At 40.9% G+C, this 144,179-nt stretch overlaps 2 protein-coding genes and 1 pseudogene across 2 annotated transcripts in view; 1 reads left to right on the plus strand and 2 right to left on the minus strand.

Annotated features, from left to right (window-relative positions):
* Nucleotides 1-9,441: 9,441 nt before the first annotated feature.
* Uhrf2 (ubiquitin like with PHD and ring finger domains 2) lies at nucleotides 9,442-90,010 on the plus strand. The gene is made up of 16 exons (XM_075973823.1): nucleotides 9,442-9,725; nucleotides 19,878-20,111; nucleotides 38,239-38,498; nucleotides 63,566-63,784; nucleotides 67,398-67,507; nucleotides 68,031-68,217; nucleotides 71,911-72,034; nucleotides 72,641-72,748; nucleotides 74,140-74,244; nucleotides 77,325-77,431; nucleotides 79,573-79,735; nucleotides 80,495-80,635; nucleotides 84,136-84,232; nucleotides 84,505-84,662; nucleotides 87,960-88,058; nucleotides 89,012-90,010. Exons 1-16 carry the CDS (start codon nucleotides 9,573-9,575, stop codon nucleotides 89,156-89,158), a joined length of 2,412 nt encoding a protein of 803 aa, XP_075829938.1. The 5' UTR covers nucleotides 9,442-9,572; the 3' UTR covers nucleotides 89,159-90,010.
* Nucleotides 16,998-17,544, minus strand: LOC142850673 (large ribosomal subunit protein uL5-like; annotated as a pseudogene).
* A 7,192-nt stretch (nucleotides 90,011-97,202) lies between the features above and the next one.
* Nucleotides 97,203-144,179, minus strand: part of Gldc (glycine decarboxylase) — a 71,238-nt gene continuing 24,261 nt past the window's right edge. Inside the window, exons 4-25 of the mRNA XM_075973824.1 lie at nucleotides 143,911-144,075; nucleotides 142,089-142,166; nucleotides 141,018-141,165; nucleotides 140,502-140,698; nucleotides 138,992-139,088; nucleotides 136,350-136,455; nucleotides 133,967-134,106; nucleotides 133,327-133,407; nucleotides 129,777-129,874; nucleotides 129,259-129,343; nucleotides 129,058-129,099; nucleotides 127,296-127,438; nucleotides 120,388-120,463; nucleotides 115,799-115,924; nucleotides 113,733-113,882; nucleotides 111,760-111,872; nucleotides 110,143-110,284; nucleotides 107,384-107,495; nucleotides 100,405-100,500; nucleotides 99,723-99,895; nucleotides 98,555-98,635; nucleotides 97,203-97,840 (exon numbers count right to left, since the gene is read on the minus strand). Coding sequence (XP_075829939.1) covers nucleotides 97,697-97,840; nucleotides 98,555-98,635; nucleotides 99,723-99,895; nucleotides 100,405-100,500; nucleotides 107,384-107,495; nucleotides 110,143-110,284; nucleotides 111,760-111,872; nucleotides 113,733-113,882; nucleotides 115,799-115,924; nucleotides 120,388-120,463; nucleotides 127,296-127,438; nucleotides 129,058-129,099; nucleotides 129,259-129,343; nucleotides 129,777-129,874; nucleotides 133,327-133,407; nucleotides 133,967-134,106; nucleotides 136,350-136,455; nucleotides 138,992-139,088; nucleotides 140,502-140,698; nucleotides 141,018-141,165; nucleotides 142,089-142,166; nucleotides 143,911-144,075 — 2,593 coding nt within the window. The 3' untranslated portion in view covers nucleotides 97,203-97,696. The remainder of the gene's footprint in view (nucleotides 97,841-98,554; nucleotides 98,636-99,722; nucleotides 99,896-100,404; nucleotides 100,501-107,383; nucleotides 107,496-110,142; nucleotides 110,285-111,759; nucleotides 111,873-113,732; nucleotides 113,883-115,798; nucleotides 115,925-120,387; nucleotides 120,464-127,295; nucleotides 127,439-129,057; nucleotides 129,100-129,258; nucleotides 129,344-129,776; nucleotides 129,875-133,326; nucleotides 133,408-133,966; nucleotides 134,107-136,349; nucleotides 136,456-138,991; nucleotides 139,089-140,501; nucleotides 140,699-141,017; nucleotides 141,166-142,088; nucleotides 142,167-143,910; nucleotides 144,076-144,179) is intronic.

The raw sequence follows: 144,179 nt of genomic DNA on the forward strand, positions 1-144,179 counted from the left end.
AATGTGTGTCAAAAAAGGTTCTAGGTCAGCCAGGCAGTGGTGGCACACCTTCTGGAGCGAGTTCAGGATGGGCTCCAAAACTCCAGAGAAACCCTATCAAAAAAACCAACCCTCTAGGTCCTAGAACACCGAGTCCCTTAGTCATGGAGACTGCCCTCTACTAATGAAGTCTCCCCTTCCCAGCACTGGGATCTTCCCCCAATCTGGCACTTCATAATCCACTCTCACACATGCTTCTGCTTCCTGTCATATATAATTGCCAGAGTCTGTTCTTTGTTTTATAGGTAAGCTATTTCCTTTTCAAGTGGAGTCTTCACCTTCCCTTGCAGGGTATACTGTACTGATCCAGGTTATTGGCCTAGAAAGAATCAGATTTGGAGCCAGGCAGTGGTGGCACACATGTTTAATCCTAGCACTTGGGAGGCAGAGGCAGGTGGATCTCTTGATTTTGAGGCTAGCAGGTCTACAGAGTTACAAGCCAGCCACAGCTATGCAAAGAAAGCATGTTTTGAAAAAACAAACCACACTAAACCAAAAAACTAACACACACACACACACACACACACCAACTAAGAAAGCCCAAACAATAGAACCAAATTTGGTGAAGGCAGCTTTAGAGTGGTACAGTTATCAACCAATTGGGTGCCTGCCTCAGTTGAAGTTCAGTCTCAAGGCAAGGAGGAACTGCTCTCCACTGGTGAGAAGGATCAGAGAAAATCCATTAGCCCAGAAACACTCAAGGACATTTCCAGTTCAGCATCCTTAGTTTTGCTTATTTAAATGTCCTTACCCCGGGTCTAAATGCCCGCCTCACCATCTAGATGTCAGCTTCAGCGTGGTATATTCATTCAAGATGCAGCTGTATTTTGCACATCTCTACTATCTTTATAATTAGGATTTGGATATGATTTCAACTGCTTCTATCCCTATACCTAACTGCTATTGAGACTTATAGAGTCCAGGGGGTATTTAAACTGGCAGTTCACTGTCCTGAGTGTACTGTTTTCTTTTTATATGACTTACACAAACAGCCACCCATCTCATAAGCCTATGATTATTATTTCCTGCTCACTGATCTCCGAGCGCCTTGAACTTCCTTTCCAATTAACCACTGGCTCATCAATTGTGGTCTCCCTGTGGGGTTATAAAGGGCTCGCCATTAACAGTGGACTGCCTATTGCCTTCAATCAAGTAGGTAACTGAAATCTCATCCTGAAATTTAGTTTTTAGGACTAATTCCTAAATCCATTTTCTTAGCCTCAATTTCCCCCACTGATGCCACCAAACAGAGGCAAATCATCTGTGGTAATTTGTAGGATGGGGGAAGGCACAATTCCAAGGAAGCAAGAATGAAGAAAGAAGTGGGAAAGAGTAGATATTACAGAGGAGACCGCTAAGCTGCAGAAGGTATACAGTGGCGCCTGCACTGTCTGGAACTGCGATTGGGCAAGGGTCTGGGGATTAAAAAACACAGAGCCATGGGTCACTCTTGAAGCAAGAATGTCAATTTTGTTGTGTTTCAGGGCAGCTTATATAGGGCTCTCCTTGATTAGTGGCCATGCCTTAGCTCTGGGGATTTTCTACTGCAAGCCCACCAGAAACCACTTCCTTGTTATCAGGAACTCATGAGGGTCTCACGTGGGCTCAGAGCAGCTGCAAGCATAGGAAAACAAGTTGTTTACTCCAGCAGGTAAGAGGTCATAGAAAGTTCAGGGTCTGAGGATCTGCATCCCCTAACAATATACAGCTGCTCAGTGCTGTAGACCGCTCCAGGACAGTCACCTGAGTCACTGTGCTTTCAAGTCGCGGTCAAGAAAATGAAGGACGGGAATATCCTGCTGACTCCCTCCTGTTTCCCATCTCTTTAGTCATGTGTGCTCCCTGCGTGATAGTAGCGATGGACTTCCTTATCCACTGGATTCAGAGTCAGCAGGACCCTAGAGTTCCTGCCATAAACATCCGAGAGCCCTGGAATTCAGGGAGACAAGTGCATTAGGAAGGTGTAAGAGCTAGGGTTAGTGCGGCTATTAGAACCATGGGTAGAGAATGTTATCTCTACTATAGCTGTGTAAACTTGGTGGCAAGCCTCTTTATCCGCTGAGTTGTCTCTCCAGCCACACATACACACACACACATACACATGCACACACGCACCAAAAACAAAACCCCACAGATCTTTTTAAAAAGTGGGTGCTGCATACAAAATACAATCCTTGAATACGGCAGTTTGTCTGAATTATTCATGGGAGAAAAGTCATGGGTTAGAAAAAGAACGTGGTCCAGGGACTAGGATGGAGCCTGACAATAGCACTGACCTATCATAAGGACTTGGAGTCTATCCCCAACACCATTAAGGGAATAAGGTCGACTGAAACTGATAGACATATTGCCCAATGCCAGCAAATATGCTGAATGAGCCAGGCAGTGATGGCGCACGCCTTTAATCCCAGCACTCGGGAGGCAGAGGCAGGCGGATCTCTGTGAGTTCTAGGCCAGCCTGGTCTACAAGAGCTAGTGCCAGGACAGGCTCCAAAGCTACAGAGAAACCCTGTCTCAAAAAAAAATATATACAAAAGAAATCCAAAGAGTGAGTGTGATGTGACCGAACACACCCTTGTCAGAACTTGCTCAGAGTGTGAGGTTGCCTGCCATCAAGCTTGATGACCTGAGTCTGCTACTCCAGCCCCAGGAGTTAGAAAAAAAAAAGAAGCAACGCCAGGTGGGGAGGGAGAATTGTCCTCTGATTCCCACATGTGTGTTATAACACATACAAAATTAATAAATGTAAAAAAACAGAGTAAACCAGACAGTCCGGGAATGGTCTTGGAAATCTGATGTGGACTTATTTGTGCCCTCTATTTACATACCAGTATATTAAAATTCATGTTTTGAAAATCTAGCTTCTGGCATGAGTATATATGGAGAGAGGCTTTGATGAGACAATTAAGGTTATATATGGTTATTATTAGAATGGGGTCCTAATTCATGACTGCTGTCTCTGTTAGAAGATGGCAAGAGCTGGGAACGAAGCTCTCGAACACAGTCTGCCTGTCACGGAGAGGCAGACAGGTGGATGTCTTTTCCAACAGAACAATTATTAGCACATGCCTTTAATCCCAGCCCTCAGGAGGCAGAGGCAGGAGGATCTCTATGAGTTCCAGGACAGCCAGGGCTACACAGAGAAACCCTGTTTCGAAAAACAAAGGTGGGGGCAGTTAACAATTTAAAACAAACAAACCTAACAGTCTAACATCTAGGAGAGTTCCTTCGACTAGAGCAGGCAAGGCAGAGATGACACAGGAGGGCCAGACGTCTGCTCGTGGATAGCAAACCACCACATTCACACCCCCTGGCCCGAGAAGGATGAGTGGGTGCTGTGGCTGCTTGGATTAGAAGTTCCTTGAGAGCAACAGAGACTAGCTGCTCAGGGCCTCAGTTTTGTTTAGCCAGGCCACCTGGGGTCCAGACTATCAATGGTCACCAAGGTCAGAGGCAGGAGATCTTAGTGGGTGACATGGTCACCAGAAGGGGAAGGGTCCCTTGATGCGAGCGTGTATGAAGGACATTGGAGACCAGCTACTGCTGAGCTGCCTGGATCCTGGGATTTTATGGCCCTTCAGAGGCTTATCTTGTCCTTGCTTCTGATTGGTGCAGGGCATCTGCTCCTAGAGTGATGCTGGTTATATTCAGCTACTTGCGTCTGATGTCAGGACATTGAGCAGGAGCGCCTCCATCTTGTTTCTTGCTTTTGTTCTAAGTGCTAACTACAAAACCACAGAAAATAAAATGATTGGCCGGTAGAGATGCTCAGCTGGTAAAGGTACTTGCAGGAATGATGCAGGCCTGAAGACCAGAGTTGGGTCACCAGAATCCACTCAACTGTGGAAGGTGGGAACCGACTCTGCAGAGTTGTCCTCTGACCTACACACACACACACCACAATAATAAAAAATGATATAAAATTGGGAGAGGGATATGATGTGGTGGTATTTCAGAAGAGCTGGAGGAGGAAATGGAGAAGTATAAGATCAAAATACATGGTATCTACCAATAAAATTATCAAAGAAAATTAAATTTAAAAGATAAAATTGGGGGCTAGAGAGATGTTTCGGTGGTTAAAAGCACTTGCTGCTCTTAGGACTCAGGACTGGTTCCCAGCACCAACATGGTAACTTACAACCATCGGAACTCCAGTTCCAAAAGAGCTGATAATTTCTTCTGACCTCTGAGGGCACCAGGAACTCATTTGGTGTACATGCAAACAGGAAGGCAAAACATTCGTATACATAAATTTTAAAAACTAAGGTTTTGAAAATTAAAATATAATAATAAAATATTAAAAAAAGAATTTGGGTGTGGGCCAGGCAGTGGTGGTGCACACCGTTGATCCCAGAACTTGGGAGGCAGAGGCAGGCAGATCTTTTGAGTTTAGGGGCAGCCTTTCTACAAAGTGAGTTCCAGGACAGCCAGGGATACAGAGCCATCCTGACTATGAAAAAGAAAGAATTTTACAAAGATGTGATTACCATGAAGTCTCATATAACCAACAGTTTGCTATTAACTCATTAAAAATGGAAATATTAAAATTATATTTTAGTAGGGTAAATAAAGACATAAAATTTTAAAAAGATAAAAAAATCATTTAGATGTGGATGATCAGCTCATGATGACCCTGGGTTGAGCTGACTGTGTGAAAACTAGGCTGTATTAAGTTTAAGAGAGCTTAGATCTCTGTGTCCAGACTGCGTCTGGCCCAGAAATGAGAAATCACACTTCCTCAGTATCATCTTCTTTTCTAGCACTGGTCTGGTTGGACTTCCTGCTTCAAAAGAAATGTGTGTGGTGGCAGAGGAGGGGCTCTGTTTGCCGTCTTACAGACCACACCTGGACGGAGCAAGCTGCCGAGCTGGAATTACAGAGCGCAGCATCTCACAAGGGTGTGCTCTCTGCCACATCACACTCACTCGAAATGTGCTTTGTAGTTTTGACAACTAAAATTCACTCAGCATATTTGCTGCCATTATATCAGGTGTGTATCAATTTCAGTCACACTTTGTCCCCCCAGTTGTGCTGGGAATAGACTCCCAATCCTCATCATAGGCAAGCCCTCTACTGTCAAACTACACCCCAGTCCCTGGACCACACTCCCTTTCTAACCAATGATTTTTCTCCCATGAGTTTGTGAATAATCCAGAATTACTGCAACCCTCAAGGTGTGTATTTTGGGTACAACATCCTCTTCTCTTTTCTTTTTCTTTCTTTCCTTTTCTTTCTTTTAAATCTACCTTTTGTGGCTGGAAAGATGGCTCGGTGGGTAAACTCACTTGCTGCCAAGGCTGATAACCTGAGTTATCCCAGAATCCAGTCATGGAAGGAGGTAAGTGACTTCTGCCAGTTGTCACATGACCTTCACATGAATGCTGTGGTATGCAAGTACACACACACACACACACACACACACACACACAATGTAATGCATTTTTTAAAATATTGTGTCTTATACTTTTGGCTGCAAAAAAAAATATTGTTTCTTTGCTGGGTGTGGTGGTAGTGGCTGTAGCGTACGCTCTTAATTCCAGCACTCGGGAGGCAGAGACAGGTGATCTCTGTGAGTTTCACGCCAGCCTGGTCTACACAGAGAGTTCCAGACAGGCAACCCATTGACTGGAAGAAGATCTTCACCAACCCCACAACTGACAAAGGTCTGATCTCCAAAATATATAAAGAACTCAAGAAACTAGACCGTAAAAGGCTAATCAACCCAATTATAAAATGGGGCACTGAGCAGTACAGGCTCCAAAGCTACAGAAAAACCCTGCTTCAAAGAACAAAACAAGAATAGTTTTTGGAGGAACTAAGTGAGTTCCAGGTTATCTGGGGCTATAGAATGAGACTTTAAACAAAAACAACAAACAAACAAACAAACAAGAACATAAGCTGGGCGGTGGCGGCGCACACCTTTAATCCCAGCACTCGGGAGGCAGAGGCAGGTGGATCTCTGTGAGTTCAAGGCCAGTCTGGTCTAGAAGAGCTAGTTCCAGGACAGGAACCAAAAAGCTACAGAGAAACCCTGTCTCGAAAAAAAAAAGGATGCAAAAGGAAAAGTGTAGAACTGGGTCCAAAGGAAAAGAACAAGCCTTTCAAATGGGCCCTCTAGGAGCATCAGCTGGCTTAGTTTCAGCATTCTCCCTTCAATGCTCACAGCAGGGCAGAGTGCACTCTTTTTATGCTTCCCAGTGAGGTGCTATACTTGCCACTTTAGAGCTGTGCCCTGACACAGGAGTGATGGACGTGACCCAGCTCTGAGCCCTGCACTCTACCTTCCCCCAGACAAACAGAAGCAGAATGTTTCCCCAGATCTTCGGAGATCTTCCAGACGAACAGGACACTGACCCCCCAGCACAGCCATTCAGTTTTGTGACTCAAAGTTTTACCTTTTTGTGAAACCTTTGCTAATTTAAAGCCCCCCTCCCCAGTGCTAAACACACATAAACATACATGGGCACACACACACACACACACACACTCGGACACACTGGCAGACCACACACATACGGGCACACTGGCACACCATGCATACATGTTTGTGCAAATGACAGGTGCATGTAGAGGAGTATCTGTGCATACCTATACACACATGCATAGGTGTGCACAGATATTACCTTTCCAAAGCCACTAATCTTTCTCCAGTATCAACAGCAGAATCCATTGACTTTAAATTGAGTTTTCCAAGATGAATGTGGTTGTGGGAGTGGGTGTGATCCCAGCACTACACAATGAATTTGAGGGCAGTCGGGGGGGGGGGGGGACACATGAGATTCTCAAATAAGCAAAAAAGAATGAAAAACAAACAAACAATAACAACAAAACCCTTTAACCAGATCCAAGTCTTGCATTGGGCTTTCTTTATAACTAATCTCTAAGCAAGCAGAGGAAACTTTCTTTGTGGTATTTCTGTACAGATCAACTCTAAAATCAGCGACAGGATTTATGAGTTCGAGACCAGCCTGGTCTACAGAGCTAGTTCCAGGACAGGCTCCAAAGCCACAGAGAAATCCTGTCTCGAAAAACCAAAAAAAAAAAAAAAAAAAAAAAAAAAAAAAAAAAAAAAAGCTACGGAGAAACCCTGTCTCGAAAATCAAAAAAAAAAAAAAACAAAACAAAACAAAAATATATCAACAAACAGTAAATGTTCAACATAATTTTTTTACATATACTCTCACCCCTGCCTCGGTCACTCCCCAAATTATAATAACATTCACCGACCAGAATATCCTCTTATTTGCGTATCAATACCACCTCTTTCTCTATTTGCCAAAATGTGTCTCCATCAAACACCACTACAACAACCAAAAGACCAGTCCTTTTTCTCGGAACCTCCCTTCTTCCCTTCACTCTCTTGGACAGTTATTTCCAACCATCAAACGTCTTCATCTTAGGTGCATTTGGGATCTATTTCAATTGTAGCACAATTCAAATGGAACTCAAGGCATTCCCCCAACTTGCTTCCTGTTCTAGTGAAGAACATCATTTATCCAACCAATCCCTTTAAGGCGTCCCTGAGAATTGCCGTCACACCCTTAGTCCTCGTGGTTCCCACCCACAACTTCTACAATCTGGAGCTCCGTTTCCTAGAACACTCAAGAATACATTCTCATTCTAATTTTTCCACCATGGATAGCAGCAGCCTTTTGGCTAAATTCCAACCTCCTTTACCTTCCCTCAGTTCCTTTTTCCCTAAGGCACTATCTACTGTCATTCTCATACTGTCATTGGTAAACAGGCCTTGAAAAGGGTCAAGTCCCCCCCCCCCCCCACCTCCGCCCCAGGCCTACAAAAGCCTGCTTTGGAATGCTAATGTCAACCTTTCTCTGATGCAGTCTTTTCTGACGTGAAATGAATGCATACTTCCAATCATCGGTTAGGCACACTGTCTTCTTTGCATATTCCCAGTTTATCTAAAGTCTCTTGATAACAAAAGCTCTAAAGTACCTTATTGTGTACTCCTAAGGGATTAGCAGGAAGAGCTAACGTTCACTAGGTGTTGACACGCTCTACCTGCTGCGGAGGAAATCCAAACAACTGGTTCAAGATCACATTTTAAGCAGAAAAACATTACAGTTCTTGTGTTTCTCACTCCACCCACGAGGCGAACACTTAGCGCGGGCTTCACGCGCGCCATTAAACTCGGGCAGTACACCCTGCGTACTTCAATGGTCCGAGATGCTTGCAAAGCCTTTTAACACCAAATAGCTGATCCCTTCTTAGGGCAGATCAGATGCGCTCAGGTGTATCTATCGCTTCCTCTCCTGAATGTTTTAGTTAATTAGGGAGCAGAGAAGGTGACTCAGTTTAGAGGTTCTAGGTGGGGAATACTTTTTCTTCCCCACCAGCGAGCTGACAGAGACACGAAGTGTGTACGTGCATTCCACGTTCCTTGCCTTTCCCCGTTAGGCCATTTTGAATGTAATTAATTTGGTTGTTGCAAAGTGGCGCCTCTTAGCTTCACGGGAATAGTTAGTGTTGGCCTGAATCCCCACGTTCCCGGTATCGGTGAACGTAAGATACGTGTTTGCTTTGCTTTTGCGATGGGCCCGGTGTGGAGGGCCGGATTCCCTCCTTTCTAAGGTGTCTAGTTCCGCAAATCCAGAATCCCTGCGGCCGAAGGCGCCCTTCGCGCAGGAGGCAGACTTGTCCACCACCTCCAGTCCCGGCTCCCCTGGCGGGAAGTGGGAGTGGAGGCCCCACGGACCAGCGCAAAGCCAGCAGCTTGAGCCTGTGTGGGGCGGCGTGGAACCGGCCTCCCCTCCTGGAGCATCCCAGAAGCGGGTTTCCGTGGGAAGGCTGCGCGGGAAGCGTGCCCACGAGGTCCACGCAGCCCGGGGCCTTCCGTAGGCCCCGCCAGGCCGCGTGGCGGGCGCTGTCCCGGTGGCGGGCTCCCACATCCTTGTGTGATGGCTGCGCCCCCATTTCTCGGCCATGCAAGTGCGCATCACGGGTACTTATTTCGAGTGTGTTTTTGACACCATAGTCTAGGCCTCAGGAGAGCGAGACCAGCGTGGATCGGGCTCCACCAGCCCGGGAAGGGAACACGCGAGGGCGGAAGGCCTAGGGCGAGCCGGACCCTGCAGCCCCCGCCCCCTCCACCCGAGTAACGGCTCCGGGAGCCCCGCCCCTTTCCATGTTAGCGCCCTGGGGCTGTGCGTGAGGCGGAGCCCCGCGTGGATCTCGCGAGATCCGGGTTGGCGCCGTGACCTCCATGTGGGAGCTCGAGCTCTATAAGTAAACACTCGGCGCGGCCGAGACATGGCCCCTTCCTCTCTGTGAGGCGGAGGCTGCGCGCGGTCCGGGCGGGTTCCGGCTTCCTCTCCCCGCCCCCCCCCCCCCCCGGCCGGGTGGGCGGTCGCGTGGTTGGCCGCGTCCGTCCTCGTCCGCCCTCGCGTTCGCCAAGGCGCCGCGCGCGGAGAACCGGATCCTTCCGGGGGAAGCGGCGGGAGCCGGGCCGGGCGGGGCGCGGCGGCCCGAGCGCAGGGTAGACAAAGGGGGCCGGGACCCTTGTCCCCCGCGCCGCGATGTGGATCCAGGTCCGCACCATCGACGGCTCCCAGACGCGCACCATCGAGGACGTTTCCCGCAAAGCCACCATCGAGGAGCTGCGCGAGCGGGTGTGGGCGCTGTTCGACGTGCGGCCCGAGTGCCAGCGCCTGTTCTACCGGGGCAAGCAGGTGAGGCGCCCCGGGGGCGAAGCTGGGGGTCGGGCTGGGCCGCTGGCGGGGCGCGGGATGCAGGATGTGGGGCCCGGGCCTGCGGCTTTGCTCCCAGCGGGCGGGAAGGCCGGGGTGCAGGGCCTTGGAAACCTTGCTGTCCTAGGAAGGGGGACAGCAGCCACAGGCGTAGCGTGCGAGGTTCCTGGGTGCCTCTCTTCCCGCGCTTGGGGGGAGGGGATGATCGGAGCCGGGAAGGGCAGCGGGCTGGGTGGCGCAGCTGTGCCCGGCCGCAGGAGGGACGAGCTGGCATTATGGGCATCGCTGGCTTGCTTCGCTCCCCTGCCCCGGGCTCCCAAATGCGGGATGAAAAGTCAGGCACCTTCCCCCTGTTGTCTCACTGGAAGGATTGGAGCGCACTGAAGATGGGAAGGGGTCACGGAATGCATTGCCTGTCTCAGACCTGGGCTTTGGGAACGATGTTTGTAGCCGGAAGTCGGGTTTAAATCTGTTGAGTGTAGGGACAGCTTTACCTCTCACCTTTGAATGTTTCCCACGTTCAGGCTTTTAAAGTTAGCCCTTCATCATAACTAGCAGTAACTCAAAAGACAGGAAGTAGATTTGGGCCACAAGGGGCATCTCCGTTAAATTTAAGTGTCGCCCAGCCTGGTCAGCATAAGATATTTCCTATCCGGTCAGTCTCAGTCTGTGATTAGATCCTGGACCCATCTTGTTTTTCTTGCCTTTGTCTTTGTGTTGTCTTTAGTCCACTGAAAAGTTGGCATCTTGCAGACGGTAGACCACAGTTTGGCTCCAGTCCTGAGGTTTGAATTAAATGCAGTTCTCTGATTCGGTGGAAGTAGCCTAGAGGCCACAAAGCGTTTGGAAGGAATATTTTTGTTCCCTTTACAGGTTTACAACGTCTCAGAGGGAACAAGAAATTCAAAGTAACAGATTATACAATGGGAAAGGAGTCAGGATTTTGTTTTGGTGTTTGGAGGGCCTCTCCTGTGGAAAACCTGTAGCATTTTCTGCTGCTCTTGTAGCCAGTTCTGTGTTGATTCATTGTGTTGGACTAGTAAAGCGTTCACTTTACTAGAAAGTTTTTTTTTTTAAAAAAATTGTATCTGTATTAAATATTATGTAGCTTTGTGTTAATGTGCCTCCGGTGGCCAGTAACTTTTCCTTTTGGTTACCCGTGAAAGCTAAGTAGTCACATCTGAATTTTCTAAGTAATAATAATATACTGTACATTGATTCCCAAGATACTTGAGTGACTTAAATAGAAATTAAGGATGAGAATATAGTGGTGGGCAACAGCCCGAAAATGTAATATTGAAATAATGCTAAAGTAAGGTCATCTGGATGTCTTAATGTAAAGGTAGACTTTGGTTTAAATCCAGGACTTACAAAATAGACTTTCACTAAAATCACTAATAAGAAAATGCTTCCTGGTTGAGGATAGATAACCCTTGTGCACCCGCCCCCCCCAAACACACTGTTAATCACTCACTACTTCCCTCTCCCCAGCTGAATAATGAACCAGTAAGAATGAAAATAGAATTTAGGTGCCAGCCATTGACTTGGACACGAAAAAAGGAAAATATTGCTCCCAATTATTTACTTTTTCATGAATGACAACTAGCCAGGGCAGTGGTTATTATCTCCTTTTGTCTTTGATATTCTCCAGTTGATGGGGATAGCAAAGTGTGCTTGTAGCAGGCAGATAATTGGTACCACAGGGCTATTAATTTCCTGTAAAGTGAGTTTAGTAGAAAAGAGGTGTCCTGTCTCAAGATGTTTTACTGCCAAGTAATGGTATAAATGAGACAGGTTTATCTAATCGGGCACCATATTCCAAGCTGCTCTAAGACTGACAAGAGGATCACTGGAGCCTAGGAGTTTAAGGGACGGGGTAACACAGTGAGATTCTGGTCTGAAAAAAATTGCCACGTATTCATTTTAGTGTGCCCCAACCTGTTATTTATGCTGCTTTTTATCTTCGGAGTAGTGTAGTTGAATTTAACTAGGTTTCACAGGACTTCCCCCCCCCCCCTTAGGGTTTTTCTGTATACCCCTGCCTGTTGTGGAACTCACTCTGTAGATCAGGCTGGTCTTGAACTCAGAGATCCCAGAGATCTACCTGCCTCTGCCCCGAGTACTGGGATCGGAGATGTGTGGCACCATCTCCTGACTTCAGAGGAAATTTTTGTGAACACCAGACTTTGAAATGAACTTTAAAGGGATAACTTTGTATTAGTTTCTTTCTATTTGAATGTGCTTTCTGCTTTCTCAGGGCCAACAGCATTATCTTTGTGTGGATGCCTTACCATGGCCCACTGAAGCAGAGTATGTGGTTTACAAGGTCTCCAGGAACTCTGTACACAAAGTTTGGAAAGCAGTGTTGGGAACTCCACTTTTTTTTTCTTTCTAATGTGTAGGTGCTTTGCATAAACATATGCCTTTGCACCGTCTGCATGTCTAGTTTGCTGCAGAGGCCGGAATCTGCAGATCTGGAATTGATACTAGAGAGAGTTGTGAGCCACTTTGTGGGTGCTGGGAATCAACCCTGGTCCTCTGGAAGAGCAGCCAGTGCTCTCTCTGAGTAAATCTTACTCATAAACACCACACACCAAACTTTGATATTTAATTAGAATCTAGAGCTCTTGTGACTTCTAGAAGATTCCATATCCCCGCCTTCTCTTGCCATCACTGTTGGGATAGCCTTAAATAGATTGTAGGTGTGGATTGTGAACCGTACTGGAAGAAAAACTAAATAGTTGACACCCGCCTCCAAATTCTTTTTTTTTTCCACATAGAGTAAAGAAATGAAAGTATTTGTCTGTTTAAATACTGTGTATGTGTATTTATCTCCAGTTCATGACTGATGAATAACAGTTGCCCTCCACTTGTACCCTTAGTACTGTAGAAATGACTTCCCTGTTTTGGGTTTGTTTTTTTTTTGCTTCTTTTTTGCCTCTGCCAGCTCATCTCCCATCTTCCTTGGTTTCCCTTGCATTGTTATTGTAGCCCTTCCTATTTCCTTGATTTTCTTCTTTTTCTTCTTTTTTTTTTTTAAAAAAAAAACCTTTTTTTGATTTTTCGAGACAGGGTTTCTCCGTAGCTTTTTGGTTCCTGTCCTGGAACTAGCTCTTGTAGACCAGGCTGGCCTTGAACTCACAGATCTGCCTGCCTCTGCCTGGGATTAAAGGCCTACCGCCCAGTAGTTCATTCTTGCAGAGTCCTAACCATTTCTTTTTCTTGAGAGTCTTGTACCTTGAGTTTTTAAAAAGGCAGTTCTGAACCATTTACTTCTATAAGACATTGATGGACTACAGTTATATACTTTATTATTATTTTTTAATAATTTTTTTAATATTTATTATGTATACAATATTCTGTGTGTATACCTGCAGGCCAGAAGAGGGCACCAGACCTCGTTACAGATGGTTGTGAGCTACCATATGGTTGCTGGGAATTGAACTCAGGATCTTTGGAAGAGCAGGCAATGCTCTTAACCTCTGAGCCATCTCTCCAGCCCCATATACTTTAAATCTATAAGTATTTGTAATTTCTAGATCAGGACTTGTAAAACTTTTCCACTTGAAATTACTTTTGGCCCAAGAAATTTTTATGTAACTCTGGGTACGTAAGTATTGAAAATAGGTATGCCTATCAAATCTGCTAATAAATCACAGTTCATTTTGAAATTATTTGGTATTCACATAATCTTATCAGTTGTGTTAAAAGAAAAGCAAATTTGCATTTTACTAGATAGACATGCTTATTTTATAAAAAATTAAAAATGGGTTGAATATTTGATACTTCAGGACAGAACATCTAACCTTCTTCAGAGTTGATCATTAATTTTGATTTTATAGTTAATGATGAGAATGTTTTGCATAAATATGGTACAACAAAAGTATGTTTAGGGTGCTTCTAGAAAATGTTGGAAATTCTGTCTTAATTATTCATTCAACACATTAAAATAACTATAGCATGCGTAGTACAAAGTGCACATTGTGTTTTCAGAACTAAGGCTGTAGTGGAGTCACTGCGATGCAGCATGGACTTCTGCCAGAAGCACCTCATTTTTAGACATATTTTTATTTTGAATTAGTTTTTGGACATTGCACTTCTGAAAACATTACTATTGTCAGGTTATTGTGTATGTGATAATTTCCTTTCCCCGATATTCAGTTACGGGACCCCAGTATGGACTCACAACCAAGCGTTTAAGAAGCTGGGTTCCAGATGACCTCATCCCTTTCTCCCTCTTCCAGAGCATAATTTGAGTGACAGATAACTTTGTACCTGCACTTAACATTAAATATGGAGGAACTTAAGTAGTCTGGGTAAATTACTCCAACATTCTTAATAACTCTTAACAGAATGTGAGGCGTTTCTGAATAAAATGGCCTAAGCAGTGAAAAATAGTAACTTTTTTTTAAAAAAAAAAGACTGGAATATTGCCTATGAAATAGGAATGAGTGTATAGGGTGAGTGTGTGTGTGTGAAAGAGAGAGCTATTATGAAGAAAGATGACTTTCTTAGAGTTTCTTGCCTTGATATGTTTAGTGTTCTACTCTAACTTGTTAGATGTTACTTTCCTGCTACACGTTTAGAATGTACTACTGAAAGCAGTTTAAGTCATTCTTGGCAGTTATTTAATAGAAAATAATTAAAATTTGTATTCACTCCTAAGGTCTCTGACATTTGTTAGATACCAATAAAAAATGTAATGGAAACATCTTCAATTTATAATTAAGCTAGGTCTCACTGTGGAGCCCAAGCTGGCCTTGAACATGGGATCCTCCTGCCTCACCCTACAGAGTGGAAGGATTATATATATGTATGTGCCACAAGATTTATCTTAATTTTACTTCTTTAATGTCTCACCTGAGCATGAGACCCGGCTAGAGTGATTTGGAGAAAACTGATTTTTCCCTCTCCCAGCAGGTATTGTTTTGGAATGGATTACTAGTGCATTTGAATGGTTTATACTATTTTAGAGTTTTGATTTTCTACTTTTAAAGTTTTGAAGTAATTTTCATAATGTTTATTACATTGTCTAGACAAAATTGTACATTTTCACCTGTTTCAGAGTTAGAGTGTTTTATTTTTGGCTATTGAAGAATGTCAAAACGAAGGTTTGTTTTTTTTTAACCAAGTCTTTTTTTTTTTTTTTAAAAAAAAAGCTGCATATTTATTTCGCTTTCTGACTGTACTTGTGTCTTGAACACTTTCACAGCAATTTTCTGCTTCTCGATAAGGAAAGCCTGCTTGGTCCTGTCACGAACACACCTGGCATACGTGGAACCACTGTAGGCCCTGCTGACATGCTTCTTTGTCTAGACACTCTCTTAAGGACTTTTCAGTCTCACTGCACGAGCCCCTGATGTCTGCCTAGGCACATACCATATGTGGATCTAGGCGCTTTCCCAACATTTTTGGTGTAAAAATAAAAGATGCAAAGGTAAACAATCCTGTTACCAGGGATGCGAGACAGCCTAGTTTTGTTAGAGACTGTATTGTAGGAAAGCCCGTGACATGTGTCAAAGGCTAGAGCTCTCCGAGCGCCTCTAAGTACTGCTCCAGGAAGAGGAAAAGGCCACATTTTGTTTAAGTGATTCCCCTCCTTCCTAGGGAAGGCTTGGGGCTAGAAGAGTACTTTCTTACTGCTGTTTTAGTTATTTTTACATTAATTTATTTGTGTGCATCTGTTGTAACACATGCGGAGGTCAGAGAACTCTTTGAAGGCTTGTGGATCCTGGGGACCAGACTTAGGCCCTCAGGCTTGGCAGCCAAACCTTTACTCTAATCCATCTCAAAGCTTCCCTTTATTTAAAAGGAGTTAAAAATTTTTAATATATTTTGATAATGTTCTTCCCTTCCCCCAAGTCCTTTCAGATCCTGTCCCCCTTCTTACCCACTGAGCCTTAAAACAAAAACTTAATACAACAACAACAAAAACTCACCAAGACCAAGGAAACAAATAAAACTACATCCAGAAAGAAAAAAGAAATACCAAGCTATAACCAGTAAAAGCACACAAAAAAAAAACCTGTGGAGTCCATTATATGTTGGTCAGGTACTCCTGAACATGAGACCCGGCTAGAGTGATTTGGAGAAAACTGATTTTTCCTCTCCCAGTAGGTATAAGTCTTCCAGTTTAGTTGTTAACCTTTGCCCTAATAGCTAGTTTTTTATTCATTCTTGAAAATATAAAAAAATAGAATAAGATAAAATGAAAACTATCACATCAAAGTCAGATGACACAGACCAACAGAAGGAAAAGAGTCCAGGATTAGGCACAGGAGTCAGAGGCCTGCTCGTTTGTACACCCAGAAATACTAATAACCAACCCACTAAATTGGAAGCCATAATATATACTCAGAGGACTTGGTGCAGGCCATGCACATGCTGCTCCAGTCTCTGTGTTCATATGAGCTATGATCATGTTAATTTAGAGGGCCTTGTTTTCTTGGTGTCCTCTATCCCCCCACTGAGCTCTGGTTTGATGGAGACATCCAATTTAGTGCTGAGTATTCCAAGATCACTCTTCATGTCTGGCTGTGGGTTCCCATCCACTGCCAGTGGAAGCTTCACTGAAAGCTGAACAAGGCTCTGATCTACATACATAGCAGAATATCATTAGTTGTTTTATTGCCACACCACTTTCTTTTCACCCTAGGTCCCTTGGGCTATCTAGTCTCAGCTTCTTGCTCACTCAAGCGGTGCTGGATGTGGGTTCTATCTCAGGGAAAGGACCTTAAGTCAAATCAGATACTGGTTGGTTACTCCCACAAGCTTTTTGCCACCATTGCCCTGGTATATCTTGCAGGCAGTACATCTTTGTAGATAAAGGGTTTGTGGCTGGCTTGGTGTTTATGTTTTAAATACATTAACATTCCTATTCATATGAAGGCTTACTTAGTTACTGGCTTTGGGTACTGAGGTGTGTGTGTGTGAGAGAGAGAGGGAGAGGGAGGGGGGGCGCGGAATGAACCCAGGATGAGTACTGCCTGTGAGCTACTTTGAGTCCCTCGGATTAGCTGAGCTGTGAGATAGTACCTAGTTTAATTCCTTGATCCCTCTACTGGGAAGGTTGTGAAATTCTTGATTCCTTGTACTATTTGACAAATAAGAATACTTGTAACCTGTAAAATTGTGCTAGCTATGGTCTTGGGTCTGCCACCTAAATAAATCTCACTAGTGAAGTGATAATTAAAGGACAGATGTTTCCCTCTCCCCTTTCTCTGTAGTTGAAATCTTTTTTTTCTGAGAAAAATTTTATTGGCCTTTTGGATAAAATTTATTTGCCAGGAAGAATGATCCATCATACTTCTGCTAGAACCAGCACATGGCTTCCTCTTTGCTGATTCCGTGTTTGGCCCCAATACAGCCTGCCCTGCGCTTCTTGTCTGCAATGCTGAAACCTGGCCTGCTCAGCACCACACAGAAGTCCAGGCCGTAGATCCCAATGCTTGGGTCATATTTGATGCCCAGGTCTTGAATCTCGAAGCTGAAGTTCCCAGTATCTGAAAAGTTGTTTTCCATAACTCATACTCCCGCCCCTTCAGGCCTTTCTCCACAACTTCTGCCTTGGCTCCACGGACAGTTCAGTGAAGAGCAATCTTTTCATTTCTCCTGATTCTGAAGGACCTGACGATGTACCTAGCTTTGGAAAAGACAGGTGTGTCTGGCCTGTGAGCTGCTCCAACACCTTGGCTGCCTGGGTCAGTCTGTCTCTGCTCTCCCCAACACAGATACTGAGGCAGAGTTTGCAGATGCAAAGTTCCCACATAGGGTTCTCCTTTTCATCCTGACCTTGCGACATGATGGAGGACAGGAGTGTAGTTGAATTCTTAAATGTCATGTTACTGTATTACACAGTTGTGAATGGTATGGATATTGCATGAAAGAATGGTTAATGCAATGCTTAAATTGATATTTCTGAAAGAAATTGTAGTTTTGATGTTTAAGAAGTTTAGTTTTAACAGTCAACTGTTCATATACCCTTTAAAGAAACAAAATAGAAAATTGGTGTCTTAGTTTGGTTTACTATTGTTGTGAAAAGACACTACGACCATGGCTACTCTTATAAAGAAAACATTGAATTGAGGGGACCTGATTATAGTTTTAGAAGTTCAGTCAATTTTTGTCATGGCAGGGAGCATGGCAGCATGCAGACAGAGGTGATGCTGGAGCTAAGACTGCTACATCTTGTAGGCAACAAGGAATCAACCGACTTACTGGACAGTATCCTGAGCATAAGAAACCTCAAAGCCCTCCTCCACATTGACACACTTCCTCCAACAAGGGTCCAACAAAGCCACACCTCCTGATAGTGCCATTACATATGAGATTATGGGGGCCAAATACATTCAAACTGCCACAGTTGGTTTCCTAGACTGCTGTAACAATACCAGAATGGTATGGAGAGCTGTCTTCAGGCTTCTGTTTTGAGGAAATAGTGTTTATTATCTTGAAGTTGTTACCATTCCATTTACATGGCAACCACTCCATTTATTTACATGACTTTCTTGCCTGTCTCCCCCCTCTCCTCGCACTCCCCCCTCCATTGCCCTGCCTTTTCTGTGTCTCTCCTTGTTTTTAGCAAGAACACCAATTAGACTGGATTAGAGGTCCTCTTAATGATCCCATTTTATATTTATTACCTGTTTAAAGACCCTGTTTCCAACCTAGGTCATATTTTGAGGCATTAGAGGTTAGGGCTTTAGCATGTAAGTGTTTAGAAGACCCAAGTCGTCACTCCATAATAATAGGCTTTGAATTTCTTTTAGTCATGTGCTGTCTTGGATTATATCTAAAGACCCCATTTCTAAATAAAATTAGGTTCTGAGGTAAGCCATTCCCTTGATGCTGGAAATGAAATCCCTGAGTCTTAACATATGTCATGTAGGGACTCTTCGGCCCTCTGAGGTACTGTGGAGTAGAACTTCTAGTATATCTGATCATGTCTTTTGGGAGGTGGGGGTGTGGTGGAGGTGACAGTGGGCACAGATAAGTTCATAACCTTCTGAAAATGTGGGTGAATTGCAAGATAATTTGTGTGATTTCCTAGATGACTTTGTGACAAAATTTGCTAGTATTTGCAGATGGATAGAATTAGAGAACCATAGAGAAATGGAATATAGTATAATTGAAATATATTTCTGATGTGGGATTCTCCTCTGTATGCTGTGAATACCATTGGTTAATAAAGAAACTGGCTTAGCCTGAGATGGTGAGCTAGGTGGGGAAAACTAAACTGAATGCTGGCAGAAAGAAAGGCCAAGTCAGAGAGAAACCATGTAGCCCCTCCCCCCACCAATCAAATGGAACTTTACCCAGGTAAGCCACAGCCATGTGGCGATACACAGATTACTAGAAATGGGTTAAATTAAGATGTAAGAATTAGCCAATAAGAAGTCAGAGCTAATGGGCCAAGCAGTGATTTTATTAATACAGTTTCTGTGTGGTTATTTCTGGAGTCTGGGCAGCAGGGAACACACAAGTGGCCTTCTTATAGCATATTTCTGATTAGTTTTTTAAAATATTCTTCACTTAAAGGAAGTATTAATTGCGCTTCAAAAAGATAAAGTGCTAATAACCGCTATTACATGCAGCTTGTAAAGAAAACAATAAAGTTCTCACTTTCAAAATTTATTTTCCCACACTTGGAGTGGATTTAGGCACTGTTGATTAAAATAAGTTTTGTTGAGAGAGCCTGCGTATCATATACTTGTAATCCTAGCACTTGGAAGGCTGAGACAGGATCACGAGTGAGGCTAGCCTGGGCTGTATAGAGAGACTGTCAAAAGACTAAGACACAATAACAAAAAGTGATAAGAGGCTAAATGTAGTTTAGAGAGTTTGTGTGTGTGTGTATGAGCTACACAATGAACTATGAGAATGCAATAGCTATGTACAGTTTTTATTTTAATGACATTAGTGTAATCTGTAGTTAATTTGGAGTGGTTCTTAACAATTTACTGGGGTCCAGAGAAGATGCTGAAAATAGAAGCCATAAAGTAGTAAAAACCATTTCAAGATCATTAAGTTGTAGAGTTGTCAATTTTAATAGCTTATATAGAATATGTGGACAAACTAAACGTAGAAATATAAGTTTTGAGATAAGCACTTCAATGTAGTTTTCTGTTTTTCTAGTTGGAGAATGGATATACTTTATTTGACTACGACGTTGGACTGAATGATATAATTCAGCTGCTAGTTCGTCCAGACTCCAGTCTTCCTAGCACTTCTAAGCAGAATGATGTTCAGGCTAAACCCCGTTCTAATAATCAGCCTAAAGTAAAGAAAACAGCAAGAGGGGGATCTTCCAGCCAGCCATCTACATCAGATCGTACTTGTCTTATTGATCCTGGCTTTGGACTCTATAAGGTATGTTACCAGACTTGTTGATTGTGACAATAAAAATGCTTATTCTCTGTAAGATGCAATGAGTTAGTAAGCATTGATTTCCATTAAGTAAAGATTCCAGCTATTCATATTGTGTCAGAAGTAGTCTTTGAAAATTGACCATGGGGCTAGGGATAGCTCAGCTGGTGAGCGCATTTATTTATTTATTTATTTTTAACAGATATGAGACTCTGGGTTTGAGTCTCAGCACTACCAGGAAGAGAAATATTGTAGTGGAAATATGTAAATGGTATATGTACAGTTCAGAGAATGATAAAACAAACATATTTGTGTAATACCACCCACGTGAAGAAGTAGAATGATGCCAGGACTTTTGAAAAGGGCACTGCTTGCCTCTCCCATCTTCCAAGGGAATTACTTAGAGTAACATTTTAGTGCAAATTCTCTTTTTTCTTCTTTATTACTTATATGTACACATGTCTAAACAATATGCTGTTTTTATCTGTAGCTGTATCTCTTTATAATGAAGTTGTCCTTTTCCTCGCCATAGATGTTTCTTATGTATATAGTTACATTTTATTCTTTTATGTTATTGTGGCTACTTTATCAACATGCAACTGTATGTCTAGTATGTATTTATTAGATGTCTGGGCATTGTTCCAGCTTCAGTTTTTAACAATGCTGTTTAACCCATATATACTCTGCTGCACATGTGCTAGAATTCTAAAGATTTCTATTTAAAAAAAAAAAAGAGGTGCTGATTGCTCACTCAAAGATTTTTGTTGTTTCATTGTTCCATTTGTCTGTCCCTGTGCCCATGCCATTTGAATACTGTATCTTTACAGAATTTTTTGATAACTTCCTTTTTCTCATTTCTCAAATATAACATCTCTTCAAGGGTTTTTAGCTTTATAGTTTGCTACAAAACTTGTAATAAAAAACTGTTAGAATTTGCTTATGTAAAACTACAGAAGACCTTACTGAAATTTCAATGGGGATTGCCTCTATAGATCATTTTATATATGAGTTTTTTAATTCATGGACACAGATCTCTATCAGTTTTTTTTAATTTTATAATGAATGTTTGAATTATTTCTGCTAACTTTATGGTTTTGATGCTACTTAAATGGTCATTTATTTACTGGTGCATAGAAATTCAGTTGGCTTATTAATTGACTTTTGAAGAGCTACTTTGTTGTATTGCTACTTCTGTTGTATTTAAAGCACTGAAACATGCCATTTTGTCTATACTAGTTCATATTTTGTAGACATCTATATTAGTTTATTTCCTTTGCTAATAATATAGTAATGCAGAACAAGTAATGTCTAGAGGGCTTTATTTTGGCTTATGGTTATAGCGAAAGGCCAATGAGCTGCATCTGGTAATGCCTTTCTTGCTGGTGACAAAAAAGAAACAGTGTATATGTGGTCTTTCTTTTTGCTTTTGTTTGCTTCCCTTTTTTTGAGACAGAGTATCTCTGTAGCTTTGGGGCTTGTCCTAGAACTTGCTCTGTAGACCAGATTAGCCTCAGACTCGCAGAGATCTGCCTGTCTCTGCCTCCCTAATGCTGGGATTAAAGGCCTGTGCCACCACAGCCCGGCCTTTCTTGCTCTTATAAATTAAGCGTCCACATTTATTTATAAGAGATGGATGGGTCTTGCTGTGTTGTTGAAACTGTCCTGGAATTTCTGGGCTCAATTTTTGCTTCAGCCTAGTCCTCAATAGCTCTTCATATCGTACCTTGATGAGGATTGAACTCTACTACCAGCGTTAGAGGGTTAGCCCATACTCAAAACACTTAGCCCATACTCAAAACACTAAGTACTAATCCTCTACATTTTTTTCATGTTGTTACTTTTAAAGTAGACTTACTTTAATACATATATTAGTTACGTTTTATTGCTGTGGCCCAGTGCCTAACAAACAGTTTAAAGGAGGGAGAATTTATTTTAATCCATAGTTTCAGGAAGTTCAGTCCATGGTTGCTTGACTCCATGCATCTTGACAGAGTGTCATGGCTATGTGAAACTATGGTAGAGGAGCTTCTTTGCTTATGGTAGATAAGGACCAGGAGAGGTAAGAAATATTGAGCTGGTATAACCTTAAAAGGCACACCCCCACATGACCTGATTTAAAATCTGCTCCAACACTTTTTAGAATCTCCCTAAAGAGTGCTTTGAACCAGGATTTCAACCACAAATGTGATGGAGACATCTCGTATCCAAAGACTCATGTCCTCTCATAATTACTAATATTTGTTCATTGTTTTAACAGTTCAAGCATTATTCACTAGTCTTAAATTCAGTGTCTTGTGATACTGAAGGTGAAATCTTTACCATGAGTCCCTGTCAGGTAAAAACACATACTTAATGCAAAGTAATCATTCCTACTCCAATGGGAGGAACAGGAAACAAAGGGTTAGGTAAAGTAAGACCAAAACCTAGGGGTGCAAATATTGAGTTCCATAGCTCCATTTCTAGCTTCTAGGGCATGTGATGTCGGCAGGTAAGCTGCAGTGGGTTTGGGTAGCTTCACTCCTGTGAATTTGCCATTTGTAGCCTACATGTCATCTTTCTGGTTACGTTACTAATTGTGGCTTGTTCAACATTGTTTGCGTCTTCAATATCCTGGAGTCACTGAAGCTTAGGTTTTACCCTTGAAGCTTTTTGTATTGTTTGCTTGGGTTGCCTGCATGAAACATGCTTCTGCCACATATTAACTGACTTTTCAGGCCTTGTTTTGAAATCTTACTAGAAGTTTTCCACCACTTTTGCATTCTATATCTTTGTAAAATCACATGATCAATGTCAGGGTCTGTTACCAGCCTGAGAAGTCCCCTTTGCCCATGGCTACAGTGGCTTGGGTTGATGAATGTGTGGAAATTCTTCTCTAGGTGGCTCATCTTGCTATAAACAGGTTACCTGGAGGTACTCTTTTTCCCAAAGGAGGATCTTTCAAAGGAATTTTAAAATGGTTATATTCATTAAATCTTCAATGGGTAAAATATGAGCACTTCCTAACCTACCCTTTAAAGCAACTTTTCTATTATTAAAATATTTGGCTCCTTTCTAACAACACGAAACTAGCCATGCAAAAACAATGTGTTCCTTAGCCCCAACTTTAACCAGGCTTTTCTGACCAAATTGTAGAATTTTTCAGACTCTTTTGCTCTAGTCAGTCTCCCTGAAAATTCAGCTTTCTACAAGCTCTGGAGAGAAGGCTCAGTGGTTGAGAGCAATTGCTACTGTTGCCAAGCACCTGGAGTCTGTTCTCAGTGGCCATATAGCCGCTGATGGCGTCTGTAATTCCAGTTCCAGGGAATCTAGCTCTTTCTTCTGGCCACCATGAACACCAGGCATACTACACACTGTGTGCTTACTTGCAAGAGAAATACCCATACACATAAAATAAAAATAGGCATTTTTAAAATGTTCCGCTTTCCACGAGTCTTAGGTTGTGGACATGTGTGTGGGAGGTGGGAGCCTAGTCTTCATAGTAGGCATCCTTTTGGTCCTCTAAGCTTATTCTAGAATTGCCCAGTAAGTTGAGTTTACAGAATTCTAAAGTGAAGTTAATGTCTCCAAACTTTTCCAAATCTCTCTCATAAACAAGTTTCTGAGGCTTAGAGTTTAGTCATAAACAAGTCTAAAAATTATCTGCAATGAGAGAATCAAGACACACATTCTGTAATCATTAAGACTAAATAAAGAAAAAGTTTTTAATGTACCATTCTGCAGAAAGAGATACCAGCATAGAGAAAAGCTATTTCAAAAATTGATGGTGTGCTGATTTAATACTAGACAGGGTTTGTCTTAGGGTTTCTATTGCTGTGAAGAGACACCATGACCACGGCAACTCTTTTATAAGAAAACATTTAAATGGGTCTGGCTTACAGTTCAGTTTTAGTCCATTGTTATCCTTGCAGGGAGAGTGGTGGCAAGAAAGCAGACATAGTGCTGGAAAAAAAGCAGAAAGTTCTACATCTGGATCGGCAGGCAGGAGGAAGAGAGAGTGAGCCACTGGGCCTGGCTTGAACTTCTGAAAACTGAAAGCCCACCCTCTGTGACACACTTGCTCCAACAAATCCACACCTACTCCAACAAGGCCATACCTCCAATAATGGCACTTTCTATGAGTCTGGTGAATTTTTCATTCAAAACACTACAGGGTTATTTTTTTAAGTTATCTATTTAAAAAAAAATTCCTGTTTCCCTTTCCCCATAGGTTGGTAATCCAGAAAGTTAGAATAGAATCTTCACATTCCTCTATTCCATATTCACATTAGCCCCCTTCCCAAATTTTCTATCCTGTTGGTTCAGGATGTGAAGTTTAATGAATTTCCTGGGCCTGAGATTTTTCCTTACTGCCTATGAGCTCAGTTATAGCAGACTGCCTTCAATTTTCCTAGTCACAGAGTTCTAAAACAAGCAGGCACTAGTTGCCAACTAAGAAGAGAAGGGCCTAGTGTCTCCTGCTTATCTATAACTTTTTGATGGGTTTTAAACCCACTTAATTCTGAAATGGATCAGAATGATTTACTTCCTACACAGTAACATATATTATTGGTTATTTTTCATTGCTCTGACCAAAGTACTATAGAGAACAACTTAATGAAGAAAAATATTAATTTGATTAACAGTTTTAGAGGGTTCAGTCTATGACTGCTTGACCTCACATTTTGATCAGCAATCATGGTTATAGGAATTCTTGGTGGAAGAGATTCTTTACCTCATGATGGACAGGAGCCAGAGCAGGGGTAATAATTGTGAATCAGTATATTTGGACTTTTCTTTGGTCTGCCATCTTACAAATAACAACAGAGAGAATTATTAAATGTAGAATATTTCTTTACGTTGTGTGAATATATGGTGCTGTGATTGTGTAATAAAGAAGCTGACTGGCCAGTAGCTGGACAGGATAAGGTTAGGGGTGAGAATGAGATTAAGGACACTGGAAAAAAGGGAGGAAACTTGGGAGTCACGATCCAGACACAGGAAGCAGAACATGTATGAAATGAGGTAACAAGCCATGAGCCATATGATAGAACTTAGATAAGAAATAAGGGTTGATTGAAGTTGTAAGAGCTAGTTAGTAATAAGCCTGAGCTACAGCCAAGCATTTATAATTAATATTGAGTCTCTGCGTTGGAACTTGAAGGGAGGAAAAAAGTCCACCTTTATAGTGAAAGCTTAGCCTTTTCCCCAGCTAGCACTTTTAACTTAAATTAACCTGTTTCTATTAATCTACATTCTGCCACATGACTTGGTTTCCTCACTCTATGCCATATCTGACTTCTGCAGTATCTCACATATCTAGAGTATTCTCACTTCCTCTCTTTGCCCAAAAGTTCTATGTATTCTCTCATGCCTAGCTATTGGCCATTCAGCTTTTCACAGTGATATCTTCTCACGGTATAAACAAATATTATGTAACATTTCCCCCTTTGTCTAAATAAAAAGGAAAGGGTTTTGTAAGAGTAAATTATATATAATAATAAAAATTATCAGATAAGAATTACATTCATAATTTCCAGTCTCCTTAAGCTCTTGATTGTGACACTTTTTTAGACTCCCTAATTTATTTATTTATTTTGAGACAGGGTCTGTCTGTGTACCCTTTGCTGAACTGGAACTTGCTATGTAGATGGGGCTTGCCTGGAACTCAGATACATATTACTTTGAAAACTGTAAGGGTTGGTCAAGAAGTTTTTGTAATTTGTCTCCTTCAGGATTTATCTATTATTTTTCTCATCAATGGACTAGATTTGTTTTTGAGACAAAGACTACAGAAGTGTAAAGTGCTATTTTCATCATATCTTATTTATGGCTAGCAATAACATGCTGTTAAATATAATTTGAATTTTGCATCAGTAGGAGTTTAAATTTTGCTAGCGCTGTTGGTATGAACCTTAATCACCTGGCTGACTTATTGATTTCTTTTTCCTTTTTTTCCTCATCCTTTGAGAGGGAGTCACTGTGTATACTTGTATTGAAGACAGAAGTAGTTGTGCATGTCATTTCCCTGAGGACAAGTATAAAGAAAAAATTCATCAACATGAGAGATTTGTCTTTTCTCACCTATTTTGGTCAATGGAAGCCTTTTTTTTTTAAAATGGCCCTTTCTTCTTATACTATTGTACTATTATTGAGAGGTTTCTTTCTGTTTGCTGGTACTGTAAGATGTTTCAGAATCACCTTGCATATTTCCAGCTGCAGTATTGTAACAAGCCAGTCTTCAAAGGGCACTTGTTTCTCTTCTTTTTCCTTCCTACTCTTCAGAGTGTGTATATGCGTTTATGTTGGTTTGAGTGTACTTATGTGCTTTTGTGTATTGAGACCAGAAGTTAATGTTGGGTATGTTTCTCATTACTTTCAACCTTATTCTGTAAGACTGTCTCTCACTGAACCTAGAGCCCAGTGATTGAGCAGGCTGATTTGTGGCAAGCATGCGGGAGCTGCCTGTTGTGCTATCCCATCCTAAGCACTGGAGTTATAAATGCCCACTACCATGCCCAGCTAATTTTATGAAGTTCTTAAGCAGTGCTCCAATATTAAATATACTTGCCATACTCTAAATATACATCTATAGTGGTAGTTAGAAATAAATCATTTACAAAAGATTAGGGAAAAGATGCCTAGTCAATTATAAACTTTTAAATAATCACATTAAGGAATCATTGTAAAAGTGTTTTTTAATTATGTGGTTTTTAATTTATGTATATGCAACAAATGTGCATGTATATGTGTAGATCACAGGTTGAGGTGTAGGGTATCTTCTTTAGTCACTATCTACCGTGCTTTTTTTGACTCACTGAACTTGAAGCTCAGGGATCCATTTGTCTTCATAGTATCAACCCCTGCTTCTCTACCAGTGCTGGCATTACAGGCTTGCACCACTGTGCCTAGCTTTTTATATGGTTTTAGGGATCTGAACTTGGTTCTTCATGTTTGTATAGCAAGTACTTTACCAACTGAGCCAATTCCTCAGTTGCTGTGAGGGTACTTGTTGTCTTTGTTCCTGGGTTTTCAAAAGTGCTGAATTGAGCAAGGACATTTTTAAAAAGAATATTTTGTAATATATATATTTATATTCATATATATAAATATATATATTTATATTCATACATACTATTTTTGCGGGGAAGGAAATGATTTTTTTTTCAGCTTATAGTTTATAGTCCAACATGAAGTTCATGAAGTTGAAGACAAGAACTTGAGGCAAAACTGATGCAAAGTCTGTTAAGGAGTGTTGCATACTGGCTTGTCCCTTATAACTTGCCCAGCCTGCTGCCTTCTTTTTTTATTTTCTTTTTAAAATTGATTTTATTGAGCTATACATTTTTTTCTGCTCTCCTTCCTTTCAACACCCTCCCATGGTTCCCATGCTTTCAATTTACTCAGGAGATCTTGTCTATTTCTGTTTCCCATGTAGATTAGATCCATGTATATCTCTTAGGGTCTGCATTGTTGTCTAGGTTCTCTGGGATTGTGATTTGTAGGCTGGCTTTCTTTGCTTTATGTTTAAAAACCACTTATGAGTGAGTACATACGATATTTGTCTTTCTGGGTCTGGGTTACCTCACTTAATATGATGTTTTCTGGCTCCATCTATTTGCCTGAAAATTTCAGGATGTCATTTTTTTCTGCTGTGTAGTACTCCATTGTGTAAAGGTACCACATTTTCCTTATCCATTCTTTGGTCAAGGGGCATTTAGGTTGTTTCTAGGTTCTGGCTATGACAAACAATGCTGCTGTGAACATAGTTGAGCACATCTCCTTGTGGTACAGTTGAGCATCCTTTGGGTATATATCCAAAAGTGGTATTTCTAGGTCTTGAAGGTTATTTCCTAATTTTCTGAGAAATCGCCATACTAATATCCAAAGAGACTGTACCAGCTTGCATTCCCACCAGCAATTCAGGAGTGTTCCCTTTTCCCCACCACCTCTCCAGAATAAGTTGTCATCAGTGTTTTTGATCTTAGCCATTCTTACAGGTGTAAAATGGAATCTCAGAGTCATACATATGAATTTATGTAGATACATATATCTGAATATATATGTCACTGTTGGTGTCTCTATTAAACTTTATTATTACTTTTTACCCTTTTAAGAAGACATTTATTTCTATTTTATGAATATAAATTTTTTTTTTTTTTTTGATTTTCGAGACAGGGTTTCTCCGTAGCTTTTGGTTCCTGTCCTGGAACTAGCTCTTGTAGACCAGGCTGGCCTTGAACTCACAGAGATCCGCCTGTCTCTGCCTCCCGAGTGCTGGGATTAAAGGCGTGCACCACCACTGCCCGGCTGAACATAAATTTTTTGCATGTATGTTTGTGTGCCATGTGCAAGCAATGTCCACTGAGGCCAGAAGACAGCATCAGAAATCCTGGAACTAGAGTTATAGACTGTTGGAAGCTATCGTTTGTGTATTAGAAGCCACAACTGGATCTTCTGCAAGCACATAAGTGCTCTTAACTACCGAATCATTTCTTCAGCCCCCACTTCTCAGTTTGTGGGTGTGTGGGTGGAGTGGTGTGGTAGAGACACAATTGTAGGCTTTTTTGTTGAGTTGTTTTTCTGTTGTGCTAAAACAGTTTATAGCTGAGGCTGGCTTTAAAAACCAGATCCTCTTGTCTCTACCTCCCAAATGCTGGTGTTACAGATGCACACCATCACACTTGGTCAGAAGCTGCTGCTTTTGAAGGCAGTGAAAGGATGAACTTATTTTCATAGAAGAGACAGTAATCAGTCAAAAATACTTACAGTTCTTTTGTTCTGGCAAACTTCTGTGCCTCCTTTCCAGACTACCTGAGAAGAGCTTCATAAGAGACTAATTTTCTTAGCTGGTTTCGCTTTTTATTTTCCGTGCTTATGCTTTGACTGTCACCTAGTTTGATGGTTTTGAGATAGTCTTCACTATTTAGTCTAGGGTGGCCTTGCATTTGTGAACCTTTTGCATACCCAGGTTTTGGTGTTACAGGCTCTTTGTACCACTGGCTTTATTTAATAATTCATGTATTTTATGTTAATATATAATTTAGATACTAGGTGTCTTAACTTTGTTACTACATGGTCTGGCCGTTGGGACAACGATTTCACTATCAACTGGTTTCAAATTCTAGTTAAATTGTTTATTAGTTGTATAAGGTTTTGCAAGGCAGTTTACTCTATTTTTTCCATTTAGGAACATTGTGGACTTGGCACTTAACTATAAAAGGCTACTGTGGTATTCATACTTTAATATTTTTAATTGCATTTAATTAGTTTATTGGCTGCAGAAGCTAACATAAGTTTGTGTCCCTTTCAGTTTAAAATGAAGTTGCCATTAAGAATTTTTGAAATTTTGTCTAATGCTTTTAAAGTGCTTATTTCTGGATAGTTCATTTATTCCTTGAATATTTGTGTATTTAATGCTCATTTGTTTAGGTATTGGGGACAGAGAAGTAGACAAATGATATTTTGCTTTGCCTCCTGAGAATTTCATTGTTGATTTATGTAGGTAAACTGAAAACAATTTTAAATGCTACTACTTTGGTACTAGGAGGATGGCTTAGCAGTTAAGAGCACTTAATAATTTTGCAGAGGACCTAAGTTTGGTTCCAAGCTCCCATTTGGTGGCTCACAGTCATCTGTAACTATTCCAGGAGGCTCTGGCACACTCTTGGCCTTTGTGAGAACTGTATGCACATGGTGCACATACAGACAAATAGGCAAACCACTCATACATATAAAAATAAGCTTGGCAAAACCTATTACTTTAATTATGAATTTCTTTCATGTACTGAAATACTGATTAGTTAACATATAAAAATCTTGTTAAAAACTGAGGATTATCTGTGCATGGTTGCCTTCACTTTTAATCCCAGAGGTAAAAGCAGGTGGATCTCTGTGAGTGCAATACAAGATTGAATTGGTCTACATAAGGAGTTTTTGGCTAGTCAGGGTAAAGTGGTTGAGACCCTGTCTCCCAAAAACAAATGAATCAAACAATTTAGAAGCTTCCCTTTATATCTTAAATATGTGGGGTGTCTATGCCATTTTGTTTTGTCAGATTTTTTCAGGGGGGAGAGGATGACCGCGCTAAAATATAATCCAAGACCTGGCAGATTTTTAGGCCTTAGTCAACTACTTATACCTCTTAGCTTCAGATTTCCCCCTCTTTCAATGTACAGCTCCCTATAATTACAGTTGTTTTGTGGCTCACAAACAGAAGTTCTTTTTCCCCCTTTCCTGTGTCTTAAATATTGTCTGGACAGCAAAAGGAGCAGGTGAATTTTCAAGCTGATTTTAAAGGTGGCAGGCATGAAGTTTTCATTACTCAGCTTCATTATATTGCCGTATTTGCTGACGTTGAGTAATACATGATCATCCTTTCAGTCTTCTGCATGTGCTGTGAGGAACTAGTTATTACCAATCCTATTTGAAGAACCTGGAGATGTTTGGGTAGGAGCCAGGATTATCCATTCCTATTTTTCATTGTTGATATTTTATTATGTTGTCTCCATTTGTATATAGTACAATGTAGTTATAAAGTTTAGTACCATGTAGTACAATAAAGTTTAATAGTAACATGCAAAGAATAGCTTAATGAATTACTATAAAGTAAATTTTTCTAAACACCACCCAAATGATCAAAGCTGAATAGCATGTCCCTTTTACTAATTATAAATTCATATTTTTAAAACATTTTTAAATTTTATATATGCATTTGTACATCTATATTTGAAGTGAGATAACTTGAGTCCTTGGGAAAAATAGTTCTCAACTGCTGAGCCTTCTCTAGTCCATAATTCTTTTCTTGAAACTGTTGCCCAAATATAGTAGTCTTTTCTGTGGTCTTTATACAATTTTTAACAACTTACTAACATACAACCTGTTTATGTAATCCTAATGTAGCTGTTTCTGAGTTTTATGTAAATGGAAGCATATTGCATTTTTAAGATTGGTATTTCCAGTTAAATATTATGAGAGAGTCATGTTTAGAGTTGGAGAGACTCATATTCCCAACTGACTCTCTATTTTAGCTGTGTGTTTTTTGTGTTATATTGGATAGATGTATATGTGTATGTTCATGTGCCTAAGTGCAGGTGCCATGGCACATGTGTGAAGGTCTTTGCTTTCTACCTTGTTTGAGACACTCTTTACTGTTCAGTGTTGCATACTTATATGTAACTTCAGTGTTACATTCAGGCTGACTGGCTCACAAGCTTCTGGGAGTCCTCTTGTCTCTGTTTCCCATCTTCCTGGCAGTTGTACTACTGTGGCCAGCTTCCGTGTAGGTTCCCAGTATTCAAGCTCAGGTCTTCATGAGGTGTTGCAGGGGCTTTTCTCACTGGGTCATCTCCTATGTCTTCAGAGGACAAATATGTCTCATGTCTACACTTTATTGGAAAAACAGGAATGATTTTGTATTATAATTATTAAAGGAAGCAATTATATAATCGAAACAGCTAATGTTTACTAAACAGACAATAGAAAATAAAATTACCAAGTTTTAATGAGTCAAGTTGAATATGCTAATACTTAGTGAAAAAAGACAGTTGTTTGATCTCTGCACATATATGCCCACTGGGTTGGATTTTCTTAAATACATTGATATGTTTTAAAACTGCAAAAGTATGAAGCTGGGACAAAATAACTTTTTAGGGATTATACCTTTGAAAGGTGTGAATGCTGATTTATCTGCAGAGCTGTGTTTTCCACAGAACAAAGGAAGTGTTTAGAAATGGATTTGATGGTCTTCTCTACTCAGGCTAAGACAAGATTGCGAGTTCAAGGTCAGTCTGAATTTTACATCACAAGTTTCAGGCATCCTGGACAAAGTGAGGTCATGTTCCCCACCATTACCTTCAAAGACAAAAAAGGAAAAAAAAATAAAAAGAAAGCAAAACAAAGAGTTATGCCTGGTAGTTCAAGTCTGTAGCTCTTGGTTCTCAGGAGGCTGAAACTATAGAGAATTGTAAGTTCTGAGCATGGACGCACTGTGAAGTGGCCTTGTTTGGTTGTTTTTAAAAAGTAGCTATGCAGTTCAGTTGTACTGTACTTGCCTAGCATGTGTAGATTCAATACCTAGTAGCAGAGACGCATTCAGAGAAAGTTTGAACAGTAATCTAGCATTTGCTGTTTCTTATATCTAATTTTTAGTTACCTTGCTTCTCATGCTTTAGTTTTTCTTTCTTTTTAAAAGTTAATGGTTTAGTTAAATGTCAAATATGTGTGGCCTTTTCTGTATGTGGAGATTATATATGTAAGTATATGTGTATATATATATGCTTTTGTGTTTGTTTTTTATGTTTTGAGACAAGATCTCAATATATAGCCCAGGCCACCTTGAATTTTTTAGGCCTCTGATTTGAGAGAACTTGTATTATAGGCACACAACTCCATCATGCCAGGTTTATTTGTGGCTTTGAATATTTTCTTTCAAAAGGTTTACTAAGATACATATATACACTGGCTTTGATCATCCGATCAAAGTAGGTTTTGGGATTTTTTTTTAAAAAAGCCTTTTATGTCTTTGTCATTTAAGGTGCAATGGACATGTAATTATTTTTTCTTTTTTAAATCTCATGAGATTGCAAGTGTGCACTACTACACTTGGTGCTTGTAGCTATATTTCTATAAGAATTAAGGTCAGTTCTTAATTACAGGTTCATGTGAGTGACTTTTCCACTCCATCCCCAATTGTAGCCCCAAACAGATCTTTTCATTTCTTATATACACATTTATTATAGTTTTTAAATATATAAAATATTGTTCTTTTTTTTTTGATATTTTGGCATCTGTCAAGAAACCTTGCTGGCTGGGGAGAGACTGCCTTTCCTAGGACTAGAGAATTCCATTTTTGTTTTGTGAATTCCTAGAAATAATTGATACATTGTCAGAAAGGATATCTTTCATATACAGTAGATCAATTCCGAGTCCATATCCCAACCATCCTCTTTTCTCCATTACACACATTAAGACAATATTTTTCTGTTCTGATCATTTATGGCAAGGTGACAGACAACTAGAGACCTCCGCCAATAGCCTGAAGCCGGTTGTAACACATTCACACTCATTAATCTTAGATCATTTGCCCTGCCCTGTCCTGCCCTGCTTTTTCCCAGAGAAGACAGAGTAAAGGCACTGGGCTGTGATTTCTTAGTTTTTTTTCTGCCTCTTGATTAAACCTGCTTTGCTATGTGATCTTGAATTGAAATATTCTTTAAATAACACTTAATATCTCTACTTTGCATTTTATTGATATAAATTAAAATCATGTGGATATACTTTGAATATTTTACTCATACTTTTTTTTGCCATGTTATAACTTCATATTTTGAAACATAGGGTCTCATTATGTAACTTAGACTGGCATTGTTCTGCTTTAGCCTCTCTTGGGCTGGGGTTATATGAACATACTACCAGATGTCTGTTTTGCCACTCTCTTCTAAATTATTCTTGTTCTTAACTTTTTCTAAGTTATATAGAAGGGTACCATGACAGTATCCTGATTTTATGTTTTAATAATTTTTATTCTGAACTGTCCTCAAAACCCATACTCTGTAAGTTTTATCTTCTACATGCAATTTAGCCTATTTAAAATTGTCATTCACATGTCTATGCATTTTGCAATATATTTAGAATTTAAAAGCACTACCAGTTTTTAATATGCATTATTGTAAATGGCTTGCTTTGGTGAATAAGAAAATAAAACTTTAGTTTCCAGCTGTAAGTGTAGATTTACTGTACTCAAATAACTATCTTTATGAACTAATACATTTTATTTTGTGTTATCTAATTATTAGCTCTACCTGCTGGCTTTTTAAATATTGCTAGACAGATTATAGCATTTCATTTTGACTGCTCACTGATCCATAGTGGAGTTTATTCATGGGGGGGGGGTGCTTTGTTTTGTTTTTGAGACAGCTCTTTCTATATAGCCTAGGATGGCTTTGAACTTGTGATCCTCTAGCCTAAGATTCCCAAGTGCTGGGATTACAGATTATCACCTCACCCTGCCCCACCCCACACTTGAGACAAAAGGTTTGTTTACTGCTGTTGTTCTACTGTCAACCATATACCTTATTCCCTGTTATAATGATACAGTTGGAATGTTAAACATCACTATGATTTGGCTTACTGTGAGTGAATTGTAATTTATTTATTCTTATAAACATTAGCATTGGTTTTTTTGTTTGTTTTAGCTGTTGCTTACAAGAGAGTGTCTTTAAATTTATTAGTTACTATTGAGGAAGAATTAAGTCTATTCATTTAACATATATGTAGTAAATAGCATGTTCCATCTGATTCTTGATTATACCTAACCTACTTGATGGTTGGTAGTAACAGCAGCAGCAGCAGCAGCAGCAGTAGTAGTAGTAGTTGTAGTTGTAATTATTATTAGTAGTAATAGTTCTTGTCTCCTTCCCTCCCCCCTCTCTTCTCTCCCTTCTTGTCCCTCCCTCCCTCCCTCCCTCCCTCCCTCCCTCTGTTTCTCTCTCTTTAGGCTTTATTCTTATATTGTATTAAACCCTGTCTTTTAAGTTATTTCGTTGCTGCGGTATTCACTTTGCATACTGCCTTTGGTTCAGTGTTGTACCAAAATGAAAGTTACTGGTCTTGGCTTATACTTCCCCTTTTAATGTAAGCTTGGTGATTTGAAAGGTGTGTGTGTGTGTGTGTGTGTGTGTGTATTTCTGAGCTTATCACTTAACTTTGAAGTTTATAATAATTACCTATTTTTGTCAGATTTAACAAGCTTTACTTAGTTAAATAAGTGTAGGTGAAACCTACACTTACTTTCAGGGTCAAGGTTCTTTAATACCTGGATTTACATCTTGTTAGCTTTTGCCTACAACAAGCTAATGATGCCTTTTTCATAAAAGTTTTTTCATAAAGCAGTAATTGATAGCTTTATTATGATTAGGCAAACCTAAGTAAAGAACATTGCATATTATCTGGCACATGTGAGTATAAGTCATTTTATAACACACTTTATTTCCAAGCAATACCATATGTATTTTTGTTTGCTTTCTGTTGCTGTGATAAAACACTGATTAAAGCAACTTGGAGAGAACAGAGCTGATTTGACTCACACTTCCAGGCCACAGTCTGTTTTTGAGGAAAGTTGGGGCAAGAACTTAAACAGAAACTTAAGCAGAAACTGTGTGGAAAGGCTGCTTAGACTCATCTCTACCTTTCCCTCTGTTAGCTTTTTTATTTTAATTTATTTTTCTCTCATATGGTACATCCCAACTGCAGTTTCCCCTCCTTCTCTCCTAGTCCCACTTTATCCCCCACCTTCTCTCTCTCCCAGACCTGTTCCTTTCCCTTCAGAGAAGGGCAGGCCTCTCAGGGATATCAACCAAACATAACATATCAAGTTGCAGTAAGAGTAGGCACCTCCCCCTCATATTAAAGCTGGACAAGGCAAACCAGTATGAAGAAAAGGGTCTCAAAAAGCAGGCAAAAGAGTCAGAGACAGCCTTGTTCCCCTATTAGGAATACCACGAGAAGACCAGGCTACACAATCAGAGGGCCTAGGTCTAGCCTATGCAGACTTCCCTGATTGTTGTTTCTCTGTGAGTCCTATAAGCCCAGGTTAGTTGATTCTTTAGGTTTTCTTGTATCCTTGACTCATCTACAATCCTTCCCCCCCCCCCCCCCCCCCAGGATTCCCTGAGCTCCACCTTGTGTTTGGCTCTGGGTCTCTGGATCTGTTCTCATTAGTTGCTGGATGAAATCTCTCAAATGACGATTGAACTAATCACTGATCTATGAATATAGCAGACTATAATTAGGAATAATTTTATTGTTTGTTTATGCCAGTCATATTTGGTTCTATCCTAGGACACTGGACTATCCAGTCTCTGGTTCCTGACTATACAGTCAGTATCAGGGCTGGGGTCCCTTTCATGACATGGGTCTCAAGCTTGGCCAGTCATTGATTGATTGGGCACTCACAATCTGTATACCACCCTTCTTACCCCAGAATATCTTCCATGCTGGACAAATTGTAGATCGGAGATTTTGTGGCTGGGTTGGTGTCCCAGTCCATCCATTGGAAGCCTTGCCTGGTTACAGAAGATGACTGGTTCAGGCTCCTTATCTCCCATTAGTAGGAGTTTTAGGTCATCCTCATAGATTTCTGGGAATTTCCATTGCACTAGGTTTCTACCTTACCCCCAAAATGCCCTCCAACTCGAATCATCTCTCCCAGTATTTTTTTCCTCTATCCTCTCCAACCTGATACCTCCTGTTCCTGCCCCCAGTCCACCCAAAATATTTATCAAATTTCCCCTTTCTAGGGAAATTTTGTGTTGTTCCTCCCCAAACCCTTGTAACTTCTCTAGGTCTGCAGATTTGTCTTCTAGCTTTCTTATATATCCTAGACTCACCAACCTAGGGATAGTGCCTCCCACAGTGGGCTGGGCCCCCCTTATCACTTATCAATCAAGATAGCCTTTTACAGACATTCTCATTGGCCAGTCTGATTGAAGCAGTTCTTCCATTAAGTTTCTCTCTTTCCAGGTGATCGTGTCAAGCCGACATTAGAAACTAGCCAACACCATCTGTTAGAATTATGTTAAGTGGTCTCTTTTGCCTTCAAGGGAAAGCTAGATTGAGATGATGAACATGTGTTGGCGATTTCATATTTTCTTTGTAAGGACTTTCAAAAAGAAAGGTTTAAAAGATTTGTTTTTTTTTCTTTTTTGTTTTTTTTTTACCTGAAACAAACAAAACCTTTGCCTCTTACCAATGTCCTCACATTTTTAGAATATCCTTCTTTCCACTCCTCTCAGTTTCTCTCCAACCTCTCCTCTCCTCCAGATCCATTATTTCATTTCCCTTCAGAAAAGATCAGACCTCCTAGGGATATCCACCAAACATGGCATAACAAGATACATTAAGACTAAGCACATACCGTCATGTCAAGACTGGGCAAGGCAACCTGGTGGGAGGTAAGGGGTCCCCAAGAACAGAAGAGTCAGAGATACCCCCATTTCCACTCTTAGGAGTCTCACAAAAACACCATACTAACAACCATAACAAATACGCAGAGGACTTATCCACAGGCCCATATAATCTCTGTGATTGTTGCTTCAGTTTCTGAGCCCCTATAAAGCCTACGTAGTTGATGTCTGTGGGCTATCTTCTGCTGTCCTGACCCTTCTAGCTCCTACAATTCTTTCTTGCCCTCCTCCATGGGATTTTTTGAGTTTTGTGGGGAGAGACCTGATAGAGATCTCCAATTTGGACTCTCTCCCTCTTTTTGCCTAATATTTGGGTATAGGTCTCTGCAACACCTGACATCTCAGTGGAGACTGTGAAAACCACAAGGGCCTGATAGATGTCCTGAAGACTCTAAAGACAACTATAGCCAGCAAAACCTTCAGTTACCATAGAAGGAGAAAACAAGATATTCCATGATAAAGTCAAATTTAAACTTTTATCGGAAGGATATAGAATTTTTTTTAACCTGCCTGTTTCTTAATTCTGATATACATATGTTTTAATCCCTGTTTTCTGTTTATAAAAGTTGTTGGTTAGGTCTGAATCATTACTGGATACCTTGTGTCTTCTACCTCTTTCCTTACATTTTATCTTTGTTCTTTGAAGTAATAACTGGACATAATTGCCTAGTGAGTTACTAATCCATTAAAGAACTTTTCCCAGTTTATATACATTAGTTTAGCAGTGTATATTTCCATTCTTTATGAGTAATTCTCTCATTCTCAAGTTTTATTTTCACTTCTTTTTGGACTGATTGTGTAAGTTATTTTTAGGGTTATAAGAATAGAACAAATTGATGTCTTTATAGCTAAAAGTGCTGATTCTGTAATGACAGTGTTCATACATGACTTCTGCATACATAATCATTGTTTTCAAAATAGAGTGTTGTAGACATGGGTATAAAAGAATTGAAATATCTTCATCGAAGGAAATCGGGAAGAAATTCAACTTTTATATTAGTAAATACCAAGATTAAGACAGTACAATAAAATCTAAAAGAATAGGTATGATCTAATCTGTAATCATTTCAAACATGAGTAGCAACAAATATTGTTTGCCTTAATCACTCTCAAATAACTTGAGTTATATTAAAGTTTTTGAAGCAATAGATGAAATTAAGCTTCATTAACTAATTTTAAACTTTTTTTAGGTAAATGAATTGGTGGATGCCAGAGATGCCGGCCTTGGTGCTTGGTTTGAAGCACATATACATAGTGTTACTAGAGCTTCTGACGGACATTCACGTGGCAAAACTCCACTGAAGAATGGCAATTCTTATAAAAGGACTAATGGAAATGTAAATCATAATTCCAAAGAGAACACAAATAAATTGGACAATGTACCCTCTACGTCTAATTCAGACTCTGTTGCTGCTGATGAAGACGTTATTTATCATATCGAGTATGATGAGTAAGTGCTCATATTATTGAGGACTTCATTCATGTTTTTGTGTATAGAAGCAAAACTTTGCATTTCAAGATTATTTTGAATAGTCTTACTGAAGAAATCACTTAGAGGTCATATTCATTCTTTGTTTCTGCTTGTTTAGTGATTGTTATCCAACAAGTAAGGGCCCTTTAACTGTCAGTCATCTCTGGCTTATGAGTGACTTGTTTTTAATCATTCTACTGTTGACTTATTACTTAGAACGTTCAGATTTCTCTTTGTTGGTTATATTTAATATCTTAAGCATTTTATAGAATATATTGTAGCTATTAGAATGAGGCAAAATACAGATACTGCTTTTGGGATAATTTACATACAGATTATTCATTTGAAGGAAATGAATTCATTTCTTTTTAATATGTTCACAGGATTATGCATTACCACAAAGTTTAGAATTTTTTCATTACTATTATCCAAAAAATAAGAAGTCTTCTGTGCATTGATTGATAGTTATGTGCCAGTCTCCTCTAAATAATGTTCTGAAATATTATGATGGGACTTGGCCTTGAGAGTCTAGATTCTAGCACTAAGTTTTCTTTTTAGAAATTATGGAACAAAAGTTATTTGGATATGCTTAAATATTAAGCATACAAAATTCTTGCCACATGCTATGATCTCAAATCTTAGAATGAGCGTACATTTTTTCTAGTACAAGTTAGTTATAAGAACTTAGTAGAGGCAGCTAGAAAGATGACCCAGAGGTTAGGAGCACTGACTGCCCTTCCAGAGGCCCCAGCTTCAATTCCCACATCATCACAACTGTCTGTAACTATAGTTCCAGGGCATCCCTTTTCTGGCCCCTATAGGGAGTCAGGAATGCATGTGGCACACAGATGTACATATAACCCAAACACTGATACATATATAATAATGATGATGATGAGTAAAAAATAATAGCAGTAGTAGAATTTTTTTAAAAAAAGGCAACAACATGGAAGAAACTCAATTTCCAGGATATCTGGAAACAAAAGTAGATACCTTAGCTTTTATGACTGATAGGTTTTGGCTAACCTATCAATATTACTTATCTCAAATGATCATCATACTACTTTTAATTTTAGCCCACTGTAGTAGAACCAACGGTGAGAGTGCATTTTAACATAATGGACTTGGCTGGGATTGGCAATACTGGTGAATTGGTGCTAGTGCAGAAAGGGTCTAGAGTTAGTGAACTGATAAGAAGTCTCTGAATTTAATGAATGTTGTGGCATAGAGCATGGAAACAAGTTACTGTAGTGGTAGACTTACCTTGTCTATTGCCAACAAGTAATCTTTAAGTTCTTGAAAGAGTTTTATCTTAATTTTTAAATATGTTTTTTGTGTGTGGGTGTTTTGCCTATATGTATGTATTACGCCACTTGTGTGCCTGGTGCCCATAGAGGCCAGAAGGGGGCATAGGATTCTCTAGAATTGGAATACTTACTGTTAAAGAAATTCTGTAGCCAGTACTCTAGCTAGTTGAGAGGAGCCTTTTGGTCCAAGAGGCAGGGTTTTCATTTGGGATAGAGGTGACCTAGAGGAGAGGCAGAGCAGAGAGTAAGGCCGTGTTGTTGAGCCAGGAAACAGCTGCGGTGGGGTTTTTCTGCAGTAGCTTGCGGTTCACGCCTCAGTTCTTTCTTATATTTTGTTCTTTAGTTTTATAATAAATAAACATAAAAGAAGTCAGTAACACCTGACATTCAACGATTGGCATTGCTAAATACACAAAACACATCTCGGCACATTGACCACTTTCTGGTCCAAGTGCATCCAGCCCCCAAACTGCTCTGAGGTCTGGTGGAGGATGAATACCCTTTGGCTAGCCCCCTTTGCCTGTGTTGGGGTGTTCTCTGAACCCCTCTGTAGACTGCCAATCAAGGCAGCTCAGCTTGTCTTGAGTTTTGCCCACCTCGAGACCTGCTCAGGACTTGGAACTTTGCAGCTGCTGTTACCAAATCACTGGCAGCAGACAGGAAAGTCAAAGCAGAAAATCAAGGCCTGTGTAACAAAGCTGGGGCTCTCAGGCCAATTCTTTCTGACCTTGGCCAAACCTCCCCAAGGTTGTCTCCAGAGGTGGCCATTGGCCTGAGGGCAGTCAGCTTACAGAGTGCTTAGTCTCAGTGCACCTTCCTTGCACCTGGATCTCCCACTGCTGCCTTGGTGCTGCACCAGCTCCATCTTTTGGTCAGATATCATAACTATTTCTGAATACATTCTCACAGTCCAGTCCTCCAACCATTGGCTCTGCCTGCTGGTCAAACACCATCACTACATCTGTATGACCCAGTCTTCCTACTGATAACATGCAAGCTTTACAAATAATTAGCTAAGGAGAATAATACAATTTTGACTGATAAAAGCTTTAGAAATATTTACTGATTTAAAATTTATTTAGAAATATTTACAGATGTAAAATGTAGAAAGATGATTGATAAAATGTAAACCTTAAAAATACTTACTACTCAAAAGATGCAAGCCTTAGAAAAGGTTGCTACTGATAATATGCAAGCCCTGGAAATAATTACTGAAGCAAATACATTTTGACTGATTATTCCACAAGACTGGAAAGATTTAGTTACAGCAGTGTTGGAATCTGGACCTCAGTTAAAAGGGACCAGGTGTTGTGGAGAGATGAAGCTAGGGCCATCTAACATCAAGGTAGGGTTAGATGTTATAAGATTTCCTAAGATTGAATCATTGGTGAGTGCCTTTATACTGATGTGGAAAGACAGATTATATTTGATCACGCCTTGACTCTACGACATACAGCAGCTTTAAATGCTTGGGACAAGATTCAAGAATCAGAAAAGAGTACTAGGCCTTTACTAAAATTTTATAAGGCTCAAAGGAAGCCTTCACTGAATTTTTGCAGAGATTAACTTCATCTGTAAATAGAATGATAGCAGATCTAGAAGTTAAACAAATATTAATTGAATCTTTGACTTTTGAGAATGCTAATTCACAATACAAAAAGGTAATTGGGCCTTTAAAGGTAAGATCAACACCCATAGAGGAATGGATCTGACATATAGTCAATATTGAATCTCATAACCATGATGACACTTGGGTAGGAGAGGTGATTTCCAAAGGTTTGAAGAAAAAAATGTCAGGTGTTTTAATTGTGATAAACAAGGTCATCTGCAAAGGTATTGTAGGCAGATGTTCCTAGAAACTGTTTTTCTAGAGATAGCCCAAACAGATGACCCCAGTCTTCTGGAGTATGCAGAAGGTATGCAAAGGCCACCATTGGACCAATGAATGCAAATTAACAAGGTGCAGGCAAGGTAATCCTTTGCCCTCAGGAAACACCTTAGAGGGCCCCTTGCAGACCCCATGTCAAATTTAGTTCAATCATTCCCTATCACCATGGGGGAAACTTTTCCACAGAACAATCAAAGGACCTAATGCCTATTATAAAAAAGCAAATACCATACTTCTTTGGAGGACAGAGCAGCTTTAGAAGATAAAACAAACTTTCCAATAGAAACCATAAAACAAATATTTTGACAAACTCCTATAAACAACCAAAGACCTAAATTAATAATACAGATAAATGGCATTAAAATGGAGGGTCTGGTAGGCACAGACAGTAAGTATAATTGCACCAAAATCTTGACATCCAAATTGGCCTCTTCAGAGGTAAATGTTCAGCTTCTAGAGCTTGGAACTTTATCTCAGGTGAAACAAAGCTCAAGATGGGTCGGATGCATAGGGCCTGAAGAACAGAGAGAATTAAAATCATATGTGGCCAACATAGCAATGAACTTAAGGAGACATGGTATATTACAACAGTGGAAAACATAGATCAACATTCCTCTAACCTCAAATGACCCATAAAATAAGGAATGCTTCAGGGAGAAATTTTGGAAATTTTTCTCTAGAGCAGTTTTTAGAGTATGTGTAACCAAACAGTTGGTGACCTCTCAAAGGTGTCGGTAGCCCTAACTTTAAAATGGCTAACTGATAAACCTGTGTGGGTGAAACAGTGACGTTTGACATCAGAAAGCTTACAGGCCTTAGAGCAACATACAGGAGAAGCTAAATGTTCAACAATTTGAAGAATTGGTCAGACATTGGAATTCTATATTTGTCATTAAAAACAAAAATTCTTTAAAGTGGAGAATGCTGACACATAAAGTAATTCAACTGATGGACTCTATAACCTGGAATTGCCCCGTCTTCTCTGTTACCTAAAGGATGGTCCATTATAGTGATTTAAAAGACTTTCTTTACTATACCTTTAAAAAAACAATATAAGAATATATAGATAATTTTTATTTACAAGAAAAATTTGACTTCATGGTGTCTACTTATAATAATTCACTTAAAAGGTATCAGTGAAAAGCTCTTCCATGAGAGATGTTAAATCGGCCCCACCATGTGCCAGTTTTATATAAAAGCTGTTGGAAATAATTTGTAAACAGTTTTCTCAATCCATGGTTTCTATGTACAATATTTTACTAGCTGATTCAAACATAGATACCTTAGAATAAATGTTTAAGGAAATAAAGAAAATATTGCTTTATTGGGGATTATAAATTGCTCCAGAAAAAATACAGAGAAGATTCCATTAATCTAGGATATAAAGTAAGTTTGCAAAAAGTTAATGCACAAAAAGTTCTTATTAGGAGAGATCAATTGTGAACTTTTAATGACTTTCAAAAATTACTAGGAGACAGTATCTGGCTTTGGCCCACAATTGGATTAACAACTTAAGAACTAAGTAATTTATTTCAAACCTTATAAGAAGGACTATTAAGTCCAAGGAAATCAGCTGAAGTTGAAGAGAATTGGCTCTGGTACAGAAAAAATTACAGGATGTACATGTGGATTACTTGAATCCAGAACTTAATGTATCCTTGTTATTCTGCTCTCCACCCATTCTTCTACTCAAATTCTTGTGCAGAGATAAGATAATATTCTGGAATGGACATTTTTGCTATGCAAACAGCAAAAAGTTAAAGACCTGTGTAAAAAATATTTCTGAGTTGATTTTAAAAGGAAAATTGAGACTTGTTAACAGAATTTTAGTAGTTTTATTAATACTGAAAATTCCTTTTTATGGACAGAAATTTAGTTTGGCAAAGAGTTTACACTATTTGGGGGTGAGAGATTAACAACAAATATCCCAAAAACATGAGACTTCAATTTATAAAAAGAACCAATTGGGTCTTTCCTCCCATTGTTCAGGGAACAGCAATAGCTGGACCCCCTACATTCTATTCTGATGCAAATACATCATGAAAGGCAGGTTATAAACCAGGGAATTAAAATGGCTCAAAGCCCTTATGATTCTGTTCAAAAGTCATAATTATGTGATATTCTCTTTTTTTTCTCTTCTGGATTTTTCAAGACAGGGTTTCTACATAGCTTTTGGTTCCTGTCCTGGAACTAGCTCTTGTAGACCAGGCTGGTCTCGAACTCACAGAGATCCATCTGCCTCTGCCTCCTGAGTGCTGGGATTAAAGGCGTGCGCCACCACCGCCCGGCTTATGTGATATTCTTAATGGTATTATTAGATTTTTCAGAACCTCTTAATATAGTTACTGATTCTCAATATGCAGTTTATTTACATATTGAAACCACTGAATTTACTTCTGATGATTTAGGATTTTTGCAATTATAGGAATTAGTTAGTAATAGGAATCATCCCATACACACACACAAACACATATCAGATCCCATACAGGTCTACTAGGCCCTCTAACACAAGGTGATGATGAAATTGATCAGCTAGTAGTAGGAAATTTGCTGGAAGCCTCAATTCCATAAGAAACACCGTGTTAATAGCAAGGACTTAAAAAAGAAATTTTCTGTCACTTGGCAACAAGCCAAGGAAATGTCCTACTTGTGCTTTTATAACCAAACTCCACTACCTGCAAGAAGAAACCCAAAGGGTACTCAAATTTGATAAGAGGGTGTGTTTCATTTTGCAGAATTTGGAAAATGAAAAAATATACCATACCATAGATACACATTCAGAATTTCAATGAGCAGGAGGCAGAGGCAGGAGGTAGTCTTTGAGTTCAAGGCCAACCTGGTCTACAGAGTTTCAGGACAGGCTCCAAAGCAATAGAGAAACCAGGTCTCAAAAAACAAAGGAAAGAAAAAGTTTACTAGATTTTTTAAAAAAAATTTCAAACTGTTTTGATGTTAATGTTATTACAAAGTAGTAAGTAATTTTAGCCTTAGGCTTCATCTAATTTTTTATGTGTTATTCCAGGCTTGAGTTTAAACAGATATTTAGGAATATACCCGATATCCCAGATGTATTTAATAGATAATGGTTCTTTAACCTCCCTAAGATTTATAACACATTACATTTAATGTTTTAAGTTTTCTATAGTAAATGATATGCATTTCTAACAGCAATATCTGAAGTCTCCAAACAAATGATGGAGCTCCACAACGATTCTACCTTCATTGTGATAGTACCACTAAGCTGATAAATACCACTTAAAGATCAGCTTTGATCCACAAACTGCCCAGGAAAATTCCAAGATGGCTAGCTGAGATAATTCACCCTCATCTACTACCATCAGTACTTCCAATAAGTCCCGATATGTCCTACACTTTCCCATTACTCAGAGACTGGCAACAAATGATGCAGCTAGCTCTCCCAAGACTTGACCATTGTTTAAGTTTTTTTAGGGTGATAGGATAAAAAGGTAGATTATTGAATCAACTTTCAAACTAAAAAGCAACTAGTCTTAAATAATAAATAGTAATCACCTATACAGTTTAATTATACAATGTGAAGCATTAGACCTTAAAAGCTATTTCAGAAAAAAAAAGGTATTTCAGATAATAAAGAAATACAGGCTAATAGTCTCTGACAGCTATCAAACTTTGTGTCATGTTAGTTAAGGTTTTTAGGTATACAGAGATATATTTTAGATAGGTAATCTTCAAACACTTCCAAGACCTATAGAATATGGTATTTAAAATGTTTTAATGACTTAGTCTTTATTGACATGAAATGTATCTGCTCTCACCAGCAGTGATTTAAAGTGGATGATGCGTATCGAAGAAACTCCATGTAGCATTTGCTTTCTTTGTGGCAAAACCTAGCCATTGGGGCAAGAAACTGCCCTTGCTTTGACTGCTAACAGTACACTGTCCAAACTGTACAAGCAGGACTCAGAAAGGAGACTGTCGAACTTTGCCAATAGGGTAGGACACTCCTTCAAAATTTCTCGCTTCTGAAACAAGTCTGTTAGATATTCTAGGCCTGTAGGCCAAAAGATTGCAGAAGAACCTTGGATGACTGACCAGGCAGCCAAATGTTTCTGTCATTTCTCACATATTTTTGTAATTGCTTGCTTGCACTTCTTGATTACTCAAGTAATACTATTTCCTTCCCAGATCTTTGATGGGGTTGAAGACCAAACTGTTAACAGTTTCCCAGATATTGGCAAAAAGCACATTAGTACAAAACTTTGGATTCTCCAAGAGAGGACAACTAACGGAGTGATCTCTATAAATATGCCAATTACTTATGAATTAGACATTGAGAATGTATTTCTTACTTGATAATTGTTATTGTATGTAGTTTTATTTTTGTTAAGGTTATTACCTTTCTATTTGGACAATACTTGATAGATAATTTTTACTGTGTGTAGTTTTACTATGTTAAAGTTAGAACCTTTTCTTCATTAGACAAAAAGAAAAAAATGTTACAGAAATTCTGTCACCTGTCTGTTGACCAATTGAGAGGAGCATTTTGGTCCAAAAGGCAGGGTTTTCATTGGGGTGGATGTGAGCAGAGGGTGCGCCAGTCTTTTTGAGCCAGGAAGTCGTGATTGCAGTGCCAGGGCTTTTTGGAGATACCTTGTGACCCACCTTAGGTTTTTATATTTGTTATAATAAATAAGCATAAAGGAAATCAGTAACAGCAAACAACTAGTTGTGAGCTATAGTATGGGTGTTAGGACTTTAACCCAGAAGAGCAAAAAGTGTTCTTAATCATTGAGTTGCTTCTGTAGCCTGGAGTTTTATCTTTTGATAAACTGAAAAGATAACTTGGAAACTGCTTCCTGAGATTTTATTCTTGGCAGACAGTATTACACAGGCACAGATAGGAATAGGACCTGAAGCTTTAAACACAAACCAATGTTTATTCAGTTTTATAATTTTAGAGGTTCTAGAAGATGGTTTAGGAATAGCACTACCTCAAAGTAACATAGGACTTGTATTTTTGTTTGCTTTTATAACACAAACATTAAAGCCTTCATATTTATTTAGCTTAATATTTTAATGTTGAAACTTTCCTTGAATAGAACTCATGCCAGAAGTGGAGTCTAACTCAACATATACAGTAAGTCTACAGTAAATCTTACATGGTAGAATTAAATGCTTCACCTCTGGCAACTTAATTATATAGCTGAACTTTTGAGAGACAAAAGCTATCAGAAGCTTAGTGGAAGATAAATGTTATCACACCTTCTACAAAGAGAAAGAAGCTATAAGATATGGTATATATCCTGCATAAAATAATTGAGCTTTTGTAACAGAAGATTGGTAGAAGCATGTAAGGCAGATTGTTATGACATAACATGGAGATGGCAGTAAATTTTGTTAAGGCTTTGTAGTCATTACAAAAATTACTCTTAAAACAGAATTAACTATTTGTTGTCTTTAATATGTCATCCATCAGACAAGTTCATCTTTGGAGTAAGAATGCATTGAAAAGTATTGGTTTAGTAGTGGAAGTAGATTTTAAACTTATTTTAAAATAAAATCACATGAGACTCACGTGAATAATAGCAGCAGCAGATGCAGAAGGATCAGTAGTTTAAGGCCTCTCTGGGCCACAAATCAAGACCAGTTTGTTTTGGTTTTTGTTTTAAAACAGGGTTTCTCTGTGTAGCCCTGGTTGTCCTGGAACTCACTCTGTAGACCAAGCTGGCATTGAACTCAGAGATCTGCTTGTCTTGCCTTTCGAGTACTAGAATTAAAGATGGACACCACAAGGCCTAGCTAAGATACTAGGTTTAAAATAAGCAAGAACATAGCCAAAGAAACAAAATACACAGAAACTTTGTTGTTCAATTGAGCCCCATATTCTTAATCTCAAACAGTCCTCCAAAGTAGCCTCCAAAGTAGCAATGGGTACAAGCTAATGCCACTGTACAAGCTGTAGTGAATTATTTTTGCTGGATCACAAGGTACTAGAGAGGCACTTGAGTATGACTTTTAAATAGGTGGTGCTGTAGTTGTACTGGACTGGTCGTTCCCTGTGTGAGCTATTGTCTTCCAGCTCCTGTGTTTTAAAACAGCATCTTTATGATATGGCGCATATTTAGAGTAGAACTTTACATGTAAAAATGTAGAACTATCATGAAGAGCAACTGAAAACTAAAAAATTGAGAACTAAATCTTTAACTTGAAGATAAATGATAAGCTTTTATTTTAAAAGTTTTGTGTAGGAGGAGGCTCTGTACAAAACTACGGGAACACACAAACTTCAAATCTCTGAAGAGAAAGAATAGTTTGACTTGAGAAGTAGCCATTGAATAAACAATAGCCAGTCTCCAGCTGTTGACTGGGATGTATAGAGAAAGAAGATAGGTTGCAAAGAGGATTTTTAAAGTTAGTAGTTACAACAAATGACTTTAGTCTTCACTATGGTTTTTATTTTCAGAACACTTGCTATTTGCTATTTCAAATAGGCTATCAGCCATCCTATTTATGATACTGATTACACACTACATTTTGTTAATCATGTGGTTTTTTGTTTGTTTGTTTGTTTGTTTTTGTTTTTCGAGACAGGGTTTCTCTGTGGCTTTGGAGCCTGTCCTGGAACTAGCTCTGTAGACCAGGTTGGTCTCAAACTCACAGAGATCCGCCTGCCTCTGCCTCCCGAATGCTGGGATTAAAGGCGTGCGCCACCACCGCCCGGCTATGTGTTTGGTTTTTCGTGACTTTTCTAGACAAGGTTTCTATGTTCTGGCTGTCCTGGAACTCTTGTAGAGCAGGCTGGACTTGAATTCACAGAAATCTGTTTGCCTCTGCCTACCAAGTGCAATGACTTGTTTTACTTAATATATTAAGCTTTTGTTTTCATTGCAGATTTAACTTCTGAGTGCTGCAGTGTAGATTGGACAAGTACAATAGAGATTACACAAACTTGATGTAACACTGAAGGAAATTTAACAAAGGAACCTGCCTTTGGAATTCTTAGATGATAAGCATTGTTCATCACTTTTTAATTACTCAAAAGTTGTTTTTATTTTAATTAATAATTACCATGGATACAGAGTCTTTAAACTTCTGGATTTTTGATCCCTCAGAAAGTTTCCACCAGAGTGCTAAGATTATAATACCTATAATGAACAACTCCTCATTCCCTGTATTGGAGGTTGGGGATTTGAACTTGGGGCCTTAGTAAACTAGGCAATTACTCTACTGACGTAAACCCCAGCTCTTTGAAAAGCTATTTTTATAATAAAAGTCAGATCTTACATATTATCAGCCCATATGAACTCTTAGTCTGAAAAGGAAACTCATTAGAATAATGTTGCTTGATAATCAGATCAAGATTACATAGGTATGCCCTTGTATTTTCAATTCCTTTCTACTCAGGGCAGAGCTAATAATTTTTAATCTGTATGAAAAATGAGTATTTAGATTTTTTTAGATAGATTTTAAAGACAAGCCAAGAAAACTTGAAATCATTGGCATTTTCTCTCAAAGTTATAGATACAAGACAGGTGTCATGGTGCATGTCTTTAATCCTAGCTCTCGGGTGGCAGAGGCAGGTGGATTTCTGAGTTCGAGTCTATCTTGGTCTACATCCAGGGCTATGTAGAGCGACCCTGTTTTGAAACTCAAAAATAAGAAATTGTGTGTGTGTGTGTGTCGAAGAGTGGGGGAGGGAGATAAACTGAGCTCATGCAAAGGTTATGCTAACATCTTAAGATGTGTTTTTCTGATGTTAGTGAATGTGTCTTCTGAAGATTCCTTGGTGAACAGACTGAATTGCTGAAGACATCTTAGAAAGAATGTATAGCTTGTCAGTATTGCAGTCTAGATTAGACCATTAGCCGTGATTGACAGCTTACTGCAGCTAATATAAATAAACTATGTGCAGGTAACAAAGTGTCTGGTACAAACGTAGTTGTTTGTAGCTCCCCATGTCTTGACTATTTATCTCTTGTTTTATTAGAACTCTTGTCAACATGGTACTTGGGAGAAATTTATTATCTGGAGATTCAGATTTTGAAAAAATCCTTAAGTTTTTTTTTTTTGTTTTTTGTTTTTTAATAAACACTCCTAGCATACACAGTTTACCTGTGAGGAAAGTTATCTCTCTTTCCTTACACTACAAAATCCTGATTCCTGGGGGAAGATGGGGCCTTATGAAAACCTTTTGTTGTTTTATGCAGGGTCTCAGATGTTGGAAGCTTGCATTGAACTCCTGTGTAGTCAAGGATTGTCTTGAACTTCTAGTTCCTCCTTCCTTGTCTTTAGGGTGAATACTGGGATAAGAAACATGTACTGCCACACTGGTTTATGTGGTTCTCGTGATCAAATATAGGACTTCATACCTTTTAGACAACCACTGTACCAACTGAACTGTGTGTTCATCCCTGCAAATTCTCTTTTGAGTTTTTCAATTAAGAAAATGGAGAATTAAAAGTAATGATATATCAAAAGAATAAAAGCAATTTCAAATCATTAAGTGTTAAAAAAAGGGAGTGAACAAACATTTCTTTATTTGGATAAGTTTGTTCCCACTTTTATAGCTTCTTGGATATTGCTTATTCCTATCAAATATCCTTTAGTCAAGATTTTAAACATTCAAATGATATTTTAAAGATCATCTAATAGGCAAATTCACAAAGCTAGCAGTAAACTCAGGTAAGTAGAGGTTCGAAGATTCCTGATGGTATCTGTGATAGTGACTTAAAGGGAAAGATAGTCCTGAAGGACAGCAATTTGTGTTTCTAACAAGTAATATATATATGGGATACAGTGTCTCACAATGCTTTAGAAAATTTGATAGGAATAAGCAAAAACACTTTGGGAGTGGGTGTTCAGGGAGTCAGGGTCTCTTTTTAGTCCTATCTAGTCTGGAAGTCACTGTGCTTACTAGGAAGACTGAATTGACTTCAAACTTGGAGCATATATATATATATATATATATATATATATATATATATATATATATATATATATATATATATGGCTTATAACAACTCTGTTAGATTAGTAGAGGTTTCTATTCATTTGTTTTTGTTTTTCTAGATGATTTCTCTGTTAGGCCCTGGCTGTTTTGGAACTCACTCTGTGTAGACCAGGGTGTTCTTAAACTCAGATGTTCCTGCCTGTGCCTTCCAAGTGCTAGGTGGGCCACCACCTCCCTGCTAGACTAGTAGTTTGTAATGTATGATCTCTTACCATGAGCATTAGCATAACTTGTTATAAATGTACATAATGGCCTTAATAAAACGTTGTATCATTTACTCTCCATAATTGGCCTGGGAAAGAGTTGAAGTCTTATAGTTAGATTTTTTTCATTTTGAAGTTTGACAACCATTGCTAATTCATTTGAACCCACCCTTATCCATTGCTCTCAGGTCCCTGATACTAAAGAGAAATAAAAGAAATGGTTACTATATGACTACTTATCTAATGTAAATACTTTTTATTAAAGGCCAGGAGAAATATGAATTATTCCCTAAATCTTAGTGTTTGTGCTTACTTTATTTAACATTTGACTTACTGAGTTTATCTCTAGGGGCTCTCACCAGTTTCAGGATTCTACCTGAATTACTCAAAAAGAAACAAAAATTAACAGTAGTTAATACTTATGTATTAGTAGTATAGCTTATGCCTATACTAATAGCATCAAGCTTTTGAGATTATTATTATTTTTTTAAAATATTTATTTATTATGTATACAATATTCTGTCTGTGTGTATGTATGTAATGGGGGCACCAGACCCCATTACAAATGGTTGTGAGCCACCATGTGGTTGCTGGGAATTGAACTCAGGACCTTTGGAAGAGCAGGCAATGCTCTTAACCTTTGAGCCATCACTCCAGCCCCCGAGATTATTATTTTTTGAGATGAAGTTTTATACAATCCAGCCAAGGATTTGTTAAAAGCTTCATACTCCCATCTTCCAAGTTCTGGAATTACAAGTATTTACCACTACGCTCCACTTTCTTAATTTATCAGTAATGAACTAGGAATTTAGGTTAGACAAACCCAAAACCTTCAAATTGTGAGAATACTTCTGGTTTTTATAAGCAATACTAGAATTATTTATTATAGACATACTTAAAGTTATGGTTATTTGTAGTAGTCTATTTTCCTGAAGGAAGCACATTTGCAAATAATAGCTGTTATTAGAATTCTCAATGCTGTCAATGCTATTACTTGTATTAAAAAGTATCGAGTGGCATCTTCTGAAAGGTGAATATTTGCAATAGGGTGAATATAATAGCTTTTTAAAATATATATATTTATTATGTATACAGTGTTCTGCCTGCATGTGTGCCTGCCTATACACCAGAAGAGGGCACCCGTTCTCATTACAGATGGTTGTGAGCCATCATGTGGTTTCCGAGAATTGAACTCAGGACCTCTGGAAGAGCAGGCAATGCTCTTACCCTCTGAGCCATCTCTCCAGCCCCAAATATAATAACTTCTAAAGTTACTTGGATTAATGATGTGAACTGAAGTATTGCAATTATAACATCTGAGAGGTTTTCCAGAATAATGATGTAAATCAGAATTATTAGTATGTGAAGTATATAAATCCACATTTTTAGTGTACTAGAGGGCATCATGAAATTTACTTTTAGATTTTCAGTGTATTTGTACACATTCTTTGGTGGGGAGTGGTGTCAGGAAATTGGATCTTCTGGAGTTGGACATAGAGGTGGTTGTGAGCTACCCAGCATGGGTGCTGGAAACTGAACTTTGGTCATCTGGAAGACCAGTGCTCTTAACCACTGAGCCATTTCTCCATCCCCCCTTTTGAGGCAGATTCTCACGTAGCTCAGGCTGGCCTTGAATTTGCTATGTGACTGAAGCAGGCTTAAATTCCCAATCTATTTCCCAAGTGCTGGGGTTATAGAAATGCACCGTTTCCAAGCTCAAGTTTTGTAATTTTGGGGTAAGGTTTAAGCCTCTATTATTTACCAAAGTAACTGGCATCAGTCTTTTTTTGTTTGTGAGGCTAGGTAATGGTAAGATATGTCATATGTGTACTGTTGGTGTTTCAAAATTTTTTCATAATATGAAAGTGGTCATATTGAAATTGGGGAGGATACTTGGTTTGATAGGAATTTTTCAGTCGATAGAAGCTCTATCACTGTAACTCATGTGTTCCTGGAACTTGGAGGGTCCACCTGTGCCACCCTTGTGAGCTCTGGTATCATGGGTATGTGCACTACCATGCCAACTAGTGTTCACTTACGTTCAAACAAGGTTTTAGTATTAAAAATCTCTTGTCTATAGGGATCATAAATATTTGGTCATTTTCAAAGTTCTATCTATCCCTAATACTTTAATTAAAGCAGAATATGCTATGGACACGAATTATTGGAATTAGTAAATGGTGGTTAATTATAAACATTTTCAGAAGAAGAATTGAAGCAGTGCTTGTATTGCTGCCAGTGTCCATACCATATTCTCAGCCTTGGTGCATGTCTTAAGTATATATAGCTACTGCAAATAGAATCTGCTGAGTCAGTTGTCAATAAACCAAGTGGTGTTTTTAGATAGAAGCAACTTCTATAAAGTAGTAAAAATGATTTTTTAAAAAAAATTGATGTGATCATTTAAAATTTTTAAAAATGCCAGATAGAATGTTTTCTAGATTTTAATAGAGAGACTTTTCTTAAATGATTGCTATGTTGATCTTGATGAGTATAGGGTGCTAGAATCAATTTTGCTGCAATGACTAGTTGTCCTGTTTCTTGTTTGTTACTCATGTGTTTACGAAAGGTTTCCAAGTATATTTTTCTAGTCTTCTATGAATTACAAGGTTCTGAATGGATGATACTCAAAAGGATACTGGAAGACATTAGATGTACATATGACATTATTATTCCATGAGTTGTGAGAGAACTTCGTACTCAAAAAGAGGCTTTATACATAAGAGTTGGCTTTGACTTTTAAATAAATAGCATTTCTTCACTTAAGTTTGTCTTGCATGATGGTCATAAATACTGTATATTTTATCCAAATAAAGTGTTTAGTATACAAATTCCTGAGGGATCCTTCCTCATACCTATACTAAGTGAATCTTGGGGAAGGCCCAGAAATCTGTCCTTCAGATAGATGTCCCAAGAGCCTATTAAATATACCAGAGCAGTATTATATTTTTGAGTGTTTTATTGGAATTACACGTCTTCAGTGTATTTGTAAGATTTTATTTTTAATTGAGAATTCTATGCATGCACGTGTTTTGATAACATCCACATTCCACTCTATACCCTCCAACTTCTCCCACATCTGCATTGCATTTGACTCAACTTTATGTGTTCTCTTTTCTTTAAGGTCAGAACTCACTTAGTGCTGCTTATATGTGCATGGGTATAGGACCATCTGCTGGAGCATGAGTAGTTTCTCGGGCTGCTTCTCTGAAGAAAAATTTACTTTCCTTCTCCAGGCAGCCATCAGTTGCCACTAGTCCTCATTTAGTGGTGAGACTTCATTGGCTCTCCCTATCCATGGTAGGCTTTTTGCTGCCATGATCTTGTGCAGGATTTATGTATGCATTCACAGCTGCTGTAAATTCGTGCAATAGGCTTGTCATGTTCAGTATATACTGTTCTGTTGTGCGTATTTGTTACTACTGACACTACCATCTTTCCATCCTCTCTTCTGCGATAACCCTTGTGCCTTGGGAAGGAGGTAGTGATGGGTACATCCCCTTTAGAACTGGGCACTAAGATAGTCTTACTCACTTCACCAGGTGTGAGTCTCTATTAATCACCATATGCCAAAAGAGGTTTCTCTGATGAGGAATGGGAGGTGCACTTATTTATGGGTGTAATGAGAAGAACTCGGGCTGGGGTAATAGTAGCTCATGGTAGTGTTTATCTGAGTACAAGGCCCTGGCTGTGTTCAGTGTGGATCTCTATGAGTTTGAGGCCAACCTGGTCTACAGAGTGAGTTCCAAGAGAAGAACTCAGGGCAGTTTAATACTGGGTGCATTAAATAGAATAATATTTGCTCGTTTTAAAACTTAAAACTTTCTGATCTAATTTCCTCCTGTAAACATCTAATTGATGTGTATCTTTTTTCTCACAACTCTGAAAAAAATGCCTAACAATGGAATGTTTTACCTTTTTAAACTATTGAATAAACTCAGGTTATATTGGTAAGTATTTTAAAGTATTGTGGTTTTGGCTTAAATACATTTAACAGAATTTTGTTTCTCCCTTTATAAGAATAGTAATTCATCATTGCTAATGTTTTTGAAAATGAGATGTATTTGTAAAATTCCCAATATAAGCTGTTTTAAGTAACCTGTTGTCTGTAAGCCCTAAATTTAAGGTGTGGGATGTCCTAATATTTTCTGTTAGAATATGAAATGTTTTCTTTTTGCATGCAGCTTGACATTAAAGATTTTCTAAACTAGAACATGTCTACAGATGAATGGTGTCCTTATTTAAACATATTCTCCAGGAAGCAATGTTTTGAAGATAGTGTTTCATTGGTTACTGCCTTATTTAATAATTTTGAGTCTTAGAATTTTTAGTTTACAGACCACATATTAAAATGAAGTTTCAGTATTGAATGCAAACTTATTTCCATTTCTCTGTAATGGAATTCTGTAGACTCTACTCATCAATAACTTATCAAAAATGAGTTGTTTTTAGTTGTTAAATATCATTTAGTTAAAGATAATTAAAAGTACCTACTTTGAAGGGTAACTTAAAGAATTTAATTATAGGCTGGGCGGTGGAGGCGCATGCCTTTAATCCCAGCAGAGGCAGAGGCAGGTGGATCTCTGTGAGTTCGAGACCAGCCTGGTCTACAAGAGCTAGTGCCAGGATAGGCTCCAAAGCTACAGAGAAACCCTGTCTCGAAAAAAAAAAAGAATTTAATTACATTTGGAGGCAGTGAAACTTTTTTTTTTTTAAAGAAAACTTAAACTTTTGATTTATTTAATGCTTATTGGCAATCTAAATCTCACTGAAGTGGTATAAAATCCAGGATGTAGCAACTTGGACCTGTGTAATAAATAATGCTTTGATTTCCAGGTTCCTAGAAACAGGAAAGGACCATAGGTTCTTCCTCCCATGGGAGTAGAGATTGGACTCTGATACAGTAGTAAGGAAAGTTGACTTTGCTCTATTACTCCAATTCTTTATGAATACTTTAAGTCACTTAGAAATTGTTCAAGCTTCCATTTCCCTAGAGTGTTTACACAATCAGTTTTCCTCAGTGTAAATGCTGGAAGAAATAGCTGCCTAGACCAATTCACAGTAACTTCAAGCCTCATGGGAAATGGATAGCTATATTAGCAATTGCTTATACTTAAATAGACTTTATCAAATTCTGGTATACTTAAAAGTTTAGCTACTTACAGATATTTTACTTGCTATTTTAAGAACACTGAAGTAAGTATATTTGTACTTAATTCTACATAGCATTCTGTTCTCATAAATACTGTTGGGATATGGCTTAAGTCTTGTTACTCAGGAGTCATGTGGTTGGAACATGTTGATTGACTGAGTAAGAGTTGTTTTCATCAAACTTTTATAGGTTGGAACCTACTTTTAAGTCTCTAGCTCAGTATGGAGGAATGTCCTTGAAATGTATTATGGAACCTAGTCTTTTGACTTCGTATTTCATGATGGGTTCACTTTCTCTCAGACATGCTGTTACCATTGTGCCACATTGCTGTGACAAATCTGTTTTTCAGAGAGAAATCAGTGGTGCCTACTTGATCTTGGACTATGAACCCCAGAACACAGACTAAAGATAATTTAAAATGAAAAACTTTATTAAGTTTTGAAGCTGTTTTGTTACAGTGATGCAAAACAAACTATTGAATGTGCCACCTAACTGCTTAGGCCACCAGACCCTTAGGAAAAGGAATAGCATAATCAAATCTGTTTCAGATATAGTGGCTACAATGCATAATACTTGATTAAGAGACTTCGGGGCTGGAGAAATATCTCAGAGGTTAAGAATAGTTATTGATCTTGATTAGGACCAGTGATCAATGACCAATGATCAGCACTTACAAGGTGACTCAGAACCTCATACATAACTCCAATTCCAGCCAGGATTGCTCTTTAGACGCTACCTGCACCTGGTCCACATACATACATACTGGCAAAACACTCATACACATGAAATAAAAATATTTTTTAAAGCTCTTTAATTACTTAAAAGCAGGGTTTTTTTTTTTTTACTGAAATATCTGAACATGTTTCCAAATATCCTTCAATGCTTTTTATCGCAAATGTTGTAAAGTGAAAACAAGCTACTTGCTTCTCAGTGAAAACTTTGCATTTTACAGTGTAAGTGCTGTGATAAAAGTATTTACAATCGGAGTACAAGCTAGAGGTTGTTGTGTTTCTGTGATCTGGAGGGGAACTGGGAGAAGGGTAAAGTGAGCTTGAGAGTAGATACATGTGACTGGATTGTTAAGGTGTGTGGCAGGAAGAAATGACTCTAAAGATAAATTCAAAGTTATGGGTATAGTGGTACTTGGGCAGAAGGACCATGAATTTGTGGCCCAGCTGGGCTACATAGTGAATTCCGGTCAAGCCCAGATGACAGCATGAGACAACAAATAAGTAAGTATTTCTAGTTAAACATCCAGAGAAAGATGCATGGATTTTTTTTGACATTCCTAGAAGACAGTTAAAAAACAAATAAATGACCCTTTCATTGTGAGGACAAGGAAAAGAAAAAGCACACAATTTTGAAAACTAAGAACCATTTGGTTGAATGGTCTTAGATGTGTCTTTAGTGACATTGGTGGACACCCCGCTTTTATCTCCAAAAAATAATTCTAATGAGTTTCAAGAGTTAGCGGATAATTGTCAACCAAAGTACTTTAAAGATCTGTCCCAGTGTTTGAGCCCAGGTTTACTCTTTCTTGGTGTTTCCAGATAGTGACTAATTGGAGTGACTTCTGGGGCCTAGAAACATTCCAAAGAAAGTTGAAATCCATCGACCAGAAACATACTGGCATTGGAAAGGCTCAGGCATTAACTTTCCTGGGTTCCTTGAGAGTAGGCATATGAACAGGGTCTGTGATGACTGGCTTGGTTAATTTGTGTTAGCTGTTTAGCCATTCCTAGTGTGCTGTGTTTAACCCAAGAAAGAAAAAGAGGTGTAGAGTATATAAGAAATGTACTCAACACAGCAGAAAATGGAAGGAGATAAACCACCATGAAATACTGGAATTGGTTTAGGCCATTCAGAATGGAAAGATAAAACATTCTAGGAAAGGAATTCTGAAGATCACAAATGAATAATTAGTAGAGAACCTAAAAAATTTAATTATAGAGGAGTTTTATAACTGGCAGAATCTAGAATACTAAGCAGCACCAAGAAGAAAATTTACCAAAAAGAAAACAAAAAAATTTAATTAAACTATATACTTCATTGCTTAGCTGTAAATACTATTAAAGTCAACATGTTAAAAATACTGACTTTAAAAGCCACATGGTATAATATGCTTACAAGAACAAGGAAGTTTATCAGCTTTTGTTTAAAAGTATGGTGTCTAGAAGAAGAAAAGCTTGAAGCATCTGTTTCTTATCACTATTTAAATAAGTTATTTTACTTCTGCAATTTATCTGCAGGATTAGGATAAAATGGCTACTTTCCTTGTCATGGGATTGCTATAAAAATATGTAGACACTTAGAATAATTCCTGTATGAATAAGTCCTATGTAGAAAGTATGAGGGAGTGGAGTAGATGTGAGGGATATGATAGAGTACATCTAAAAAGAACCGAGTAGCGTATTGTTTGAGGATGTGGAGATAGTTGGGAAATGGCTTTGAGGATGGAGAGAAACTCAGTAGTATATTGCTTGCCTAGCATACCTAGGGCCCTGGGTTTGGTTTCTCTCTCTCTCGCTCTCTCGCTCTCCTTCCTTCCTTCCTTCCTTCCTTCCTTCCTTCCTTCCTTCCTTCCTTCCTCCCTTTCCTTTTCCTACCTCCCTCCCTCCCTCTCTCCCTCCCTCCCTCCCTCCCTCCCTTCCTCTCTCTCTCTCTTCTTCTTCCTCCTTACCCCCCCACCCCCACCGAAATAGCTGAGAAGTAAAAGCAGTTACCTCTGTGAAATACTTGGAGAATTCAGGAGGTGTGGTGGGCTAGGGCAGAAGATTGCTTATTCTTAGAAGCATTGAATGTTAGCGTGAATTTTCAAAAAAATGTGGAGAGGTTTTTCTGTTTAGGTTTTTAACTTGTAGTGTTTTTGTTTTGTTATAATAATCTGTAAAGAGATTGACAAGTTGAGAGAACAACATAATGAATCCTTTAACTTCATTCATTATCAACTCATGGCCTGTTTGGCTTTTATCTGTACCTGCATACGTAAGTACCAGAGGATTATTCTGAAGAGTGTCACAGTTGCTCCAAGAAAGAACTCTACCATCAGCTTCAAGAAGTTGAGTTAGCTGATAACCTTCTGTGCGCATAGCATTTGAACCAAAGACTTATTGGGCCTGTCAGTTTCTGCAGTGTGGTGCTCTGGTTAATTTCTACGCCTGAGTTCAGTGTTGTGTTGACCAAGACTTACCCAGGTCCCTGAGAACTTTCATGTCTTGCACTTCACTTTCCTTTGTACACAATTAACCACCATGGTCTACAGTTCCTTATTGCCTAATTACGATCTTTTCTCCATATCTTTTAGAGCTGTCACCTTCTTAACATCTGCTTCCTAAAACATCAGCCAACATAATAGGTAGTAAAAATGATTCTTTTTAGCATTTCTAGAAAAGAACTGACATCAGATCTCAGACTACAATCCTTAAAGGTTTGTTTACAGATCTTAGGAGAATTTTGTTTTATAACTTAGATTGAATATATGCTTTGGGGAGTCTGGAATTTTGATGTGCACCGTGAGTCTTAAATGGCCAGCTTTTAAGAACTCTGTACTCTCTAATGTGTTGGCATGGTAAAACATTTTGCATGTTGCAGTTTGGTTGGAAGAAGCATGTTCTGTGTGGAGCAGTACCTTCAAAGCTTGAATCTGCTGTGTATGTTTCCTCTGGTCATTCTGTACAGTGGCCATAGATGGACTGTGTTCTGAGGAGTTCTGAGTCTAGTGAATCTCTTGCCTATGGATAAGAACTCTTAACACATAACATAAAATCACAAAGCCTGCATGATGACCACAATAGCAATTAACTTGTCGATGCCCTTCCTATCTCTGTGTAAAATTGGAGGCCATTGGGATGATACACACCTGTAGTCACAGCACTTGGGAGGCCAAGACTAGAGAATTGCAAGTTGGGGAACAGTTTGCACTACAAAGTAAGGCCCTATCTCAGATCAGCAAAAACCAGCCAAATAAGAAGAAAAACTCTATTCAAGCTCTTTATTTTTCAAAATGTCTACATTCTGAGTATGTACTTTTTGAAAAACTTAGACAAATGGATGGTGTTGAAACATGCTTTTCAGACTGATGATAAAGTTACAGTACTAAAGTATAACTTTCACATTATAGCCGAGGAAGTAATCCCTCCTGAAACAAATTTCTTCTTAATATGAGGCAGAAAGTGAATTCATGATTCAAGAATTAAAAAATCGAGTTAGCTGGATTGGTGTTTCACATCTGTAATCCAGTTAGTGTGGACTACAGACACTGTTTCTAAAAGGAAACAAATCTAACTATTTCATTACATACATTGAAGAAAATGTCGCATTTCTATATTCAAGTTTGACCATTGACCTAGAGGAGAACTGTGGATGTAATAGCACTTGTGAAAGAAGATTCCTTCTTGAGGTTTTTCTTTTAGCAACTTATATTTGTTAGTACTGTGTACCTTAAAGTTAGTAAAATTTTTAGTTTGTAAAACTACCAGGTGAGGTGAAGTTCATGGTTTTATGGATGAGGATTAGTCACAGATTTGGAATAGCTTTCCCAAGGGTACGCAATAGCAAAAAACCAAATTGGAACTCTAAACCCAGGCAAGGTAAAAATGGAACATATTTTGAATGAAGACCCAAGGATAGTAAAGAAATAAACACTTTGTTATGAGCTAAAGAAAAGCACTAAAAACAGTACCTTTTGAAAGATAATTAAAGGTGGGCAGGGGGGATTTAAGGCTGTCAAATGCTCTCTCTTTTCTGAAGAGAGTGTTTGGATTTCTTCATGGGATTAAGACATGAATAAATTCCAAATACTTAATCTCTGGTTCTGTATCAACTATCTACCCTTTCCTGTATCAGAACTGTGTCAGGACAAGTCTTTCCTTCCATCATTTACAGTCTGAACAGAAGCTTTGCTAAAGGGAATTATGGCACTGAAGATAAATGAACCAGAATGTCTCTGGGGCACCTCACCAATACTGGACTTTCCTTCATCCGATTAACTGAAATGTAGAGTCTTGACTAAACTGTGTGATTAAAGATCTCATGCAGTATATACTCATGGTAGGCAAGTCAGATATGTCGTGAGAGTCATGGGCTTGCATAGTCCTTGTTTGGTTTGGAAAAACCATGGAGCAGCTTCCTCAGATCAGCTTCAATCTGAACAAGCTACTCTTACTTGGCAAAAGGTTAATTTTCTTCCATTAATTTCTACCTTCTTTATATCTTTGTTTTTGAGACAAGATTTCTGTGTGTAATAGTATTGGCTATCCTGAAACTGACTTTGTAGACCAGGCTGATTTCAAACACGTGGAGATCCCCCTGGCTCTGCCTCCCAAGTGCTGGGATTAAAGGCATGCACTACCACCTCCCAACAATCTCTGTCTTACTAATGCTGATTCCCAAGGGTATAATGAATATTTATGTATTCCTATGGCATATAATTAACTTGACTGACTGAAAAAATTTGTAAGTTTAATATTGAGTCTCATTTCCAGTATTCCTTATTTGGGCCAGGAGTGTAGCATGAGAATGTGTTTCTTAGTGAGTTTGCAGATGGTGTGGTAATACCCTTGTTTGTATACCACACTTAGAAGCGCCAGAACAATGTGCCTCACCTCGGTTGAGTGGAAGCAGTGAATGCTACTCATTTCCTTGTAATCAATAATACACAAAGGCTGCAGCAGGTCCTAATTTTATAGAAGCCTGAGTGTATTGTTTGATTGCTTTCTTTGGCCTGATGATGTCAATAAAATGGGCCTGAAAAAAATTTTTAAATGTCTCTATGTAGTGTATGTGGTTGTCCTAGAACTTGCTATGTAGCCAGTCTGGCCTCAAACTCAGAGATCTGCCTGCCTCTGCCTCCCAAATGCTGGGATTAAAGGTGTACACCACCATTCTGGGCTTAAAATAAATTTTAAGGCATTAAAGTAAAGGATTATGTTAGGTGTCTTCCCTACCCCCATGGTTCTACTTCCTGCTACATATAAAATTGTAGGGCTTTGTTTTTTGGCTTATTTATTTATTTAATTATTTATTTGGTCTTAAACATTACTAGGAAACATTACTACATTTAAGAACAATGATTTTAACAGGGATATTCCCAAGAAAATGGAAGCTGTTGGGGCATGTTAGCTAGGTTCATGAATGAAGCAAATGATGACACTTGCTAAACTGGAGGACCCAACATCAAGACTGGTAAAATAATTGTAACAATTAAATTTTTTAGACTTTATTTTATATGTAATGAGATTTTGCCTATCTGTATGTCTGTGCACCATCTATGCACTTGGTGCCCATGAGCTCAGAAGAGGGTTTGGATCCCTTGGGACTGGAATTGCAGGCAGTTGTGAATGGCCTGGTGGTTACTGGGACCCAAACTCTGGTTCTCTGTAAGAGCAGGTGCTCTAACACAGTAGTAAGTGTTGTTTGTGGCTGAGCTGTCTCTCCAGCCCCTATTGACTTTATTTGTTTAGTGTATATGGATGTTTTCTGCATGTATATCCCTGTACCATGTGTTTGCCAGGTACTCACAGATGCCAGAAGAGGGTGTGGGGATCCCGTAGGACTGGAGTTAGAGATGGTTGTGGGCTATGATGTTAGTGCTAATAATTGAACCCAGGTCCTCCAGTGCCTTTAATCTGATGAGTTATTTCTTTAGCTCCACTGATGTAATTCTTAAACCTAAATATGAGAGAAGAGTTTGTGCTTTAAATACTCCATCTCTTAGCTAATAATTAACATCTTCCTCAGCTTTTAATAAGAATTTTTAACTGTGATAATTAAGTCTTAATGTTTATAATTTAAGTATCAAGAAAGATAATCTCATTTAGCATATTATAATAGTAATAAGTGACAGAATAAAATCATTACATAAAGAAACCCCAGGATTTGAAGATAAGGCTCAACAGTTAAGAATGCTTTCAGTTTTTCCAGAGAATTTGACTTTGACTTCCAGCACTCACACTTTGAATTGTCAAAACTGTATGCAGCTCTAGCTCCAGGGGATATGATGGCCTCAGCAGGCACCTTCACACATGAGTATATATTGACATATGCATGTACACACAAAGAAAATGAGTCTGTAAAGAAACCCCAACTTAATATGATGGTGAATACAAAACATGGGAAGTACACTTGCCTAACACTTTGAAAGCCATGGAAAAGGCCCTGTCCAAGGCTTAGTTGGGTGGGGGAAGAGAGTTCATTCAGGTTCACGTTTATAGATACTAGCCTGTGAGTGTTACAGTATAAGTGAGAAGTATACCCAGTAATAATGGTTGTTGCTGCTTGATTACTTTATAGATATGTATACATTTTAAGGTGTAGTCCAGGCTGATCTCAAATTGATTCTCCTGCCCCCATGTTTTTAGCATATTCTTCCAGCATGTGCCACCACCACTGGACATTTTACTTTTTCCCTCAACTCTGCAGATTATGTATTGTATATTGCATGCAATTTTAGCCTCCTGTGAAAATAATTCTGAGTGCTATCGTGTGGTTTCTTTTCCTTTTCACTCAGATATCCAGAAAGTGGTACTCTAGAAATGAATGTTAAGGATCTTCGACCACGAGCAAGAACCACTTTAAAATGGGATGAACTGAATGTTGGTGATGTGGTGATGGTTAATTACAATGTAGAAAGTCCAGACAAAAGAGGATTTTGGTATGATGCTGAAATTACTGCACTGAAGACAATCTCAAGGACCAAAAAAGAAGTTTATGTGAAAGTGTTCCTGGGGTAAGGTTTTGTCACTAATGCCGTTTAGTTATTCAGTTGGAAGTATAATTCTCAGATGTGAAGCACATATTTCTATTAAGGAAGATGGGGTTAAAGAAAATTTTCTGTTTTTTAAGAGAATATTTTTAAGACCAAATCTATCTTCATTGCTAAGGTTAATGATAATTTTGGAGAATATTGTATATGAAAGTGTCTTGCCTGTGCTTCCTAGAATTCTTTTTTGTTTGTTTTACTGAGACAAAGTTTCTTTATATATATTCTGGTACTCGACTTGTAGACTAGATTGGCTTTAAACTCACAGAAGACCACCTTCCTCTGACTCCTGAGTGCTGAGATTAAAGGTGTGCTCCACCACCACCTCGCTTAGAATTCTTATAGATGAAACAATATGCAAAAATATTGAAGAACTATGTTCACATATTCGCTGTAGATGACAGCTTAACCTCTTTTCTATCTAGCTTGTAACTTTGCAGAATTTTCCTCAAATGATAGAGTTGTAGGCATGGTCTCACAGAGAACTTTTACACTTGGACAGTTATCACTACCACATAATATAGTATAGAGTATCTAAATTTTCCTTGTAAATTCTATGTGTATTTATTTCTTTTCTTTATGATGAATATGAAAATGTATGATGTATTGAGCACTGATATATTAGTGCGACATTAACAGATTTTGCTTGTTGAGAGAGCCAAATTTGTATATTTTTCATGTTTTAGTTAACTGGATTAATGGCAAAAGGTGACAGATCTGGGAGCAATCACACATTTGTTTAGCCCACTAGCTGAAGTGCTTAGAAATAAAGTTTACTGGAACACAGCAGCACCCCTTGATTATTATCTGTACATCAGCTTTGAGGAACTGCACCTGAGATTGTCTGGCCACACAAACTGCTTCATGAAAATAGTTAGTAACCTGAGATAAGGATAAAGACTATTAGGATGTGTTGAAGAAAACTTTTACTTTATTGTTTTCATATTAGAATATTAGAATCAAAGCTCATATTTTAGAAAACAGATTTCAGACCTTTTTACAGAAATACAAGTGTGGTTCTGCTACTCAGCTAAGGATGTAATTGATATAAAGATTTCTAAACAACTTAAAATTCAGATATGTATATTGAAATTTGCAAGCAGATGGATGGATGTAGAAAACATCATATTGAGTGAAAGAACCCTGACCCAGAAAGACAAATACACACACACACACACACACACACACACACACACACACACACACACTCATAAGTGGGTTTTAGACATAGAGCAAAGGAAAAACCATCCTACAATCCATAATCCCAGGAATCCTAGACAACAAAGAGGACCCTAAAAGAGACATACATGGATCTGATCTACATGGGAAGTAAAAAAGACAAGATCTCTTGAGTAAATTGGGATTGAGGGTAGAAGGGAACTGGGGAGTAAGGAAGGGGAGCAGAGAAAATATGTAGATCAATATAAGCAACAAAAAAATTCATTCATATGGTTATACAAATCTGAAGAAACTACCAAAATAACTTGACTGTATAGGGAACTTCATAATATACTTGGCTTCAGTAAATATTTTTAAAAATGGGGGTATGCAACAGGAGATAACTAAACTCATAGCCTTTGAACTTTAAAACAGAAATGATCTGGGGTAAGCGGTGCACATCTTTAAATAAGAACACTGAGAGGCATCGACAGGAAGATCTCTGAGTTCAAGGCTAACTATAGATACATAGTGAGACCCTATCTCAGAATGAATAAATAAATGAGCGAAAAAAATAATAAATTTATAGGAAAAGAAAAATTTGCTATTTTATAAATGATTCCTCTAACTGATCCTAAGTTTGAAAATTACTTCAGTAACTAAACTGAGTAGAATGATGGACAGGCATAGTATTGATTGGTATAACAGTTGCATTATAGCTGTTTCAATTGTAAAACACTACTCAGTTCTTACTAAAGTGTTAGAAACATAAAAGCCATGAAAGCAAAGGTGGTGTGAGGATAGGTATTTATTTCACAGTTAAAAATCTTCCTAGAGGCTCGAGATGGCTTTGGACCACTTACTGCTCTTTCAAAGGACAATGGGTATGGTTCTCTATACCCACATGGGCATCTCCTAATCACTGTAACTGTAACTCTAGTTTCAGGGAATCCAATGCCCTCTTCTGGCTTCTGTGGGCTTGTGCACACATGTAGAATGCTAGGTTATAGTCTTTAACTTTAGTTAAATGATCACCATTCCCTAGAAATGCAAATGTCAAAACCAAGACTGAGAAGCGTTTGAACAAATAGTGTTCTTAAGCAATTGCAAGGAAGAAAAAGAGGGTATGGGAATCTGTGGATTATATACTAGTAGATGGGTGAAATTATGCCGTATGCTAAGGGTGGTAGACAAGCAGTAAGGCTACAGAAAATCATGTTAAATGTAACTCTTGAGAAGATGTGAAGAAATGATTATTTCTGAAGTAGCATGACAGTTCTATCTGCTCTCATCAGTGATAACAAAGACTACATACCTCACAGTTGCTTGAGTTATCCATTTATCTGTATAGTTTTCTATATTATATTTGATGCTAAATTTTTAATAGAAAAGGTAAATGTGGAGAAAGTTTTAAGTTAATGGATGCTACTTTCTCTTTTAAATAAAAAGGTAGAAGGAAGGCTGGAGAGATGACTCAGTGGTTAAGAGCACTGGCTGCTCTACCCGAGGACCCAGGATCAATTCCCAGCACCCACATGGCAGCTCACAGTTGTAACTCCAGTTCCAAGAGATCCAACACCCTCATAGAGAATATATACAGAAAACACCAGTACACATTAAATAAAAAAATCTTTAAGTAGTAGTTATGATGTAGAATTCATTAGAGGGGCCCAAACAAATAAATAAAAGTCTTAAATCTATGTGTGCCTAATAATATGTCTTCCAAATACAAAACAAAAGCTATGATTTAAAAAGGATAAAGAGGGCTGGAAAAATAGCTCAGTGGTTATGAGTGGTTGCTGCTCTTGTAGAAGATCAATTTGAATCCATGTCAGGTAGCTCACAATCATCCTTTAACTCCAGCTCCAAGGGGACTACTCAATGCATCTAGATTCTGCAGGTACCTGTATTCATGTGCAGTGTTTGCACAAACCTACATATTCACATAATTAATAATGTTTTTAAGGAGAGACAAGTTCTCAGTCATAGTAGGAAATGGAAGAATACGCATATAAGTATAAATTAAAGTAACTGTGGCTTCATATTTGAAAAAAAATATCTAGTAAGAGGCCACCTTATTTTTTCCTAGAAATACGAGAAATATATTTAAATCTTATTTTAAGTAATAGGAGAGTATTTTATATATATAGTCTTTATGATAAGTCTGTAAAACAGGTACTTCTTGCCTAATCTAAGTAATAATAAAGTCTCTTAATTTCTCTTTTCCTGATATTGCTCTAAAATTATAGCTAACTTTGAGGATTAACTACTAAAAGTAAAAGACCAAAGTAATTATGATAGCTATAAGCTCAATCAATTTATAAGTTGGAAAAATAAATTTTCACAATGACCTGTAATTATTATTTTTACATAATTTAAATTTTGCTGATAGAAATTAATGTTTTTTCCTCTTTTTAAACAGGGGTTCTGAAGGAACATTAAACGACTGCCTTGTGGTGTTTGTAGATGAAATCTTCAAGATTGAGAAACCTGGAGCCCGTCCTCTTTCCTTTGCAGACGGAAAATTTTTAAGTATGAGTTTCTCCTTTAGGCTTAGACTCAATTTGCTGTGTAATGAAAATTTAGTTTTATTTAATCAATGAATAATTTTGGAGGAGTTATAAAACAGTAGACCATACAAATTTTCTTTATTTAAAGGAAAAAGAATAGTTTGTAGTAGTTATGTTTGTAAAATGATTTTTCAAATGCTTATACATGTTTTGTTTGTTTAAAAATACGTGTGTGAGAGAGAGAGTGTGTGTTTACACATTTGTGTCACAGCACACAGTGTAGAGGTTACAGGACTCTTGGAATTCTCTCCTTACATCATGTGGGCTATGGGGATTGAACTCAGGTCACCCAGCTTGGCATTAGGTGCTTTTATGTACTAAGCCATCTCTAGCCTACGGCACTTACTAAACCTCACCTTGGGTTGTTCTTCTCAGTACATTTTGTTTTTCATTTAAAAATAAGTTATATGCTCTTTCATTGGATTTTTCTTTCTGAGAATAATAGATACAAAAAGATAAAACTTCCAAAATTTTGTTCTTTATAGGGAAAAATGACCCTGAGTGTGACCTGTGTGGTGGAGATTCAGATACGAAATGTCACATGTGCTCTTGCCATAAATGTGGAGAGAAACGGGATCCCAACAAGCAGCTTCTGTGTGATGAGTGCAATATGGCATATCACATCTACTGCCTGAGTCCACCTTTGGATAAAATCCCGGAAGAGGAGTACTGGTACCATCACCGGGTTTTGTCTTTTTCTATTTTAATTACTGTTTTTCTACAAAATGGATCTTCCCAACGTGGATTCACCCCTTCCCCCCATCCCTCCCTCCCTCCTTCCCTCCATTCCTCCCTCCCCCGTCCCTTCTTCCTTCCCTCCCTCCCTCTTTTTTATTTTCTTCAGATAGTTTCTTATTATGTAGTCTCTGACCGGCCTGGAACTTGCTGTGTAGACCATTCTGGCCTCAAACTGATAGAAATCTGCCTACCTATGTGTCCCAGGTGCTTTGGGATTACAGGACTGGCCGAACATGAATTTCTAAAGATACTTAGTACACTAAAGTATTTAAAATGTCATAGGTAGCCATTGCTTAGCACTAATACCTTTACTCATTTGCTGTAATAACTCTCAGGTGGCTTCTGATTATATATTTTTTTCTTTCTGGTCATGCTCTAGTATGGAGGCATTCGAAAGTGCATATTTGATTATGTCTTTGCTTCAGAGGCTTTAAGTTGCCTTTAAGGAACCTGGAATGCTATTAATACATAGTTTTTCCACCTATGTGTCATACTACCTCTCTCCCTTATTTCCCTAAATACTCTATATTCTAGCCATATTCAATTCCCTTTAACTTTGTAAGTCTTATTCTTTTATTTTGTTTTGTTTTCATACTTGAGTCATTTTTTCCCCCCGGAAACATTTTCCTCTTTCGCTTAGCTTCAGTTTTTCACTTATGCCTAATCAGCCTTTATAATGGCTGTCCACCCTAGTATGTTGGATTTCCTGTTATATTCTTAGGAATTAAATACTTAATGTATATTAACAGTGTTTTATATATTTTGTATCTCTAATCTTACGGAGTTCTTAAGTAGAACAAGGCTCTAATATTAAATATACTTATCATAAACTAAATTTAAATGTGTAGCGATAGTTGGAAACAAACCACTTGCAAAAATTAGGAGAAAAGTACCTAGTAAAAATTGTAATAAACCTTTAAATAATCACATTGTGGAATCTTTTTTAAAAGTATTTTTTAAATTTTTGTGTGTTTTAATTATGTTTGCTTTTGTGCATGTGTGCGCGTGTACATATGCAATGCCCTCAGTGGTCAGTAGAAGACATTGGAATCCTTGGAGCTGGAAGTACATGCTGTTTTGAGCCTCTTGGTGAGGGAGCTAAGAATCAAACTCTGATCTTCCAACAGCAATAATTGCTCTAACACCTGAGCCACTTTTCCGGTGCTCTCCCCCACACATTTTGCTACGTGGAATATTTTTAAGGAAGGGATATAATAGTAAAATAATACTGATGTCCAAGTGACTAGTGAGTGTGATCTCTTTTCTGTGCCTTTTGAAAATGTGATGGCTGTCTTACTATAGAAACTACAGGGGTAAAAGAAAGGAGGAAAGGGGCCAGTGACATGGTTCAGTAGAGAAAGACAGTAGGTCAAGGATAACCTGAGTTCAGTCCCTGGAATTCGTGTAGTAGAAGGACAGAACCAATGCTCTCAAGTTGTCTTCTGACCTCCATGTGTGCCATAAATGTGCACATGCGTGCGTGTCTGCACACGCGCGCACACACACACACACAATATTTTTAAAGTTAAAATTACAAAATGTAGAAGGGTTTTTGACTCTTTTCTGTTACTTTCTGCCCCTGACTTGCATAATCACATGACTAGTGCTGTGCTTCCTTTGAAGTCTTATTTGTTCTTGTTTCAGTGGAAATGTATATAGTGGAAGGAATTTTGGTGCCTTTTCAGGTAGAATTGTTTCAGTTGAGGGAACTAAAATATTTGCATTTTTACCCTACTAGTGTAGATCTCATAATTAGGAGTGACTGGGGCGTAGATACAATCTTTCCTCTAATACTTATATGGAAGAGATAGTCAGGAAAAGAAAGATACAAATTTAAGATGGATTATGTTGGTGTGCTCTTGCCCAGTGGTTCTCAACCTGTGTTTAGTGACCCCTTTGAGGTTGAATGTCCTCAACATTCAACAGGGGTTGTGTAAGACCATTGGAAAACACAGATATACTTATATTACAATTCACAACAGTAGCAAAATTACAGTTATGAAATAATAATAATAATTTTAGTTTGCATAATTTTTTATTGATTCTTTGGGAATTTTATCTCATGCACCCCAATTCCACTCACTTCCCTGTCACTTCGTATCTGCCATTCATTCTTGTAGCTTCCCCCCAAAGGGAAACTTAATAATAAAAATAAAAAACAAAAATACAAATAAGAATATTAATTACAACAATAGAAAGCAAGCCCCCCAAAAAATCACTTTGCTCCTTTATCTTTCCCATCTCTCCTTTGCCTCCTCATCCATCTTAGTGGCATTGGGAGCTGCTCTGTATCACACAGTGAACCCTTATGTTCAAACAGACAACTTTACTTGCAAGTATTCATCGTTAATGTGTTGTTGGCCAAGGCCTCTGGCTTCTGATATACCACCATCACTGGACCCTCACCAAAACCCCTCTCAGATATCCTGCTGTTGCCCTGAGTCATGGAGATCCCGTGGCTATGGTTCCATAGGACCAGCCTCTAAGAAAAATAATTTTATGGTTGGGGATCACTACAATTTGAGGGACTTTATTAAAGGGTCACAGCATTAGAAAGATTGAGAAACACTGTTGTAGACTTTCCAGTTTTTGGTAGCAGAGTAGCCTTATCTCATTCTATACACCTGGTTTTAGAGAAAGAGTAAAGCAGCTTTATGAGAAAGGACAGACAAGTACAAAAAACTGAACTAGATCTAGAGTTGCTGTCCTGTAAACCCGTTTACAGTGGACTAGACTTTTTTGGTGTTGAAATTTTCTGTCAAAGAACTATACCACACACACACACACACACTCTGCATTTCACTTTCTTATTGTGTGTTGGGGGTGTGTTTGTGTGTGTGTGCATGTGCGCATGTGTGCGTACCACAGTACAAGAATGGAATTCAGAGATCAGCTTGAGGGAACCATTTCTCTCTCTGCACCATGTAGGTCCTGGGGATTGAACTTCGGTTACTTGGCTTGGTGGCAAGCACCTTTACTCACTGAATTATCTCACTGGCCTCTTGTGTATTTTTTTATAATGAGAATTCTAATAACTAAATTAGATGGAAAGATGTAACCATTGCATATTTTGCTGTTGTACCTATAATTCTTTCTCCTTTGATTTTTATAATAATTTCAAATGAATGTTTTATTAGTGCTAGTAAAAATTGTGGTAGCATTCGAATCTTAGACACACACATATACCATGATTTTGAATTGAATTTCAGGGTGCATAAAACAAAATCTTAGGGCTAGAGAAATGGCTCAGTGGTTAAGGGCACTGACTGCTCTTCCAGAGGATCCGGGTTCAATTCCCAGCACCCACATGGCAGCTCACAACTGTCTGAAAATCCAATTCCAGAGGATCTGACACCACACAAAATGCACATAAAATAAAGATAAATAAATCATAAAAAAATTTAAAAATCTTAAAGTTCTCTAAAAGTGAAACAAGAATTTTTTTTTTTACTCTCAGCTTTATCACGTGGAAATTTTTGAAATGTTTAAAATTTTGGTGACAGTTGATGCTCTCTATTGTAACCCAATATGTCCTAGTTCTTGTTCTGATGTAGAAAGACCATTAGTCTCTCACTGCTTTCAGTATGACGTTACCAAATATTCTTTGTTCTTTTTTATTCCTTTAAGGTATTGTCCTTCTTGTAAAACTGATTCCAGTGAGGTTGTAAAGGCGGGGGAAAGACTCAAGATGAGCAAGAAGAAAGCAAAGATGCCTTCAGCTAGCACAGAAAGCCGGCGAGACTGGGGAAGGGTAAAAATGAAACTCCCTCTCAGTTTCCTACTAACAATTCATAGTTAAATAGTGTCTCAATATTGATAGTGGTAGTATAAAAGATTAAACAATTTAATTCTTACTGTAAGTGATAATTCAGTTGTATAAAAATGATTTCATTGATCCAATTATTTTATTTGCATCTTACGTGAATTGGAAATCTGTTGATGGAGACTTTGCTTTCATTTCCCAGTTTCCCAGACCCAAATGATCACACACACAAAAAAGTGTATTAATTACTACACTGTGTGGCCCATGGCTCAGGCATATTCCTAGCTAGCTCTTACATCTTAAATTAACCCATTTCTATTAATCTGTATCTGGCCACAAGGTTGTGGCTTACTGATAATGTTCTGGCATCTTTCTCCTTTAGTGACTACATGGCATCTCTTTAACCCTGCTTACTCTTTCTGTGTATCTCATTTTGGATTTCCAGCCTGGCTTTACTCTGCTAAGCCATTGCCCAAAACAGCTTTCCTCATTGACCAATAAGAGCAACACATACACAGAAGGACATCCCACATCAGAAATCATCAAAAAGTTTTACCTAATTGGTTTTCAAACAGCTTATTTTGTGACTTACAGGGAATGGCTTGTGTTGGTCGTACAAAAGAATGTACGATTGTCCCCTCAAATCATTATGGACCTATCCCTGGTATTCCTGTTGGGTCAACTTGGAGATTCAGAGTCCAGGTATGCTTTGAAATTGGTTTAGTTGAAAGGGTTAAATTCATGTAATTAAAGTTGAAGTGATGCTAACATTTGTTTTAAGTTACAAATGGGTCTCAGCTTAGGAGCACATGTCATTCACATGTTAGAATGTCTTTCCCAGACATAATCAGACAGAAGAGCCACCATTAGAGTAGGCATTAGTTGTCTTAGTTATCACTTTGTTTTATTGTTCTGTATGGGACTGGTAAGCTTTTAGGAAAATTAATATTTAAAGTAATTTTAAGTTATGTGATAAATTCTTATTTGATTTAGACTTACTTTTAGACATTTTCTTTGAGACTTCTTGAATAAATATTAAGCTACTGAGGCATTTAGTGTCTGTTAATCCAGTACTAAAATTCTTCACCTTTCCTCACCTCTTCTGCCTCTTATGTTCTTTCGATCCCTTTGGCAATGTTCCTTGAGTCTTGGATTGGGTAATATATATGTCCTACTTATGACTGGCCATTCAAATTCCTATTACTTTGATCATTAGGAGTGTCTGCAGGGAACACTAGTCACTGCAGAAAAGAAACTTACATGACAAAAGCCAATAGCAACAATAATCTGTGTGCGTAAGTACAGTTATTTAGAAGACAATTTAAATTTGATGCATTGTGTATGTAGCAAAACAACAGCAGCTTCTCTGATAGGGTCTTTGACCTCCCAAATCATATGCTTTTGACCAGCTTTATAATGTCAATAACTACAGTTTTCTGATGAAATCCACAGCTTGCCTATACTGCTAGTCTTGCTAGGTAGCCTGTTTCGGGGATTTCCTGTCTGCCTTCTGAGGCAGGAGTTACAGGCAGACCACTATACCTATCCAAACTTTGGTCTTGCTTATATGGCACTAACCCATCTCCCCAGCCCAACCAAAAACTACCCGTATAAGGACTCTTCTAAGCCATGTATGGTGGCTCATGCCTGTGACCCCAGTACTAGGAAGGCAAAAGGAGAATAATATGATGCAAATTAAAGGCCAGCCCTGATATACATATTGAATTCAATGCCAATCACAGCTTCTTTGTAAGACTCTTGTCTAGAAATAAACATAAAAAGGCTCGTTCTGTTGATGATAGAATGGATTAGAACTGAGCAAAACAAGACAGTGTAGGAGGATCTGTTAGTGTGTAGGTCCCAAAGCAAGATTTGGGGCTAGAACTGGGGAAAAAAATCCAGCACCTTCAGGATTTATTTGGGACAATTAAAATGAGAAAGCAAACTCTAGGTGAAACATAATTGGGCTTTAGATTTTAATAATACATATGGAAGCATTTTGTAAGGCTAAACCCATTGTTACTTTTACATTTATTTTCACAATTTTATACATATAGAATGTACTTTGATCTTATTTTTCCTTTACCTTGTAGGTGAGCGAAGCAGGTGTTCACAGGCCTCATGTTGGTGGCATCCATGGTCGCAGCAATGACGGGGCTTATTCCCTCGTGCTGGCTGGAGGATTTGCAGATGAAGTTGTAAGTAATGATACCATCTTTAGAACCTATCTTGATCATTCATAAAATGCAAACGTTGTGTCTAAAATGCATAAAAAACGGTCTTTATAAACATAGTTTTTGTTGAAAAGATTGATTCTATATAAGTTATAAGATATAACAGTGTCTATTTTTTACATATGTTGGTTTAGCCTATACAGTTGGTAACTAAGAATTATATACTCTTTGGAGCTTATTTTTTTTAGTAAATTAAGCCTATTTTTAAATGTAGATTCACAATTAATAGCATTAGAAATGATAAGCATCCTTCCCCAAGAGTTTCATTTTGCTGAATTGTTTACCAGATACTATCACAGCCAGGATCTTGACTCCACAGTCAGGATGCCAAATGCTTCTGCTCTCAAGATTTTGTTGTTATGTTGTCCCCAGGCCCTCTAACCCCTGATAACCACTAATCTGTTTCCCATTTGTATAGCTTTGTCACTTCAACCAGTTTTATGCATTGATCATGTAGCCTGTAATTTGGGGTATAGATGTTTTGTGTGTGTGACTCAGCATGATTCTATGGTGTGTACTAGTAGTTCCGTCTTGTTTATTTCTGAGTCTATGGTATAAATATATCACACTTTAACCATTTACCTAGTAAGGAGTACCTGGTTTACTTTCAGATTTTAACTATTACGGAGAATACTTTAGTCAACAGTTGTATACATCGCTAAGGTCAAGAAGTGCAATTTCTGGGTCATACAATATCATATGTTTGTTTTACAGGCATGGTAGAGTGTCATGAGATGAATTAAGGCTATATCTAGGTAGCTTTGAAGTAATCATTAGGTGGGGAGGTGAGGATGAAGTTGCTGGTCTGTGTGACTAGGCTTGATAGCATGAATTTGTACAGTAGTCTATTTTTAGGTTAACTCCTTTAGCAGATTGTGAGGTAGAGTAGAGATTGGAAAATTGTGGGATGGGAATGTAGCTTCATGGCAGAGTGCTTGACTTGAACACACAAGGCTAAGGGTTTGTTAGCAGGGTAGGGTTATGGGAAGTTCTGTTTCTTGGTGGTGGCAGCCTTACATGGTTGAGCAGGCATAGCTTTGTGTATACTCTTCCTAGGCAGCAGCCATGCACAAGCCACTTCATGGTCCAGAAAACACAACAAATCTAGGCTGATTTTTTTTTCCCTTTTGCTTTAATAGAAAGCTTTTGTTGGCATAATGTTTGGAGTGCAAATGTGTTGGTGGTATAATATAGAATTTTAGCCATTATTTGGTTGTTTGCTGCTTGAAGAAGGTTCAGGATTTTTCTTCTGCTTCAATCACTGTTTAGCTTAGATTGTGCCTATTCTGTTTTGTGCTCACTACTTTTTTGTTATAGCACTCTCATTATTATAACTTGAAAACTTGGTGATTATGAATTTGGGTATTCTGGAGTTAATCAAGAAACAATGTGAAATAAAAATTGTTTCTTGTCAATTTAGGAAGTATTTTAGTAGGGCATGGTGGCACATGCCTGTTATCCCAGCACTTGGGAGGTAGGGGTAAAAGGATCAGGAGTTCAAGGTCATCCTCAGCTACACTGTAAGTTTGAAACCAGCCTGAGATTTGTCCCAAAAACAAGTAAAAGACAGAAGGAAGTAAGGAGGGAGGGAGAGAAGGAGGAAAGAAAGAAGGAGGGAGGGTGCATGCTCTGGGCCATTGTGGATATGTTTATTAGAGGGTCTTCCAATGGAATACACTGTAGGTAAAATTTAACTCCTTACTTTAAAAAATAGAGATGTTAAATATTTCAAAACCTAATGTTAGTTGAAGGCTTGGGAGCCTATAGAAACACTTGTTTGTTCATTGATGCATTCATAGACAGCATCATGTACTGTGTAGCCCAAATCGGTCCCTTATTTTATCTAGTCTTCTTTCTTCACACTTCCTAGTTTTAGGGTCACAGCTTGCCCCACCATACTTGCCTCAGAAAAACACTTAGAATGCACACAGTTTCAGTTAGGCTTTAATCCAAGGGAAAAACAGTATGGGAAGTAAGCAACCTTCAAAAAAGAATTTAATAGGGAAAAAAAAATCATTGTCTTAGATTTATCTTGAGTTTACAATAAAAAAAAAAAAGTCCTGGGCTAGTGGGTATTCTTTTACCACCAGACCTGGCGTCCTGAGTTTGATCCTAAGGACTCACACGGTAGAGGGAGAGAACTTTGTAAGTTGTCCTCTGACCTCCACACGCGGGCTGTGGCACGTATATGCCCCACCAGCCAAATAAATTAATGGGAATATAATTTAAAAAGCCAGATAACTAGCCAGCTAGTATTGCTAGAATAAATTATAGACTGATAATTTTCTGGAGTTATTTTGCGCTTTGAATTGGCTAAGATTTAGTTGTACCTATATAAATTTGTAGCTACTACAGAAATTATTGGGTTGTAGGGTTTTCTAACTTCTCTTTTGGGCATAGTTATCAAATTTAATAGGTGTTGAATACTACATTTAATTTTCAAATTATTTTCCAGGCTTACATTACTAATAGTAGTAATGCGCATTTTTTAAATCTAAGTATATCATGAATGAATTCATAATATGAAATATACAAAATTACTATGTTATTAAAACTCGAAGGTGAAGCTTTTGTGTAAACTTAACTTTATAAAGCTTATATAATGTCCATGTCAAATATGAATGTTCATCAAAAAAATTCTGTACAATGTAGATGCCAGCCAAGAATTCCATCATGGAATGTTTCTGAAAGTGACAATGTTGTATCAACACCTGCAAGCTAGTGTTGATACGTCAGTTACTATTGAATTAAATGAAATGTTTCTAGCCCATAAGCCCTTACGTTGAAAAATGTTGTCTATAACTTAGATACACACATGAGAATAACTGTGTTTGAAGATAATGGAAACTAGAACTTTGAACCAAAATCTTTAGATCAAATGATAAAACTTGAAAGTATACTACACACATTATTACATTTTACTTTATTTTAGTAAATTCTCTGAGAAACATGTCAATAACATCTTAATGTTGTGACTAAAATGAGAATTGGTAAAATTACACTCAGGTTTAAGCATTTCACTCTAAACAAATCTTTTCCTCTAGGACCGAGGTGATGAGTTCACGTACACTGGAAGTGGTGGTAAAAATCTTGCTGGTAATAAAAGAATCGGTGCACCATCGGCTGATCAAACACTAACAAACATGAACAGGTGCTGTTCTAAAGACTGTACGATCTAGGGGTTCCTGAAACTGAGATCCTATTGGGATCACTTGTCATTTCAGCTGTAGGGCAGAATCTTCAACTAGGAGTTACAGGAAATTAAAATTCCTTTGGTCATTTTGTTAATTTTTTTTTTTTTTTTTTGGTTTTTCGAGACAGGGTTTCGCTGTGGCTTTGGAGCCTGTCCTGGAACTAGCTCTGTAGACCAGGCTGGTCTCGAACTCACAGAGATCCGCCTGCCTCTGCCTCCCAAGTGCTGGGATTAAAGGCGTGCGCCACCACCGCCCGGCTCATTTTGTTAATTTTTAAGTGGCATTTTTCCCCCTTATTTGATACATGTGGTATACATGTTGAAACATGTTGACATTTCTTCCTTTGAAAGAAAGGAAGCTATATGATTTAAGTGAAGTTGGAGATAAGGTGACTATAAGTCAAAAACCAAAGTGACGCTCTCCTTGACACTTTTGTCTTTCCTGTACAAGTTTGTTTTAGAGGTGACTCACTAATGTGAACTAGCCTTTTGAGAATAGGAAAGTGAAATGTCAGGTAATTTAATCAGTCTGCACTATAAGCACTTTTAGAATTTGTATTAATAAAATGACTTCTTAGTTATAAAAATACATTGCAAAAAATCCACATTGCATTGATTTTAAATACTAGTGTCATTCTTACAACTACGGGATACAAATTTTCATTTCTAAATATTTTATTTTATAAATGCATGCTGATGTTTACAAAGTAACTGAAATCCTAGATAGCAAAGATAGCTTTATAACTTGTCGTAGTAAAAATTTTGTAAACTATATAAAAGTTAAGAATTTTTATATCCTATAAAGAGTATTTTAGCATTGAGTAAAAATGATTATTTTTGCACTTTGAATATAAGGTATTGAGTTTTAAATATTGTCCCTTTACTTTCTTATTACTATGTCAAGGAAAGAATATACCAGTATTATTTCAAGACTTTATACCAGGTTACATAGAATATTGGTTTCATGTCTTGTATATTATTTCTGACAGTAGGATTATTTTACTGAACTAGCAGAGGAGACACATCAGTTGTACTGGTGAAATCACAATCCTAAAATAGGAGTATAATCCTTGCTATCCTTTTCCTACAAAGAAGACAGCTCTTAAAGAATAACTTAGAAGTCAGAAATAGCCTGACATGTTTTTTTCCAGTGAACCTGCATCTTAAATTGATAATAACATTGTATGGAGGTTTTAGGAATCCAAACTTAGGTCCTCTTACTTATAAGGTGGCAGTTTACCTACTGAGCCAACTCAAATTTTAACCCTATGTGTTAGCAATGTTTTTCCTTCACCGAGGTTAGGAATATCCCAACTTGAGTAGATTGTGCTACATTTAGAACTAGATATTCATCAAAAGTTCTTATAACATCTAATATAGTCACTGATTTACCACTGTATGCTAAGGAGGATTTTCTGCCAAAACATGCTCCTTCTGCACAGTGGTTCTCCTTGTTGTGTGTAATCAATAAATCATAGAAGTCTCAGAGAACCTAATTTCTTCACTGTCAGGATTTTCCTGGCATTTTGATGCACCTGAGTTTATCCTTCTGTGGAAGTCTTCAGAGAATATGCTCATGTCACACTTGTTCTTAATATCCTTTAGACTTTTCAGAATTTTTGCTGTCTGGAATGTGAAAAATCTAGAAAAGCTGTTTGTTCTTTGCTGACTAATTTATTTTTCTGGATTTCTTTCTACATTATTCCAGCAATTTACCTCATTTCATCAAAAATTGACTTTTAAAGCAATCACTTACTTTAGTTTCCCAACATTCTCCCTTTTCTCCACAAACATTATCTTCAGCAGATTCCATGTATTTCTAGTTGTTCTCTATTATACGTGGCACAGATGTTATTACTTTCAGAAGAACCCTACAGGCTATCTGGGAACCAATCCCCTGGCTTGGGGGTGACATCAGAAAACTGATTTGTCTTCTCTGCTGGTGGGGGAAAGCATAATCCTATTGTCTGGAATAATGTGGAAAGAATCATAGGATCTAAATCATCAGGTAAGGCATAATTTACTTTTTAATTGAGCTAATGACTCAGTTATATGCTTAAAGATTGCTTGGTATAAAGACTTTGTTTTATTTTTTTTAGGGCATTGGCCCTAAACTGTGATGCTCCATTGGATGATAAAATTGGAGCAGAATCTCGGAATTGGAGAGCTGGTAAGCCAGTCAGAGTGATACGCAGTTTTAAAGGGAGGAAGATCAGCAAATATGCTCCAGAAGAAGGCAACAGATATGATGGCATTTATAAGGTGCTCTATCTGGCATGACATCTCCTTGGTCATTCTGGGGCTTTTAAGACATGTTTACCATAAGGAACTACTCTGGGTGGGCTAGAGAAAGGATAGGCTGGTTCCGATGGCATTTCTGCTCCTCCACAATGTAAACGATAGATGACGTGAACTCTTAACTTCAAGATTTTGAAAAATGGCTTTGAAAGCTCCTAAGGCAGAGTTACAATTAGGGCCCAGGTGGCGTTCTTTCTGGTTTTTTCTTGTTTGGTACTGATGGGGCTCTAATCCATGATTTGTGCACACTGGGTGAACGCTGCACTCTAGACCCAAGGTTTCTATATTTAGTATAGTCTGTATGATAAAACCATGTAAGTAGTTTGACCATTATATATCTTGGTTACTATGTATCTTTAAAATCCTTTTAATTTTAATAATTACAATAGATTTTTGAAAGCAGAATACATACAATATAAAAATGTATTTGTATCCTTATATATAGAATAAACAAATCAGCTACCACCATTTTTCTCTGCCTAATTTGCAAAATTCTGTTAATTTGTTACTGTGTTAAGTTTATAGAATTATTTTCTTATGTAAGAACTAGATTAAAAGAAAATAAGCTCATAACAATGTGTTAATAATATTCTTGACTTATTCCCTGTTCTTATGATAAAGCAAATATTCTGAAGTTGCATTAATTATAGCAGATTTATTTAAAACTATTAATATGATGGTGTCATGGTTAGTCTAAACTTTAAATCTCAATGTCATGTATAGGTAGTGAAATACTGGCCAGAGATTTCATCCAGCCATGGCTTCTTGGTTTGGCGTTATCTTTTAAGAAGAGATGATGTTGAGCCTGCACCTTGGACCTCAGAAGGAATAGAACGATCAAGGAGACTGTGTCTGCGATTGCAGGTTAGACCTTGGTCTGCACTGTTCATGTGCTAAAAGAATGTACAGTTATCTCTGGGCTTTTAACAGAGTATCATCATGTTACTGTGTGACTGTGCTCGGGAAAATCTGGACTTGTTAGTGAAAAGCAGAAATTTTTTTCTTTTCAAGTTTTTTTAATTCTCTCATATATTGCATCTCAATCACAGATTGCCTTTCCTCCATTCCTCCCTGTGCCCTTTCCCCCAATACACATCCCTTCTTCCCCAGATCTACTCCATTTTTCAAAAACAAACAAACGAACGAACAAAAAACCCCACAAGCTTCCCAGGGATATCAACCAAACACATCAGAACAAATTACAATAAGGCTAGCACAAACCCTTATATCAGGACCGGGAGGGGCAAATCAGTAGGAGGAAAAGAGTCCCAAGAACAGGCAAAAGAGTCAGAGACATCCCCCTCTGTTAGGTGTCCAAAAGAACACCAAGCAACACAATCATAAGTTATGCAGAGAACCTAGCTAAAAACTCAGGCTATTGATTGTTGGTTCAGAATCTGAGCCCCCTAGAACCCTAGTTAATTGATTTTTGTGGCCTATGTTCTTGTGTCCTTGACCCCTCTGTCTCCTACAGTCCGTCCTTCCCCCTCTTCGGCAGGATTCCCATGGCTCCGCCTCACGTTTGACTGGGATCTCTGCTTCTGCTCCCATCAGTTGCTGGATGATGCTTCTCTGATGTCAGTTGTGCTAGGCACCAATCCATGAATATAGCAGAATATCATTAGGAATAATTTCATTGACTTTTTTTTTCTTTTTTGCCAGTTGTGTTTGACTTCTGATTCCTGACCTCCCAGGCAGTGTCAGACGTGGGTTTTCTCTTGTGGCATAGACCTCAAGTTGGACTTGTAATGGGTCGGCCACTCCCACAAGTTGTGTACCACCATTACCCCAGCGCATCTTACAGGCAGGACATATTGTAGGTCAAGGTTTTGTGGCTGGGTTGATGTCTTGAGTCCCACTGCTGGGAGCCTTGTCTGGTTATAGAAGGTGGCCAGTTTGGACTCTGTATCCCCCATTACTAGGAGACTTCATTAGAGTCTCTTCTAGATTCCAGGAAGTTTCTGTTGCAATGAGTTTCTGCACTGCACCCCCATACCCCTCAATTCCAGTCACATCTCCCAGTACCATCTCCCTCCACCTCCACCACCTGAACCTTCCTGTTCCCATCCCTACCTGCCCTCAATCTACCCATAAAAATCTGTTCTATTTCCCCTTCCCAGGAGATTGATGCATTACCTGTCCCCTCCGTGAGCCCTCGTTACTTAGACTCTCTGGGTCTGTGGATTGTAGTATGATTATCCTCTATTTAATAGCTAATGTTTACTTATCAGTGAGTGCATGCCATGTTTGTCTTTCTGGATCTGGGTTACTTCTCTCAGGTTATTTTTTTTCTAGTTCCATCCATTTGCCTGAAAATTTTATGATGCCATAGTTTTTAACAGCTGAGTAATACTTCATTGTGTTAATGTACCACATTTCTTTATCCATCCTTTGGTTGAGAGACATCTAGGCTGTTTCTCAATTTCTGACTATTAAGAATAAAACTGCTATGGACAGAGTTGAGCAAGTGTCCTTGTGGCAGAGCATCCTTTGGGTGTATGTTCAAGAGTTGTATAGTTGGTCTCGAACTCCAGAGATCCGCCTGTCTCTGCCTCCCGAGTGCTGGGATTAAAGGTGTGCGCCACCACCGCCCAGCTCCTGTATCTCATTTTTAATTGGACTTTTTGTTGGTTGATATCTAGTTTATTGAGTTCTTTATATATTTTGAATATTAGCCCTCTGTTGGATGTGGAGATGATAATTTTTTTCCCATTCTGTAGACTGCCACCTTGTCCATTTGACAGTGTCCTTTGCCTTACAGAAGCTTTTCAGTTTCATGAGGTCCCATTTATTGGTTATTCTTAGTGCCTGTGCTATCAGTGTTCTGTTCAGGAAGTTGTCGCCTGTGCCAATGCATTTAAAGCTGTTCCCCACTTTTTGCTCTATTAGGGTCAATGTATCTGGTTTTATGTTGAGGACTTTGATCCACTTGGACTCGCATTTTGTGAAGGATCATAGACGTGATTGTATTTGCATTCTTTTACATGCTGACACCATTTGTTGAAGATGCTTTCTTTTTTCCACTGTGTATTTCTGGCTTCTTTTATGTCCATTGATGTTTGGATTTACATCTGGGTCTTTGATTTCATTTCATTGACCAACCTGTCTGATTTTATGCCAATGCCATGTAGTTTTTATTACTATAGATCTGTAGTATAACTTGAAATACGAATGTTCTTTTATTGTACAGGATTGTTTCAGCTTGCTTGGGGTTTTTGTTTTTCCATATGACGTTGAGTATTGTTTTTTTCTGAGGTCTGTAAACAATTGCGTTGGCATTTTAATGGGGATTGCGTTGAATGTATAGATAAAAAGCAAAATATTTTTAATTCTAATTGGAACTTGAAGGTTTTTTTGTAGGGGAAAGGTAGAGTTATGTCTCATAGGAGTGGTTTGCTTTTTACCATTCTCACTCTTCCTCATTCCTCTTCTTTGTCTTTTTCCCCTTGGTACATGCTATGATGTAAACCCATAAAGGGTTTATGTGAATGTGGATGACGTGGCTACATTCCCCTAAACAGCCTGTATATGGTATACTTTGTTTCTGAGGCTGTTTTCAAGGTTGTGGTTTAAGTTCATCTCTCACTGTCCCCGTCCTTGTTCTTCCCATGAAACCAACCAGCATTGTCCTTTCAACTTGGCTCTACCCACACTGCATATCACGGCTGAACTGTGGGCAGAGTCTGACCACCCATGCAGGTGACTGTGTGTCCTTGAGTGCAAGTCTGTTTCTGTTTTTCTTGTTTTTTTAAACTCCTAGAAATGATGCCTTAGATGAGATCCATCAGCTATTAGAATAACTAAAATAATTTATTCTATGAACATTTTTAATTTGCCAAATTCATTTTCAGAGGTCTTTAGATCCCAGTGTTGGTCAAATATATTAGAGGAATCTGAGTAGGATTATGAAAATATATCTACTATGATGAGTAGTAATGTGTTGAGGCCAGAAACACATTGAGCTTTAGACATGAGCATTATCACAAAGTCATTCCTTCCCTCAACAATAGGTATCCATAGATATAGAATGTATCTACCATTGGATCATAGAAAGTTAACATAGTTTTATTTGGGTTTCTAAAATCTCCTTCCATCCATAGTTTTGGGAGATGAGAAATTTGGCACTCCTTTTTTGTTTGAGATTGGAACTACCATTTTCATCTTGTCTATGAATATCATTTCCTGTGCTCCGTGTTTTATCTCTACTTCATATCTAGTTTTTTTTTTAATTTTCAAGACACCAATAAAGCATGTGAAAATTTTCTTCTCTTAGATCTGAAGATAAGATCAGTAAATTGTAAAGCATTTTAACATTTCACCCTATGAAATTTAAATAAGCATTTTCTTTTTACACCCCTCATCAGTATCCAGCAGGTTACCCATCAGATAAGGAAGGGAAGAAGACAAAGGGACAGTCAAAGAAGCAGACCAAAGAAGCAACCAAGAGACCAGCTTCAGATGGTAAGTGGTGATCTGGAGCATACATATTAATAACACATTTTCATATAGAGAGGCTAAATTGAGGGACTCAAACAATTATAATAAGGATTTTGTGGGGGTTTTGGTTGTTTGTTTTCTGAGGGGACCAGTCTCTTTAATAGAGTAATAACCATATCAACAAGTATCCTGGACTCAAAGATGCTGTTCCATGTGCTCATCTTCCTTCTAAACATTGTTACAGTTTCTAAGCAGAACTGTTCAAGTCTACTGACAGAGTTTATAACTATACCTAGATGAGTGTCCAAGTGCCTCCAAAGTGCTGAAGACATCTGAGTCCACAGAAGCAGTAGAAGCCTTTCAACTCAGCCCTCAGCAGCAACGCCTGATCAGAGAAGACTGTCAGAACCAGAAGCTATGGGATGAAGTGCTTGCATCTCTTGTAGAAGGACCCGTAAGTAACTGGAGACTTTTCTCTGTCCTGCTCAGTCCCCTTAGCTGCTTATAAAAAATCATTTTGAGGCTTAATATTCTAATGGTTTGGCTGATGACTCAGGCTTTTCACTGACTAAGTCTACAATCTGTGTATTGCCACATGCCCCATGGCTGCTGACTTCTCCTCTCAACCCACCCTTCTTTTTCCCTGTATCTCTGCTTGGATTTCCCACTTGGTTCTATTCTGCTTGGCTGTTGGCCAAATCACCTTCTGTATTAACCAATGGTAATAAAACATTCACAGCATACAGAAGGGCATCCCACATCACCGGTATAACATTTTTCTTCAATAATGATGCTCTGATATTAATAATGGAAATTGGTTTTCTCAAGTCAGTCTAAACTGTATCTTATGTAGTTTTCTAATCAATTTCCTCCACCTTTCAGAACTAACAGGAGTCAGTAAATTTAAACACCTGTAAATTTATTTTAAACTTCTAAGATACTGATAATCAGGAACTAATTAACTTACATCGAGGTACTCTTTTTGGAAAGAATTTTCACTTGTAAAACTTAATCAACTGAATCTAAAACTCAGCTGAAAGATTTCTATTATTATAGTTCAGAGATCACTAATAGTGTAAGTCTTAAATAGTTGTTTGATTTTCAAAACTTGTGTGTTCAGCTTTTAAGTAAGCAAACCAGTCTTGATCCATTCAAATGTTTTTCATCTGCGGTTGGAAAGGTGGCTCCATGGTTAAAAGCTTGTTCTCTCACAGAACACCCAGTCCCAGTTCCTAGCACCCAGGTTGGACAGCTTACAGCCACCTATAACCTATAATTCCATCTCTGGGGGACCATTGCTCTCTCCTGGACCCTTACAAGCACCTTCCTTCACACATGCACAGATACCCCACCTCAGTACACATACAAATACACACATAATTTTAAAGATTTTCTAATCTAGTTTTTTTCTTGGTTTTGTAATCATTAAATTTTAAAATGAAGCTGAGCCTAGTGGTATATTCCTTTAATCCCAGCACTCAGGAGGCAGAGGCCTTTGAGTTTAAGGCCAACCTGGTCTACAACATATCAATTTCCAGAGCATCCAGGGCTACATAGAGAGACCCTGTTTCAGAGGGGGTGGGGGAGAGCTAACAAGGTTAATGTGTAAATTTCATGTTAAGCTGAGTTCACCAAATCAAAAGCTTCAAATGAGAGCTATTTCCTCATTTGCTTTATTATATCTTTTATTTTGTTTGTTAATTTGATCTCTCGAGTGTGATGTAGTTTTTTATCTTTCTTTCTAAAGTAGTAGTATGGTAGCTGTGAGTGAGCTTTAAGTAAATTATATTTTGCCATCACTTTCTAATTTTTCCCTTTTCTGTTGCGTTTATTTCCTTTTTTGCAACAGCTAAAATGTCTCATGTATCTAAAGGGAGTAAAATAAAGGGTATCTGTGCCCATCTAGCCTGGAAGGCCTCCTGTGATTGTTTTACCTTTTTTGTTGAGAACCATTATTGTATTTAGTGTATTAGAAAAGGTTATTAAATACTGTTTGGCTTTATATCAGAAATCTATGTGATTGATATCTTGGGTTAGTCTTGATAAGGTGGGGCTTAGATTTTGTTTTTTAAGTATCCTGGGTATGGTGATTTTGTTCTGTGAGAGGTATTGTTTATTAGACAAGGGACTCAGCTATAAAGAGAATGAGGTCCGACTCATTTCCCTTGGGCTACACAGAATACATCAGTTGTTAATCATAACTTAGATGAACAGTTAGAATTCTTGGGGAAGATATAGCTGGTTAGTGGTAGATAACATCAGTGAGCTCCAGATAAGGATGGGATGGGACAAAGTAGCAGATACTACTGCAGTGAGAGAAGCCACCTGAGTGAACAGAAATGTGTGGGCATTGGTGTCCTACTCTTAACAAGACCTGACATGCCTCATCCAGCTGTTATGACTTGAAGCTGGCAGTTACTCTGAACATGTAGTGACATATTCTTTAGTGTATCACATTAATGCTTTATTTGTAATTCAGTTGATTTAATGTGAAGACATCTTTTAAAATGTAACATTTATTGATGTTTTAATTTGAAGAGCTTGTAAATTCTTCCTATTAGTGAAAAAAAGAAACCTTAAAGAGTATCTATTATTAATATTATAAACAAATGGATGATCATCTTTATGACTGTTGGAAAACCACCCTTTTCTAGTTTAATAGACACAAACAAGCCAAGCATGGTGGTGCATAGTTTAATTCTAGCACACAGGAAGCAGAGGCAGAGTCTAGCTGATCTCTGAGTTCCAGCCCAACCTGGGCTACATAGTGAGTGAGACCTTTCTCAAGAAGAAAGGAAGGAAGGGCACACACATCCAGGACAAATTGGAACTAATGATGGCTTTTGAAGATGCAGGAGGATAGCATTTTGAGTACGTTTGCAATTGTACTCCATTATAAATAAATACAACCTAGCCCCCTGTAAAGTACAGGATTTGTAAGTTGCACTGGACACTGTAGAGCTCTTGCCTAAAGCAGTTTTAGGAGAGAGAGAGAGAGGGAGGGAGGGAGAGAGGGAGAGAGGGAGAGAGTAGAGAAGAGAGAGAACGAGAACATTGTAGCTTGTTACAGGGAAAGACTGACCAGCTGATGTATTTAATTTGCTGGAATCTGTGCAGTGGAACTTACAGAGTAAAAAGGACAGAGTACTGTTTGGCCTTGTGATGAACTGCCTGTTTTCTGTTGTATATACGGTGATGGGCAAGTGGTACACCACATTCCTTGGGACGTGGTGTGTGGGTGTGTTTCTTGGTATACCCCTGGGGGTCAGAGGATAACTCACTTTCCACCATGTGGTTCCCGGTGGTGAATCTCAAGTTGTCAGGCTTGACATCAGGCTGGTTTCTGCTGAGCCGTCTGACTGCCTCCAGCTCCCTCATTCCTGCCCCTTTAAGTCAAAAATAGCTGCTCATGGTAGCACATTCTTGTTACCCAGAACTCAAGAGGCAGAAGCTCCAACTATGCAGAAAGGAAGAATAGTTTGCCTCCTGCTCTCTCTGTTAAGCACAACGCCCAAAATAAAACAAAAGCAAACAAAATAGTTATTACCACTAAACTGGCAAGTTTTGTGGGACTTTGATAAAGTTTCCGTAGTTTCTTTCATTTAGTTAGTTAATTTTAGAAAGTCACTACTTGATTTCCTAGTAGAAAGCCTGTTAAAAGTGACAAAGATTTTATGTCATCATTTAGAATTCATTAGTATATTTGAGCTGTTGATCTTTTCTTCTTTCCTCCTGTTGGGCATCATTGTAGAATTTTCTGAAAAAACTGGAACAGTCTTTCATGTGTGTGTGCTGCCAGGAGCTGGTGTATCAGCCTGTCACAACAGAGTGCTTGCACAATGTCTGTAAGGTGAGTACAGTGTCACCTTCCCTTTCTAGACTGGCCACACGGTGGGTGCCACCAGTTTTAGCGTATGAGTAGCCATGGGCCCTTTGCTAGTTAGAGAACTTCATTTACATCTTGATGGTAAATGCAATTTAAGATTACATAATAACAGTAATTCTCATAGAATACATATAGTTAGATGTATTCTATTGTATGTGAGCTGAGGAAGGGTTGAGTGGAGACTGAGACACCACAGTGCCACTATTTTTTCTCTGTAATAGTTGGCAAATATTTTACACACTGTACTGCAAACTGAAAGAGCTCCATGTATTTAATAAAATGTCCTTTCTGACAGGATGTTCAGGGAAATTGAGTATTGTGCTGTCTCTCGAGGCACTTGAAGAGGAAAATCAAGCTTTAGTTAAGACGGGCTTAAAAGCTTGCCGTACCACGTGTGGTGTTGTGTGCTGATCTAACTTTAACTTGTTTCCTTTGTGAGATGGAAACATCTTCTACGTACATATTCATGCCTAACCGTATGTCAGTAAGCTCTGGATTTAGTACAACTGAACGTACTTCAGAGGACCTCTTATGTTTAATGATTTGATAAGATATTTTAATTCTGTGCAGCAGAATTCTTTCAAGATTAAATAAGGTTAAGGTAGTGGGAAGCATCCCTGGACTCTAACCTCACTGGCTAAGGAAATCGAAGCACAAGCTACTTGAGTCATTTACTGGAAGTCTCACAGTCTGTTAGTAAAGCTATGACTGTAGACAGTGTGGTGCTGATTCAGGTCTTCAGAACTGTTCTCTTGGAATGAACAGGAAGTGTCTAGTTTTTATTAAGGACATTACTATTGAGTGGTTGTCCATATGATGGTAGCTGTTTTCTCCCTCTTTTCTTGCTTTTTCCCTGTCTCCCTTCCTCCATCCCTCTCCCCTTCCCTTATGTGTATTTTCCTTTGTTTTTACCTTAGGATTGCTTACAGCGCTCCTTTAAGGCCCAGGTTTTCTCCTGCCCTGTTTGCCGGCATGATCTCGGCCAGAATTACGTCATGATTCTAAATGAGACTCTGCAGACTCTACTTGACCTGTTCTTCCCTGGCTACAGCAAAGGGCGGTGATCTGCGTGCTTCTGTGTTGTCCCGGTGGCTTTTGGACAGTATCAAGTCTAAAATGAGTGGGGGTGGTTAAAGCGATGCTGGACCATGTCTCTCATTTGGAAGCAGCTGCTCCTCTTTCCCACAGCCATCCTCCTGTGTGTGTAGTAAGAGGCCCATTCTCCACTGTCTTTTAGATATCAAAAGGTAGTTCTTCTCAGTAACAACTCATAATGAAGAGTCAAAGCCTCCACTGTAGTTGATACCCAATTTATGATTTATTTTGCAACTACCTCAGGACAGAAAAGATTTATGGGGATTTTTAAAAAAAATCATTGACTAATTAGTTAAATGAGATTTTAGCTACACACTGCCTCCCAGATATTAGTTGTGCCTGTTTCTTGTAATTTGCTTTTCCAGGAAAGAAGACAGATGAGATTGTCGGAATGAACACAGCTTCTGTAATATGCATAGTACTTTTTAAATGTGTCTGTTTACATCACCGTGTGTGTTTGACAAGAACAGGTTCACTTTTTAACTCATTTGTGATCTCCATTGTGGTTTTTTTCTGGTGTTTTATGCCAATTGACTACTAATGACTAATGAGAACAATATGAATGCGTTGTTGCTGCATTAGTGTAATGTGGTGTGGTTTTGCAATGACAGGCGTCTGAAGCTCTAGTTGTACATGTTCATGAAAGCCACTTCTGTCGTAGGCTGGCCGCTTTAGTAATTCTTACTAGTTTTCCATCTGCAGATTATGAGGGCTGTGCTGACTTTTGAGAAGATTGAAATTGCTTCACATTGTGATCCTAAATTTTATATTCACTATATTCCTTAAGAGTATTCCTTAATAAATATTTTATGATCAGACAATGGCACATTGAGCTTTACTTCTTTACATTCTTCGGGCTTGTTCTGTGGAGTTCTGTAAACCAGTTTTTGGTTTTCATTGTGTCTTACTGAAACATGTTTACTCTGATTTTGGTCTGAAAGCTAGAATGAAGGCTGACACAGTAAGGACACATTTCACCTTTGGCTTAATTGTAAATGGGGATATTCTTCGAACGAACATCCCAACTTTTATGATATGCAATTACTAATTGAAGATTCTCATTTGTTTTTATTTATGGCTGTACATATACTCCGTGCATGCATGCAGTGCCCACAGAGAGCCCTTGAAACTGGAGTCAAAGATGGTCCTCAGTCACCCAGTGTGTGAGTGCTGGGAACTGAACAGCCTGTGCTCTGCCCTGCTGAGCCGTCTCCGTCCTTTGTTATATGCAGCTTTTTTCTGAGTATTTTGAGTGCTACTTGATATTTCAGAAAGTAGATCAAATACACAGATTTATATACACATCTGTTGTTAATTTATTACTATTTATTATTGAATATTGTTATTTAATGTTCAATATGAATATTGAAAGTTTGTATTCACTTTTTCTTTTTTGAGACAGGGTCTCACTATGAATCCCTGGCGAGCCTGGAGCTCACTAAGTAGATCAGTCTAACCTGGAACCCTTTGTTATCTACCTGCCTCTGCCTCTTGCATGCTGGGACTTACATATGTTTTTATGTGGATTAACATAATCCTTCCAAGCATTAAGAGGCATGTATTATTAAACCGGCCCTTGCTCCTGCAGTAGACTGGGGTAACTAAAGTCCAAATTTGTAACCTGTACTTTCTCCCGTGTAAGCTCTTACCTAAGGATAAACATAAAATTCGTTTTTGTTTTTTGATTTACTATATTCAATTCAAAGTAAGGTTCTGGGAAACACAGTGCCGTGGTTAGTTATTAAACTTGCCAGTAGAAAGGAGTGGGGTGTGTGTGTGTCTTTTCACATCAGTCATCAATCAAGAAGCCCCACTTGCTAGCCTTCAGACCAATGGCGGGAGGACATTTTTTCAAGTGAGATTTCTTGTTCCAAAATGACTAGCCTGTTGTCCATTTTATTGGCAAATTGAATAGCCTGTCCATCTGTCTCTTATGGAGATTTTTCTCATTGTCTTTTGGTCTAGATTTTTCTGTGTGGGGGGGCTTTAATATTCCTTGTAGTTTCTGTGTTGAGAAGCATGTTGACTTTACTATTACCCTGTCTTTATGCCAAACTTATAAAGACCTGACCTGGCCCTGTGGCTGCTCAGAAAACAGGCATCAGTGTGGGGTAAAACCCTCAGTGCAGCACCACTAGGGAAGTCTGTTTTCCTAAGGGTGACTGACCACTTCTGGGCCTCTGCATCCCAAGCTGTTCTCCAGGAGTTCAGGACTTCAGTTGTTTCATAAAAACACTCTGGGGAAATTTCCCCAATGATCTTCCAAAACACATTGTGTAGGAAATAAAACTACCACACTCAGATGTACACATGTGCTTTTACTAGTGTGATGGAAGTTCAGTGCACAAGGCTGAAGCCACCCTGGAGCTTTTCAGTCTGCTGGAAAAGCACGAGGCCTGTTAATGCACCCAGTTGATTCCTGTCACGCAGTTCCATTAAAAAGCTCTTTAAATGTGAAGAGTGTTTGCTTCCATGGAAAGATACCCCACCCAATCCAGGCTTCCTCTCTTCACCTGCCACCTTCATAGCATGCTGGTGACTTGCTGCCTTGTCTGCTCAGATCTCTTCCTGTTCCTGCCACTCTTTCTGTGTCCTTGGTCCAACCTTTATCCCTGTTGACCACAACACAGCTTCCCTGGATTATTCCCACAAAAGGCAAGAGGTCAGAGGGCTCAAATATAGACCAAGGTGCTTGTGACAACACTGCTCTCTTCTGAATAAGGGTGTGTGGGCCGGGGTGACGGCTCAACTGGTTAAGTTCCTGACAAGTGGCCTGAGGACCCGAGTACTCTAGAGCCAATGAGAAGGGCCATGATGGCAGCATGCACCTTAACCTGGGGAGGGGAAACAGTATGGACTGGCTAGCCTAACTTAACTGAATTGCTGAACTCCAAGTTAGGTGAGAAACCATCTCAAAAAGTAAGGATGGAAAACCATAAAGGAAAGATCCGTGACATCTGCCTTTATCCTCCACATATGCGCACACCCAGACCAACAAGTACAAACTAAAAATGATGCAGGTTGTGAAAGCAGATCTTTTAGTTACGTCACAGGTTGAGCACGCACCAAAGGGCATACAGGATGGCACAAGATTTTGGATATTAGTTATTATTCATTAGTAATTATAAATTTCATCTGGATCCTTTGCTACCCTGGCTTGTGCATATCAAATTAATCTTTGTAGTTCATATGGGTTAAACATGACACAGGCATGTCTTTAGAAAATAAGGAAATGGGATTCTTAGTACACAGATTGCTTTTTTTTTTTTTAATTTTCGAGACAGGGTTTCTCTGTAGCTTTTGGTTCCTGTCGTGGAACTAGCTCTTGTAGACCAGGCTGGCCTCGAACTCACAGAGATTCGCCTGCCTCTGCCTCCCGAGTGCCGGGATTAAAGGCGTGCGTCACCACCGCCTGGCCACAGATTGCTTTTTAAATAGACTTCAGTTTCTTAGGTTTGCAGAGCTGCCTGCAGCTGGCTCCCTGTCTTGACCCCCAATCCTGCTGCTTTTAATACTGTTAGTGATATGTTGATTCCAATGGAGGAACGAATACTGGTTCACTCTTCTCCTTAAAATCCATAGCAGTAAGGCCCATGCACTTTAGGTAAGTTCTGTCCAATGTTCATTTCAGTTTGCTCACTTAAGTTTGCATGTTTTGCTTTGTGGTGCTGGAGAGTGGACCCAAGCCCTCATACATGCTGGGTAAAGGCTCTGGCACCAAGCTACATGCCCAACCCAACATTATCTTACATTTTAGAAGTTAATATTTAACAGAAAAGCAAGGCATCTTTGATGGGGAGTAAATTGAAATAACGTTTAACGGGTTTGTACAAATATTCCCCTTAGCAACAATGAAGAGGGGTTGGGTTGCCTATCAAAACCACCACGGTTTTTTTTTTTTTTGTTTTGTTTTGTTTTGGTTTTTTTTTTTTTGGTTTTTCGAGACAGGGTTTCTCTGTGGTTTTGGAGCCTGTCCTGGAACTAGCTCTTGTAGACCAGGCTGGCCTCGAACTCACAGAGATCCGCCTGCCTCTGCCTCCCAAGTGCTGGGATTAAAGGCGTGAGACACCACCACCGCCCGGCACCACGGCATCATTTTTAAAAACACCGCTTTTATTGGAAAACCTTTGTCAGTTCTTGGCAGCAGATCCTGCCACCTGCCACATTTTCTAAGTATACCTTTGTTTGGGTCATTAGAGAAAGAAATCTAATTCTAACGTAAGAGATTTTTTTTTTGCCCTCTCTGAGAGGTGGAAGAGTCTTCAGGGGACATGCTTCTGAAGATGCATGCGGTACCAGCTGGGAGACCCTTGAACAGGGACTGTGTGTATATCAGGATCCTCAGGAGGAATGGAACAGAATCATGAAAAGGGATTTATTATAGCAGCTTACACAGGCGGGGCTGGGTAGTCTCAACAATGGCTGTGCACTGCAGAGGCTGAGAACCCAGCAGCTGCCGAAGGCCTGGAGGGCTCCCAGAGAACCACTGGTCTTTAGTGCACCTCATGGAAGGCTGAAAGAAGTGATGGATGGCGGCAGCCACAGCTGCAGAGGTAGAATCACACGAAGGCGCAAAGATGAGAGCAGGCGGGGGAGGACTGCTTCACGTCAGGGCTGCTGATCAAAGGTGATGGAGGCCCTTACTCCCTGGAAATGCCCTCAAAGACAAGCATCTAGTTAGTTGATTTCCAGATTCAGTCAAGATTAACATCACTAGTAATATTAAAGTGTGAGGCGAAGCAGCCAACAAACTCAAACAGAAATCACATTATTAACAAGAAAGAGGCACCAGGCAGGGAGGAAAAAAATCACATGATCATAAATCTTAGGATAGTCTACGTCCTTAGCACTGAACAATTGGCCCCCCTCTATCCTTCTCCACCTGCCACTCAAAGTTTCTATGACAATGCTGGGACAGCTGTTACCAACTCTGCTCTCGGATCACTGTTCTCCGGATTTAGTTTTAAAATTGAAGGCCTTTTGACCTTCATTTAGACTTCCTTAGCCGTGTCCTCAGGTTTGGGCTGTTGCATAGTGCCCTTCCAATTGCATTACATGGGTGGAGATAGGAAAGCTGGCGGTGGTGGAGTTTCCTTGACAGGGTGCAGACAGGACAGCCTAGCAGATTAAAGTGCACAGAGAGTGTCGATACCTCATTTGGGAGCAGAAATGGATGCCTCAGCCAAGCCAAAAGGGACTGGGGATGTAGCTCAGAAGTAGAGGGCTTGCCCAAAACGGACAAAGAATGCTTTAGCTAGATTCCCAGGACTCTCCTGACCCGGTCCAACCCACTGCACAAACTTACAAGACTGACAGAAGTCCTTTCTCTGAAGACTCATCTATTGAAGACCTGCGTTCTAGAAAGATCTCTAAAGTGTAAGGGGGTGGGGGGAGTGTGAAATGCAGTGTTTTACCTAGAGGAGGAACATGCTATATTCGATAACAAAATAGTTCCTTGGCTGTGTAGGATACTTAAGTGGCCCTTTCTGGAGTGAGAGACAAGAAGTTTGGAAACTGGAATGTCTGCTCTTTGGGTGGTCTGCAGAGCACTGGGTTGCACACTGAATTGGGGACATTTCCAAGCAGATGGAGTTCATTGTTTCCATGATGAGCCAGGGCCCTCCCTGGTCCTTGAGTCCTGTAAGATGGGGACCATGGGACAGATGAATGCCCAGTTCATAGGAACAGGCACAGACTATTCTCAGACTCCTAGTCTAAAACTGCACGGAGACACATCTATACAACTTTGTACTTAATCCAAATCTTGTATAGCTAAGAACAGCTGGAGGGCCAGACTTTAGGATATGTGTTTTACCAAAATAAAAAACTTTTTTATTAGGGGTGCATTTTATGTGAAGCCAGAGGCTGTCTTCAAGGCTTAGGGGTTTTTTGCCCATTTTAAAACTCACACAGAGGACATTGCAAGTGCTGGTTTTGTGCGCTAATACTCAGGATGATGTTCCTTTATTCACGAGGTATTAGTTCTAACTGAATACAACATAGGAAGCCCTCAATGCTAAGAATCTAGTGAACACTGAGATATAGTCCTCTTCTAGGGGCGCTTAGTCTATGAGACAGAAAGACATAAAAACTGAATAATTAACAAAAATAATTTTTAAAAAAGAGGGAACAAACTGCCGAGAAAGAAAATGAAAAGTTGCCCATTTCTTGGGGATTAAAGGAAAATTTTTATGAGGTACCGAGGGAACAGAGACACACCGAGTGTGGGGGTGGGGCTTGAGGAGATAGTGCTCCAGGTGGAAAATCGCCGGCAGATCAAGACCCAGAGGGGGAAGAGGACCAGCAAAGCAGGAGTTAAACACACAAGAGGTGTGATAATGCAGGACAAGTGGCTACCTGTGTTTCCTTCTGAAGACAAGTAATGGGTGGCCAGCTGGGGAAACGGCCTTATCAACCAACCAAAGCACTTTAGCCAAGAGGGACAGTGTTGGCTCCATCTTCTTTCCACATGCTGGTACTTCCAGAGAGAGGACCACAGTGCTCAATTCAATGCCCTCCTACGCTCAGAGAGTGGTTTCCTGCTTGGGAAAAGCTGTCTTCAGGTTGGCCTTTGCCATGGCAGTGTGGACTCGTGCTTGGCTGACAGGCACTGGAGCTAGGATCAGATTCTGGCTCTCCCTCTTATCAAGTGTGACCTCTGGGATCTCGGCATATTTTGTGAGGATCAATTGTGACACTCGGATACTGAGTACCTGAGAAGTGCTCTACAACGTTCATTTATTGGTAGAGGAAAAGGGAACCAGGGACCCCATTGCTTTGGTCCTGCCTTTGTTATGCTAAAAAAGTTGTCCTGTATGCTTTTTATGTGTGAGATGATACGGACTCTAGTGGAGAATTCATAAAAGCGCACAAACCTGTTACGATCACTAAATGAAGCTTAGTGATTGAGTAACTGTTGGGGTGAGCCATCTGCAAAGAGGCAGATAGAGAGCTTCACAGCAATGCTCCATAGCTGTCAGGTGAGCATCACAAGTGATTGCTACTTCGGGGGCAACTTATTGTGGCAGGTAGGCTAGCTGCCCACCACAAACTCATCCTTCTCTTTTCTTAATACACGCTTCATCTTGGGCATCAGCATGCCCAAATAGAACTTTCCGTGCTCCCTTGTAGTTAGGCTACTGTTAAAACGTAAGCAGGGTTATTGGATGGAACTGTTTGGAAAGAAGGGATCTGCCTGTCCTTTTTGGGTTTTGCCATTCTCGTCTAGCTGGCCTATGTGATGCCTGGATATAGAGCAACCATCTTGAGGTCATACATAAGATGTGGACTGGATGCAGAAGATGCAGGAGAGCATGAATGAAGGGTCACTGCATCCAAAACAGCTTGGTCCTGGAAACCTGACTGAGTTGACAAGATTTTGAAGAAAGGACAGATGTGCCGACAGATGTACAGAAATGCTGAGACCGGGTGGGCCATGCTCATTCTGTTGAATGGCACCCACTGCATAACCTGGAGGTTTATTACGTACAGCAGGAGGAGTTGGTTGACTCAGTAGATCTGTGTAGGGCAGTCTCAGACTGCAGTCCTCCAGGAGGAAGGTGTGATCTCTAGTTTCTGCACACACTGCCAATGTCTGCACAGACAAGGAACTCTTTGCTAATTTCCTGAGCTTGGCATGGATAAGGCTTTGCCTATTTCCATCAGCCCAGGGCACTGGTCCTCTGTCAATTAATACCCATTTGCTTAGGACTTTATCTGCTCCTTCCATGTTCACCCAAGGCATTCTCCCCTCTTCACAAAGAACCGACTTACTGCTAAATGACTCAAAGAAACTGCTACTTGAACTTCCTCTCTAAGTTAAGGTTAAGTTACCGATGGCCGGTAATGAAAAGAGCCAGCGTGGCCTTCTCCGGTGAATGGATTGTACAGACTGTCTTTCGCCAGTCAAAAGCAAGAGCAACAATGTAAATGTAGTTGTTGGATCCCTTGCTCTCACTGCCCTTCAGTTCCCCGAGACTGGGGCATCATGGGTATAAAAACAAAATGGGAAGGCATTATTCAACTTCAGTTTTATTAGAACACTAATAAAGCAGATAAAAAAAATCCACACAGTGAAAGGAAAACAGTCAAATGCTGTGATGGATCAGGCACATTAGTGAGGAAGAATTCTTCAGTGTATACAAAATGTAAACATTTGCCCCGGGCCTTCCCAGAGGGCACAGTCCACAAGGACTTATTTGGAACAAAAAGAATGTCTATCGAATTCCCAGCATAGGCTCTGCAAACTTCTTGAATTAAAAAGTTAAAACTGCTAGCACACCCCAGATTTTCTATTCATAAAACTAGACAGCCCCCAATCAAGGCGACACAAAAGCAGGTTGCCACTGCGCACCGTGCTCATTGTGTTTACATCAGCTTGAAAGATTGCAAAATATACAGCATATAAACCTCCTGCGTGAGCCATGGGCAGGAAAGGAAATAGCCTTGCTTGTCAAATGCTCCGGAAAGAGGCATCAAATCAGTCCTCTGAAGCCAGGGAGGAAGAACTAAGACGAGGCCCTTTTCTGTTCCGAAAATGGAGACTCATAGGCCCCCATGGGAGGGCAGGTGCAAACCAGGTGCTGATCTCCATAGATGTCATCGATCCGAGCAATGGTTGGCCAGAATTTGCTCTCTGGTTTCACAAAAGGCTGAAAAAGGAAAAGATGAAAGTTCTGGATGTTCTGAGTCTTCCTTTGAGGGGAAAGGAGGCTATAGCAATTGATGTCCCCACAGCCCAAGGACCACTGGCCTAACAAGTGCTAAAATCCAGATTTTTTTTCAATTTCAACTTTGGGATCTTGTCTCTATGCCTCTGGGACTAGATGTCCTTTCCACAGAAGAACCCCAAAAGAAAGGAAGGGGGCTGGAGAGATGACTGCTCTTGAAGAGGACCTGGGTTCGATTCCCAGTACCCACAGAGCAGCTCACAACCACCTGAAATTCAAGCTCCAGTGAGTCTGGTATCCTTTTCTCTCTGCACACAGGGTACACATGTATACACACACACACACACACACACACACACACACACACACACACACACACACACACACACAATCTTTAAAAGGAAAAGCTCACACCGGAGTCCACCTCCCTGCTGGATGTGATAGAGAGCACACTGATCAGGACTGCTGCTCAGTGCTAATCCCCTGCTCCTGTGGGTTCCTAGGCCTGTAACTCGTGCCCCAAGGGAGCTCAGACAACCCTCAAAGGCCAAGTCTTCCCCTCTGTTCCCCATCACAGTTCACATTTCACCGGCCATCCCAAATATGCTTTTTATAATGAAACTGTAGAAGGGAAAGCCTCGGGGCAGGGGGCTGTAATAACACCCTGGTTGGCCGAGTTCAGCTTGGAGAACTTACCAGTGGAAATGCTGCTACCTCTCTAGAATATGGCCGATCCCAGTGAGAGGACGTGACACAGGTCAGGGGGTGTGGAGACATCTGGACAGAGATGTGGGAGAGGGTCAGGTCAACAATGTGCTGCCTTCTCCCGCACCTCACCCCAACCACGGAGCTGGTGGAAGCCCACAGAGAGGAAGCTTCTGTTTTGGTTGAACTAGGGAGTGGGTGGAGGTGTTGCTAAAATTTTGTGAAGAAATATGTCAAACAGAAGAGTTGGATAATCTACGGAGCATATCTGCCACCCAGTAAGAGCAAATGAGCATTTCCCCTCCTGAAAATCACATTTGCTTCGCCTTTTAAAGTAAAATAGCGGCACAGGTGATGCTGTCCATACGCTCACTTTGCCTCCCCACCCCCACCCATGATGACCATTAATCCTGAATCTGGGGGCTACCAGTCCCTCTGTTTTTCTGCTCTGTACACTGTAAAGTGGAGCATTAGTTGGTATAGCTACAATGTAGCATGGTATGATGACTCTTCTCCGTGTAGTGCCATATTTCAAGTAAGGTCCCTGCCTCCTAGTATCTGCCCAATGCACCTCCAGCATTGCACTCTCTGCGTTAGAGCCGTAAAGATGGCACTGCTGTCCAGGTCTCCTCCTGATCAATCTTTACACGGAACCAGAAACGTGGAACTCTGAAAGTATTGTGTTTTGGAAGAGGTTGGGGAAATAGTGAGCTTTCCTCCACACGGGCCATAAGCACTGCAAAACTCCCAGGCTGAATCAAATACCAATTACTTTGCTCTCGGGTTGATATGCCAATACAAAAACTATTCCTATCAAGCGCTCAGGAAGTGAGCAAAGGCTACTATGACACACTCTGACTACGCTGTATCGAACGACGATAATTCTCTAGGGAGCCTCCCTCCTCCATCCCCTCCTTTCACAATCAGCTGGATACAGGTGGAGTCTACAGCTCCTACAGCCAAGGTCGGCAGAGTAACCACCACACCTGAGGAACTACCGCTCCCAGGGACCCACCACCACTAGCTGCATTTCTCACAATTGTCTTATTCTAGGCAAGCATCTCATCGCCACAGAGAGTTTGTGAAGGGTCAGCACACTCTTCAGGTACCACTTTTAATTCTGTGGGATGCTTTGACTAAATTATTAGCACTCATGTACCTTCAGGGGGTTGACCCTCGGGTCAATGCGGCCCTCCTCTATGTCGGCGATTTCTTGCCGGATGCTGATCATAGCGTCGCAGAATCTGTCCAGCTCTGCCTTGTCTTCTGACTCAGTGGGCTCAATCATGAGAGTCCCTGCCACAGGCCAGGACATGGTAGGGGCATGAAATCCTGCGAAGGGAGACCAAAGGGATGTGTATAAGTCCAAGTACACACATTTATATATATATATTTAATATGGCATTTTCAAGGACAAGAATCGAGGTACTGATAGGCAATCATAAGAAAATTAGAGAGGGACTTTCATTTCAGTTGGCGTTTTAGAATCTTTTAGACTGAAGTTAACACCCAGCTGCAGAGCCTGTGCTTAGCATGCCCCAGGCCTTCGATTCACAGCACCCCAGGAGAAGCAGCAGAAAACCACCACTACCTGGTTGGGATTTAAACTGACATCTGGACTGCTTGAGGTTCTGCAAGATGCACATTGACATCTTTTGAAGAGCAGGAATGTGTGACCACAGGGAGAGTCAGTTTTTCATTGTGATTCTGAAGGTTCTCAGCAAGTCCAAGCCCCCTATTTACACCAAGGTTAGTTTACTAGGTGTCTGTACCTGTTTGTGCTCCTAGAGGATAGTCCATAGCCTATAGGAACAATTGTATGCATGTCAAAAGCCACTTACCGTAATCCTGGAGCCTCTTGGCGACATCCACAGCCTCAATATTGGCAGACTTTTTGAAGGGTCTTGTGTCCAAAATAAATTCATGAGCCACATACCCTGTTCAAGAACATGATGTCAGTTGAAGTTGAGGATCAGCTTGGTGCTTCACTCAAATGGACAACTGGACAGTTCAGCACTTGGTGTAGACCCGCAGGGACCAAGAGTCTAAGGAACTTGGGAAGGTTACAGTTGGCAATAAAGAGTTCATTTACTCTCTCACTCATACGTCTCGCTTCAGTTCACCACACACCAGTGAGCCTGGGCAACAGGAGAAGGGAGATGGGAGCTTTGCTAGACCACTCAGCAGGAGCTATCTGGAATTCCTATTCCGGAGACTTAAAATCTCCTTGAAACGGTTAAATGCAATCCTGATCCTTTTCATATAGAAAGATTCATGAATTCGTCAGCTTTACTTTCAAGGTTAAATAACTTCATCTGTAAGCACATCAACACGGAGGTTCACAGGACACGTGACAGTTCTATGTGATTCTTCAAAGGAGTGTCTAAGGTTTTGATTTCACGCTGCAGACCAAGAATTAGACATTAGCCCTGCTAACCAGGTGAGGTGGTGCCCACCTGTAATCCTAGCACTAAGCAGAGGCAGGAGGATCACACATTTGGGGCTATAGATCCAAGACTTTACCTTAAAACACAACCCAAAAAGAAATAGAAACAAGAGAAAGAGGGGGTGGGGTGCTGTCAATCAACAAGAATCAATGAGACTGAAATCTACGGGGGTCAGTGCACTTTAATGTGGTTTATAAACAGCCTGCTCTTCTAGGCCCATCAGGAGCTACTGGGGACCCAACCACCAAGAATAATGGGAGCTGGGGAGATGGCTAAGCTGTCAAGAGTGTTTCCAGTTCTCCCAGAGCTTGGTTTGCAGCACCCATGTGAGACGGCTCACAGCTGTCTGCAATTGCTACTCCAGACAATCCGTTGCCCTCTTCCGCCTCTGAGGGAACTGCATTCTGCAAGCCACACCCAGACATACACACATCTACATAATTAAAAATAATATACATAAAATCTTTAAAAGAATAAACAGTGAAAGTCGGCTTTAATAACCAATCAGCATTCCTGGGAGTTTCCCAAATTCTATGGCCCACCTGTTGATAATTTTTCTTAGTTGGTTTTACCAGCCTAGGAAGACAGGCCAGTGGGTAAGAATACTTCCGATATGAGGATCTGGGTTCAAATCCTAAGCACCCATGTAAAATCTGGGCCAAAATGTATGCCTGTATCTTCCAGCAGCGGGGGTGGGGTGGGGGGGTGATGATGTGGAGGTGAGGGATGCAGGGGGGGAGGGGGGAGGACGGGTAGGGGTGGAGAACTCCCAGGCCAGCCAGTCTAGCTCAGTGAGCTTCTAGCAATGAGACACCACCTCAAGGCAGTAAAGCAGAGAAGGACAAAGAAAGGTGCCCAGCAGTCTGCTCTGGCTTCCCTGTGCATGTGCACGCCACCCCCACCCCACTCACGTGCACACGCATCCATGCACAGTCCAGAACCATGCACAGCAAACCCAGCCCAATAACCTGTTTTACCGGCTCACAGTCAGCAGTGAATCCACTGACAAACCCCAGTCCCTAACCGCCCTGGAGGCGGTTTGAGCCACTCTGCTCCTTTGCTAAGGAATAAACACATGAATGTTGTTTACATGAGGATGAGCATGTGAGACTGAACACACGAAAGCTGCCTGTTTGTAAAATCTGGTTTCTAACCATGATAAGAAAGAAACTGGTTGGAATGAGACTCAAAACTAGAAAGCTCTATTTAGAAAAAAAGTGACCAATGGATTAACCATTAGAAATTTTGAGGAGGAAAAAAAAAAGATCACAAAAATCCCTGAGACTTTATCAGCTTCTAACTTCAGGATTCTAGATCTCAGTGTCAACCCTTCTCTTCAGGCTGCTACCCCGGGCACCACAACAGCAGCAGGAAGACGGCTAGCAGTGTTTACTGTTCTGCACGGCATGTGGCTAGCACAAGGCTGGGAAGGTACGTCAGCAGCAGAGGAGTCATCTGCTGGCAGGCCCAGAGGAGAATCTCGCAAGGAGAGGTTCAGTGGCAACAGCTGAAAGTCCATCAGACCAAGTCAACCCACCCCAGCGCTGCTAAAGCCAAGATTCCATCTGCAGGCTCCATCGCCACAGACAAGTGGTTTGGGGAAAGCGCTGTTCCAAAAATAAGGTTCAGATGTTATTCTCTAGATCCAAACAAGAGCATCCCCCCTCTCTCTAAGGGCCCTCTAAGACAGCATTTAAACTTGATGGCTATCAGGGGCTGGATCCCAAGATGCTCTTCTCTCTCTGCAGACTAACGAGAAAGACTACTGTGGCATACAATAGGTTGGGGCAATCTAAGATAGCAGCTGTTTCCTCTAGGCCTAACCAGGACAGTAGCTAAGAGAGTGAAAGACACCAGCTCAGAGGAACATGAAACGGGAAGGGTGTGTGTGTGTGTGGAAAGATCGGGATTCACTAGTCGTGGAGGATTGTGGAACGACAGTGTCTTCTGAATACAACAGGACCACCGAGAACTCACAGAGGCTGTGGATGCCTGTACATGACCCGCAGAAGAACACAGTGGCCAAAATTCCTAGCTCAGGAGCTAGTCTCAGTCCAGAGCCTCTTGGGGAGAGTCTGAGGATGTGGCCCCTGGTAGGAGGACCACGTTACACTGGGTGGCATCACACCTATGCATAAAATGGACTTGTTGAGTTGGTTGGGGGGAAGTCATAGAAAAAAAAAAGGACCCAAACTTGGGAAAAGTGAGGAGGGTGAGACAATAGGAAAAGTAGAAGGAAGTGGCCTGGCTCATGTGGTTATCTGTCTTCAGAACAACACGAGGCTGTGTTATGGAGGATAGGCGTCTCCATGCTCCCCTTGAGAATACAGCCTGGGCTACATCTCCAACATCCCCATAGAGGCTGCCTCAGCATGCTGGAACTAAGTAACTTGTGTAAAGCTTCAGTGGGAAGTCAAAAGCTTCCTAGTTCTTTGGTGGTAACCTGAGACAAAAATAAAAACTTCACAGCTTCTTCCTGGAAATGAGGTAAGGCACTCTGGGTCCCCGGTCACTGGATGTGCCAGTCAGCCAGTGAAGCCACTGCTCACTTCCAAGGGAAGGGCTGGCCACCTATAAACCTCTTTGGGGACAGGAATCCGCAGCTCTGGGTTCGCCCAAGACGGAAAGCAGACAGAAACATTAGTAAAAAGCTAATATGCTGGTCTAATGACAGGGAAGCCCTTCAGAGCACATCGTGAACTTAGGCTAACAGATCAGGCACCTGTTCAGTTCGGCCATTCCTTCTCTTCAGTACCATCCTTTCTAGGGATGTGGTACATGCCTGTAATCCCAACACTGGGGAACCGTAAGATGGAGCAATCGCAAGGTCAAGTCTTCTTGAGCTACACAGTGAGATCCCATATAAAAGCAAAGAAAAGAAACAAACAAACAGAAAAAAAAACCCTACAAAAACATCTCACAAAAGAGACTGACCAACACCACCAATAAGACAATAATCCTACCTAAAGTCGTTCCTTCTTCTCTGCATTGTAGCAGAATACCCACTTCTGCAGCTTCTCCACCTACCGTCTGCCTATTGTAGCCTTGTTTGCTACAGAAACCACCAGCCTAGACAGTTTAGTTAATATTAAAATCTCAGAGAAAGAGCTGGTGCTGGCAAGCCTGGAGTTCATTAAAATGATTGCCTCACGGGTATCTGTAATTTCAACGTCTGGTTTGGTGCTAGTATTTATGGTTAAGATGAACCTCGGTCTTCTAATAGTGCCGTTGGACACGTTAGAACACAATGCGATTATTGAAAACATTGCTATTTCGAGTCCCCAGGAGGTACAATGGTATTAGTTTCTCAGGCCCCAGAATAGGAGATTTTCAAATTGTGTAACAAATGTGCTTAGCAGGCCAACATGAGCCAATGTTTGGTTTGACGAACTTTGGGATTGAGAAATCAAGTCTATAATCACCAATTCATTTCAGTTTGGGATGAGAAATGCTCCTTGCCATTTAACTCTGGGGTAAAATGTCAAAACAAATGGAAATTTCATCCATCTTGTTGTACTTTAAGTCCCACAGGATGAGGTGGGGCTCCATGCCCAAAGCCACCACAGAAATGCTAAGTACATGGTGACATCTGACCTTCTCTCATGGGTGACAACCACCCCCATTCAGTTTAAGTCACATTAATTCCTGCTTTTAAAACTAGACTTTGCAATCAGTGAACATATTAAAAATGACTGAATTGTTCAACTTAAATGAGCAAGTTGTATGAAAAGATATGTTAATTATATCTCAGTAATGCTGCTAAAGTGGAATATAATATTAAAAAAATTAAGGGCTGGGACAGCTAGCAAGCATGAAGCTCTAGGTTCAAAACCTAGTACTGCCACCAATAATTAAATTAATAAAGAAATCAAAGAAAAACTTAAGTATTGTAAATTAAAACAATAATATTTATTCATGACATTGAATAAGTTTTTTTTTTTGTTTTGTTTTGTTTTTTTAGCTTTTGTTGCTTTCCAGTCTGTTCTCACTAAACTCTTGGTGTGGTCACTCTCAATACTACTAGCATAAAACAATTGATACAATGTCTCTGGGAAAATAATTGAGGACACATGTATAAAACGCTTAAAGAATCCATACACTTTTCTGTGAGTTACCTAAAGAAATAACCAGACTTTTTTTCTTAAAAGCAAATAAAAAAACACTGCAGGCAGGGTTGTTCTGACAGCAATCACAGTACAGACAACTGAGACTATAGACTCACAGGGCATTCACACAACGCCATTCACCCTTCAAGGGCAAAGAATATGTAATCGTGTAGGAAAATGCTCACGAAAATAGAATAGATAAATGAATACTGTTTTGTGAGATGTAGACATCTCAGTGTAAAATGCTTGTTGTACCAAGGATAAGGACCAAGCGACCATATAAAAAGACACTGAATGGTAGCATGTGCATGCCTATGTATGTGAGAAAGAAAGAGAATGTTTGAAGTCTGAGCATTGGGTGGTGGTGGTGGTAGAGTATTAGAGAGAGAGAGAGAGAGAGAGAGAGAGAGAGAGAGAGAGAGAGAGAGAGGAGGAGAGGGAGAGGGAGAGGGAGAGGGAGAGAGAGAGCTGGACAGATCTCAGAAGCTTCCTGGTCAGCCAAACCGGCTGATAGCTGAAATGGTGAACTCCAGGTCCAGTGAGAGACCGTCTCCAAACCTAAGGCGGAAGAGCTACTGAGGAAAGCATCTCAATGACAACCTCTGACTTCCACACGTGTTCATAAGGGGGAGAACACCCCTTCCTGTCCCCTCTCCCACACACAGACATAAAAGTCCCCCAAACTGGATCTGTAATGGTAGCTTACTGTATAAGGGTAAGGAGGAAGGGCTACAACCAAGAACCATTGAATGGAAGCTTTATCTGGATGATGGATGCAAATATTTAAATTTCCTCTCCATGCTTTTTTATTTCCCCAAACTTCTGAATTAAACAATACATATCACGTATATGACCAGACAAAATAAATGTTGAAGCTGCTCATTAAACAGACACACACCAGGATAGATTCCACAGCACAGGGGCCATGTTTGGATCAATTAGTAACTGCAAGAGCATTTTGTGGCGTTGCTTAGAGACATATTCTTCACGCCCTTCTTCCCTACTCTCTGGAGAGCATCTACCCAGGGCTTCTGGTTATTCCCTTCTTTTTATTTTCCAGCTCCTGAGGGCCTTCTTTGGATTCGTACTCCTAAGGCCAGAGCAGCCTTTAAATCAGAGGTTATGAACAGTATAGATGTGCACACTGTCTGCGCTGGAGGAGCCAAGAGCCCAAGCCGGCACCACAGATCATTCTTAATGTCACTCTCTGCTAGAGGCGCCTTGCTCTCCTCTCAATGCTCTTTCCTTGTTTCCCCTTCCACAACTAGACAGCCACATCTCTAAACATCTACCTGGTTCCTTTCATTTTTATACACATTTGTGTGTGTGTGTGTGTGTGTGTGTGTGTGTGTGTGTGTGTGTGTGTGTGTGCGCGCGCGCCACATCTATACAGGTGTCCTCAGAGGCCAGGAGGGCATTGGATCACCTGGAACTAGAATTACAGGTGGCTGGGAGCTGCCTAACGTGGGTGCTGGAAACACAGCTCAGGTTAAACTGCTAAGCCATTTCTCTAGCCCCCTACCTGTCTTTTACTTCCACCACTAATCACTTCTAGGTTGGCTCTGTTCTCCTACCTCTTAGGACCTCTGACGTAAGTCGAGATGTTTACCTAACACACTGCATTTAATCAGTAACTATGTCCAACTGGTTGTGCTTCCAAGAACTCCCTCATCTCACTGCCTTGACAACTTTGAATGAATCTAATCACAGATTTCCTCAAGCTGGGAAATCTTTAATGGTTATGGTCTGACTCGAGAGTTCTAAGTCTAGATTCTTCAAAGAGCTTCAAGGTGCCAAGTTGTCTTTTTAACCTCATCCCATTGGACCCTTCTCTTCTTATTCCACTTCAAATCCCGCACACCCTCCAGGAACTCCTCTTTACCTGGCTGGCTCCTGTATGTTTGCACATAATAAATAGCAGCAGTTTCCTTTATCAAACTGCTCCACCCTGACTACCTAGTCTAAGGGGCTCCGCTCTTTGAGACACCTCTACAAGCCCCCGTGAATGATCAGCTCAGCTCATGTGAACACCTCTCTCTGTGGTTTAGGCCCCTTACTGAACTAGGCTGTGTAGACTAGGCTGGGATTGCTTGCACAGAGTAACGAGTAAGTTGGCTATATTTCTAAGCACGGTACACTTTCCTTTGTATATTCTAAGAAATAAAAGCCTCCCTCCCACCTTGCAAAATCATATCTACATCGAGCATAGTTTGTCTAAAGGAACAAAAATAAAATAGAAAGAGAAAAAAATCAGAGTTGATACTTGCCTCTTGCACCCCTAAAAAGGACTCTGTAGTGTTTTTCTAATCGCTTGGCCATGTAGTTGGCATTTAAAATAGCAATTTCTGTGGCCTCTTTGAGGCCCTTTCCTCCCATCATCTGCAACAAAGAGAAAAAGAGCCATGAGCCGTTGGACGGGAGAGGTGAATGAATGGTCAAGGGACTAAGCAGATGACCCCAGTTAAATTCATTCCAAAGGGCTCACCAGCACTGCAGATTGAAAATGAATGGGAAAATTCCAGGAAGGAGACCCGTCAGTCTCCTCCATGCTTAACCAAACACTAATTTTACTTGTTTTGGGGGGTTACGGTGGGGGTCGCAATAACAAAGCCCACAGCAGGTAGCAGCCTCCACACCTCTGCTATCTAAGAACTGTTCCTTAGGTTACAGTGTTACAGTGTTTATTTTTTGTTTACTCTGTATGAATTTGAGAGGTAATGAGAATTCTGAGGAATATGATGAGATCCTGGTCAAAATCTATCACATCAATTTTGTGTGGTTTGCCTTTCCATTGTCCGCAGTGGGGAACATAAACATTCTTCCTGTGCACGTTTGCCGACTGCCAGATTCAATCTTTCTTATTCTGGTGGCTGCGTCCCTGCTGTCATACAGGATAAAAGTCACCAAGAGCAAGGCGTTTAAAGATCAAGATTATAGCAATGTTCATGACCGAGGAACCTCACATCATAACTGAATCAAAACAGTGGTACAAAAACCAAAGGGAAGAGAGGACAGAGAGGCGCCAGGTTAGTCAAAGTGGCTTTTCTAAGGAGGAAGCAACTGTCCCATGAACTTGACAATGAGTCCATGAGTGGAGGTTGGATCTCTGAAAGGGGAAACACAGCAAATGAGGGAGAGGACCGACAACAGCTAGGAAGTGGGGAAGGCACGAGACGATCATCTGGACGTCACGCAGCAACATGGACGGGGACCTCAGGTTCTAAGCCTTTGCGTTGCCATGGACTTGGCGCAACCAACTGCTGCCTCTCCTGCTACGCGCCAGTTACCGAGCACCATTCTATAAATGCTGCGGCTCTAAGCACGAGTCCACACCAGCTGGATTTTATTCTTAGTGGGATGGGCCCAAGGTACACGGTGGTGAGAGCACACGGTGAAGGTGGCAGGAAGTCAGGAGGGGCAAGTGGGCATCAGGGAGAGACTGTCCTTAGTGGGTGTCCACAGTGGATTGCAGAGGGAAGGAGGAGGCTCCAGCTAGCGCCTAGGGAAGAAGTAACAGCCTGAAACAAGGCTCAAATCAACACCACTTATTTACTTCTAAAACTCATGCTCTTTTTGGTATTCTAGGCAAATGGCCAAAACAGCCCTAGGGGCCTTCCTTTTCTATATGTAAGAAGATCTCCTGCCCAAATAACCCATATTTACAGATCCTATGGATCAAAGGGAACTGGGGATTTGGTTATTTGCAAAGGAACAGATTTTCTTCCTCATTGTTTTTGTTCCTGTAGTTTGCAAACAACTTGCAGGGCATTTTTAAAGCAGCTTCAAAGCTCCGAGGCACAGAACTGTTGCTCTTTCTTCCAAGACACTTTTCATTAAGAATCATAAATGAAGCTGGCCATGCAGGGAAACACATGCCCGTAAAGACAGCACTTGGGCGATAAAGAGCCAGAGAGATGGCTCAGCACTTAAGAGCATTGGCAGCTCTTCTTCTGAAGGACCCAAGTTCAATTCCCAGGACCCACATGGTGGTTAATAGCTATCTGCAATTCTAGCCCCAGGGGATCTGATGCACCCAACAGGCGCTGCATAGATATGGTGCACAGATACACACAGAGACATCACCCATACACATACAATAAACCTAAACCATGTCTCGAAATATTATTTAAAAAGGAATCATAAATACCAGCCAGCCACAGCGACCCATTCATGCCTATAGCCCTGTACTTGGGAGGCTGATGTGGCAAAACCACGGGCTTGTGCCCAGACTGGACAGTATAAGGAGACTGTCTCAAAAAAAAAAGAAGGAATCACTAATGGCACTGGATTCACTAACAGCCAGCCAGCCCCGCAGTTACCGAGCACGGTTTGTATAGCTGAGTGTGGGGTTGTCTCACTAGGGCTCCCCTTCCTTTAACAAAGGCCATTGGCTTGAAAGAGCTGCTCTAATTAGCAACTGAGCAAGAGTGCCTATCCACAGACTTGACATTCTAGAAGGTGGGCAGGCCAGTCTTAACAAGCTGCAAAAAATCAATTCTGGCTTGAGTGTTTCTGTGGAGAAAGACAAAGAGGAAGGGGTGGGGGCGGGGGTAAGCCTGTTCTCTGACAAAACCCAATTATCCTTGAAAACACGGTTCCGTGGGCCGCCACCACCACCAAACAAATCTCCGCGACTTCGCATCTTATCCCCCCGAGCAGACAAGACACAATGTGAGAACACCCTACTGTGTACTCCAGGGCTCAGCAAAGGCACAGCTTTCCGCTTATGTGGCGCTGTCTGAATTCGACAGGAAACCACATGATGTGGCCAGACCATTCACATGACTCATGCAACTTAACTGTGTCTGGAAAAATGTAAACCCATCATGAGAACCCAAAGGAACAGATGAAATAATTTTAGCTGGCCTTGGAGACGATTTCTTCCACCCCAGCACTGGCAGCGACCCCATTCACCCGCTGTGTTCGCTGACTCCCACTCTCCAGTCCCAGACTCCTTCACCTTCAACCCCTTCGAGAAAGTCTCAAGTCCCGTTGCTCCATTGCAACGCGTGTTCATGGGTCTCACCTTTATATAAGCCCATGAAATAGGCAAGATGGAACTGGAGCCCCACGGGGCGGCGCTGACAGTCCCTACGGGCCAGGTGTCTTCATTTGGTGTGACGGAAACAATGGGATGACTGGGCAGAAAGGGAGCGAGATGCTTCTTCCTGTGGTGGTTTTAAAGGACACATTGAAAGGATGCAAAAAGATACAATTGAACTAAATGGGCAGGTTCTCCAGGAGCTCTTTGCTTTGTAAGGGCTAGCTGATGATGGTAGGGACCTGACACTCCTGGGGGAGAGGGGGCAGACAACAAGAAAACAACTAAAGCGAGATTCCTTCCTTCCTTCTTTCCTTCTTTCCTTCTTTCCTTCTTTCCTTCTTTCCTTCTTTCCTTCCTTCCTTCCTTCCTTCCTTCCTTCCTTCCTTCCTTCCTTCCTTCCTTCCTTCCTTCCTTCCTTCCTTCCTTCCTTCCCTACCACCCAACAGCTTCCAAGAACTGTGGTGGAGGACTCAGCAAAGGCAGCCCCCCGCCCCCTCCACGGAGGCCCTCATAGGGACCCCCACAGCCTTCTAAGCTGTAAACTAGATACCGAAGAATGCTGAAGAGATGCCCTGGGCAGTCCACTTGGAGGCTCACAGGTTAACACTGCTCCATTACACACCTTCTGAACAACCTAGGGCACTCATTCACTACACATGATACAAATCAAGAGGAAAAACAAGAAAGCCAGGCTCCCGGCAACCCTGAACACTGCCCTTCCCTGACCACCACCACAGGTTTCAAAAACTCCAGAAGAGCCAGGAGGTGGTGGCACATGTCTTTAATCCAGCACTTGGGAGGCAGAGGTAGGCGGATCTCTGCAGTTTGAGGCCAACCTGGTCTACAGAGTGAGTTCCAGGACAGGCAGAGCTGTTACACAGAGAAACCCTGTGTGGAAAAGAAAGAAAGAAAGAAAGAAAGAAAGAAAGAAAGAAAGAAAGAAAGAAAGAAAGAAAGGAGGGAGGGAGGGAGGGAGGGAGGGAGGGAGGGAGGGAGGGAGGGAGGGAGGGAGGGAGGGAGGGAGGGAGGGAGGGAGGGAAAGAAAACTTCAGAAGTTCTGGATAAGGCTGTTCTTACTATGGAGAGGAAGCTATCAATTGCTAAGAAATATTCCCTTAGTAAACAGTGACTTCATCCAATTATGTCTAGTAATAAAGTTTGTTTCCTCCTTACTTATCACAGATGTAATAAAAATTAAAGCTGTAAGGAGTTAAGTGCCTTTGACCCAATTCACTCTCAATATTATCATTGGCTGTATATGGTCTAGGAAATGAGTAAAATAAAAGGCTCTTGGAATTCTCGGGGCAAATCACTTACAGGAGCCCAAATTCCAGTTCTGACCCCTCAATGCTTTAGTCCCCGGCTTGACTGCTAACAAGCTTGCTGAAGAGCTCAGCGAGGCCGGGTGAGCATCGTGGTTACTAAGACAAAGGATGCTTCTGATGGACACGCGCCCAACACTCCTTGCCCACTCCACATCCACCTGCTAGAAGTGCACTAGGTATCTTCTTGACACTTGAAGACCCGGATGGGAAGAACGAGAGGGTTTGAGCCATCCTGCTTCCAAAGTGACCCCGAAGCCAGCAGCCCATGACTCACACTCCAATGGGTCCCATGCCAGGGCCACCTCCTCCGTGGGGAATGCAGAAGGTCTTGTGAAGATTTAGGTGAGAGACATCAGACCCAAAGTCTCCAGGACGGCAGATTCCCACCTAACCAAAGGAAAAGAACAGAAGTAAACATCAGAGCTCGGCAAGGCCCCTCCCCCTCCCGGTGAGGGAAGGGCTTGCTGTTCCGGGCTGTGTGTCTCCCCAGGAAGGGCAGGCAGAGCCACGTCCCTAATGGTCACAGAAAAGGCTTCCCAAGGAGAGTGAGAGGGCTCAGTAAAGCTGTGTGACAATCCGAGTTTGACCCATAGGACACGCATAATAAATGAACGGAAGGGACCTGACTCCTGCTCCTCCAAGTCACCTTTGACCTCCACATGTGCTCACACACACGATACAAGTTTCAAATATCAGAGGAAACGATTCCTAAACGTTCTGCAATCAACCTGGCACCTCACAGGCAAAGTGACTGTGGCTTCTATGGAGATAGCAACTATTTAATCCCATTCAAATTTAAAATACACACTTGGGTAGTCTATACCTAAATGTCTACCTTAAGAGGGAGGAGGGGAAGTGCCATTAGCCCAAAGTTACAGCCTGTTCATACTACTGAGCCAGCAGCTTTTACAGTATCAGAACTACGTTCCCTGGCAGGTTCAAGGTGGGTATTTATCATGTGCATGGCTTGATGGTCCCTTCCTAACAAGGGCCTAGAGCAGTGGTTCTCAACCTTCCTAATGCTGGGACCCTTTAATACAGTTCCTCATACTGGGGTGATCCCAACCATAAAACTGATTTTCATTGCTACTTCATAACTGTAATTTTGCCACTGTTATGAATTTTAATGGAAATAATCTGGTTTGCTCCCCTGTGAAAAGTCTGTTTAGCTCCAAAAGGTTGTGACCCATAGGATGCTGAGCTGAGGATGTGGAAGTGAGGCTGCCAGTCTTCCTGAGACAATCCACATACCCAGCTACAGTACTCAACTGGTCACTCTTGCAATCTAGGTAGGCAGGATCGAATCCCTTGGGGCCCTACTGAAGTTAAAACTCCAGGTAAAGCGGCTTCTCCGAGGTCCATGGGAGTTTGGCATCTACTGTGGCCAGAAGTCACTCAGCTAGGGAACCAGGAGGCCTTGCTCAGTAATGTTCCCAGAGGAACAGCACTCCTGACAATAGAATTCCATTTGTACCTTGTTCACCCTATCATTTCCTCTAGGATCTATATATAATCCCAGTGGAACTGAGGTGTTCTGTGAGGTGCTGGCAGCAAAGTCTGCTTGAGCGTCCTCGTGGCATCACTTACAGCCCTGGGTTTGATCCCCAGCATCCCAACAGGAAAGGAAAGGGAAAGAAGAGAGCCCTGGTTCTGAATCCCATGTATGTATTAGAGGGGATCTCAAGAAGCCAGAGAAAGTTGTTTTCCTCACTGGGGGTCAGCCTAGTGCCATGCTTTACAAAATGAAAACAAGGGGCTAGAGAGGTGGCTTGGTGGTTGAGAGCACTCGATGCTATCCCAGAAGACCTGGGTTCAATTCCCAGGACCCACATGGCAGCTCATAACTGTCTGTGACTCCAATTCTAGAGGATCTGACTCCCTCACACAGACATACAAGCAGGCAAAACACCAGAGCATATAAAATAGTAGTCTTCATCATTTAAAAAAAAATCAAAACAAAACTGGTCAAGAATGATGGCTCAGCAGTGTAAAACAAAAAAACAAAAAAACACTGCTCTTGCAGAGGACCTGAGTTCAGGTCTAAGCACCCATGGGGCGCTTCACTACCAGGTGTAAACTCCAGTTCCAGAGATCTGAGGTTCTCTTTTGACTTCCATGAGCACTGGTGTACACACATACATTCAGGCAAGACACTCATACTGATAAAATCAGTCAATCCTTAAAAAATTAAAAATAAATAAATAACATGTCCTATTCATTTTCTCAGTGGACACTAATTGTTTGCACCTGGGCATTCATATTTGCCCCGTCGAGGTAGACCTGTCCTCCGTGTTGGTGAATAAGGGCACACACATCACTGATATTCTCTTCGAACACGCCATTGGTAGATGGATACGTGATCATGATGGCGGCCAGGTTCTCCTTGTGTTTATCCACCTGTGGGGAGAAGAGTGACATAAGGAAGTGATCCGTTCTCAGCCAAGGCTTTGCTTTTCATTCTAAAGGACCAGGGAAGGCGAAGCCTTGGCATTGGGATTCTTGACAACGTCTCAGTCTACAACAGTGGCTAAAACACACAGCCAATTGCTCCTTCATTTTAAGGCAACAGCAAGTCCTCTCAGAACTCTGGGGTCCAGAGAAAGAAACCAAGCTTTGGATGTGGTTCAATTGATCTAGGATTTTCCTTACACGCACAAAGCCCCTGCACCAAATAAAAAACTAGGCATAGTGGAACACTCACATAACCATGCCATTGGGGAAGCAGGAGTAACCTTGGCTACACAGCAACTCTGAGGCTAGCATGGGTTACATGAGACAAAATTAAACGAAAAGCAAGAAGCTACTCAGAAGATTTTTGGATATGTTGGGTCCAGTTCTATAAAATGATTCTGCTTTGGTTCAAACCACCTCAAAATTTACCCTGGGCTCTTGGGAGGGTGGGAGATGTATCTCTGTACATAGCTAATTTTCCAACTAGCCTTTCTGCTTACATTTTGGTAATCACTTTCTTTCCCACAGATTCTTGAGAAGCTCAGACTGGTTTCTACCTTTCTATGTAGCCAAGGCTAGCCTTCGACTTGTGACTCCCCTTTGAAGTGTTGGGGTGACAAGGTTGTGCCACTGGGCCAGCAGTTCTCAACCTTCCTGATGTTGTGACCCTTTATTACAGTTCCTCATGTTAGGTGACGCCTCATCGTAAAATTATTTTCATTGCTACTTCATAACTGTAATTTTGCTATTGTTAGCAACACAATGTAAACACCTGTGTTCCGGTGATCTCAGGTGAGCCTTGTGAAAGGGTTGCTTGACCCTCTCTAAGGATTAGCCTGACAGCTTGAGAACAATGGTATATGGCTATACCCACTTCTTTCACTTTTATCTCCCAAGAAAGCAATTGTATAAATAAAGGACAATTTCTAGTTGTTTTTTTTTTTACTTGGCTAGCAAGCCAAAGGAGAGCAATGTGGGAGGAAAACCGAGTCATATTGCATATATTCTATACTGGACAGACTTAGTAATTAGAGTTAGCGACCCAGAATATTTGTGGCCAAAAAAATAAAAATGGCAATGGAAGGGGAGGATGGAAAAGAGGAACAGGGCTGTGCATTTTCAGTGTCCTCGTGAAGGCTTTGACGTAGGTCCTCAGGACCCATGCTTAATCACCCTGACAGAATCACACCACTATTCCACCAATTTTCCTACCACTTAAGATGCAGCCTCCAGTCCACTGGTGGAAAACAGATACGGTTGCTAAGCAACCTCTTCCTGGAGGTTGGGAGACTGGGAGTGGGGGTTGGTGTGGAGGAAACAGGAGAGAATGTTGCCTGGAATCCAGTACAGCGTGGCTGAGACGTTTGCAAAATCTGAATGCGCCATGCATTCTTTAATTCTCCACACAACCATGACTGTCTGCGTGGCTGTGAATGGAGAGCTCTGAGGCCAGACAGAGAAGCAGGCCCTGCAGAGTTGTCTTACTGTGACACCACATTGAATACCTCATTCATTACCTTTCAAGTGGAAGAATCAGGGTGTGGAGGGGGGGTCACTGAAAAGGACCCTCTCTCTGTGAGGGAGGGAGGGGGAGAGAAGATATGACTTCTTTTAACTGGAAACCCAAGTTACAATTGCTTTTTATTTTTCTCTTTCCCTTAAAGATTGTTAGGGTTGTTTTGGATGTTGTATTCTTTCCCTACAGACCCATTCAGAAGTGGAATCATTAGAATTGTCTTTCATTAGAATATAAGAATATAAGAGAAGACAATGTTCACCCCATCCATCTACTCCCCTACACATCACCATCCCGTGTCTTCCCAACCCAGACCTCTCCAATCCGTGGAGAGGAGAGTGAGTACCAGGGCCTTGAGGTGAGCCACATCGATGTTCCCGTATCTGTCCACCTCCACAGGCTGGATCGTCATGCCCGCCATGTAGGCACTTGCTGGATTCGTTCCGTGTGCTGACTTAGGAATGAGGCAAACCTTGGGAGCACAAAGAAAGGAAGCAGTAAAGGAGAAAGAAAGAAAAAAAAATCACTGGGTATCTCAAGTTAGAGAAAGTCTCCTAAAATGCCGATGACACAAATTAGGGGCCTCATGTTTTTACAGAAGCTGACCCCTAGTGCCTTAAAATTTGCTGTTATTGCAAAACAATGACTAGAAGGGGCGTTTCCATTTGAATCCCCAAATACTTTCCTAAAGATATCAGAATGTCCTCCCCTATCCCAGAGCACTAACGACAGCCTGTGCCCTTTCTAACCTTGTCTTAGATGTAGCGGATGGAAAGCATCTTTAGGAAGACAAGGTCAGAAGTTGAAGTCTAGGATACCACTGCCCTCATCACAGCCTCAGTGATGCTCCTGGCTGAACCAGGACAGCTACACCCCAAGGGCCTCCCCAGGTCAACAGAACTGTGCTGTGCCCACACCTACTGAGTGTTTCCTCTGCTGTGAATGACTTGTGTGAGGACCAACACCTGCCCTGTGCTCACATGACTCATTCATTCATAACACACGCACACAGAGAAATAAATGCCCACTATCCACAGTACAGTAGATCACTGCTGAGGGGACGTGGCTTCGGAGGAGGAAATCAGGGACAGTGTCTCAAGAGTACAGCTGACATTAAACCAAAAGGCCTGTTGGATTTTGGTTTTGGATTTCAGTGCTGGAATGAACATGTTTTCCAACTGCTCTTTACCACTAAACTGCATCCCCAGTCCCTCTATTAGATGTTTTTGCTGGAGTTGGGGGAGTAGCATTGAACCCAGGGTCTCATGCATGCCAGGCAAGCCAAGCACCCCATAAAGGATTTTGATGGGGGCTGGGTGGGTGGTAGATGTAGTGCCACATGCCGGGGTTTTTATTTCCCATCCTCCCCATCATGGCATGAATACAGGAATCTTGCAGTTTGCAGATCTCAGGGAGAACCATGACAAGATGGGACAGGGCTGAAGTTCTCCAATGGAACTCAAGTGGAGAGTGAGCCTACTTGGAAAATCACAGACCCAGTGTGGCAACTCCTCTGGAGGGGGGGTTACAAAAATGGGCTTCTAGAGGAAAAAAGTGGCTTCCAACTGATTCCTCTGAAACAGAGGTTGTACCAACAACACAGTTACACACACAAATTCATATACCAACCCTCACATATATACATAAACCTACACACTCACACATGATTGGGGAGGGGCTGGATAGAGGGCTCAGCAGTTAAGAATGTGTAGTGCTCTTGAAGAAGACCCAAGTTTCAGTTCCCTTTCTAGGTCCAGGTATCAGATAGCTCAACTCTGTGGGCACCTGAATATGCGCGTGCACACACTCACAGCCTGCAGAAACCAGGAAAGGCAACAGGTCCTCCCTAGCTCAACCAATAAGCACCCTGCCAACACCATGAAGACAGTTTTTGGTCTCTAGTCTTAAGTCAGTCCCTGAGTTTACAGTCATTTGCTAGAGCAGCCATGGAAAATCAATCCCTGGAACAATGGAGAGAGACACTGTAGACACGCTTGTATTCTGTGGAGATCTAAAGACCCTGAGTTACTTTCACTGTAGACACGCCTGTGTTCTGTGGAGTCTAAGGACCTTACGTTACTTTCACGGTAAACACGCCTGTGTTTAGTGGAGATCTAATGACCTTAAGTTACTTTCACGGTAGACACGCTTGTGTTCTGTGGAGATCTAAAGACCCTGAGTTACTTTCACTGTAGACACGCCTGTGTTCTGTGGAGTCTAAGGACCTTAAGTTACTTTCACGGTAAACACGCCTGTGTTTAGTGGAGATCTAATGACCTTAAGTTACTTTCACAGTAGACACGCTTGTGTTCTGTGGAGTCTAAGGACCTTAAGTTACTTTCAGTGTTACTTTTCCCCTCACTTTAAAATTGCAGGGCTATGCTGGACACAGAAGTATTAGGACCCAGATTGAAGATTTGGTTTCTTTAAGCCTTAGAGTCCAAGGTGAATCTGACCATGGTACGTTTATATCCTTTAGGGTGATGCTAGGTCCTGGTTGGTGCAGAGTTACAGACTTCCTCCTCAAAGAACGGCTGAACATACGACAAGTTAGAAACTTCTGTTTTTTAAAGGCAATGACTGACAATTAAAGGCTATGACTGCCCCAGGCACTCAGGAAGAAAAACAGTTCTCAAAATTTAATAATAATATTAATATTATTAGCATACATGTGTACACGCGAAAGGCCAGTGTTTCCCCTTTCTATAGGATACTTAGTCTCTGGTCGGAAGACTTGACTTGAGATTTGACCAGCAAAGTGAGAGATGAGCTGGGAAATGCTCAGTGCCTGGCACATGGTGATTGCTAAATATGTTTGCTAAATAATTCATTTTCCCAAATTAAACTATGAATCATGAACTTGGGCATTCTATTTCAGGAGTCCCTGAAACTTGACCAAAGAGCAAATGTGAAATGACTTCCAAATAAATGCAGCTTGAAGGCAGAGAACCGTCAGGAACCTGGGCAGTTTTGTAGCATACGACGTCTCCAACCCCTTTACAAAAGCAAAGGGTATGTTTAACTGAACTCCATTAGAGCCCATTGTGTGGGAACAGCTGCCTTGATGTCACTAATGTGGAAAATCTTCCCTGGCGATTTGAATAATAAGTCATTCTTTTCTTTTCTAAAAATGGGGCTTAAATTAGATGTGTGTCTAGAAGGAAGCCAATGTTTCCAGACTGGTGAGCTCTGTTGTGTTTCTGAGCTCAGTGGCTGCTTTCTCCTCTTACTGTCCAGAAGTGAGAATCCTGCACTCGCCAACAGAATGGCCTCAAAGCTTCTGTGATAGCAGTGTGCACGCCAGTGCCAGGAGGATATCACATCCAGGGCATGGGGAGCGGAGGAGGACTGGGATGCTCAGAAAGGGAGCGAGAACCACCGACAGCCAATCACCAAAGATGGAGGTCTACCCGATTCAGAAGACCTCTCATTTGGAGTTTCTGGCTTGGTCCCCAACTCCTATATCAAAGCAACTGTTTCCAAGTGTCAGAATGTAGTGTCCTGGGCATGCCCAGGGTGTCCAGTAATTTCTGAATTCATAAATGGCTTGCTTCATGATTGTTAAAAATCAGTCCAATGACAGGCATGATCGAACACATCTGTAAACCCGGCACTTAGGTTAACTGAGGCAAAACATTGGCAAGTACACGGTCAGCCTAAACTACGTACTGAGACCCTACCTCAGCTAACATAGGAACAAATCAAAATAGCAAAACCAGCTGGGCATGGACTCAGCAAGAGAATCTCAGCACCTGGAAGGTGGAGGCAGGTGATAAAATGAGGAGCTCAAGGCTTTCTCAGCAGGACAGAGAATATGAGGACAGTCTGGGCTATATGTAGTGATAGTAATAGCAAGCAAACAAAAACTGTTGATGATGTGGCTCAGGTGTACAGTGTTGCCCCAGCGTGGGAAAGGCCTGGGTTCAATCACCATCACCACAATACAGAGATAGGTAGGTAGATAGATGGATTTAAAGAAAATTCTGTTCCCATTGGGAAGACACAGGGAGACAATGTTCCTTCTCCTTCTTTTCCAAGGAGAAAGTGAAAGTTTCAAAATTCTTCATTGCAAAATCCAGCCTAGCCAGAACACCCTTTCAGCTTCAATAAATTCAGAAAGGACCTGAGCTTAGACTACGACTCACTGATATTGCCCACTTAGGAAAGAGCCTTCTGGAATTCTCCTGGAACTGTCGGAGCCTTTGTCCCACTCCTGACACCTACTATACAATCCCTCTAAAAATTCCATCTCCACAGCTTAGTGGAAACCCTAGCACAGAGTTGGCCTTTAAATTGGAGGGACCAGGAACAGGGGACTCCTTTGGCCATAACTAGAGGCCTTGGTTATATCACACCACATCTTTCTGGGACACGAGCAGTGTCTGGTAGCACCAGCTGGTCCCCAGGAAATCTGAGAGGAGTCACTTTGCAAACTCCCATGCCCAAAACAAAGATTGTAGCACAAATGCACCCTCTCCCATCACGGTCTTCAGAGCTGAGAACAACCCCACAGGAGAACATATTTATGGGCATCTTTTGAGGATACATATAACCTAGACCATACTTAGGCTTAAAATTGCTTCAGTCTTAGGCCCGGGGCTAGGGTTGAGCCAAAGAGGAGGGCGGGAATGGCAGCAATCCTGCTGCCCACCTCCTTCTACTCCCTAGAGACCATTTCACTGGCCAGCTGGCTATCTCCAGATGCTGGGTTTGCACAAAAACCTTTCATCTCTGGATGCTTCCCTCACGATGATTACATGGGATGTCTTGGAAACAAGAATCATGATGGTCACTTCACAGATATGTGTTTCATGATAGATGGTTCCCTGTCCACTTCCAAGAAGACTGGAAAGGCAGATCCCACAGAACAAAAGGGACCCTGTGATCTGAGCCTGCGACCACGCCCAGCAGAGCCAGCTGCCTGCCCATGCTCACCGTTCTGTGCCTCTCTCCTTTCTGGTCTAAGTATGCTCTGATAGTGGCCAGTCCAGCATACTCGCCCTGGGCTCCGCTGCAAAGACAAGACGAGAAGAGTTAGGGCTGTGACTCACTTGTTGGCTCGGTATTTACGAGACATGTAAATCACATGTTAAGCAGTCATGGTCCTAGGGTTCATTCAGTATTTACTAGACACTAACCACACGTTAACCACTCAGGGTCCTAGTTTATCTAGGATCTTTACAGGAACAAAAGTAACTACTTGGCCCTAACCAAAGGTGGGTCTTGCTTATTAGCTCAGGACCATCAAACATACATGATTTTACTAAGGGAATAGGACTGGTAAAAAAAAAATGTGAGAAAATATAAGAAACCCATTACTGGGGGCTGGAGAGATGGCTCGGAGGTTAAGAGCACTGACTGCTCTTCCAGAGGTCCTGAGTTCAATTCCCAGCAACCACATGGTGGCTCACAGCCATCTATAATGAGATCTGGTGCCCTCTTCTGGCATGCAAGCATACAGGGAAGGAATGTTGTATACATAATAAATAAATAAAAAAACAAAGAAAGAAACCCATTATTAACTTTAATGGGAGAAAAAATTTGAAATTATAAGGATTAATTTATGGTGAGTCTCATTTCTAAACACATGCGTCACTTAACAAACCCTTTTAAGCATAACTAAGCAATTATGAAACTAACCACAGGTTTACAGTTTATCAGATCAAACCAATATGTATATTTCAAAGCAAAGATATTGTAAAATTATAACCGGAACAAAATGATCACACCTAGAATAATAACACACTTTCTAATAAATCAAATACTGAGTCAGACAAAGGCCACACTATCTCCACAGAAACTTTCGGCTGTTGTCACGGCATCCTTCCGGCCCCGAATCGGTACGGCTGCTAGCAGCTCTGACACTATCTTGTAGGCACCACTTGGAGATCATACTGAATGACTCATGTTCCTGTGATCAACACTGAGTCAACCTGGGTCAGCGTCCTGGTACTGCGTGAAGCAAGGAGTGGGAGGTGAGCTTAGGTCTCTCCCTGCCTTGTTCACAAGGCTTTGTCCTCCAGTCTACACCCTCTGAGATACAACCCACCACTCCCTGATTTTACAGCTGAAGTGGAGGGTAGTGCATCACCTGCCCCGTGGGCTAACAGTGGCTGATGGGTAGTTTGGAATGGTGTCAACCGTGTCAAGGAGCCGCAGGTTTCCTCTGCAAACAGAACTGTTCTGTGAGCGTGTTTGTGTCGCCAGGACTGAGAGTCACAAGAGCAAACTCTTGGGATGGGGGCATAGACTGGGGTAGAATGCTTACCTAGCAAGTTTGAGGCCCTAGGTTCAATCATCAGTGACAGGTGGGGTAGGGGAGACAGACACTGACTGGCTAAACGGGGGCTTTAGTTAAATGCAACAAAACAAAGAGACATGTCTGACAAGAGCCAAGACACCTAGCAGCTGTTCCCCGACACAGAGTCAGCTTTACCCCTCTCTGCTTTTTCCATAGGCAAAAAGGCTACTCATCAGCTGTACTGACTTCTGAACCCAAAGCACTAGCACACTTAACACCTTTTGATTTGTTTGATTGTTTGCTTTATGTGCCCTTTGCCATGGGTGTCAGGTTCCCTGGAACTGGAGACACGGAGAAACCCTCTTTGAAAAACAAAACAAGCAACAACAACAATAATAAAAGGCATTAAGTGGGGCTGGAGAGAGGGCTCAGGGGTTAAGAGCACTGATTGCTCTTCCAGAGGACTTGGGTTCAATTCCCAGCACCCCCATGGCAGTTCACAAATCATTTAAAGAAAACCAATTTCATCTTACTTCACATGCTCACATGCCTTAGATCAGCCTGTATACCTACCGTTCATGGAGTGTTACTGCGGTGTTCACACTGTGTGCCTGCCTTATCTCAGCTAAACCAGATCCTGGACAGCAGGCTCTGGATTTGGAGTCCTGTGCATCCCCCCGATAAGAAATCTATGGAACTGGATCTTATGAAATGACTGTGGAACAAATGCTCAGGGGATTTGTTCCAAATAGAAGTCTAGCCTTCAGCCCCCGCAATTTGCACACAAGTCATCCTTTCCCCTGGAGAAAGGGGCTTTCATATCCTCGAGGTAAGCAGGAGCTGTGTAATTGGACTTGCTGCCTGCCCAACAGGAAGGCAATCACGCCTGACACTAGAAACTCAGGCAACTCCCTGGGGCTAGTGAAGTCATGGACTTAGAGAACTTGTAACTACCACTTTACTAAACCAGCACAATCCCTGAGTACATTCTAAACATTATCCTTACAGCCCAGGTACAGGTAACTTTCACCCCGATACAAAGAAGCTTCTGTGTGTGACAGATGGAGACCACTGAAGAAAGCACCACTTGTCAACACGCGGAGAACGAGATCGTGGACACCCAGCCCCAGTGAACACATCTACAACCCAGCTCCTGACCCTAAGGCTGGGAACACTGAGGAAGATGGGCAGAAAGACTTTAGAGGAATCAGAGCACTGCAGTGAGATCATGCCTCTTAGAAATGACAGGAGAGCCACACCCATGATACCTCAGCAGCATGGCTCCCTAAACACAAGATGGACAAGGTAACACCAATAGACTTGCTATATGGAAGAAAAAAATTTTTCATGGTGGCAAGTAGTCTTCCCTAAGCACGAGCCCCCTCATTAATTGTTTAATGCAGAGTGGTCTGTCTTGAAGTCATATACACACCAAACAACAGGTGTGTGTGTGTGTGTGTGTGTGTTTGTAAAACAATTAAAGAAAAAAAGAGGCCGTGAGTTTGAAAGGGGGCAAGAAGGGGTAGAAGGAGTTGGAGGGAGAAGTGTGTGGGGATGATATAGATATCATAATTCTTAAAAAATAAAAATTTTTAAACTGTATTTTATATTTATCCCTAGTTTTTTTCTCATACCATCCACTCATCTTGTTTTGTGGCAGAATCAGTCAAGGTAGAGGTAAGAATTGCAAGAAGATTCAGACAGTTGGCAGGATGGGATGGGCCAGTGAGTTAAAGAGGAGCTTCATGCCAAGCTTGACCTGAGTTTGATCCCCAGGACCCACATGATGGGAATATTGTTCTGTGGATTGTTCTCCAACCACGTGAATGCTGTAGTACATGTGTCCACACTTTCTCCCACACAAATAAGTAAATAAGTTTGTTTGTTGTTTGTTTTTAAAGAAGATATCGTTTGGGCCTAAGAGCCAGTAATCCAAAAGGAGAACACTATGAGAAAGGTTGGAACTGCTACATAGCTGTTGTCTTAGATGCTCTCATCTAAATACTGCCAGTATGTTTCAATGCCATATGAAGCTTACTACAGAGGAATCGTTAAACAGGGCTATGAGTGCCACCTTCTGGTGATCGAGTATTATGAAAAATGCTTATCTGTATGAACCAGGCAGAGACCATCAGAAACGTATCTCATGTGGAGGGAAACTTAAGACAGCGGCTTTAACATCTGTTTGAAATGAAGGCTGATGGCCTGGAGCTGCGTGGCAGGATGCAGGGAGGCAGCTCTGGGGTGGTGAGCCTCAGACCCACTCGTGCAGGGTAAGTCGTGGCTTGAACTGCTTCGGCGTCACTCAGGCAGAGGAGGGAGTGGCTATGGAGTTCACTGTTTAATGCAGAATGAAGGGAAACCATGGATGAGTTTGTCTAAAACTAGCACTTATTCTTCAAAGGATCCTAAAAAAAAATGCAATATGCTAGAAGAAACTGGAATAACTAATCAAGAACCAAAGAGCTGGCAAAAGGCACGGGTCTGAGAAGACCCCACTGTTCTAGGGCTAACTAAAGCTTCACTGTCCAGGTGAACGGACGCTGGTGTGCAAAAACAGCTAGTCTGTGTGAATTGAGGAAAAGCTCAAATAAAAAATAATAAATTGTACACAGAGACAGGGAAGTAGTTCATAACAGCTAGAATTTCCTTCCCTAAGAACAGAACAAAAATTTAAGGATATATAAAGCTCAATGATTTTTTTTTTTTTAAATTACAGCCCCCTTGCCAGGAATCCTGGTGAAAAGCCTGGATTTAGAAGTGGCTACCACATACTCAGCTTAGTTTTAGCTAGATTTGAACAGAACATTTAGTCCTTCCTTGTGTCTAAAGAACAACGTGGGGTTTAATTTGATGGACACCATAGAAAGTTCTCAAATGAAAGTTGCTTTGGAATATTTGGAGAAAGGCATCACTATAGCCAATATTCTTATGAAAAATATTTCTACATATTTTACACACACACACACACATACATGCACACACACACACACTCACAAAGCAACACACAACTCAGGAGTGAAGAACACACTAAATTTCAGTTGTCCCCAGTGCTATAATAATCCTTCTGTACACAGTGGAAATTACTCTGTGATTGGTTTAATAAAGAAGCTGACTTGCTAATAGCTGGACAGGATAAGGTTAGGTGGGAGAACCAGACTAAGGACACGGGGAAGAAGAAGGATGGAGTCAGGAATGCCAGTAAAATATGGAGATGCAAGATGAAAGAGGCAACAGCACGTGGCAGAATGTAGATGAATAGAAATGGGATAATTCAAGTTGTAAGAGCTAATTAATAATAAGCCTGAGCTATTGGTCAAATATTTATAATTAATGTTGAGTCTCCATGTTAGTTATTTGGGAACTAGTGGGCGGGAAAGAAACATCTGCCTACACCTCAGATCTCCCACTGGGTCTCATGTTGTCCAGCCTGGCTTTAAACTCCTGATTCTCCTACCTCTTTCTCCCAATGCCAGTGTCATAGGAATGCACCACCGTGTCCAACTCAGGATGTTGTATTTTGTACAAGTCAAAAGGTCTTATGGATCAACAAGTACTGCAGTGGTAGACTGCATACTCAGAATACATGAGGACCTCAGTCAAAGCCAACACCAAAAATGAGAATGAGACAGGTAGTGTATCACACAGTTTTAATACTAACACTCAGGAGGCAGAGACGGAAGGGTCTTTATAATTTGAGGCCAACCTAGTCTATATATCAAGTCTCCAGGCCAGCCACGACTACAGAGTGAGACCTTATTACAATTAATAAATTAATTGATTAGTTAATGAAAGAGTTTAAGATATTCCCTAAATAAAAAAAGGTTATATGGAGTATAGCAGTTAAAAAGCTGAAGCTGGCTCGGTGACTCAGGACTATAATTTCAGCATTGGAGAGATTGAGTTGGGAGTATTGCTATGAATTTAAGGCCAGCATAAGCTACAGAGTAAGACCTTGTCTAGATTTAAAAACAAACAACAGACAAAAAAAAAAAACCCAGAACAAAACAAAAAAAACAACAACAAAAAGTAACAGATTCTGAGGTCTCTGCCTCCCATCTCGTGGTAGGAGCCCTGGGCTGCTACCACATCCTCAGGCTTGCTCAACAGGTGCTCTAATGCCCCGAACCATTCATCTCCCCAAGCCATTTGCACTTTCTCTTTTCAAAAGCAACTGTCTTAGCTGGGGTTATTATTGCTGTGACAAAACACCACGGCCAAAACAAATCAGGGAGGAAAGAATTTGCTTGGCTTACACTTCCATGCCACTGTTCATCATTGAAGGAAATCAGGACAAGGTACTCAAATCGGGCAGGAATCTGGAGGCAGGAGCTGATGCAGAAGCCATGGAGGGGTGCTGCTTACTGGCTTGTTCTTTATGGCTTACTCAGCTGGTTTTATTATAGATCTCAGGACCACCAAGCCCAGAGGTGGCCCCACCCATAATGGGCTGAGCCTTCCCTATCAATCACTAATTAAGAAAATGCCTTACTGGCTTGCCTATAGCCTGATCTTATGGAGGCATTTTCTCAACAAAGGCTTTCTCCTCTGTTGATGACTATACCTTAGGTCAAGCTGACATTAAACTAGTCAGTACAACATTTCCTCAACTTTAGAAGCCAAATATACTAACAATAATTTCAGCTTGTCTTTCTCTTTGTATCCCTGGGAAATACATTTTTATTTCTGCTTGCCTTTGAACATTGTATCATAATTCTGAACCATAGGTTTCTACGGTGATTTTAAGAATGGCAAGGAGTTCTGGGAACAAGTTGAAGCAATTCATGCTGGGCTCAATGGAAAGGTAATTAAATATCGTTAGACTTTTCTCAGCCAGGCTATAAATGTCCCCTGGGTTTATACTTTAAGGAAATAAATGGAAAAAAACAGGGATTGAACAAACAAACAGGATAAAAAACAGCCTTCGTTGGCCTGTAATTCACTATATAGAGCCATGTTGGTCTTAAACTCACAGAGCTCCGTCTACCTCTGCTTCTTGAATGCTATGATTACAGGAGCATGCCACCATGCCCAGCAGAGACAAATTTTTTTGACTTTTTTACATTTAGCATCTAAATATCCCAAGGAAATAGAAAGACCAGTGGTGACTTTGTTAAGCAAAGTTTTCATGTCAAAATTTATGATTATTCTGCTCACACATGGCTTCTGTGGATAGTTCTGATATAAAATAAAAACATCTAAATTGAAGCACCATGTTTCACTTTCAGAGCGTCCTGTGGAACTTGGAAGGCTTGGCTTGAAACACTTATATTTTTTGCATAGTTCCACCTAGAACATTCTCCTTTGAACTTAGGAACCTGAGTTCAGGAGAGGCACTCCTCCCTAAGGAAGCCCAAGGAGCAGCAGGGAATGGTTCACATGGTAGAAAAACCTAAGTCCAGACCACAAGTGGTCACCAAATTTCTAGCTGTGTAAATGAGGGCACCTTGGACTTCTGGGCATACCCCTGCAGTAGAGTCTAAGTGCCCAGTCAACTTAGCAGGATACGTAGTAACACCTAAGTAGGATACATAGAAATGGTAATTTGCTTTTGGAGGTGGGCGTGACACAGTTGCTACCAAGAGGGAACAAAGCCCCTTACCTGTTAGGTTGGAAGGAGACTTGGTCATAACCTGTGAGCTCACACAGGTCCTTCTCAAGCTCTTGGAAAAGCTGCTGGTATCCCTGGGCTTGGTCCAGAGGCACAAACGGGTGGATGTTAGCAAATTCTTTCCACGTGATGGGCTGAGGAGCAAGAAGAGGAACATAAGCATATGTACACTGTAAAAGTAACGATGATTTTAAAGATGATGATGATGATGACCAAGAATGGCACCAAGCAGCCAGGGACTATCAAGGCACTCAGAACGTGCATCTGGTTTCTCTGCACACCCTAACGAAAGAAGAACTATTACTATCTACACTGTACAAGTGCAACATAGAAGCCACAAAGAAAACTCAGACAGAAACACTACTCTACCTATCCAGGAGCAGAAAGCTCCCAGAACAGACTTACATCCATGAAGCAGTGAGTTTAGTCAAACTCTTCCATGTGCACACATGCATACATGGTACTGTCTTTTCACTGAGCAGAACCAGTCATGGACAGACATGCAAACAGGAAAGGCCCTTCCTAACACAACCTGAAATTAGTTCCTTTGCATAAAATGATTTGCAACATCAGAATAATCCAAAAAATAAAAGGAATGAATACATTAACTCTACTGGAACAATCTTGGCCTTTGTAAAGATAAGCATCACTCACAACACCATGTTAATCAAATAAACTTAAACCTTAGATCTCACCCTTCTGATATTGTGAGTGGATTTCTAAAGAGAGGTATTTGCGTGTGTTTGGTTTTTGACATGTGAACTCAAGGTCTTGCCTTTGCTTTCCAAGTGCTGGGATTATAGGCATGCAACTGACAAAAGTTTACTTTAGCCTTTTAATCTTTTTTCTGTTGTAACTAAGAAGCTAACCACAGCCGATGGATACCTGGCAAGTGCTCTACCACTGAGCCAATCTCCAGCCCACGCTAACGTTCTTAAGTCTACCTCTGGGGCTAGCTACAAACTGGAAAAAAAAAAAAAAAACAGAAGTTTTTAAAAGCCCAGATTTAGAAAACAAAACAAACAAATAAACAAAAACTAGTCACCTATTTTAATTTAAAAGAAAAATTAATTTTACAGAGTTTGCAAGACAACACAGTGATGAAGTTGCCTGATGACCTGACTTTGATCCCTGGAACCCACACAGTGAAGGAGAGAACCATTGTGCACTGTGGCTTTCATATGCAAGTGCACACACAATAAACAAACCCATAAAAGATACTAACAGTAATAATAATTTTATACTGCTGGGCATGGTAGACATGTTTGTAGATTCAGACATTTGGGACACTGATCTGGGGCCACTATTTTAATCATTGGCTTTAAAACTATCCAGAGGTTAGTTTTAAAACTTTGATAGTAAGAATACATTTTACCCATAAATTTTTTGGTTGTTTTGTTTTTTGAGGCAGAATTTCTCTGTCCTGAAACTCAATTTTTAGACCAGGTTAGCCCTCAACTCAGAGATCTGCCTGCCTCTGCCTCCTGAGTGTTGGGATTAAGGCCATGTACCACCACACCTGGCTTTATCCATAAATTTAACTGATGAAGTTGTGAGAAATATCAGGGTCTCTGCCAATCGCAGAATGGCAAAGTAAAGGAACTTAAAGCACACAGTCACAGTTCAGGTAGGCTTTTTTTCCATCCACTTCTGTACAAACTGGAAATCTGTCCCTAAGCACCGCTTCATAGGTGAGACCTACTTACTGTGAGTTTATCCCTAAGTACCCGCTTTGTAGACAAGACCTACTTACTGTGAGTTCAGAGGAGCTATTGAGCTTCATCGTGCAGGATCCCTTGAAGAAGCAGATCCAAGAAGCATCACATTAATGATTTTCTGCAGCCCATTTATCAACCCTCCCACCTCCCGCCAGGTACTGCTTCTTCCCCCTTGCATTGTATTAGATATTACGATGCAACGGGAGGAAGTGAGAAGAAAGGCCACAAGCAGCTACCAGTGGAATCATGCTGTGAACAAGGGAGATGTCTTTGTTCTCTAGCTTCTTCATGTACCGGACGAGATTGGTTTCCGAGTGATAGCTGTGAACATAGAACACAAGGTCAGAGCCATTGAATTAGAGTCCTGCTGATCCTCATCCACAGTAAGAAAGGAGTGCTAACTCCAAAGCCACGTTAATTGCATGTCAGAGGGAAGGACAGAGATTCTGGTGGACCTTAGCACATACCTGATGCAAGACGCTACCTTTAAGAAAACGAGAACAATGGGAAGAAGACAGAGTTCCTGAGATGAGCTTCAACCTAACAAGGACATCTGCAAATTCCCCTCCCCACCCCAGGAGAGTAGAACAGCCAGAAGACAAGGTAAGCTTGACTCACGTCAGAGATGGGCTATATCTGGTACTAGTGAGCCAGGCTGAAAATAAAAACTCGGGACCTATACTGGTCAGCTCTCCCAAGCTCCCTGGTTCATTGTCAGGACACAAAATGCAGAATCCATGGAAGCCACACAAACCTGTTGAACACCTGATGTGTGAGAAATGGGCTGGTTCTCTTGAATGAAGACCCTAGGATCCCTCTCCTCTCCTCTCCCATGCTTTCAGCTACCAACTCCTACAAGAGAGATCGAGGAAACTGAAGGACAGGGGCAAGGCTCGAAGCTTCCAGGCTCAATTAAAAATTCAAAAGACAAATGTATCAAGACATTCACATAAAAACCAAACTAATTAAACACTTAAGCACTATACCAAAAGCATGAGTAGCAAAAGAAAAAATGATAACTCGCATCACATAGGAGACACCTAGGTCTTTGTGCTCACAAATATGAACTAGAAGAAGCTGGAATGCTAAGCACATAGGGTTGGTCCTTCAGAGAAGGAATGTAACACCTACTTTCTGCTAGGAAGGCTGGGTCAGATCGGCTTTGGGCCCTGGTGACTTTTGTGTGCTATCTTCAATATCTTCCTAGCTGGAGACTTTTCCAGCCCTGGACTCTTCCAGATCCTTATTGTGAATTTGTTTTTCTCAACCAATCATAAACAAATCAAGTTTTCTCAGCCAAACTCCTACTCTTTATGGACTTTACAGAGTTTCTATATAGTTACATGTGATCTGTATTTAGCTTAATGTGTTCCTCCAGGGATTTATGTATGCTTTGTTACATACTCAGGATTGAGTTAATCATCACCAGAATAATTTTCACCAAATTGTGCTGTGCCTTAATGCTCCTAAAATAACTACCCAGGATCAGACTCCCAAAGTTAGAACCAAACTGACAATAGCTGAGTTGTGTTGAGTCAAAGTGCCTTCTTGCCTCCCTCAGCTCTTCTCCCTGCTGGCATGAAGGTCACAGAGATCATTGCAGACTTCTATTGCATTAAAATTAAAAGCATTTGAGAGGCTGAGTTAGTAGCTAAATTGGTAGAACGCTCCTGAAGTGTGCATAAGAGCTGCATTGTATCCACAGAACAGCACAGACTGGTCATGTGGCACCTAGCATAATCCTAGTGCAAGGGAGGTAGAGACAAGAAGATGAACAGATCAGTCTTTATGAAGAGAGAGAGAGATGACTCAGTGGTTAAGAGCACTAATTGCTTTCCCAGAGTACCCCAGTTCAGTTCCCAGCACCCACATGGTGGCTCACAATCCTCTGTCACTCCCATTCCAGGGAATCTGACACCCTCTTCTGAACACATATATTCATACAGGCAAAGAACTCATACATGTAAAATAAAGCTAAATAAATCTAAAAAAAAAAAGTTGTTCAACGGTTGGTTACACTAGACCTTGTCTCAACAACAACAACGACAACAAATTAAAATAAGTAAATAAGAACATTTGCATTGTGGGTATTGCTCAGGACCTGATCACTTGCCTTACATAAGCAAGGCCCAAGTTAAAAACCTAGTACATTCTACCAAAAGAACAGCAGCAATCAAGAGCTGTAAATTAAGGGCTCTAGCTCAGTAGTCAAGTCCTTACTTGTCCAGTGTGTGTGAGGTCCTGAGTTAGATCACTAGCACAATGAAAGAAATAAGCAAAAATAAAAAATAGTTTTTCATCAGTGATATTATCCAGATAGCCAATAAGCTGCTCAAATAATGGGAGAAAATGTAGGCAAATCAAAGAATTTTATGTCTACAATATCTACTTAAATGTGTGGCCTGTTCCTCTTCCCTCTTTGTTAATGGGATAGGTGTCGGTTTGTTTTTGTTAACTTGACCCAAACTAAAGTCACTTGGAAGAGGGAGTCTCAACTGAAGAATTGCTTCCATCAGATTGGCAAACCTGTGAAGCACTTTCTTGATTAAGGATTGATGGGAGAGTAGAGGGTCTGGCCCACTACGAAGGTCGCCACACCGGGCAAGAGGGCCTGGATTGCGTGAGAAAGTGAGCCAGTAAGCAGCCTTCCGTCATGGTTTCCACCTGTGTTCCTGCATGATGTACCACGCCTGCCTGCCCCTACGTTGTGTTTGGTCAGAGAACACTATCAGAGCAACAGAAAACAAATGGAAACATACAGTTATCTCGAGTCTTGTATTAACGACTCCAGAAACATCCCTCAAATGCATACAGATCAACGACCTTAAGGAAAATCAGTCCAGGGCTCTCCAGGTGAAAGCGTTTACTTGGTCCTATTCAATTTATAAAATTCAACATTGGGGGAGCATTGTGAAGCTTCTTGATAGTTTATGCTCAATATCTGGGGCTGACTAATGCACTGTGGGAGGAATTTCAAGCTTCTGTAATAAAAGCTTCCTTCCATTGGCTCATTCAACAGATATTGACTAAAGTCACAGCCACGCAACAAGCCATGGAGAATGCGCAGAGTGCTCTGGGTAGATCTCACCAGAGGTCTAGGGAGCCATTGACTTCTATCTCTTCAAGCCTATGGAAGGGTAACCCTGTAACTTGCTCACCCCTGAGAGTTCTCGCCAGAGGTCTAGGGAGCCATTGACTTCTATCTCTTCAAGCCTATGGGAGGGTAACCCCGCACCTTGCTCACCCCTGAGAGTTCTCGCCAGAGGTCTAGGGAGCCATTGACTTCTATCTCTTCAAGCCTATGGAAGGGTAACCCTGTACCTTGCTCACCCCTGAGAATTCTCGCCAGAGGTCTAGGGAGCCATTGACTTCTATCTCTTCAAGCCTATGGGAGGGTAACCCCGCTCCTTGCTCACCCCTGAGAGTTCTCGCCAGAGGTCTAGGGAGCCATTGACTTCTATCTCTTCAAGCCTATGGAAGGGTAACCCTATACCTTGCTCACCCCTGAGAGTTCTTGCCAGAGGTCTAGGGAACCATTGACTTCTATCTCTTCAAGCCTATGGGAGGGTAACCCCGCACCTTGCTCACCCCTGAGAGTTCTCACCCGAGGTCTAAGGAGCCATTGACTTCTCTCTCTTCAAGCCTATGGGAGGGTAACCCCGCACCTTGGTCAACCCTGATAGTTCACGCTGTGGACACCCACTCAACCATGCAGAAGTGACTCGGTGCTGCAGGACTGTCTCTCCTCCTGACCTTTTATGACTTCTTCCCCAGGAGAGAGAGGACGTCTGGACCCACCCTCCTCTTTCAGATCTTAGTTTAGGAAACTTATCCAAGCTCCGGTGAGAAACTGATCCATTCTGCTCAGTTTCCTCATGGACCAGGCTGGGTTTATATGTCTGGCTCCTCATTGGTCTATACACTTAGTAGAGGCGGAGACCATGTCCAATTTGCCATCATAATAATCTCATGGCATAGCCAATAACCTGGCATATATTACATCCTTGAAAATCACTCTCTAAATGAGTGAGTATAGTAAATTTCTCAGAATACAATGTCACGAATCTTTGTACTGAAGTCAGAGTGCCGCATCACTAATAACCCACCTAACCTGGATGCACTGGCCTGCCTAGAGTCTGTTAACAGTGACTTTTAGCTATCAGCAGTCACAGGGAAAAAGGGGACAGGCAGTGCCATAATCTGAACAGCAGACTGGCCACTGCCACCCCTGAGCCTGTTCTCACTCAGATTCAGGCCCAAAGAAGGCAGAGTCGAGCCCTTCTTGACACCACGTCTTTACTTACTGCAGATGACTCACAGCCAAAGATCCACAGTAAATCGTCCAGATCCTTCTCGGTGACTGTTTCATCCAAAGAGATGCCAAGCTACAGAAACAAAAAACAAAAGGAAATCATCCGCTCCCATCTCCAGACCACTGGGGGGGGAAGGGGGTATGGACAATGATGACGGGACAGGACTCTACGAGATTCCAAGCAAAGTGGGGGTGGGGGTTGGGGAGAGTCCTGGTCAAACTCCTCCTGCACTCTACAACACCAAGGCACCATTAGAACCATGCTGATCTTTAAGGGAAAGTGACTAGACCAGTCTCCAACTTGACAAGACACCTATAGACACTAATAGTCTGATGACTTTAGGATGCTCCCATAGGAGCTACACGTGGCAAGTTTTCCATCCTTTTATTCATTTTGTTATTTAACTTACAGCCTTATTTATGAACAGTTCCAAACCACAAAACCATTCTTGAGAAAAGCTGAGGACAATTTATTCTTTGAAAAAGTCACAGTACAACAAGTTGGAAATTTAAAACATGACAAAAAAATAGACTCCAAATCCCAACGTTTGTTAAACAAAATGGAAGGTGTGTCATGAGAGAATCCACGAAAGCACAAAGAACTGGTTAAAAATATTAAGTGTGTCACTTACTGTACCATCTTCAAAGAGTCGAAAGTTGATCTGCCTCTGAGCTGCTCTGTCCAATACCTCCTTCACTGAACAGCCACACTGGACCTTCAAGGTGTCAAAGAACAGGTCGTGCTGGAGTTGATGTCCGGCTCGTTTGAGACCTAGACAAGACAGGGAACACACTCATCTCTAACAGTGCTCTGAGCCACAGCCACTAACATCCCAGACATTAGGAGGTGACCCCTACAGTAGGTTGTTCCTCTCCTGGCCAGGATATTGGTGGCTGTTTTAAAAGGCTATTAAATGAATTTATTATTGTGTTATAGAAAAATCATGAAACACATATCAAACAAAGGAAGAAAAATTACCAGCCAATCAGCTAGAAATAAGTTTTGATGTACATATTAGAAATGGCTGTAATGTGTGTGTGTGAGAGAGAAACAGAGAGAGAGTGTGTGTTTGCTTGTCTATAGAATAGTTCCCCATATAATTATTTTCAATAACTATCTAGTAAGTAGTCAAATGTATGGATGTACCATTATGTAATTATGCGTTTCGAGCATTTAATCTATTTCCAAGACTGGACAATTTATTGTAAACAAGGTTTCAAGGGACAATCTTTTCACACGTATCTGATTACTTCCTTTAGATAAATTTCTAATAGTAGTGTAGCTGAATCATATTGTAGGCACAATTTTTAAGCTGGTTTTTGGCTGTTGTTTTGGCAGTTAAAAGTCGTTAGTCAAATGCACTTCTGTTGTGTGTGTGCAATGTGTGCATGCGGAGGCCAGAGGTCAACACTGTCTTCTTCAGTCCCTTTCTACCCTTTTGTTTGGTTGTTGTTGTGGTTGTTGCTTTTGACACAGGGTCAAACTCAATCTGAAGCGTATCACTTCAGTTAAGCTAGTGGGCTAATAAATACCAGGGATCATTAGTCAGTATTTCTCCACTGCTAGGAGGATTATAGCACAATCTGGCCACACCCCAGCTTTTAAAGAGGGGTCTGAAGATCTGAACTGTGAAGGGACACTAGCCCACTGGAGCATGTGGCTCTGGCAGGCCTTGCCCTTCTCCCCCATCCCCTATTCCTTGCTAAAAACTGTAATATTGCATTCCTAAGGCTACTCCCCAAGGTCTATTCCCTTATTTAGCCAATTCCTCCTCCTGAGGCTGACTACCAAGGTCCAGCTATCAAAGTATTGAAATCCAGCAATCAGAAGTCCTCTTTGGCTCACCTAATTAACATGTCCAATTAAAATTAAGCACTTCATGTTAATGGGATGTTTCCCCTTTTACCTTTATAAGCTGCCAATTTCCGATGTGCCACGTCTGTCTCCTCTCTACTAAGAGGCAGGAGTTTTTGAGAGGCAGTCCTTTGTCCTCTGGGAAAACTCCTGCCCCCTTTTCCTTTTTCCCTTCCCCTTTCTCACTCTTCCTCATCCCTGTCTTGGTCCTTTATCCCTGCCCTTTGTCCTTCTAGGGCAAATAATCCCCTTTGTGCTGAAAACTTGGTCTGAGAACTTGATCTTGGGGGTGTCTTGAGCCAACTTCAAGGTTCCCCACAAATTCAAGGCCTTGTGTTTGTGATACCTTCTTCCCCACATCTTAAAAATTTTTGATACACAATGTTGGATTGTCATCCATAAAAAAGCTACACCAATGGGGTACTAACATTTCTTAATTTTTACCAACGAAAAGGGAAAAGGGCTGAGAGTCTAATTCAATGGTAAACATGCCTAGGGTCCTGAACTTCATCCCCAGAACCACACAAAACTAAAAATTAAAAACAATAAAGCAGTATGCATGGATGGCACGTGTCTGCACATGCAAGGCACAGGAAGGGGATCATGAGTTCAAAAATTATCTTCAGCTACATCATAAGTTTGAGGCTGTCTGACCTACACGAGACTTTGTCAAGAACCCAACAAAAAGATAAAATAGTTCCTGGATTAATAATCAGGTGGAAATTAATGAGACCACTGGTCATTATTTGTATACTTAACTATTTCTAAATTGTATAATGGCTTTTGCTCATTTTCTCATAAAAAATGTTCATTGTGTCTTCATATTTGGGGTGAGAAAGATAAATAACTTCATCTATTACAAATATCAGCACTCACTGAGTGTGGTGACACACTGTACTCAGGAGGCAGAGACAGAAGGATCACCATGATTCAAGGTCTGCTCGGTTTACAGGTGAATTGCAGGCCAGCCAGAGCTACACAGTGAGACACTGTCTAAGACAAAGAGAAGAATAGGAGTATGTCATCTTGTCATAGATATTGAAGATATTGTCCTCTTTCTTATCTGACCTTTGTTTGTATTCGGTGTTGGACACACCCCCGTCTTCATGCACCTAGTCACACGTATCAATCTTGTTACGCTGGGAACACAACTGACTCACCTTCAGACAGAATCAGCGTGGCATTGTGAACCCTTTTAGCGATGTGCTTCAGCCCATGGGAACCATGGTAAATGGCAAACATGGCAGCCATGTTGGCCAAGAGGGCCTGAAACAAGAAAGAGCATTTGCGGAATCAACAATGTGCAACGAGTCAGAAGACGGGTGGTGGGAGGAATGACTGGGGTACGATGTCCAAAATAAAGAAAAATGAGCCCAAATGACTCTGTGACAGCCGAGGACCATTAGAGAGCCTGAAAACAGTGTTGAAGTCGTCATCCTAACCCTCATAAAAGGGTCTCACTGGCACAACAGGGCCATGTCAGTCATGAGGGGAAGGCAGACTGCCGTCAGCACCGCCTGGCAGTATCTACTGTTGAGAGACAGTAGAGTCATAATGACCTCAGTGAGGAAAATGTGAGCTTTGGGAGTTTTATTAAGCATTTCTTCAGGAATCAAAACAACAAGCAATTTTCAAACACCCAAAATCTCCAAGGAAAGAATTCTTCTAAAGCTATAGAGTAATTAACTGCAGTAACCAAGGGATCATCAGCGAGGGGAGACGGCTCAAGGGGTAAAGCACTCACACCAAGTAAAAGGGCCTGTGTTTAGATCCCTAGAACGCACATGAAAACAGACACAGAAGTGCAACACCTGACCACAGGGGTGTCCCCTGTTTCAAAGAAAAGTAAGAGAAGTGTGAAGAGGTACAAAACATGGTGACTGTTTTTATATCAGCTAGGCCACAAGTTTCTAGAAAGGTTTAAAATATAATGCATTAACAGAATTTCAGAGATTAAAAAAATAGCCACGCTCCATCAGTGATGCAATGCTGAGAGAAATTCAGGGGGGACCACACGATGCTAACTGGGAAAATGCAGGACTAAGAAAAGCAACAGTTGATACAGCAGTAGTAGATGATACACAGAGAGAGCGGAGGGGAAAGCCCAGGAAAGGCCAGCCATGCCTTAGCACAAGAGCAATGGCAGCCTTGCAAAGACTCTGGAGTGCTGTGAGCGATTGTAGAACAGATCAGAGAAAGGAACACTCAAATGAAAAACTAGACAGTCAGCAAATGAAAAGACAAAAATTGGGGAAGACAGATCGCGGCCATCCCCAAAGCAAACATGATTTTCTTTCATATATATATACACACACACATACATACATACATATACACACACACACACGTGTGTGTGTGTGTGTGTTTATAAACACCATTTTCATAACTGCTGAAAATACACAGAAAAATGATGACATGAGCTATATACAAACTAAAGGAAATGAAGATGAAGCAGCCACATAGCTTTGTTTGTTGTAGACAGCCCGGTACATGATTTTCAAACTCTGGAGAGAAAGGACCAGTAAGATGGCTCAGTAGGTAAAAGAACTGCCGTGCAAGCCTAATGACGCGAGTTTGAGTTCCAGATTCTATGGTGGAAGGGGAGAACGGATTCATTCATGCAAGTCATCCTCTGGCCTCTACATGTGTGCCATGGCACACATGCACCTCCCCCCGCCACGTGCTCACCTGCATACATACATAAAATCTGATGAAAAAAACAGGTGTTGGAGAGATGGTTCCGCAGCTAAGAGCACTGGGTACTCTTCCAGAAGACCAGAGAGATCTGCCTGGCCCTGCATCCTGAGTGCTAGGATTGAAGGCGTGGACCACCATACCTGGCTATGGTACTGGTGGTGGTGGTGGTGGTGGTGGTGGTGGTGGTGGTGGTGGTGGTGGTGGTGGTGGTGGTGGTGTTGGTGGTGGTGGTGGTGGTGTGTGTGTGTGTACTGCTCACACTGGGCCTCCGCTGAGTTTCTAAAATTGACTCAAGTCCTGAAGCAACTTCAAGGAGGTCAGAAGCCCACGAATCACTACCTTTCTCCTGTCAATTTCAAGAACTCTTTTCATGACCCCCAAAAGAATGTTCTATGACTACCAGAAGATGCCCGTCTGGACCTTCCCCTCTATCACGTCACCTCTGCCCTCCTGGCTTCCTTCTTGGAGATCTTCCACTGTAGCTCAAAGAGATGGTGTCACATTTCCATCCATATGGACTGCCCCATGGCTAAGGAATCAAATACCATGAGCCCAGTACTTCATAATAAATACACTCAAAGCACATGGGGATTAAAGGGCAGCTTTGGAGTCTGTCCTGGAACTGGCTCTTGTAGACCAGACTGGCCTCGAACTCACAGAGATCCGCCTGCCTCTGCCTCCCGAGTGCTGGGATTAAAGGTGTGTGCCACTACTGACCAGTAATGAAGTCTTTTTTGAGATTTAATTTTATTTATCTGTAGGTGTGTTTGTATGCATGTGTATGTCTTTGTGAATGCATGTGACATGCGTTCAGGTGTGCTCAGAGGCCAGAGGAGGGCTTTGGATCCCCTGGAGCTGGACCACATGGGTTCTGGGAACCCAACTTGGATCCTCGAGAGAAACAGAGCCATCTCTCGGTCCCGAGAGTACTTTTTATTGTATTGTTAAAGACAATGAAATGAATGCATGGGAAACGTATGTGACACAGGATGGCAGTTGGATGCAGGACCAGGCTTCTCCGGCCACAAGATCTCCCATCGCTGTTGCACATGTGGTTCAGCCGCTGGAGAATGAACACAGCAGTCAGGTTGGATACGACACTTACCTGTGCAGTGCAGATGTTGCTGGTGGCTTTGTCTCTCCGGATGTGTTGTTCTCTGGTCTGAAGAGCAAGGCGATACACTTCTTTCCCTGTGGCATCCCTGAGTCAAGACAACACATGTACTCAGCACAGGTAATCACAGCCCAGGACTGTCCGAGATGCACCTGCGTTCCCAGCTGAAGGGGATTCAGCAGATTGGTGTGGGTGCAAGCTCATAAAAAACCCAACTTCCAAATGTCCATTTTCTCAATAGGACTATCTATAGGTTTGCAGTTTGAACTTTGAGGCACTGAGGCATGTACAATAAAGCCTGGAGCAGTGAAAGAAAATTACTCTGCCTAACAGGGTGATGGGACCAGGGAGTATGTCGCTCAATCTCCAAGGGCTGATAGAGGGGAAAGGGTGATAAAATGAGAAAACAGAATTTCTCTACTAGAGGTTTGAAGAAAACAGAAAAGAAATGCTAACAGTCTCACTACTTAGCTCATAGACTTCCCTTTTCATGTAATATATAAATGGACATAGACAGATGATATGGATGGTAGACAGATATAGATGAAGATGGATAAAGATAGATATAAATATTAGATGATAGATAGATACAGATAGATTATATGTAGGTAGATAGAAAAATAGAGATAGATAGATAGATAGATAGATAGATAGATAGATAGATAGATAGATAGATAGATAGTTAGTTTTGGGGGACTATGATAAAACTCAGGTTTCCCCAGCACAAATCATAACCTAGGATGGAAGCACCATCAAAGAGAAGCCATCAAGACTCAAAGTCACATGGCAGAAACCTTCAGACACCAACTGAATCACACTCAGTTTATGCTTTAATACCTTTCTGCACTTGTATTTTGTGTGTGTGTGTGTGTGTGTGTGTGTGTGTGTGTGTGTGAAGGACAGCTCGCATAAGTGAGTTCTTCTTTCCACAATGGGATATATAAGAACTATCTGGTTAGACACAAAGCACTTAACATGTGCAGATCTCCCCAGACCTCCCTCAACTGAGATTCCCTGTACATGGCTACACTCATACCTTACAAAGGATACATACACTTTTTCATATTGTCTGAATTACAGTGTGCAGAAGTACCGGTGCACACCCAAGATGGATTCCCTCTTCTTAGTTGGTGTTGTACTTGCCTTTAATCTACTTGACAGGGGCCAATTAAATTTGGAGAGAAATCAGAGAAAAAAGAACAGGGAGGGGAGGGCGAGGAAGCTGGAGAGGTGGCTCAGCTGTAGAATACTTGCTGCCCTTCTAGAGGACCTGATTTGTTTCCTTGCACCCACAACTCACAACTGTCTATATTTCCAGCTTCAGGGGATCCAATGCCCTCTTCTGGTCTCCTACAGACACATGGCATATAGTCATACACACACAGACACAGACAGACAGACACACAGACACATGAACACAGAATGAAAATAAATCCTTAATAAAAAGGAAAGAGAAAGAACAGGGAAGGTCAGAATCACAATGAGGGGTGTGACACTTTACCTTGTCACCCCCACCATCCGTCCAGGCATCATCCTCACCAGGCTTTCTTTGACAGCAAAAAAGGCTGCGTGTGGTCCCCCATAGCCCAGTGGCACTCCAAACCTCTGGGAGTTGCCCAGGGCAATGTCCACGCCAAACTCTCCAGGTGGCCTCAGAATACACAGAGCTAAAAGGTCAGTGGCACAGCAGGTCAGGCTCTGGAGAGGGAATGGAGAAGCGGTCAAGGTTATTACCTTCTCCTAAGCTGTGAAGCCCCAGGAGATGTTTCTACCACAGACACACTGGCAGGGAGGGTGCATTTCGGGAACTCCATTTGCTCATGCATTCATCCAGGCAACAAAGATTTACTGGATGCCACTGAGCATCACGGATTAGTGAATGACATTAGCGACAGGAAGGGGCAGGGCAAGGGAATTTCACCATTCCGTGTGGTAACTGTAAAGGAATTAAAATACACCAGGAGACACATGGAAAGTAGAGCATACCTTCCTGGGCTTCAACAAGGGGCTTACCTACCCCAGTCTGATGGGCTCTTTCTACAAGGTCTGTGAAGTCCTCCACCTTCCCCTCAGTGTCTGGGTACTGGAACAGCACCCCACTGACATCTTTGCCACTGAAATCCATTTCATGTGGTAACTTCAGCTCAACAAGCACCCCCCTATATCTGTAAATACAAGGGAAAATTTTCTTTATTATTATTATTATTTTTAGTGTGTGTATGCGATGTGTTTGTGAGTTCATGTATGCATGTGTGTGTGTGTGTACAGGTGTGCACATGTGTGTGATATGTTTGTGAGTGCTGGTTCTCACATGCCGAGGCACATGTGAAGAGGTCAGAGGACAACATTTGAGAGTAAGCTCTCTCTACCATGGGTTCTGGTGATAGAGCGCAGGCTGCTAGGCCAGCTGATCCATCCTGCTAGCCCAGAAAATGTAATGAGCACCACGTTATTTCCAGAGAGACTGTATTCATTTCCTGTGCTTCCTCTCAGGGTCCCACTCCCAGCCCCCCTTCATCTCATACTTGGCCCTTCCTTGGTAACTGTGCTCCCCACCAACTCACACGCATGCCTCACTCTGCTCTGTGTGTGTGTGTGTGTGTGTGTGTGTGTGTGTGTGTGTGTGTGTGTATTTACCCACTGTGAGATCAGAGTCTAACTTTTTCCTCCATGGTCCCAGGGATCGAGCCCAGGGCCTCACCCATCTGAGGCAAGTGCCCTACTACTGAGCTATATAGCCCTGATGTCTAGTTGCGAAAGGTTTATACTACATGGCTCATTTTTGCCTCAGACTTGAAATCCTCCTGCCACAAGCCAATCTGAATGTTTTAAGTTTTACCAAACGATGACAGAATAGCATAGAAACTTGCTACAGTGCAGAGACAGCTGAACTCGCTGTGTGTGTACCCCCAGAACTGACAAGGTACTTGGCAGAGACATCCATGGAAGAAAGGAGGGAGGAAAAGACAACTCAGCAAACTCAACGTAAAGCAGGTTCACGTCCAATCAGACTGGCAGTGGGAAAGAGAGGTGAGGTACAGGGAGGATGATATTACCCTTGGTTCAAAGCACAAATTAAATCAATTACTTGGCTCGAGTCTGGACAACGGCTATTGTCTGTGGGTGGCAACGAGGATCAACAAAAAATTTCTTCCTCTTGTTGTGTCTGTTGAAAAAGAAAAAGCACATTCAAACTGGAACATTTCCAAAGGAGTTTCCGAATATCAGTTTTTGTTTGCTTTCTTGTTCGTTTTTGTTTTCTTTGTCTTTGCTGAGGCAGGGTCTTAGGTCTTCTCCAGGCTGTTCTTACTAAACTTCTGGTCCTCCTGCCTCCACAGGATGAGATTCCAGGTGTGTGCTGCTCAGCCTAGCACAGGTATTGCTGGGGGTTAACCTGGCCACGTTCTCTACCAACTGAGCCGCTTCTGGTCCTCCTGCCTCCACAGTGCTGAGATGAGATTCCAGGCGTGTGTCGCTAAGCCTAGCACAGGTATTGCTGGGGGTTAACCTGGCCACGTTCTCTACCTGAGCCACTTTGCCAGCACTGAACTCAGAGTTCCTAAGGAGGCAAAGCAGGAGGAAAAGTCTAGCATGGCGTAAGTAGAACTGGGTGGTTAATGACTGGGAGCTCCTGATGGCAGCCCACGGAAATTCAACTCTGTTCTAACATAACTTCACAAAAATCAATTCAATTAAAAAAATCTATATGATTAAAAGAAAAGGGAAAAAATACTAGGCATAAGAGGAAATTGAAACAATTATCCCAAAAAAGTCTTCGAAAGTGTTACATCTTAGAATGTTGTCACATGGGGTGCTTCAGCATAGAGTCTCTGCTGGGTGAAGCAAGACAGACCCTGCCTCCATAGAGTAGAAGGAAAAATGACTACAAAAGTTGTCTCCGAGCCTTGGTAATACACAGGCACATGCACGCACGCACATGCAGACACACACATATACACTCACACACTCTCATGCACGCACACGCAGTCTTCATATGTGTTCACATACACTCACATATAAACACACACATACACACACTCATACATTCATACACACGCACACTCACATATACACTCTCTCTCACACACAAAAAAAGTAAAAAAAAAAAAGAATTCTAGAAAGAGGCACACTTAATGCTAAGCTATTAATTTCCCAGTAAACACACAATGGTTCCTGTGGAGACTTGAAGTAGTAAACAGCATACTTTACTTTGAATTATATTCTACTCAGTTTGATAGATGTTTTTCATTAAATACAGATAATTAGTTTTGTAATTTATATATAATCTATTTTTTGTTTGGTTTTGCGGCTGTTTTGAGACAGAATTTCAGCCCATGCTGGCCTTGAACTTACAGCAAGTCTCCTGCTGTAGCCTCCTGAGTGCTAGGATTGTAGCATATACCATTACATTTGGCACAGATATCAACTTAAGGAATATATCAAGTTGGGAAGATTTTTTTTTTTTTGAAAAAAATCACCTAGTGTGAAATACTTCCCACAGTTTGAATCAAAACAAATTGGAGAAAATTGTCAGCAGGGACTCAATGAGTGGAGACAACCCCACTTTACAGTGACGAGGTGAAAGTACGCATTTAACTCTCTGGGTTGCTTTACGAAGCTAATCTAAATGCAGACCCGAGGAGAAAGGAGGGAAGAAGCAAATATTTACTGAGGGGGCGTAATTCACCTCCATGAAGCAGCTCAAGGTGAGCCATGCAGGGCAGGTAGGAACTATTTTTATTAACTGATAATATTATCTTTCATATTTAATTTTAAATCTTTGATTGTCCCACATTCAGAATATTTTTTAACCACTGCCAATTATTTTTTTGGGGGGAACTCTAGACCTGAGGTTGCTGGGGACTAGGGGATGTCCCTGCCGTGGAGGAACTCGTCCCTGAGCCTCTCACCTGTGACACAGTTGCATCGCCTCTGCAGCCGCGGTTGCCTCGTCCAGCAGGGAGGCGTTGGCCATGTCCAAACCTGTGATGTCACACACCATGGTCTGGAAGTTGAGTAAACTCTCCAGTCTCCCCTGAGACACTTCTGGCTGATATGGAGTGTATTGGGTGACCCTGAGGGGGAAACAGAAGACCGCGTCCAGACTGTGCCTCTCCTATCCAGAAAAGCTCATGAAATGTCTTTGTTTTCAAATTCAATCCCCTAAACCTCTTGAGAA

Source organism: Microtus pennsylvanicus, chromosome 5 (assembly GCF_037038515.1).
Source record: "Microtus pennsylvanicus isolate mMicPen1 chromosome 5, mMicPen1.hap1, whole genome shotgun sequence".
In the NCBI taxonomy this organism is placed as follows: Eukaryota; Metazoa; Chordata; class Mammalia; order Rodentia; family Cricetidae; genus Microtus; species Microtus pennsylvanicus.

Coding starts and splice junctions, on each gene's coding strand:
- Uhrf2 (XM_075973823.1), top strand. CDS start 9,573: ATGTGGATCCAGGTCCGCACCATCGACGGCTCCCAGACGCGCACCATC. Junction 72,749..74,139: donor CTTGGAGATTCAGAGTCCAG/GTATGCTTTGAA, acceptor TTTACCTTGTAG/GTGAGCGAAGCAGGTGTTCA. Junction 84,233..84,504: donor CAAGAGACCAGCTTCAGATG/GTAAGTGGTGAT, acceptor AACTATACCTAG/ATGAGTGTCCAAGTGCCTCC.